The 144179-nt window shown below is 41.1% G+C and overlaps 4 protein-coding genes and 2 long non-coding RNA genes across 11 annotated transcripts; 2 read left to right on the top strand and 4 right to left on the bottom strand.

Annotated features, from left to right (window-relative positions):
• Positions 1-13002: 13002 nt before the first annotated feature.
• LOC110192488 (carbohydrate sulfotransferase 4-like) lies at positions 13003-14134 on the bottom strand. The gene has a single exon (XM_020963670.2). The coding sequence runs from the start codon at positions 14113-14115 to the stop codon at positions 13003-13005; it is 1113 nt and encodes a 370-aa protein (XP_020819329.1). The 5' UTR covers positions 14116-14134.
• A 68990-nt stretch (positions 14135-83124) lies between these two features.
• Positions 83125-102494, top strand: LOC110192402 (lysine--tRNA ligase). 2 transcript variants are annotated; one of them, XM_020963535.2, is made up of 14 exons: positions 83128-83387; positions 93121-93274; positions 94818-94983; positions 95955-96048; positions 96391-96577; positions 96724-96849; positions 97725-97844; positions 99668-99830; positions 99944-100117; positions 100311-100396; positions 100657-100742; positions 101122-101248; positions 101746-101889; positions 102235-102494. In XM_020963535.2, the coding sequence occupies exons 1-14, from the start codon at positions 83326-83328 to the stop codon at positions 102331-102333; spliced, it is 1788 nt and encodes a 595-aa protein (XP_020819194.1). In that variant the 5' UTR covers positions 83128-83325; the 3' UTR covers positions 102334-102494. The 2 variants fall into 2 exon arrangements, with proteins under 2 accessions (XP_078005487.1, XP_020819194.1); XM_078149361.1 differs by lacking the exon at positions 96724-96849 and having other exon boundaries at positions 83125-83387.
• Positions 97732-101746, bottom strand: LOC144455765 (uncharacterized). Its single transcript, XR_013484506.1, has 2 exons — positions 101438-101746; positions 97732-101357 (listed from the first exon to the last, which is right to left on the bottom strand). It is a non-coding gene; the product is annotated as an uncharacterized LOC144455765 (long non-coding RNA).
• Positions 102495-104897: 2403 nt separating the features above from the next.
• ADAT1 (adenosine deaminase tRNA specific 1) lies at positions 104898-126957 on the top strand. Of its 5 annotated transcripts, none has more exons than XM_020963536.2 (10): positions 104898-104977; positions 109002-109221; positions 109984-110052; positions 110974-111028; positions 112854-112984; positions 114889-115492; positions 116413-116558; positions 117151-117250; positions 124987-125073; positions 126494-126957. In XM_020963536.2, the coding sequence occupies exons 2-10, from the start codon at positions 109053-109055 to the stop codon at positions 126624-126626; spliced, it is 1494 nt and encodes a 497-aa protein (XP_020819195.1). In that variant the 5' UTR covers positions 104898-104977; positions 109002-109052; the 3' UTR covers positions 126627-126957. The 5 variants fall into 5 exon arrangements, with proteins under 5 accessions (XP_020819195.1, XP_020819196.1, XP_020819200.1 ...); XM_020963537.2 differs by lacking the exon at positions 104898-104977 and adding an exon at positions 104987-105535; XM_020963541.2 differs by lacking the exon at positions 104898-104977 and having other exon boundaries at positions 109082-109169.
• LOC110192404 (uncharacterized) lies at positions 114424-116415 on the bottom strand. The gene is made up of 2 exons (XR_002320149.2): positions 115581-116415; positions 114424-114983 (listed from the first exon to the last, which is right to left on the bottom strand). It is a non-coding gene; the product is annotated as an uncharacterized LOC110192404 (long non-coding RNA).
• A 5799-nt stretch (positions 126958-132756) lies between the features above and the next one.
• Positions 132757-143754, bottom strand: GABARAPL2 (GABA type A receptor associated protein like 2). Its single transcript, XM_020963672.2, has 4 exons — positions 143550-143754; positions 143203-143258; positions 142155-142327; positions 132757-133363 (listed from the first exon to the last, which is right to left on the bottom strand). Exons 1-4 carry the CDS (start codon positions 143581-143583, stop codon positions 133273-133275), a joined length of 354 nt encoding a protein of 117 aa, XP_020819331.1. The 5' UTR covers positions 143584-143754; the 3' UTR covers positions 132757-133272.
• Between the last annotated feature and the right edge of the window lie 425 nt (positions 143755-144179).

The following is a 144179-nucleotide window of genomic DNA, read 5'->3' as shown; positions in this document are numbered from 1 at the left end:
CTCTTTTTGTGGTGGCAAAGAATTGGAAATTGAGACGATGCCCATCAATTGGGGAATGGCTGAGCAAGTTGTGGTATATGAATGTAATGAAATACTATTGTGCTATATGAAATGATGAACAGGCTGACTTCAGAAGAACCTGGAAAGACTTATATGGTCTGATGCTGAGTGAAGTGAGCAGAACCAAGAGGACTTTGTACACAATAACAGCCACGTTATGCGATGACTAATATTGTTAAACTGAACCCTTCTCAGCATTATGAGGATCTAAGACATCTCCAGAGGCCTTGAGATGGAAAATGCTGTCCACATCCAAAGGAAGAACTATGGAAGTCGAATCACTATCACTTATTTTTACCTTCTGTTGAGTTTTGTTTCCTCTTTCTGATGGTTCCTCCTATTGGTTTTAATTTTTACTTACAACTTCACTAGTGTGAAAATATGTTTAATAGGAACATAAATGTAAAGTCTATATCAGATTGTGCGCTGTCTTGGGGAGGGTGGAGGGAAGGGGGAGAAAAATTTTAAACTCAAGCATATAGAAGTGATTGTTGATAAATCAATAAATTAATAAAATTGGGGGAAAAAATAGTACCTGTTTATTCTGGGTGTCCTGTGGTACAAACATGTTTTATTGTAAACAACTTACTGATATGCACTGTTCTGGAATTAATTACTTAGGGATCTTCCCAAGTCTTCTATGATAACTGGAGTAAAAGTCAGTCTCTTATAAGGAAATTTATTTGCATAACTATTGAACTCAAAGGTAGAAAGCTTCTACCTGAAAAAGTGTCATTACTTATATTTATATATACAGAGTTAGATCCTCAATAGCATCTGATTCTCCTAAAAGAATTGGAATCATAGTGAAAACTTCTGAGGAAACAACAAGATCAGATAATCCTCTATGTCAAAAGTAAATAATAGCATCATGGGGCTTTTGGTTTCTTTCTTTGTTTTCCTCTTTTCTGACATCATTTTTAATGCTCATTCTATTTGGGCTCAGCCTATTGAACTTGTTTGTCAGATTTATGTCTCCTAGACTATTGGCTGTCCACCTGCAGATGGTCATGCAACAAGGATAACTGTTTCACACTCTCCTCATCCCTTGGATGCTGCTTCAGCCTCATTTTACTCCCCTCCCCACCCCAGTAAGGCAGGGACAGCTCCTTTGTTGCTCTCCCAAGAGCATTTGGGTGAATGGTGAGGCAGACAGGAGTGCTGGAGGCAGATGAAGCAAGCCAGATGTGAGATATGGGATAAGATGCTGGGTGGGACCAGTCAGAAAAGTGATCAAAGAAGACTATGCATTGAAGTCCACTCTGTGGACTTATCTGTGAACTTTCTAGCTATGCTTTGTTCTGGGCCCCACCTTGAACAGCTTCTGTTCCTAGCTCACCCTGTGCCTAGGGTTAGGCCTGCTTTCCAGGCACAGGAAATCTAATGCCTTAATTCAAATAGAGAACTCTGTGGCAGAGTATGTGATTGCTGGGTATGCCAACTAGCTTACTCCCCATACCTCTCCCCCTATTTCCTGAAAACCCTGCATGGAATTTATCCTTTGAGCACTTGAAGGATTGTACAGGCAGCCTCTTGGATCCCAGACATCCACTCCAGCCTTATATTTCCCCCTATGTCCTCCTAGGGGTTGTGGTTCCTCCATCATTTTACTTGCTCTTATATTTGCTCTGTGTTTGTTTAACCTACTGGTTTGCTTTGTGTCTTCTCACCTGCAGAAATTCCACTTTCAACTCTTAGGATACCAGCCCCTACCCTTGGTGTCCCCAAGTGGTTTGCCTCTCTCCACACTGGACTCAGCTGGCACTGCATTCTGCACCCCTACACTGACCTCCCCTCCTCAACCTATTCTCAGCCCTTAAAATGGACTCTTCGCCCCTGTTCAGCAGGAAGCAGCTACTAAAGACAATGACCTTCACCCCTTTTCCCAAAAGATTTCTCCTGCCTAGTGTTTGAGTGGGGATATGACGTGGGGGCAAAGAGTGCCCTAGGATTAAAAATAACCTTAAGGGTTGCTTCCCCAGGCTCCTGAGGGGACTAGAAGATAAGATTTCCATTTACAACCTGCACCAAAAAGAATTGCCTTTGTTTCCCTTATCTTGAGGTGCCATAAAACTTCCCCCTATCCTGGACCATAAAAAGTTCCTTGTCTCCCTCATCCTGAATCATGAAATTTCCCAAAATCCTTATTCTGGGTCCCCTATCCTGTCATCCATCTTCCTCATCCTATGTCATGAAAACCCCTCCCCTTATCTTGTAAGATAAAACAGACCCCTATCCCTTTGTAAGTTGCTAGTCCTCTTTCCAGAGCTAGCCCACTGCTTTTGTGTCAATAAAGCTCTCAGTGGTTACAGAGAAGGTCCAAGTGAATTCTTTCACACCTGAACCAGCTGTCCCAACTCTAAACCTCAACAAACCTATCACCCCTCCCCAAAATAAAGGGTTGGGGTGGGGCTGACTGGTGGGCAGTGGTGAGGTACAGCAGTGGGTTAAGGGAGAGATGTGAAAATCTTGATGATCCCTTTCTAGGCATGAAGCTAACAGGAAAGGGTGGGGCAAGATGTCAGTACAGGGGTCAAAGTCCCACCTCGAGACTGGTAGGTTCATACCTCTGACCTCTGGTTAGAGTTGTATTTTGTTTTGGTTTCCCTGACCACCCCCACCCCTTCCCCTCAGTATAGTAAGTTTGTAAGTAGACAGTATAAAGGGGCAATGGCAGGAGGTAAGATGGCAAAGGGAACCCTGAAGCCACATATAAACCATCTCAAAGAGCAAAAGAGAATAATTTACAAATGGTATCACATTTGAACCAAAATTCACATCCTGGTGATATATACTGAATCCGGGAAAGCCATCTTGATGCTAGTGTGAGGGTTATTGGTCCTATAATTTGTAATTGCAGACCTCCAGAGTAAACACCAGAAAGAAGATCACCAAATAGTGTGGATCGTTTTGAGATGAGGTTGCGCTCACTTTCAAGTTTTATTGACAATTCTGAAATGATTTGGTTCTATTAATGAACTAACCCCAGGATAGCACAGGTAAGAGTTAGTCTGTTCTCCCAAGAGCCCTATAAAAATGAGACTTCAAACTCCTTCATCCCCCTCTGCCCACCCCCAGTACTCTTCATCTCCCTCAGGTCCATGCCATGGAGGGCATGGGCTTCCAACTCTAATCCACCATTATGTGAGCCACTCTCTCTGCTGCTCCCTTGCCCCTCCTCTTGCACAGGCTGCTTGCCTTCCTTCACCATCCCATCGCTATCCCTACACCATCTGCCCCTGGACCACTTTCACCACTGAGCTCTACCCTTTGTGTTGTTCCCCTCTACACCCTCTGTGCCTTATTAAAATGTGATTGCCACTTTGCTTCCCACTGCCGTAACATCATGGTCTTTCCCCTCCAGTACCCAAAGAACTGGGGTGCCTGCCCCCATTTCATAATTTCATAAATTATCAATTCATACTCCTACCCATTTGTCTGAACATAATATAATAGTGATGATCCTTTACAAGGACTTTATTTAAAGATGTTTTAGTATATAGGAGCACAATTGTTCACATTGGAGAAAATGTCTCCATTCTTTTGAACTATTGCAAATACCAACTGTTCCTGTTATCACTCAGTTCCTGTCATAAACCTTAGACCAGGAACAGCAGGAGAGCAAGCCGAGTTCCTCATTGCTCTTTCATAAGACACATTGTGCAATGACTAATACAGATAAAAGATATCTCCAAAGGCCTCATGGAGAATGCTATCCACATCCAAAGAAAGAACTATGGAGTCTGAATGCAGATGGAAGCCTACTATTTGCTATTTTTTTTTCTTCTGTTGTGTTTTGTTCCCTCTTTCTGGTGGTTCCTCCTATTGGTTCTAATTCTTACTTACAACATCACTAATGTGAAAATATGTTTAGTAGGAGTGTATATGTATAGCCTATATCAGATTGTACACCATCTTGGGGAGGGAGGTTGGGAAGGAGGAGGAGAAAAATTTAAAACTCAAAAGCTTATGGACATGATTGTTGATAAATCAAAATAAATTAATTTTTAAAAAACCATTAAAAAGTTTCATAAGAAAAAAAGATTTCTAAGCTGGAGTCAAGCTGAATTCAAGTGAATTTAACCATAAAAGCAGGGCCAGTTAAGGAAAGCAATTTATAATTATGCCCCAGAAGTTAGTACACTTTGGCCCAGCAGTACCACTATCAGGCCCATAGGGCAAGAGATCCTATTACTTCCCTATTCAACAAAGTGCTGGGGATGGGTTGGAGATCCAGGCCCCAGAAAGGAAAAACCCTGGACTTTCCCACAGGGCCAAATCTCTAGCATTCACCTGAGGCTATAATCCCATCAATTGGCCTTTCATCCTGGCTACCCTCAATCTCCCCTCCATTGTCTTACCTCCCTATGGCCCCAGGCCATTTCCCACCCTTAATCCTAAGTAGGCTCCATTCTCCCTGGGCCTCACCCTCCAGGTCCCAGGAGTTCTGTTCATTATATTAAGAGTCTACCCAATATGATGGATGTTCTAATAAACCTCATCTTTGGATGAAAGAAGGCTTGGGTAGGATTCTTTCGGACAGGAACTGCATGTTGTGATTTTGTGGTCCCAGCACCCCTGAACCCCTAAATCGCATCATCAGCAGTTGTGACCTTGGGCAAGGAACCCTCAGACGGTTCACTTTGAATAAGGCAGTTAGGTGTTTTTAGGTTCTACTTCCCTTATGTTATTATTGCTCTGATAATTGCCAAATCTAATAGCCTCTTCTCAATCCTCAACTTTCTTAACACAATCCTCTGCAGTGTGACTGTACTCAAAACTTTCCTTCTCTAGATATCTCCACCTCCTCACAAGTTGCCTTCCCACAACGGAGAAAGCTATTCCCTGGAGCTCAACACCAGTTCTCAGTTTCTTCATGTAAACCACAGTTCCTGGAGGGGTCTCAGCCATACTCACTTCGCTCCACTCGCTCTCTGGTTTGGTCTTCTTTTCAGCCTCTTCAATACTTATCCTGCCCCAGCCTCCCTGCCACCCCCCATACTTTCTACATGCCCTGTATGAGTCATTTTCCTTCTAGTTGGTGTGATTTTGTTTGCTTGTATTTGTAAACTTACCACTTAGCAAGCACTTAGTAAGAGTTCTATATCTATCCATCCATCTATTGATTACCATCACCTCCTGGATACTCTCTCCTCTCCAGGTTTTAGGGACACTGTTTTCTTATGTTTCTATCCTTATTTGGCTACATTCCTTTCTGGGCAGTACTCCTGACAAAACGTGCCCCTCTTCTGAACTTCCTTTTTATGTTATGTCACCATCTTCCCAGTCAGCCAGGCTGGAAACCTTATCCTCTACTCCTACCTCTTACCCCATATATCTCCCATTTCTACCTTCATAACTTCCCCCTATTGATGAGGATGGGATCTAGACCCCCAAAAGGAAAAACCCTGAATTTTCCCAAGTGACAAAATCTCAGGCATTAGCCTGAGGCTATAATCCCATCAACTGGCCTTTCATGGTGGCTATGCACAAATTCCCAATTCTCTGTTAACCTTAACCTAGCCTAGCCCTCCATTGCCTTACCTCCCTATGGCCCCTGGACATTTCCCACCCTTAATCCTAGGTAGGCTCCATTCTCCGGCCACTCCTATCCAGATCCTCCTTAGATCCCTCCTCCAGTCACCCCAAACTACTTGGCCACTCCTAGATCTCTCCCACAGTCTTTCTGTATATAAGGGCCATCTTGTCTCCATGAAAGTGTTCAGATTCTCATAATCTAGTCAATAGCTCACTAATGTGCAGACTCCTTAAGAGTCTGCTCAATATCAAAGATGTTCTAATAAACTTTGTTTTTGGCTGAAAGAAGGCTTAGGTCGAATTCTTTTAGGCAGGACCCATGTGTCATGATTTTGGAGTCCCAGACCCCTTAACCCCTAAACCTCAACACTATGGCCCTTTTTCCCCACTCACACAGCCACTATTCTAGTACAGGGCTTCATCTCCTCTTTCTTAGACCATTTCAGCAGCCTGCTAGTTGGTGCACCAGCCTTGAGCCTTTCCCCATCCCAATCCATCCTCCACTTCACTGCCAGGAATTTTCCTAAACTGCAGGTTTGATAATGTCACCTTCCCCTGAGCACACACACACTTAATCAACTCTCTCTGTTATCCCAAGGATCAAATAGAAAGTCGTCTGTGTAAAGCTATTCTCAACATGGGCCTGCCCTACCTTTCCATTCTCACACTCTCACATTCTCAATGTGCTGTTCCTTGATCATTATAGTCCCATCTCCAGGCTCTGTGCCTTGGCCCTGGCTGCCCCCTTCCCTGCCTGGAATGTTCACCTCTAACTCTGAGCTTTCCCTGGTTTTCTTCTGGACTCTACTCAAATCCCACCTTCTGCAGAAGGCTTTTCCCAGTCTCCCTCCACTCCCAACTTTCCCTCTAATGTCTCCCTACTGACATTATCTTCTATCTCTTTCTATTCCTTATGTGCACGTATTTATTTATATATTGTCTCCCACATTAGAAGGTGAATGCCTAGAGGGAGGAGACAACTTTTGCCTTTTTATCCTCAGTCCACATCACAATAGCTAGCTGCCTGGCATTTAGTCCTTCTCCAAAAGGACCAAGATATCAGGGAAGTGGTGCCATGACTTGCTAATGAATTGGATTTAAATGAATGAGGGCTGTACAAAGCCTCACTTTCTAGTCTGGGTCCCCTGGCCAGATATGGATCAGGACGATGGCCCGGGATGCTGTGGGGGACCTTGGCCTTTTCAAGCTAAAGTCTTTAACCAGTCTGAGTTTCACTGAGGCCACTCCCATTCAGTGTTTAAGGCTTAATAAGAAACCAGGCAAAATAATGGCCTCTTTAAAAAAAATAGATCTGGGAGGGGAAGACCCTTCAGGTTTCTGGCCAAAACAGAAACTATTGTTATTTACATTCATTCTGAGCTAATCTGGGGTCCAAACAATGACCAAGTAGGGCTTGGCTGGGAACTATTGTTGGCCAATCAATGAGAGCCAGAGTGATTTGGGGTTAAGGTAAGAAAAAACAAAAAAAAAGTTTCAGAGATTTAAAATTTACATTCCCTTGGGGCAGAGCACTAAGGGTTAAGGGTGTGATACCTATTATGGAGAGAGAGACAGAGAGAGAGAGAGAGAGAGAGAGAGAGAGAGAGAGAGAGAGAGAGAGAGAGAGAGAGGAAGAAAGAAAGAAAAACAAAAACAAAAACAAAGAAGGGGAAGGAAATAAGTGGAAGGAAAGAAGGAGAAAGAAGAGGAAAAAAGAAAGAGAGGGAGGGAGGGAGGAAGGAAAGAAGAAAGGAATGTGTGGGACAGAGACCCCAACCCAAATTAAACTCAGAGACTTCTCAAGGTGGAAAGCAAAGGTTACCTTTATTACAATCTCAGGAGATAGCTGTCTGCTCCTTTGATACACGTGGAGGGAGAGAGAGAGAGAGAGAGAGAGAGAGAGAGAGAGAGAGAGAGAGAGAGACTAACAGGGGCAGCCTTATGAAAGCAAACTCTGCCCACCACGCAAACAAGTTTCCACCCACCACCCCTTAACTGGCAGGGTGGGCTTACATTCTAAGCTTGAAAGTTTCTTCCTATCCTCTTAACTGGGAGGTGAGGCTTACATTCCAGGCTTGAAATTCAAAGACAAGGGAAGAGGCTGGAAGCCAAGGGCAAATGGCTCAGGTTGGGGGTTGGGGCAGGGCTTATTCTTTCTGTTAAGTGCTTAAAAACAGGGTCTGAGTGGGGGAGGATTTTGAAAGTAATAATCAAGAATTATTTGACCCTTTGAGGAGCCTTCACTTCTGAGAGTTCATTTCTCACACTACCTTCTGAACTCATTACCTTAATTACACTGAGAAGTCTTCACTGGGACATCCCATTCAGAAAGACTGGTTGCTATTTGTCCTACATTCTCAAAAGGGACCAAATACCACAATACCTACTGTACAGTAAGCACTTAATATATGGAAACATCAAAGAGACACAGTGGATAGAGACTTAGGAAATCTCATCTTCCTGAGTTCAAATCTGGTCTCAGATACTTACTAGCTGGATGACCTTGGGCAAGTGACTTTAATCTGCCTACCTCAGTTTTCTCAGTTGTAAAATGGCACTAATAATAACACCCATCCTTCAGGGTTGTTGTGAGGGTTAAATGAGTTAAGATTTATAAAGTGCTTAGCACAGTTCCTGACACTTAATAAGGTCTTGATAAATGATTATTTTATTCCTTCCTAATAATAAATGCTTCTTAACTGACTTACCTCCCAAAATAGTTTGACCGTAATGTGTGGGATGCCACTCAAATTAAAAAACACGCTTAGAGGTTTTTTAAGGAGAAACAGAAAGTTAATTTATTATTTCAAATCTCGAGATTCAGGTGTCCCTCCACCAGTATGATCTGATGAGGGGAGACAGAGACAGAAAAAAACCAACCAGATTAAATAGCCCTAACGGGCAAATCCCCTCCCACCAGCTGTCCATTATTCGGCTCACAATCTCATACACCAGACTCTAATTTAGAACAAAGGACATAGTATATACATCTCTGTATTTCTTAGTTTGCTGAGATAATGTCAAAGAAGCAACTAAAAATGTGCAGTCAAGCCAGACCTTATGCTGTGGAGCCAGGTCACCATGACAGAAATATAGCTTACAGATGTAACAACAAAGTGCAGGGGGGAGGTTTCAGACTTTAACTACTGATATACATTGTACTGTGGAGCCAGGTCACCATGACAGAAATATAGCTTACAGATGTAAAAACAAAGTGCCGGGGGGGGGGGGGGGTTCAGACTTTAACTACTCATATGGCACTAGAAAAAAAGGAACTTGCAGAAATCTATACTTAACCCTATCCTGTCTCCTGAACTTATTTCCAAATTTAGGATAGTCTTATCCCAAACCTTAATTACACTGAGAAGTCTTCACTGAGACATCCCATTCAGCAATGATTTTATAATTCAGTATGGCTGTTTTTTCTTAAAGCTAGATGATAGACGAATACAGCACACAATACATTTCATCAGTCCAACATTCTGAACACTTAGCCTGTTTACATTTCCTGAGAGATATATTAAAAATACATAATGACAGATTTTGCACCAAAATATTTTAGAATCAAGAGTCAATCCATTGTAATTATATCTGTCATGAATGATTTTCACAAATGAAATAACAACACTTAGTAAAAATTTCTTTAAAAAACAAGTCCAGTAATTTTAATCATGGAATCAAATAACAGTCATAACTTCATATGACAACTACATACACTAGGTAAGAGTTACATTGCAGATAAAGACACTTCTTTTTACATAAAATATATCCATTTTCTAAGGGAAAAAAAATGATTGCATCATAAAATGCTAGCAGACAGCCTGTTTGTCTAGATCTGAATCATCCTCTGCCCCCATTTAAACCTCTCCTCAGGTCCTTTCACATGACAAGTAGAGAATTGTTTCTATAACTTTCCATCAGGAATTGAGGCTAAAAGAGGTATATCAGTCAGTCCACTTATGAAAGCATGAGTGGCAGACCAATCTTTGCTTAATTTCTGAATTCCAAATTCCATAATCTCACCTGAGACCTCTATTAAAGAGAGTTTACCTGGGTTTATGAATAATCCTTACTATTGATGGGGTTGGGATCTGGACCCCAGAAAGGAAAAACCCTGGACTTTCCCACTTGGCCAAATCTCTGGATTTCCCCTGAGGCTATAATCCCATTAACTGGCCTTTTGTTATCACCTACACCCAGTCTCCCAATTCAGTTACCTGAACCTAGCCTAGCCCTCCATTGTCTTACCTCCTCATGGCCCCAAGCCACTTCCCACCATTAATCTCTCATTTTCCTTTGGCCACCTGTTCCAGGTCCCAGGCTTTCTGTTCACCCCAGTTTACTGGCCACTCCCATCTAGAGCTTCCTGAAACCCCTCCTTCAGTCACCCCAAACTACTTGGCCACTCCTAGATCCCTCCCACAGTCTTTCTGTATATAAGGTCCATCTTGTCTCCATTAAAGGCCTTAGATTTATACAGTCTAGCCAACACTTTTACAGGTGCTCAGATTCCTTAAGAGTCTGGCTAATATGACAGATCTTTCATAAACCTTATCTCTGTCTGCAAGAAGGCTTGGATCAAATTCATTCCGGCAGGACCCAAACTCTAGACCTCACCATAACTATATTCTGAGGATCACAGTTCCAATAATCAGCTACTTCAATGGGATGCTAAGTTCAATGCTGAGCAAGAAACAGGATATTTAGGATGGGGACTCTTTGCAAGCTTATTATATAAAATGTTTTTACATTACATATGTAAGGATGGGCTGAAATTTTCAGCTCTGAAATCTTTTGATGGAATCAGATAACACAACTTGAATGTGAACAGCTCACATGCACTTCCTTGAATCAATCAAAGCCATCCTGTGGGAGACAGCATCAAGGCCCAAAGCAATTTATTTAAATTGTAGGGGCAGCTGGGTGGCCCAGAAGATAAAGTGCTGGATCTTGAATCAGAAATACCTGAGTTCAAATGTGGCTTCAGACACTCACTAGCTGTGTTTGCCTCAGTTTCCTCATCTGGAAAATGGAGATAATAATAGCACCTAACTCCCAGAGTTGTTGTGAGTAGCAAATTAGATTGCAATTGCAAAGCACTTAGCACAGTGCCTGGTACATAGCAAATACTGTATAAATATTAGCTATTAATATTATAAAAGAAAGAAGCTGTCTCAGAACTGAGAGAGTTTCTGACAGCCTAGATTTGGGAGGTTGGAGCAAGCATGGCATTTCTGTACACCTTTGAGGAACAAAAGAAGGACTGAGCTGTGCCAGAGAAGGGAGATATTGAAGAGGCTTTGGTTTTCACAAGCATCTCAGAGTGGAGGACGCAGGATGAAGAAAAACCCAAGAAAAGGTCAGCTCTTTCCTCCAGCTTCCACTCCCAATGCCTGTCTATCCATAGACACTATAATACAATCTGATATTTTGTTACCAGATGTTCCTAGAAAATGAAAATTTCCCTGAGACGCAAAGAAGCCAGAGAAGAAATGAAAATAGATATTGATGTCAGGTTAGGCAGAGAGCCCAACCTCTGTTTACGTGTCCAATCAATCAGTTTCAGTCATAGGTTTTAGGAGTGACCTTGCATAGGAGTCCCATTCAGATGGGCTGAGCAAAGTTGACCATGCCCCAGTGGTTCTCTGTAAATCATCGTGCCAGCTGAGAACCAGAGTGATTGGAGAAATGGTAGCAAGCCTGGCATGGCAGTAAAGTGTCTGAGGAAGAAGCGAGGTGGGGGAGGGGAGAGGAAACAAGAGGCTCAGGCTTCAGCCTTGGCCTAGTTCTCCTCCACACCCCAATCCTTTGGCTGCAGGAGGGCCTCTGTAAGCAACTAGAAGGACCAGGAGCATGTTGGCCATCCACTGGGGCCCAGCCTGATCCCTGGATCAGCCAAGGACAGAAAGGACAGAGATTTATGGCTCCACCAGGAGCTATCAAAGGAACTACACCGTGCCCAAGGGGAACTTCTTGAACCCCCCATAGATGTGGGGAAAGGACTCCCAGCAACCAGAAGCCTTGCCGCCCCCTGGCTACATATGCTTTCTAAGCTTGGGCCCACTTTCCCCTGCCCTCTAAATGTACTGGGGGCACAGTGAGTCACAGACCTGGCCAACTGTTGCTATTGTTCCCCCTTTGTAAATATCTCCCCCACCCCAAAATCGGCTAGGGTGCTAGGGGGCACCATGGTGCATAGAGCACCCCAAGCCTGGAGTCAGGAAGACTCATCTTCCTAGTTCAAATGCAGCCTCAGACACCTCCTAGCTGTGTGACCCTGTTGGCCTCAGTTTCCTCACCTGTAAAATTAGCTGGAAAAGGAAATGGCAGGCTACTTCAGGATCTTTGCCAACAAAACCCTAAATGGGGTCATATAGAGTTGGACAAGACTGAAACAACTTAACAACAATAACAAAAAGCTACTTAAAGGGGCAGCTAGGTGGCACAGTGGATAGAGTACCAGCCCTGAAGACAGGAGGACCTGAGTTCATATCCAGCCTCAGACCAAATACTTGACACTTACTAGCTGTGTGACCCTGGGTAAGTCACTTAACCCCAAATGCTTAAAAAAATAAAATAAAATCATTTCTAAAAAAGAAAAGCTACTTAAAGCTGGCTGACTAAAAGGATTTTTATCTTATAATCTTGAGGCAAAGTGGGTGGAAAAAACATACTACTGGGGCCTTGGGTTGGGGCACTAGGGAATCACCCAAATTTTTCAGGAGTGCTCCCTAGAACCCTGAGCAGGGAATATATCCCTTTTTTTGTTTTTTGGTGAGGCAATTGGGGTTAAGTGACTTGCCCAGGGCCATACCATAAATAAGTAGTAAGTGTCAAGTATCTGAGCCTGGATTTGAACTCAGGTCCTCCTGACTCCAAGGTGGAAGCTCTATCCAGTGTGCCACCTAGCTATCCCTAGGGAATATACTATGGCTGTGGATCCTAAAACTCATCTGTGAGAATAAATTGGGATAAAGATAATTAGAGCTCATATGAGCTACATGCATGCACACACACACACACACACACACACACACACACACTATATACATATACATGTGTGTGTATATATATACACAAAGTAGATACAAGGCACCCTTGGAGGGGAAGGTACTAACTGCTTGAGGGATCTAGAAGGACTTCCTTCAGAAAGTGAGGCTTGAGCTGTTTTTAGGAAGTCCAGGGATGCTCAGAGGCAGACGTAAAGAGGGACACATTCCATGCAAGGGGGAAGCCAGTGCCAAGGCATAGAGTCAGGAAGCAGAGTGTCCTTTGGTCACATGCAGTCACATACAACAGCATGTTCACATGTATACCCATAGAGAAACACAGTTAGACCCAACAGCATTCAGCTGACCATAGCAATTGAACAAAACAGTCACTCAATTCATTGGTTGCCCAGCTTTAGGGGATCTCAGGAGGAGATAGAAGACTCATTGATAAATTTCTCTGGTCTTTCTCAGACAATACAGGAAGGTAACCCAACAGGTTCATGGTATCTTTACAAATTTTCTGTAACTGGACTACCTCGTTATGTGGTAAGGCCCAACGCCAGGCCTGAGAGACATTTTGGGCATTCCTGGAGTTTGTGTCAAAGGGATGGCTTCCCAAGCCCTTGCCCTGTGTGATGTTAAGCACCCAGACTTGGAGGCGAGGCAGGAAGGGTAACCCTGCAAATTCATATAGTTTGGAAGTTTGGGTCAGTGGGTCCCGCACCAAGTCCTCATAGCGTATTAGCAGGTAGCGTTCTCGTAGGGAGTCTGGTAACAACTGTGCCGCCTTATAGATCTCCTGTTGGCTTTGGCAGATGTCTTGCATTGTGTGATAGAGCCTGTCCTCACTCTTCATTTTATTTGATTGGTCCACTTCTAGGTTTTGCCGAGAGCGGAACACAGCCCTGGGGTCTCGCACAAGGTGAATGATGTGCAGGTTGAGGGAGGGGTCGGTCAGCAGTGGCTGGAGGGTCATCAGGTTGAAGAAGCGCACCTCCTTGAGCACCACATGACTGTAGGACTTACAGGCTTCTTCTACCATGTTGAAGGGCTGCTTGCCACACAGGATCCTACAGTCAGCTGAGGGGATGATGGCCTCCCTATTAAAGAGATGGCATGCAGGTGGGGAACACAGCGCCCTACTAGTTTCCCACCTGAAGATGCTGGACTGTCTCCTTGGACGCTGGGCCATGTAAGCATTAAAGACAGTCATGTCACAGAGGAAGACTGAACGAATCAGGTCTCGCACGGCCATCTGCAACTGCTCAGCACTGCCTTGGGAGAGGGTCATCCACACATGCCAGGCTGGCTCCATCAGGTAAAAGACATCTGGGTGCTGGCTGAAGAGCTGGCCCACAAAGGAGGAGCCAGAGCGCCACGAGGACAAGATCAACACATGTGTAGGGCTTGACTTCTCTGCTACGTCAGGACGGTGACTGGGGCTGGACAACTGCTGGAAGAAGAGGAAAGCTAGAGATGGGAGCACCAGGAAGACTAACAGCCTTGTTCTGCTTACCCAGAACATTGTGCAGGAAGCAAGTAGGCAGCCTGTTGGGGACAGGAAAAATGAACTGTATGAGACTGCTGGGTATCCAAGTGCTGGTACATCTGCCTTCTAGCCAACCAACCCCAACCTACCTGTTACCAACTCCTACTCTGCCATGGCTCAGCCCAACAATGCCTGAACACATTTCTCCCTCACCACCCTTTCCCCATCACCTCCTATCTCCTACAAGATGTCAAGGAGTCCTGGGACTTAGTTCCTTTGACCTCATCACTTAAACTCATGCAGAGAAGTGAACCCTGACCCCATTTTCCATTCAAATTCTTGATCACTGCTATAACAGTCAGTCAGTCAACTAGCATTTTTCAAGCAGCTGCTATGTGCCAGGCACTATGTGAAGTGCTAGAGATACAAAGAAAGGCAAAAAAGAAAAAAATCCCTGCTCAAGGAGCCCAGAGTCTCATAGGGAAGATAACATGCTCATAAATATGTACAAACAAGATAGTACAGGATAAATTGGGGATAGGGAGAGGATTCTGGGAAGATGGTGGAATAGGGCAGAAAAGTTCCAGGCTCACCAAATTTCCTCCACAGACAAGACAGAGCATCACCTCAAAGTGAACATAGAGGGGCAAAAATAAATAAAAGTCAAGGTAAGGAAGGTGTCCTCCTATGACGGCTTGAGAGGACCTCGGTAAAGACTAGACCTCCAAGGACGGAGGTTTGGCTAGACAGAAGTGCAAACAACTCCACTGAAGCTCAGCATCAGGAAATTTCACCTCACAGTGTGGAGGATGGACAGCTGAGTAGAGGAAGGATCCTCCACTATCTCAGGATGCCAGGGACAGTTGTGCTGACCAGACAGTCCCAGGATTGGCTGTGAGTAGAAGGAGCTAGCACACTCCCAATGAGTGCAGTGCTAGCAGGGTTAGGGGGGTTTCCAGCTGGCTGTGGGAACTTCCAGGAAAATGGAGTCCCTGGTTTCCATTCCAGGGAAGAGAGGAGAGCTGGAGTTTGCAGCTTTGGGAAGGGCCACAGAGAACAAGAGTATTTGTGGGACAGCATGGCTGGGGGCCCTAGCCATGGCTCAGAGGTGGAGAGAACTGCCTGAGGTTGGGTCCCCAGACAGAGTTCAGAAAATAACAGCAAGAAGGACCTGAAGCCTGGGGCACCATTACCCACACCTCAGGACTAGAACCTGATTACAATAATAAGATGCTAAAATAAAATAAAACAAAATAAAAATGAGCAAGCAAAGGAGAAATAACCCAACCATAGACCACTACTATGGGGGTAGAAAAGATCTGACTTCATGTTCAGAGGAAAATAATGAAGTAAAAAAAAGCCATTCCTACCCCGAAGAGAAACATGAAATGGTCACAAGCCCAAAAAGAGTTTTTGGAAGGACTTAAAAAGGACTTCTAAAATCAAATAAGAGAGATTGAAGGAAAACTATGAAAAGAACAACAGCAAACCAAGAAAATTAAGAAAATTATAAAAAGAGAGTGAACCAATTGGAAAAAGAGATCCATGAACTTAAGGAAGAAAATAACTCCTTGTAAAGGAGAATTGGGCAAGGGAAAGTGAATGATATTACAAGACACCACAAAATAATAAAACAAAATCAAAATAATGAAAAAATAGAAGAGAATGTGAAACATCTCATTAGAAAAACAACTGATCTGGAGAACAGGTCGAAGAGAGACAACATAAGAATTGCTGGACTACCTGAAAGTTATGATCAAAAAGAGAACCTTCATACAATATTATAACAAATTATTAAGGAAAATTTTCCTAAAGTTCTACAACAAGAGGGTAAAGTAGAAATAGAAGAAAATCCACCAATCACCACTTGAAAGAGAGCCCAGAAAGAAAAGAAAGAAAACTTACAAGGATATCGTAGTTAACTTTCAAAACTTCCAGCTTAAGGAGAAAATATGACAATCAACAAGGGAAAAAAAAACAATTTAAATATTGCAAAGGTACAGTCAAAATTACAGAAAACCTAGCAGCTTCTACACTAAAAGGCCATAGGCCTTGGAACATTGTATTTTGAAGAGCAAGAGAGCTGAGGTTGCAACCAAAAATAATTTATGCAGTAAAGTTGAGTATAACCCTAAACCCCCCCCTGGAAAAAAAAAAAGACATTTAACAAACTGAAAAACTTTCAGGCATTTGTGATGAAAAGACCAGAACTCAATGGAAATTTTGACATAATAAAATCCAGAAGAAATATAAGGTAAACATTAAGACCAATTATAAGGGACTCAATAAGGTCAAACTGTTTACTTCTTATATATAAAAATGTTATCAGTATTCTTAAGGCTGTCCCTATTACTTGGGTAGTTTGAAAGAAATATTGGGGCTCACCTGAGTATGATGAGATGATTCTAAAAAACAAAACTGGGTAGGAAAATGTAAAAAGGAGTAATTATCTCCTTCAAATGAGGCATGAAAGAAAGAACTGATACAAAGGAAGGCTGGCACCTTACTCTTATCATATCTGGGTTAAAGAAGGAACAATACATACATCTAGAAGAGTATAAAAGTCTTCTAAATTTTTAAACAAATAAGAGGGCGGTAGTGGTTAGAAGTAAACTAGATGTGTGAGGAAGGATAGGGTAAAGAGGCTGAGAAGGACAATAATGAAATAAGATGGAGGGAAATATATAAATGGTAGTTTAAACTTTGAATATGAATAGGATGAACTCACCCATAAAATGGAAAAGGATAAAAAAAATGGATTAAAAATCAGAATGCAGCAATATGTTGTTTATAAGAAACACATTTAAAAATGAGAGATACATGAAGAGTTAAAATAAAGGGCAGGAGTAGAATTTCTCATGCTTCAGCTGATATAGAAAAAGCAGTGGTAGCAATCATGATGTCAGATAAAGTTAAAGCTAAAATAGACTTAATTTTAAAAGATAAACACGAAACTGTGTTATGATAAAAAGTATCAGTACTAAGCCTATATGCACCAAATACTATAGCATTTAAATTTTTAAAAGAAAAGTTAAATGAATTATAGGTGGAAATAGACAATAGTATTATAATAGTGAGGGACTTTAATTCTCGCCTCTTAGAACTAGATAAATCTAACAAAAAAATAAACAAGAAAGAAGTCAAGGAAGTGAATATAATTTTAGATAAGCTGTATATGATAGATATCTGGAGAGAACTGAAAGGGATTAGAAAAGAATATACCTTTATAAACTCTTACCATATATTGGGGCATAAAATTTTTATAATGAAAAACAGAAAAACAGAAGTATTAAGTGCATCCTTTTTAGATCACAATGCAATAAAAATGATATTCAGTAAAGAACCATAGACTATATAATAAACATTAATTGGAGACTAAACAACCTTAAAGAATGAGTAGGTTAGAGAACCAATCAAAGAAACAATCATTTCATTAAAGAGAATGATAATGATGAAACAACATATCAAAACCTATAGGAGGCAGCAAAAGCAGTAATTAGAGGAGAATTATATCTCTAAATGCTTACATCAATAAAATAGAGAAAGAACAAACCAGTGAACTAGATATACAATGTTAAAAAACATATCAAGAACATATTAAAAATCCCCAATTAAATCCTAAAAATTAAAGGTTAAATTAATAAAATTGAACATAAGAAAGCCATTGAATTAATAAGACTAGAAGTTGGTTTTTATTTTTAAAAAACCCATAAACCATTGGTTAATATGATCAAAAAAGAGAGAAGAAAACCAAATCATTAGTATTAAAAATGAAAAGAGTGAACATCCTACTAATGAAAATGAAAACAAAGCAATTACTAGGAGTTATTTTGCTCAATTGTATGCCAATAAATTTAACAATTTAAGCAAAATGACAGAATATTTACAACAATATAAACTGCCTAAATTAGCAGTAGAGGAAATAGAATATCTAAATAGACCTATTTTAGAAAAAGAAATTGAACAGGCTATAAATGAGGTTGTTAAGAAAAAAAGCTTGTACAGAGGGATTTACAAGTGACTTCTACAAACATTTAAAGACCAACTAATTCCAATATTAAATAATTTATTTGGAATAATAGGCAAAGAAGGAGTCCTACCAAGTTCCTTTTATGAAGCAAATATGTACTGATACCTAAACCAGGAAGAGTAAAAAACCAAAAAAGAAAATTATAGACCAATTTCATTAATGTATATGGATGCAAAAATCCCAAATAAAATTCTAGCTAGGAGATTACAGCAATATATTAAAAGATTATACATGGTGACCAAGTGGGATTTATACAAGGAATGCAGGGATGGTTTAACAAAAGGAAAACTATTAATATAATTGATTGTATCAATTTTAAAAAACTAAAATCATATGATTACATCAGTAGAAGCAGAAAAAGCTTTTGAAAAAGTGCAACACTCATTTCTATTAAACAACACTTGAAAGCATATGTATGAAGAGATTTTTCCTTAAATTGATAAAAAAGCATTTATCTAAAACCATCAGCAAGCAATATTTGTGATGGGGATAAGCTAGAAGTAAGATCAGGCATGAAACAAGGATGCCCACTGTCACCAATATTATTCAACAGTGTATTGGAAATCCTAGTGATAGCAATGAGACAAGAAAAAGGAATAGAGGGAATCAGAATAGTCAATGAGTTAATAAAACTGTGACTTTTTTGCAGACAGTATGATGATATACTTGGAAAATCCCAAAGACTCAACTAAAAAACTTAGGTGAAATAATTAATAATTTTAGCAAAGTAACAGGATATAAAGTAAACCCATATAATCATCAGCATTCCTATATATCATCAAGAAAACCCTGCAAGAAGAGATGGTAACAGATACCCCATTTAAAATAGCTTTAGACAGTATAAAACACCTGGGTGCACATCTGCCAAAACAAACCCAGGAACTATACAAACATAGTTATTTTTTAAAAAACTTTTTATTCAAATAAAATCAGATTCAAATAATTGGAGAAATATTAATTGCGCATGAGTAGGTAGGGCCAATATAATAAAACAACAATTTTACCTAAAATAATCTATGTATTCAATGCCACCTCAATTAAATCACCAAAAAATCATTTTACTGAGTTTTAAAAAAAATAAAATTCATTTGGAAAAACAAAAGGTCAAAAATAGCAAAGGAACTAATGAAAAAAAATGTAAAGGAAGTAGGTTTAGCAGGACCGGATCTTAAACTTTATTATAGCAGTAATTATCAAAACTATCTGGTATTGGCTAAGAAATAGAAAGGTATATTGGTGGAACAGAGTAGACATACAATTTACACGAGCAAATGACCATAGTAACCTTGTGTTTGACAAGTGTAAAGATTAAAGTTTTTGTAATAAGACTTCATTATTTCATTAAAATTGTTGGGAAAGCTGAAAAGCCATCTGGCAGAAACTGAGCATAAACCAATATCATTTACCAAGATAAAGTCAAAATGGAAACATAACCTAGATATAAAGGGAGATATTGCAAGAAAATTTGAAGAATATGAAACATATTATTTATCAGATTTATGGATTGGTGAAGAATTTATGAATAAATAAGAGATAGAGAGCATTGTAAGATGTAAAATGGACAATTTTGATTACATTAAATTTAAAAGTTTCTGTACAAATAAAATCAATAAAGCCAACCAAGACCAGAAGGAAATCAGAAAATTGCAGTGAAAATTTACAGTTTCTCAGATAAAGGTCTCATATCTCAATTATACAAAGAACATTCTCAAATCTATAAGAATATGAATCATTCCCCAATTCATTAATGATCAAAGGATAAGAATAGGCATTTTTCCAATGAAGGAATCAAAACAATTTACAGTCATATGAAAAAATGCTCTAAGTCATTAGTGATTATAGAAACTTTGAGATATGATTTTACATCTATTAGATTGGCTAAAATGATTGAAGGGGAAAGTGACAAATGTTGGAGGGGATATGGAAAAACTGAAACACTAATTCATTGTTGGTGGAACTGTGAACTAATCCAACCATTTTGGAGAGAAATTTGGAATTATGCCCAAAGAGTTATTAAACTACCTATATGCTTTGACTCAGCAATACCACTATAAGGTCTATTTCCCAAGATGATTAGGGGAAAAGGAAAAGAACCTATGTGTTCTAAAATAGTTATAGTAGCTCTCTGTGGTGGCAATGAACAGGAAGTTGAGGGCAAGTCCATCTATTGGGGAATGGCTAACCAAGTATATGGTTATGATGGAATACTAGTGGGCTATAAGAAATGATGAGCTTGATAATTTTAGAGAAATATGGTAAGATTTGCATAAAATAATGAAGAGTGAAATGAGCAGAACTAAAACATTACATGCAGTAACAGCAATATTGTTTTAAGAACAACTTTGAGTGACTAAGTCATTTTGACTATTATAAATAACCAAATCAACTGCAAAAGACCTAGGAAGGAAGATGCTATCTACATCCAGAGAAAGAACTGATAAATAGAAGTATGTATAATATGGTTTTACATACATATACATATTTGTGTCTAATGGTAGCTATCTGTGGGGGGGGGGAGGAAAATAAAGACATTCACATGATAACTTAATTATATATTTAAAAGCAAAAGCAAGCTGCACATAATAAATTTGCATTTTCATGTGCAATCATCTTTTTTTTCTATTCTACTTTGTTATGGAAATGTTTGTTTTATTTCTTATGTTCAGAATAAAAAAATTATAAATTGGGGATAATCTCGGAGGAAAGGCACTACAATTAAGGAGAATTACCTTAGATAATAGTTTCAGAGAGCTTTAGATGTTACCTCTTCACTAGCTCTTTCCTATGAAGTAAAGAAACAAATAGTAGCAAGGTCCCTTCTCTCACAGCATTAAGAACCCAGTCTAGTCAGAACCCAGTCTAGTTCAATAAACCCAATGTTTATTGAAAACATTTATTAAGTACCTACTATGTAGCAAGCACTGTACTAAGTTCTGGGGCCCAGGAGAAAATCATGTAAAGCTTAGCTTTGTCTCAAGTCTACAGTTTCCCCAAGGAAACAAGTAAAAAGGTATTCAGACTGCCATATATAGGACAGCTATTTTTTCTCCATGGGGGAAAAAATGCTTCAAATGCAAAAGACAAGTGAGCATTGACAAAGCCCTGATATATAACCACTATCACATTCTCCCAGAAATTTTATCCCTGTAACATCAAAAAATGATTACACTCACGCAGCCAGACCTCTACTATATAAGATGTACCTCCTATGTGTAGCAGGCACTGATTAAGGGGACCCAGGAGCTCCAGAGGGAGCAATTTCCTAAAAGTCTATTTCAGGATTTCCATTCAGGCATCTAGCTAGGCTCAGGAGAAGAAACACAAAGCAGAAGAGGTGACTAGACGTATAAGGACCCAACTGAAACTCCCCCAGATGAATAGCTGCTCTTCCTTCACAGAAAGTCCCAGAGAGAACTCCACTTTGCTTCTTCCAAAGGAGGGGGGGGAGAGACTAGAACTGACCATTTCTATTCCTTATAAGAAGAATAAGAACTTCATAATCTCAGTTGTGCAAGGGATAGAGCACCAGACCTAGAGTCAGGAAGACCTCAGTTCAAATCCAGCTTCAGCTACTTCCTAGCTGTGTGACCACTTCACCTCTATCTGCTTCAGTTTCCTTATCTGTAAAATGGAAACAATAAATGCACCTCTCTTCCAGCGTTGTTGTGAAGATCAAGTTAGATGATATTTATAAAGTGCTTAGAACAGTGTCCCGCACTTAGTAAGAAATGCTTGTCCCCTTGTTTCCTCCTCCCCTCCACAAATAAACTGAATGTGGTACAAAATTCCAAACCGAACCTTTGAATTCAAACTATTTACATTTTAATAAAGAAAATTGTAGTAATAATTCAAATTATGACACAAGAACATTAACAATATATTTACTATGTCCTCTTCCAAATCTTTTTGTATAACTTATTCTCTGTTATTGTTGAAAATAGTATATTCTTATTCTGACCTCACTGTATAATCATGTCATACACCTTTCCATATCTTTTCATATTGTTTATATCTGTCCATTTGTCAGTTATTTCCTACTTATCCTCTACATAGTTTGCTTTGTATATATTTGTTTGCATGTTGTCTCTCCCATTAGACTGTGACTTTCTTGAGGGCAGGGACTATCTCTTACCCTCTTTTTGTATTCCCTGTGCTTAGCATAGTCCCTGGCACATCGTAGGTGCTTAATAAACGTTTATCATTGAGTTCTGTAATTCAAGGGAAGGAGAAGAGTGATGGCCACTGGGGGTCCAGTCATCTGAGCATGTGCAGGGGCTCTGCCTAATGCCATTCAGTTGGTGGCAGGGGGTGGAGGGGAGGAGTGAGGGAATCTGGTCAGCCCAGATTTTGGAAGTGTTGGATGCTTTGTAATGGAGGGGCCCTGTCCATGGTTCAGAGTGTGCTCAAGTATTCCATGGCTGTGTCCTTTTGGCTTACTGCGTGGTGAAGAAAAACCCTTTAACAGCTGCTGAGCTAGGACTAAGAGTGCACAGAAAAGGCTCCACAGAAAAACTCAGTCTCCTTTTCTGGCAGAGATTGAGGGAGTAAACTGCTGTAAACTTCCTGGTAGAAGTTCTACTCTCTCCCCAGCTAGGCAGAAATGTGACTTAGAACACATGACATGGCTGGGCTGCTTCTTTTATGTTCTTTGATCAAAGAGTACTGGAGATAGAACAAACATGGAAGCTTTGAAAAATTGGAAAACCCATCAGAGATCCATCCACCAAGCCTAAGAAGAAGCCAGATCTAAGGAACAAGCTCTGTGATCCAGCCCCACAGTGCATTAACTGGACAGTTAGACATCTTGTCTTGCAAGCAAGGGAGTGACTTTGTCCATTGGCTGTGCTGCACGAGGAAGTCAAGAATAATGTCCAAACTTGAAGTTTGAGCCTCGTCTCCTTGTGGACTGAGGTGGAGAAGACAGAGTAGGCAGGGGACATTTCTCTGTTTCAGGTCTTACTTCATCTGGTTTTGATAAAGTTTAACTGGTATTGACTGATAATGAGAAAAAAGAAAATGGGAAGCCAAGATGGCAGAGTAGAAGAAACACTACCTCCAAGCTCTCCCAACATTCCCCTCCAAACAATTTTAAAATAGCACCTCAAGAAAAAGGACCTATTTGCACAAAAATAACCAGAGCAGCTCTTTTAGTGGTGGCAAATAAATGGAAATTGAGAGGATGCTCATCAGTTGGGGAATGGCTTAAGAAATGTCAGTACTTCTGCTTGCCATTTAGAACACTTCACTGCCTGTCCCTGACCTACCTTTCCATCCTCACACACGTTACTTCTGTTTGCTCCTCAGCTCTAACCAAACTTTCCTTCTTCGTGTTCCTCAGCCATGGAATTCTCTGTCCCATATTCGTGCCTTTGCACTGGCTGTCCCCATGTGCAGAATGCATTCCCTTTTCCTCTTCCTAGAATTTCCAGTTTCCTTCAAGCACTATCTTCCACATGAAGCCTCTCCTGATCCCTCCAACTGCTAGTGCCTTCCCCCTCAAATTGCTTCATATCTATTTTATACACACACATATATGCACGTTTCCTCCTAGCTAGATTGTAAGTTTCTTGAGGGAAAGGTTTTATATCCCTAGTGCCCAGCACGGTGAGGAGGAACAGCTTAATGAATAATTATGTTTGGTTGCTTGATTGATTGTCCTGCCACTGCAGAATCTTCAATACCACTTCCATTCCATGTGATGGCATCAAAATGGGATTTTGGGGGGAGGACAAATAGATTAAGTTCCCTATATTACCAACTGGGGAAAAGATATTGAGCATATTCTAGCCTACATGTACTCTGTAAACTAGGTCTTGGATATATTCCAAATTCACCTGCACCACAATACTCCTTCATTCATTCCTCTAGTAAGCACCTACTATGTATAAAGTATATAATATGGGTCAATTTATATAATTTTGAGAAATGTTTAATATGTTCAAGGTACCACTGTAGGCAAAGGGGATACCAAAGTAAAAGTTAATAAGGCTAGCTAGAGTTTATCTTAGCTCTTAGCCTAGGATGTAGAATTCCTAATTTTGTATACTTGCTTTTTTTTTCTTTTTGTCTATAAAACTATGAAGGATGTCCAGTGCTGTCAGAGAATACTGCTATACTTGAAATATCAAGAAATAGTCAGAAATAAGGCTAAGAAGGAAGGCCAGATTGGTCAGCTCTTTGCCAAACTAGAGGAAACAAAGCATTTTAGGTTTTTGTGAAAGGCGATTAAGAGGATGGAAGCAGATCAGGCTACTGCAGGTAGGATAAATTGAAGAGGTGCAGGTAAGTCTCCCACAGAAAGCTCCAGCAGTATTCCAAGTGTTGGAGATGAAGGGGATGGTTATTCAAACTGTTGTGCACCTGACCAATCCCACTGACTCATTTTTACTCTTAAGATTTCCCCAGTGGTTATGCCACAATTTCCTTTGACATTCACTCCTGTGTGCTGCCTAGAATGCAAATAAATACATTGCTTCTTTCATGGGTGTGCATTTGCCTTCTTTGAGTATAATTAGTATCACTCACCTAATACCTGAAATACAGCCTTTCCAGGAATGTAGTTTGTGTTGCTATTAGTATTATTAATCAACAAATATTTGTTGAACAACTATTGTGTGCATAGCACTATTGCACTACTTTTGATACACGTGGGGCTGGGTCCTTCCCAAATCCCCATTGTTCCCCATTTCCTTAGAGCAAGCTAGAATCCAGGGCTTCACCCTGGGCCAAACCTGTGAAGCAGAAACAACCTGGGTCCAAGCCAGGGGGGCACCAGCATTTTAGGAAGCATATAGATAAGTTGAGGAACATACAGAGGAAGGCAACTAGGATGGAGAAGGAACTTGAGTCTATGCCATACGATGATTGCTTGAAAGAATTTCAGATATCTAGAGAGAAGAAGACCCAAGGCGAACTTAATAGTTGTCTTCAAGTATCCAAAGGGAGCAGTCGTTTGGCAGGATTAGACCTGCTGTGTTTGACTGAAGGAGACTCCTTCCTTGGTCCAGTATGAGGGGCTAGAGTAGGGTGGTGCTTGTGTGAAAGGAAAGGAGACCATTTGTGAGAGACATTTCAGAGGCAGACTTAATAAAACTTTGCAACTCATCGGATATTAGGAGTGGAGCAGAGGAGGACTGTAAGATTTTCAGCCTAGGTACTGGAGGGATTGTGGTGTCCTTTGCAGAACTAGGGATGTTAGGAAAATGGGTAGGCTCTTGGGGAAAGATGATGAGTCCTGTTTTGGATATGTTGAATTTGATATACCTTTGGGACAACCATTGGGAAATAACCTTTAATTCCCCTGAGAGTCTTTCTATTTCAACTCTCCCTCTAAGGCAGCTGAATGGGACAGTAGATAGAGTGCTGGCCCTTGACTGAGGAAGATCTGAGTTCAAATCTAGCTCTGGACAAGTCACTTATTCTTTTTGCCTCAGTTTCCTCAACGATAAAACAGGGATAATCCTTACCTTGCAGGGTCCTTGTGAGTTTCAAGTGAGATAATATCTGAAAAGTGCTTGGCATAGCATATGTAGCATGTAGTCAGTATTATTGTTGTTGTTCAGTGGTTTTAGTCCTGTCCAACTCTCCGGGACCTCATCTGGGGTTTTCTTGGCAAAGACACTGGAGCGGTTGGCCATTTCCTTCTCCAGCTCATTTGACAGATGAGGAAACTGAGGCAGACAGGGTGAAGTGACTTGCTTAGGATCACACAGCTAGTATGTACCTGAGGCCAGATTTGAACTCGGGAAGATGAGTCTTCCTGTGCTCTATGCACTGCGTCACCCAGCTGGCCCCAGTAAGTGCTATAAAATGTTTATTCCCGTGTGGCACTGGATTTAGAATCAGAAGAGCTGGGTTTATGTCCCAGCTCTGCCATTTATGACCTTTGACCTTCCTGCCTCAATTTCCCCATATTTAAGATGGTGAGTTTGGATGAGATGAACTCCAAGATCTCTTCTAGCTTTATATCTATGGTCCTGTGACACGGTACTTCAGGATGGTGTAACTTCAAGGTTACCAGGACAGCTTCCCCCACTCTGATCATACTTCCCAGCTGCTGCTGGGAATTCTACTGTTTAGAATGTGAGCCAGCAAACATTCTCTTCTAAAATGCAAGTACTGTGGCACCCACTGCTCCACAGCGTGGGATGCAAACAGCTCAGTCGAATGCGAATTAATTTAATTAAACTGCCTTCCTAAGAGCTAACAGAAATCTGCTCTGTGGAGAGGGACGGGAGGTGAACTTGGAATACGGCCCGAAGAACAAAGTTGGGTGGAGCATTGCATTCGGGGCACCAGGTACTGAGGAGGCAAGGAAGAGGGAGTCCTGGGAGCTAGGAGACCAGAATGAGAGGTAAGAGGCCATCAAAGAGAAACTCATGCTCTTTTAAAATATTTCCTGGGGTTGATCCCTACCTCACCAGAGACAAGAGAAGAAGCATTCCTCCTTCCCCACCCCAAGTCCAAGCTGTAATTCTCCCACCTTGGGGGAAATGGAGATGGCATGAAGGTGGGCAGGAATAAGCTAGTGTCTTGTCTTGGTTTTTTTTTTAATTTGTAAAAAATTCTTGTCAAGTCTGTGCTCATTCGCCCACCCTCTTCTCTCCCTCTGCCCCCACTCCCTACTCCCAAGCCTGGGCTGTTTGAAGGGAGGAAGTGGTAAACGACCCTTCTCATAGAGCTATAAATGTTCTCCTCCATAATGGAAGAGTGTAATCACACTTTCTCCTCTCCATCTCTCTGCCCCACAGACTTGTTGCCTGACTCCCTTGAGAAACTCCCCCTCCTCCTTGAGTGTGCTGTGGAGTGAGATACTCATTGGATCATAGAATCATAGATTTAGCCGTCACAGGACAATGAGTCCAAACCCTTCAGTTTGTCGTTGTTGTCGTCGTCGTCATCGTCGTTGTTGTTGTTTTGGTGAAGGCAATTTGGGTTAAGTGACTTGCCCTGAGTCACCCAGCTAGTGAGTGTTATATGTCTGAAGCTGGATTTGAACTCAGATCCTCCTGACTCCAGGGCCAGTGCTCTATCCACTGGGCCACCTAGCTGCCCCCCTCAATTTTAAAGATGAAGAAATAGCCTTCCAGAGATTAACTGACTTGCCCTAGTCAGTGTCTGAGGCAGGATGCAAATTCAGTCCTCCAGACTCCAAATGCTCCAGGAATGGAGCCAATTTAAATATATTCAATAGAGGGCATGAAGGTGCCACTGCTCTCCTTAATTCTTGGTTGCCCACCGACTCAGTAAGCTGTGCCATGTGAGAAATGAAAGAGTTAAGTTTCCACATAAGTAGATAAGAAATCAGCACAGACAGGCTAACTTCTCCATGGGGGGGGGGTGATAACACTATTCTAGGCACATAATGTATGTTAGGGGTGGGGCATATAAGGAAGATTGTAACCCAGAAGGAGTAGGACCAATTCTGATCCAGAAGGAAGGAGTTAGGCAATTACTAACTATAAAACTTGCTCTGGCTTCTTTTACGTGTGCATTTTCTCCCCTTCCAAGGAGATGTGCCCACTTCTCACAAGAACTGAAAAGACGCACTTCAGCCTCTTTAATAAAAAGTCTTTGAGACACCAGTCTTTGGAATTGAGTCTGGGGTCATCTTTATAACAGTTTGGGGGCTCTCTGGGATCCAAGCGACCACTGAGAAAGGTGAGATCTAAATGGGCTAGGAAGAGCACTCCGGTTGATTTTAAGGCTCCGGTACTTAGATTTCACTTTCCTCAGTCTCGTGAAATCCTGAAGACTGCAGTGGTTGCTTCAGAGAGAGGTTGAACCTTGGCAAAAACAGAAAAAAAATAAAACAGCCAATGATCACTCAAGTCAATATATATAGAGAGAACAAAAGTAGGAAGAAATTAGCAGCAAAATTCTGCCTTTGTTGATCCAGGAATCCCTTATCTCTGGGAGTCATTTTGTCTGGGTTAACTAAATTTTGGTTAATAGACTTGACTTAGAGAACCTTATCTCAGGGAGTCATTTTGTCTGGGTTAACCAAGTGTTAGTTAATAGACCTGACTTAGAGATGGGAGGGAAGAATTCAAAGGAAAGGGCGCCAGGGAAGGGACTCAAGGAACCCCTTCCAGGAGCCTGCTGGGGAGAACGCTAGCTAGCAAATTGAGGTAGTGGGACTACCCAGGAAAAACTTTACCTACTGAAGGAAAAGGGGGGGGGAAACGTCAGGACCCATTCAAAGGGAACTCTGGTACAAAATGAGTTTCTTTTGATCAGTCAAGTTTAGGATTAGAATTGTGTGCACATGCTGTCTGTCTGTCTGTCTGTGGATGTTTCGTGTCTGCCAGAGAAATTTTTGGGTAACTTTTGAGGTCTGAGATTGGAGAAGGAACAGTGGGAAAGAGCTCCCATCTCAGGCTTTCAGCAGGAGATTGAGATTAGAATCAAAAAGGCAGGGAAAGAATCTCTCAGAAGTTAGTGGAAGGTGCAGCAAACAGCCTTTACTGATAAGGATTTGGAGCATGCCACCCAAGATGGCTACGGCCGCAAAAAAAAAAAAGGCAGAGAAGAATTTGAATTCAAGTTTAATGGGATGCTAAGACTAAGAATTTGAGTTGTTGTCTTTGTGTCCCTCCCACTAATATATTTGGTATCAGGGCAATGTGTTTAGAGTTGGAAAAAAAAAATGAGGGCTTTTCTATCTTTTAATGTGATATGATTTCAGTGAATTGTTTAGAATGCATAGTAAAGTTGTAAAAGTGGTTTGGGAAGAGAGAGAGGAGGAGAGGGACAGTGCTATTAAATTCCCATCTCCCTTCAGATTTGCAAAGGAAACCTGCCTAGTCTTGGTGAGTGTAATTTGGGTGAGGGTCTTAAGTTCCCTACCCTTGGATGGTTGTTCTGGATAGCTTTCGATGGTTAAATAAGTTGAGAAGATGTGAGGAAGTGGTCTGTTTTAAGTAGAAGGATTGAAAAATGAAAATTTTGTAGCTTGATTTGAAAATCAATAAAGTTATAGAGAGTTACGCCTTGTTCAAATTGCTGAAGCCTGAGATTTTCAGGAGAGTGGCTCTATTTGATAAACTTCTAAGAAAAAGAGGGGACTTTTTCTTTGTTCCCTTAAGGAAGTAGGAAAGAAAAGGAGAGAGAATTATTTAGAGCAGGAATTGTCATCATGTGTCTTTTAAGGGAATCTATAAATTTGTGGAGAATATTTCCTTTTAAAGGGCCAAGAGTATTGGATTTAAAACAAAAATGTTTTTAAATGTTTATCATTAGGGATTATAAATTTGGATCTGATTGGATTTAAGTTTACTGTTCTATAAAGGAAAAAAAGTAATAATTGGTGTTACAGAAAGAAATATGATTGTAAAATGCTTAATACAATGGCATATGTTAGAAGTGGAAAAGAACTAAGAGTAATAAGAGTGATCATTTCTACATGTGATGATCTGGAAATGCAATTGATGTTATCTGAAGTTTATTGTTTAAGTTATTACTGTATTTCTAAATTGTATTGTATTTCTAAAACTCTTAGATTGTAAAATTTGAGGGACCATTGTGAGGTAGAAATGGTGTTAAAGTAACTCTTGACTTGGAATGGGTCTTTTAGTGATAAAAATGAGATAATTTGAAACTGTTAAATACCCAGTGAGGTATATTTGGTTATAAGCAATAATGATATTGATATTTACTATGATAGCAGATTTTCATTTGAAATCTTGACTAGTATAAAAATATGTGGTGGTTTAAAGTTATAGTTCCAACATATTAATGATGATATGAATGATTCTCTGTGCAAAGTGATTTGGGAGTACATTCATCTAAAGTGATAATGGGTTGTTTCAAAGTTTATTATAATTGTGGAAAGAATTTTATAATGTATGCCCTGTGGTACAAACATATTTTATTGTGAAAAACTTATTGATATGTACTGATTTGGAATTAATGAAATATTCCCTCATATATCAGGGCCTTAATTAGAAATTTAAAAAAAAATTTAACCCAGGCCTTTTTTAGGCTAAAGACTGGGTTTGTTGGGGGATGGGCAGCATGGGCCAGGCTCTTAAGACGGGGACTGGCAGGGCTGGGAAATCCAGGCTTAAATCCACCAAATTCCTTGACTGGGGGTGTCATTGAGGTTGAATCTGGAAGTGGCCCGAGGCTATCAGGCCAGTAAAAAGACAATGATGGGCTAGCATAGATAATAATAATAATAATAAAAGAAAAGCCAGTCTATTGGAATGGGAGTGGTGCCAGGTGACTGTTGTATTAGGTGAAGGAGTCCAGAAAGAAAGAAAGATTTTTAATTGGTTCTGTTTCAAGTTTTTAATATACTGCTTACATATTTCTGAATTTAAGTTTAAAATTGTTAAATAAGCTATTTGGAGTTATTGTTTAAGTCAAGCACTGGTAAAAATATTTTGTGTGTGTGTGTGTGTAAAGAAACTTATGTAAATATGCAAAGAAAGAGATTTTGTAAAATGTCATAATTCTTACCAATCCTCTGTAGGGGTTATGGAACTTTTACTGAATAAGTGCCTTATTACAGACATCTTTTGACTAAAGACTTTAGGTAACTAGGACTTTTATGGTAATTAAGAAATTGCAAGCTGTTTTTAAGAAAAAGAGATAATTTTATGAAGAAAATGTTTTGATGAAATCCTTGATATTCTTTTAGAGAGCCTACCAACTTTCTATTTGTAAGAAAATTATGTCCCAACCTACTATGAACTTAGAGTTTCATTCCTGGGTTTGTTGTGTCCTTGGATTGGACTTAACTGGGTGCTCTTAGAGAAATAGTCTCAATGGAAGCAGCATCAGAGATCTAAGGCTGGTGATTAATACTAAAGCATATAAGCTGTAAGTAGGGAAGATCTTACTATTTTGATCTGAATTCATTCCATGGCCTAGCAAGAGTTAAAATTACTGTTTGAACTTATCATATGTATAGGATTCAAGCTCTGAAAGTGTCTCATTCTTTCAGATGAAGAATGATTGGAGAAGGATAAATAACCTTGGGAAACAGAAAGGCAAATGTATTTAGAGTAGCAACTTATGATCTTAATGGAAGTTTGATTTTACTCAGGACGTTATTAGGAACCAGAGCTTGTCTAGGAAGTCATGCAAACTACTTAGAGCTCACTTTGGAGATGTTCCCTAATTAATGTGAAACTATAGTCACACCTGAAACTCTGATGAGGAGAATTTGCTATCCAAGATCTTGGGGACTGTTAATGAACTATTGTTCTGAGTCTAACTCCAGGTATGGTTAACAAGGAACTGATTGAGCTACTGACCCATGACAACAACAATCTGCAAAGAGGTTTGTGAGCTGCACCTATGAGCTGCAAGAGGGTTCTCCTGAGAAGGTCGGGAGAATGACTTTTCTGCTTGGCTGAGGTAGGATTCTCCTGGCTCAATTTCAACCACTGTGACACCTAGCAGACTTTAAGCCTGGCTCAATGCAGTGGGTCATTATATTTTTATATATACATATAATTTCTGCCTGGAATTGACATGAATCTAGGGAAGCATTGTTTGTCCCCTTGTTCCCTGTTCTTTCATGGCAAATTCCTATAAACATAAGTTTTGTAAGCATAAATATCAAATTTATTAAAAAAAATAGATTGATGCGGGAACATCTGAGGTTATTATAGTAAGATGCAAGTATAAGATTGAGTTATTTGGCCTAGAACTTCAGAATTAAGTATTCAGTCTTGACATGTTACTAGTATATTCCTGTATAAGTCAGGATCCTTTAATTTCTCATAGTAGTATGAGGATAATTAAGCCAGGAGATTGTGGGACTAGGATATTATTCTGTTACTTAGTTAATGCTTAGTTAATGTTAAAGTTGTAAGTTGTCTCAGTTTGATACAATTAATTAACGTTAAAAGAAGAATAGCTTGCGACTTATATTGTAAATGCCTTGAAAGAAGCATCCATTTTAATTAAGGATTATTTATTTGTACATGACTAGAAGTTGGGATTGTTTTAGTATTTAATGTGTACTGGTTTTAAATTGGCTACTATGTATTGGAGTCTGTTATTAATTCCTTAGTGGAATCTTATCCTCTTGATGGAGGAATATGAATAGGAATGAATACTGAATTACTAGAAGTAATGCTGAGTGTCAGGCTAGGTTCTAATTTTTCTAATTTGAGTTTCTTAAAATACGACAATTGGCCAAGGTTCCAATTTTGACCTTGTAATAGTGGAGACATGGGGGTTGAGTTAACTTTCATTATTTGGCCTGGTTATTGGCAAGGTAATTTAAAAATTGTGTTGAGACCAATCTTGTAGGAGAGTGGACACAAGAAGGAGTATCTCTACAAGAAGAGAGTCTGCTGGACACTGTTTGAACAGCACTTGGACCAGAGGACTTCGCCAAATGATGTCCATAGTGTTGGACAGCTGTATGAGAAGAGACTTCTGAAGTTTAAGTAGACAATTTATCGTTACGCTTGGGTCTCTGTATCTATACTTAATAAGGGGACCGCCCCCTTTTTACTTTGTCATTCGTCAGTCAATTCCTCCCTTCCTTCTCCCATATTGTTTTAAGTCCCCAAGATCCCTTAATGAAATGCTGCCCAGCAGCACAGTCCCAGATAGAACCATCAATGAGGCATTGGAAGGTTTAACCACTTTAGCTGAGGAGTTGGCAGAGAACTCTTGGATAGATAACTGATAAAAGGGATAGTTAGAATCCTGGTTTGGCAAATGGAAAGAAATGGCTGTATCCATTCAGGAGTATTAACGGCTGTAGGATGTTGTATAGTTCCACGCACTAGGGGACTGGTAAAACAATTGATAGAGACATCCCTTACTAAAGATTATCCCAGTAGGACCCACAGTGGGAGTTCAGAGGGCAGGCTGTGGCAATATAAGGATGATGATACCGTATGTATCAATGAGACTTTCCCCTAGTGATGGAGAATGCAAAATCATGTTAAAGAGATTAAAGGATAAAGAAATTGGAAAGGTATGGAAACCAAATCTTTACTTTAAAAAAAAAAGTAGAAATTGTGAGAAATGAAAGCGTTAAGTTTCCACATAAGTAGATAAGAAATCAGCACAGACAGGCTAACTTCTCTTTCCCGGGGGGGGGGGAGATAACACAATTCTAGGCACATAATGTATGTTAGGAGTGGGGTATTTGTAACCCAGAAGGATTAGGACCAATCCTGATCCAGAAGGGAGGAGTTAGGCAATTACTAACTATAAAAATTGCTCTGGCGTCTTCTACACGCTCATTTTCTCCCTTTCCAAGGAGATGTGCCCACTTCTCACAAGAATTGAAAGGATGCACTTCAACCTCTTTAATAAAAAGTCTTTGAGACACCAGTCCTCGGAACTGGGTCTGGGGTCATTTTTATAACAGCCAGAAGCCCCGAGAGACTCTTTAGAACTGATTCTGGGTCCTGTAAGTGCAGGGGAATGAGGTAGTTTCCTGGGGTCATTCTGTGCAGCTCCTGGCAGTGCCTGTAAAGTAGGAACATCTTAGAACTGGCTCCTTATTTCATAGAAGTGACTGGAGCTAAGAAGAGGATGTCACTCTGGAAGTCAGTGACAATCAGCATGATATAAACCCAGGTCCCAGTGAAGAAGGTAATTGTTAGACCCCATTTTTCTCTCTAGGAAAAAGTACCAACAATTGTGCTATCCTCAGGGAACAAAGGAGGAGAAAACGGAGCATCCTTGGGTTGGACTAATAATTAAGTCTCTTTACAGGGACTAAAATTCTAGAATTCCAAACCATACCTGACAGCCTGGTGTAATGGAAAGAACACCGATTTGGAGTCAAACTTTTGAATCCTGTTTCTTCTACTTCTTATGAGACTTTGGGCAAGTCATTTAGCCTCTAGGTCTCAGTTTCCTCATCTATAAAATGAAAGATTGAACAAGAAGGGTCTTGAAAGTCCCTTATAACTCTAAATCTATGACCCCATGGACCAGGCCCTAATTCATCATTTGCCTATGTGAGTATTTTCTCTGCCTGGCTGGGATGCATGTGATTTGCTATTAGAAGTTATTAAAGCTAATTTCCTAGTGTAAAATTATTTGATTTAGCTAATTCTCTTTTTGGTGAATAATTATTTGCATATTTTTCCTCCATGCAGGGCAAAGCAAGTTAACAAGCTTTTATAAGCACTTACTTGTGCCAGGCACTATGCTAATAAACACTGGGGATACAAATACAAGCAAAAAAAAATAAAAGAGAGAGAGAGAAAGAGAGAGAGAAATTCCTGCCCTCAAAGACCTTACATTCTAATGAAGGAAGACAACAGACAAAAAGAAACTGAGAAGTTCAGGAGGAAATTGCAGAGTGACAGGAGGAGAATGAGCTAAAATTTCCCCAATATGATCAATGTATATTTCACTTTTGAGTGCTTAATACATCTACACTTACTCTCAAAGAAAGATCTGTTATGAGTTTTGAGGTACTCTTTGCCAAAGGCACACCATTGTCAAAATAATCTAATCCCAAATTCATGAGAACCTTGGAATACACACACACACACACACACACACACACACACACACACACACACACACACACTTAAATGAAGCTGGAAGTCAGATGCACCCAAAGTGATTGCAGAACCCAAAGGGAATGAAGAAACTCAAAGGGAACCTGGCCCTCTTCTCCCACTCTTGCCAATTCTACTCCTCTATCATGAAAGCTTGAGTCTTTGGTCTCCACCAATGAGGATGGAGTCCCATACCGATAGGCTTTGGGACTCCAGCTACCCATGAAAACTCTTCTATGTGCTAATGATGTTTTAAGTATCAGCCTCCCAGCTGATTGTAACAGTAATTACTAGCTGTTATTGAAGATAGTCTTAAATTTGTTTTTGTTGAATGTGTGTCTTACATATAGCAGTGGTGTTAAACTCAAGTAGGAACTGGCTGGTAAACCTATGCATAAGGATCCCTATGAGCTGCATATTGACTTAGAAAACCACAAATTAATATTATCTTTGTTTTATTGTATTATTATTTATTTTGTTAAATATTTGGCAATTAAATTTTCATCTGGTTCTGGCCTCACTTAATTTAAACTTCTGGTATATAGCACTTCTTTTGTGTATAGAAATAAATTACTTCCCATAGTGCCATACCTGACTCATATTGCGTATTTTGTTTTGGTTTTTTGGAGGCAATAGGGGTTAAGTGACTTGCTCAGGGTCACACAGCTAGTAAATGTCTGAGGCCAGATTTGAACTCAGATCCTCCTGACCCCAGGGACAATGCACTATCCACTACACCATGTAGTTGTCCCTTCATATTGCATATTTAGTGCCTTCTTGGGGAAACTCTAGATTTCAGCCATAACCTAAGCTAAAAATAAAATTGTCCCAGTGGTGTTGGGGAGAAGGGGAGGGGAGGGGGTCAATGATCAGGGGTAGGAGCACAAGTTTTGGAGTCCTCTTGACTATTTGAGAACAGTACTGAACACTCTTCAAATCACACGCCCTGATATAAAACCAGAAACAAACATAATATGTCATTCCCTGGGGGCCAGCCACATTTCCTCAAGGTAAGATTTGCATATCCTATTTGTAAGATTGGAGGCAGCTAGGTGGCACAGTGGTTACAGTGTTGGACCTCGAAGATCTGAGTTCAAACCCAGCTTCAGACATTTACTAATTGTATGACCTTGGGCAAGTCAGTTAACTCTGTTTCAGTTTCCTTATCTGTAAAATGAGCTGGAGGAGGAAATGGCAAACCACTCCAGTATTTCAAGATCAAGGTCACATAATATTGGATTTTTCAGCCATAGCAACAGTCAAAGGCTACCTAACTAGCATTAGAGTAGAAATCTGTGTTGGTGAAGGAGGCATCCATACTGAGGAAATTCATGGATCCTTAAGCTATGGATTCATGAAACTGTCCAAGATGTGTGCCCTACATCTGCCATTCTGGTAATTCCACCCAAAAAGGAAATGGTTAGCTCCTTGCAGTAGCCTGTCCACACCTATCCATGGAGGAATTTCACACGTCATTTACTTAAACTAGGTAAATGCAAGTGTTTGCTTGCCCCAACCTCACCTCATTTCCCCCCCCCAAAGGTAAAAGTGATGTCTGCTTCAACTGAACTTAATACCTCATTTCCTTCTCTTTGTGGCACTTTATAAATAGAGTCTGGTAGTGTAGTGAGTGGTAGCTTATCTCTCCTACTAGACTGAATTCACTTTTGTATATTCCACAGCACCTTACCCTGAGTAAGTGATTAATGAAAAATACTTGAATTAACAGTATTGCATTTAAACCACCACCACAGATGTAAAGAGTGGGACCAGCAAGGCACATTGGATTAACCAGATTTAGTACCATCAAGTTGGAATAGCTTTCAACAGAGGGAGTAACATGTTATTACCAACCAACCCATTCTTAATTTAATAGAGGAGACACTTCCATGCTCCCAGACACTGTATCATCTACAAGGGCACCATTTGGAAAGTAAAGTATAAACGATGGTGCTTAGAACCAGAAGGTCGCCCAGGTCATCTAGTCTAGCCCCTTCATTTTATAGACGAGAATTTGAGGTCCCAACAGGTGAAGTGACCCCCCAGTGAGATCACACAAGCACTATGTGGGCTCAGAGCAAGGATGAGTAACAGAAGGTAACCTAAAAGAGGCCTGGGGGAAAGGTAGAAAGTGCCTTCCCTACCTCAACCCTGCCCTACCTTCTTCATAGGGATACTAAGGATGATGAAAGAGTAAAGGGGTAAATACTTTAGGGGTAAAATATGCTCTACAGATGACCACGAATTACAAGTATCAAGGTTCTAGAACTGTCTCCTTTCAGGACTGCCTTTGGTCAGTGCTGAACATAAAGAAGCAAGTCACACAGGGAAGAAATGGGCACGAGAATTACAGAACATCAGAAGTAGAATGGACCTTGGAGACCACAGACAGCAAGCCCCTCAGTTTACAGAAGGGGAAACTGAGGCCTGATGAGAAGTGACTTGCCCAAGGCCACACAGTATGTTAGCCGCAGCTATTTAAAGTTCCATGAACTTTGGCTCAGGAAGTGCCACCATATAGTGAGCTGCCAAACAAATATGCAAAGTCCAAGGTGCAGGAGGAACACAGGGAAGCCCACTCAAAGCACCAGTGCTCTCTCTACTGTGCCGCCTAGCTGCCTCCCTGTATCTAGTACAGTGGATCTTGTGGAGGACTTATGGGGAAATACGGGTGAAAGTCTTACAGGATTCAAAGGCATGAATGGGCTGCTATTTATACCAGCGGAGGTATTGACATTGACAATGAGATCACTTATACATTGAAATGGGTATTCAAGAATGGATCAATTTTTAAGAAACCAATAAACATAATCAATCATGCTTTTCTCCATGTTTGTTATCAGTATGTCTTATTACATTATACTAGTGATTTGTTTCTTATTACTGAAGCCAGATTTTTTTTTCTTAAACCAACATTTTAAGTGATTATCAGATCATCCTTTATTTATATCTTTTTATAATGATTACTATCTAACATAATGTGTTTTGTACTTATGAACCAATTTCATTTCTTGGACCATTGTTAAAGTGAACTTTTTTTCTTTCTAGTGTTTTCTCTTCAAGATCTTTTAATTCAGAACATTTGTCTGTCACAACAAAGGGAATTTTCCTCCTTTGTGTTTGTTTACTCCCTTAACCTTTATTTTCCCTTATGTAAGAGGCTATTCGAATAGTTTGACCATTGCTTCCTAAATATTATCTCCTTTTATCCTCGCAATCGCCCTTGGAGGCTATTATTACTCCCCATTTCCCAGATGAGGAAATCGAGGCAGACAGAGGTTAAGTGACTTTCTCAGGGTCACACAGCTAGCAAGTTCAAGGCTGGATTTGAACTCAGATCTTCTTAACTCCAGGTCTAGCACTCTAGTCACTGCACCACCTAACTGCCAATTCTCTTATTTAGTAGTTCCCATTCTTTTCTCTCTTACTTATTTGAAGGCCTCTCTTTAGAAAAATCCATTAATGATGGCAGGGGAGGGGGGTGTTTGAGGAGAGAAAATCGAGGATCCGGGCTCTTTGAGACCTCTTACTCCATCACTTTGCCAAAACTTTGGTCAGAGCTTCTTGAAAGGACATCCTCCCAAAGCCAACTTAGCCACTAGGTCAGGGGACTGAACTCTCTTACTTGCACATCCTATTACTTGGACACAAATTACTTCACTGACTTCCAATTGCCTAGAATTAGTATAATGTGATTCTTTCTTTGTGCCCTCTTATGACTGCAGAAGACTCTCATTCTTTCATTTTGGAGGTTATGATTAATTCTCCAACCTCAAGTGTCCAGACAACCTGATTTCTAATGCTGGACCTGTTGTTTATCCATATTATTTCGGGAAAGTAAAAAGCCCTTGGGGCCTCATCTATAAAATGAGGGGGTTAAGTTAGATTACTTTTAAAGACTTTCACAGCTCTAAATTTATGTCCCTGTTATCAGCAAACTCTCTGACGTGGTCCTGTACACACCGATTAGGACATACTACCTCCTTCCCACGCTGAGGTTACCACATGTATCTTGGGGCTATCTTGATCCCAAATTCTTTTTCTGGTTTTGACTTTCCTACTCATCTCATAAAAGAACAGTGACTTTTGTATTGAAATTGTATTAGAGATTAGCACCAAATCAAAGAAAAAGTGAAAAATATCTATCTGCTTGTACAAAAATGTTTATAGCTTCTCTTTTTGTGGTGGCAAAGAATTGGAAATGGAGGGGATGTTCATCACATTTGGGTGATAGTAATGGAATACTATTGTGCTATAAAAAATGACAAGGGCCCATAGTGGTATCACTGAGTCTGATTTGTTGCTGTTCTGGGGTGTTCTTGGCAAAGATACTGGAGTGGTTTGCCATTTCCTTCTCTGGCTCATTTACTGATGAGGAACAGAGGCAAACAGGGCAAGTGACTTGCCCAGAATCACACAACTAGTAAGTGTCTGAGGCCTGATTTAAACTCATGAAGATATGTCTTCCAAGGTATGTACAACTTAGTGACTTTTGAGACATAATTTCAAATTTCTTTCTGGAATGGCTAGATCAATTAATAGCTCCACCAACTTATGTCCTCTGGTGGCAAATGTGTTATGAAAAAACTACTCAATAGTTTTGATGACTATTGTTTTGTTGTATCGCTTGAAATCTGATGCTGCCTGGCTGCTATTTTCTCTGAAATTTCACAATACGTTTGGGAAGAAGATAGGCAGGAATAGAATGGTCTATTTGCCAACTGAGTAAACTGCCTTTAAATGATTTGTTCTAGGTTGGAAAAGAGGTATGTGAGTAAGTCAGGAATATCCTTTACTCCAATATAGGATATCACACATTGGATCAAATACCCCAGACATTAGAGTGATTGTTCTGCAAGCCTTGTTCTTATTCTCAGCAGAGAGAATATCTGAAAGATCTAATTCCCACAATGAGGATACAGATTTGCACTTCTGATATCTTTGTCAGCTCTTGGCTTTTAATGGAATATTCAACCTTAGTCAAAGAAAGAAGAACACACATACACACACATACACACACACACACACACACACACACACTCAGATACAGAAATGCAACTGACTCAATAGCGAAATAGGAAGTGAAGGGAAAAAGACAAGGTGGGATGATAAAAAGGAAGACAGATTAAGGAAGTCAGTGGTTAGAAGAAAAACAGACTTTTGAGGAGATACAAGATAAAAAAAGAGAGAGAGAAAAGAAGAAACAGAAGAAACTGGGATAGAAGGAAATACACAATTAGTAATAATAACTGTGAATGTAAATGGGATGAGTTCACCCATAAAACAGAAGATAGCAGAATGGATTAGAAAGCAGAATCCACGTCATTTACAAGAGACACACTAGAAACAAAAAGACATACACAGAGTTAAAATAAAGGATCAGAATCTAATATGTTTCAGTGGCAATTTAAAAAAAAGGGTAGGGGTACCAATCATAATCTCAGACAAAGCAAAATCAAAAACAGACGTAATTAAAAAAGATAATGGGGGGAGCAGCTAGGTGGTGCAGTGGATAGAGCACCGGCCCTGGATTCAGGAGGACCTGAGTTCAAATCTGACCTCAGACACATAACACTTACTAGCTGTGTGACCCTGGGCAAGTCACTTAACCCTACTGCCTAACCAAAAACAAACAAACAAACAAAAAACTATCAAAAAAAAGATAATCATGGAAACTACATTTTGCTAAAAGGTACCGTAAATAATGAAATAATAGGGGAAAAAAGTTTACAAGTTTCTCTGATAAAGGCCTCATTTCTCAAATATATACTGAGTATAGAACTGAGTCAAGTTTATAAAAAATAATAGGCATTCCCTAATTGATAAATGATCAAAGGATATAAATCAATTTCCAGAAAAAGAAATCAAAGCTATCTACAATCACATAAAAAAATTATCTAAATCATTATTGATTAGAGAAATGCAGTTTAAACCAACTCTGAGGTGCCACTTCATCCCCATCAGATTGGCTAATATGACAGAAAAGGAAAATGACAAATGTTGGAAGGGATGTGGAAGCACTGGGACACTAATGCACTATTGGTGGAGTTGTGAACTGATCCAACCATTCTGGAGAGCAATTTGGAATTATGACCAAAGGGCTATAAACTGGGCGTACCTTTTGACCCAGTAATACCACTACTAGGTCTATACCCCAAAGAGATTCTTTTTTTTATGGAAAAGGACCTAGTTGTACACAAATATTTATAGCAGCTCTTTTAGTGGTGGCAAAGAATTAGAAATTGGGGGGATATCCATCTATCAGGGAATGGCTGAACAAGTTGTGGGATATGATTGTAATGGGATACTATCATACTGCAAGAAATGATGAACAAGATGCTTTCAGAAAAACCTGGAAAGACTTACATGAACTGATACAAAATGAAGTGAGCAGAACCATAATACTGTACACAGTAAGAGCAATACTGTACAATGATCAACTGTGAATGCCTCAGCTCTTCTCAGCAATACAAAAACACATGAAAATTACAAAGCATTTACAATGAAAAATTTCCCTTCCAGGGAAAGAACTGATGATGTCTGAATATAGATTGAAGCATATTCTTTTTTATTTTATTTGTCTCATTTTTTTTTCAGGGAGAGGGGGGAAGAGAAATCTGGTTTTTTTTCCCCCACAATATGACTAATATGGAAATATGTTTTGTATGACTGCACATATATAACCCATATCAAATTGCTTGCCTTCTCGATGAGGAGCAAAGAATAGGAGAGAGAGAACTTGGAACTCAATTTTAAAAAACACAGTTAAAAATTGTTTTTACATGTAATTGTAAGAAAAAATTTTTTTTGAAATAATGCAATAGAGGACTTTGAAGCATTCCTGATGAAAAGACCAGAGATGAACAGAAAGTTTGACTTTCAAACACAAGACTTAAGAGAAGTATAAAAAGTTAAACATGAGTGATAAATCACATGGGACTAAATGAGATTAAACTTTGTACATTCTTATATGGGAAGATGATAGATGTAATCCCTTAGAACCTTATCACTGATGGTGGTCTTAGAGGGAGTCTACTAAGACAGAGGGGCTTAGCATATTGGGATGGTCTCAAAAGGAGAACAAAATGGTGAGAAAAAGGGATGCACTGTGAGAGGAGGAAAAGAGGAAAGAATAGAGAAAATTATCTCACACAAAAGAGACACACAAGGAAGAGTGGAGAGTAAAATAAGAGGTGGCAGGCAACACCTGAACCTCACTCTCAACTGAACTGATTCAAGGAGGAAAAAATACCCACACACAAAACTGGGTACAGAAATTCATCATACCCAAGAGGGAAGAAGGAGGGAAAGGGATTAAGAGAAAGTCAGGGATTAATAATACTTAAATAATTATATGAGGTTAATTTTTATGGGTTAGGATATATGGTTCTCATTTGTTCTGATTGGTTTTGAATACATGCCTCATAACACTGAATTTTCCCAATGTGTGAGCAGTCAGTATTGTTATAGGACCAGATGTGGTTTTAAAAATAATTTAAGTAGGGGCAAATAGGTGGCATAGTGAATAGAGTACCTGAATTCATATATGGCCTCAGATACTTAACATTTACTGGCTGTGTGACCCTAGGCAAGTCACTTAACCCCAATTGCCTCATAATAATAATAATAACAACAATAACAATAATAATAATTTAAGTATGCAATCTTTACTCACAATGAACAGATAAAATGAGGTATATTTAGAAGTTTTGTTATTATTGTTTTGTTTTGTTTTTTACTAATCTTATTATTCTCAACATCTCTAGCTTTGGCTATTTTCACTTTTCTAGGAGGTTTTTGTTGTTGTTATTACCATTGCTCATTTTTCTGATTGAAAAATGTAAATTCTTTGTTTCCTCCTAATCATTTGGCCTCTCATGATGTCTATTTGTTAGTTACACAATAGCTTTTTAAAGTGTGGTATAGTGCCATAATAGAGCAAAATGGTGTGTGGCCTCCTCTCCACTCCCTGTACCACACCAAAAAAAGCAAATTAAAAAAAATAAGTCTAAACATTAAAAAAGGAGAGAGAGAAAGTCAGGAGTAAAGGAGATAAAAGAGAGGGTAGATTAAGGGAGGCAGTGGTCAGAAGGAAAACAGACTCGTGAGGAGGGCACAGGCACAGGAGAAGGAAAATTATAAAAGAAGAGGATGATGGAAAATACATAGTAATTATAACTGTGAATGTGAAGGTCATAAGCTCACTCATAAAACAGAAGAAGATAGCAGAATAGATTAGAAACCAGAATCCATCAACATGTTGTTTACAAATGTGGAAAAGAAGGATAAAATTGAGTTAAAATAAGAGTCTGGAGCAGAATTTATCATGCTTCAGCTGAATTTAAAAAAAAAAGTGGAAGGAGGGAGGCAGGGGTAGTAATCATGATCTTAGACAAGGCAAGGGCAAAAATAGATCCAGTTAAGAGAGATAAACAAGAAAACTACATTTTGCTAAAAGATACCATGAGCAATTAATATAAATATTGAACATATATGCACCAAATGACATAGCATGGAGGAAGGGGGTGCCCCCAAATCTCTATGGTCTAACAAATTTCTATGGTTTAATAAAACTATAAGAATTCTACACTTTAAGGCAAAAGGCACTTCATTATTACCATTTTTCAAAGACTGTTATCACATTCATTTTAATAATTCAATAGGGAACTGGCCCAACAGCATTTTAAATTTTTTATGAAAATTTTACATAAAAGCATGTATTTAAAAGCATATTCTCATGGATAATTTTGATTACATTAAATTAAAAACGCTTTGTACAGGGGCAGTTAGGTGGCACAATGGATAGAGCACTGGCCCTGGATTCAGGAAGGGCCTGAGTTCAAATCTGGCCTCAGACACATAACACTTACTGTGTGACCCTGAGCAAGTCACTTAACCCCATTGCCTAGCCAAAAAAAAAAAAAGGCTTTGTACAAATAACACAAATGGAGCCAAGATCAGAAGGAAAGCAGAAAATTGGGGAGACAGGGTGGGGAATTTATAGACTGTTTCTCAGATAAAGGTCTCATACAAAACATATATAAAGAACTTTGTCATATCTACAAAAATATGAGTCATTTCCCCAATTGATAAATGGTTAAAGGACATGAGCAGGCAGTTTTCCAATTAAGAAATTAAAACAATTTATAGTCATATGAAAAATGCTCTAAATCATTACTGATTAGAGAAATGCAGATTAAAACAACCTTGAGATATCGTTTTACACCTACCTGGTTGACCAAAATGATTGAAGAGGAACAACAAATGTTAGAGGGGATGTGGAAAAATTGGGAATTCATTGTTAGTGGAATTGTGAACTGATCCAACCATTCTGGAGAGCAAACTGGAATTATGCCCAAAGAGTTATTAAACTACCAGCAATATCACTATTAGGCTTATTTCCAAAGATGATTAGGGAAAAAGGAAAAGAATCTATATGTTCTAAGATACTTGTAGCAATTCTCTCTGTGGTGGCAAAGAACTGGAAATTGCAGGGATGCCCATCAAATGGGGAATAGCTGAACAAGTTGTGGTATATGATTGTGATGGAATACTACTGTGCCATAAGAAATGATGAGTTCAATGATCTTAGAAAAAATGAAAAGATTTGCATGAAATAATGAAGAGTGAAATGAGCAGAACCAAGAGAACATCGTATATAGTAACAGCAATATTGTTTTAAGAATAACTTTGAGTGAATAAGTTATTTTGACTAGTATAAATACCCAAATTAACTATAAAGGACACATGAAGAAAGATGCTATTTGCATCCAGAGAAAGAACTGATAAATAGAAGTATGTATAGAATAATTTTATACACACACACACACACACACACACACACACACACCCTTATTTGTGTCTACTGGTAGCCACCTCTAAAATGGAGTGGGGAGGATAGGTGGAGAAAAGGAGAAAAAAAAGAAATTTATATGATAATTTTGTTGAATATTTGAAAGAAATAGCAAGTTGGGCATAGCAGATTTGCAGTTTCATGTACAATCATCTTTTTTTATTGTACTATGTTATGGAAATGCTTGTTTTATTCCATAAATATGTATTAATGTAATAAAAATCATATTCTCCTAATTAAAAGATAATTCATTTTTCTAATCACATCTGATATTCTCCAAATTCCACAATACATGAAAACCTAGAAGCCTAAAATATATCATTTTTTAAAAAAACATAACACCAAACTTCTCAAGTTCTTCTCAAGTCAAAATTCTTCAATGAAGTTGGTTAAAATCTTAATTTATCCTTCTTAGAAAATCGTTCATATTACTACCTCTGATACATTATTTACTCCAAAACCCAATAACAGATAACATTTATACAGTGCTCACTATGCTAAGCACTTTAGAATCATTTTATTCCTCCAACAACCCTGGGAAGTAGAAGCTATTGTTTATTATCCCCTTTATCCATAAAGAAAACTCATTAATTCTCTGATATACCACAATTATAATGTAGTTTCAGAACAAAATTTTAACAAGGTCAAATCCAGATTTATAATCCTTAATGATAATATTTAAATCTCAATTTTTCCAAGAATCCACTGTTTCCAGGTAACTTGTGCTTCAGTTTTTCAAAATTCACTGTTTTAAATATATATTACAAAGTTTCATAACCCACAAATTGAAAAGGGATGCTAGGACTATAATCTCTGAGATGTAAAGACCAATAAACATCACATTGGTTGTCAATAAAACAAATAGAAATTAAGCAACAGTACCTTTGACTGACATATACTAGTATACTTATACAAATTCTTAGAAGTTTTAAAAGACTGTTAAATCAATTTCTCTACATAGTGAAGCAAATTGTTCTCCCTCAAAGTACTGAGACTTGTCTTACAAATTTGTTCTTTGCAAAATGTAAGATTATACTTACAAGTGATAAAAATTTGTTTGGCATTATGATTTCTAATTTTATTTATAAAACGTTTATTTGGTTTAGTTTCCAAGACAACGAGGCAAGGAACATCCTGAAATAATTTGCAAATTTTTTTTTGCTCTCTAAAAACATCTATATCTTATACTAATGTTCATAAATAATATACTCTTTTTACTTTAATCTTTTGTAATATGAGCACCCCCCACATTGAGCAGTCAGTTAATTAACTCCTATATGCTCTATAATGCTATTTGTTGATTCATTCTATTCTCAGTAATTCTTACCTTATTATAGCCTTACTTCTATTAAATACAGTTTTGAACTAATTTCACTTCCGCTGATTTTAGCACAACCTACCTAAACAATTAATTTAAAATACAGTGGTATTATTAAATTTCACTTACTTTTCAGTTGCCTCCTAATTTTAAAACAAGCTATCTTCTTGCTGTGGTCATCCCATTAACAGTGAGAATTCACTAATTCTAGTTTGCTTTTCTCTAATCAGTAAAAGCACTTTTCCTTTTTTCCCCCCACTAAAATAAACTGATTACTATCCCAGAAAAGCAAATTCTATAGAAGCAGTCAAATCCCCATTTATCATAGCGGAAACAACCTTTGGTCTCTGACTAATTTATGTCACTTATTTGTTTGCTACTGGGAACAAAGAATCCTTGCTTCTAATTTGTTTGCCTCCTCCCTTCCCCACCCATCTTGGCCAAACCCATAAAGGCAGAAAGAAGTTTTGCAGAAAGCTTTTTTACTATTATATGATTTAATTATTAAGAGAGAAATATAGATAAACAGATACACAGACGTACTTTTTCTTTCTTTAATCAGTTTACTCAAAAAGTTTGAGAGCGATCTTAAGTTTTAGTTTGTAGTAACTGAAAAATCCCTTCTTTGGAGCAAATTAGGGACCCAATATGAAATTTCATGTGATTTGTCAGTTTAAACCTTTTGACTCTACTACCAGTTTGCAAAGCCCCATCTTAAATACCATATGGCAAAATCTTCCTTCCTAACTCTCACTAAAGATTTGCAGGAGCCAAGTCCCTGCTAGAAGCGTGCGCCATTTTAAGGCTCTGCTCTTCTAGGCTCTTCACTAAAGTAGACACCCGAGACAAGAAATCTGGGCTTTGTAAACACTGTAGTTTTAAACAAAGGTACCTCTTGCTTTAAAGCCCTTCCCTTGCTTATTGCCTCAAGAGCACTTTCCCCAACAATGAAGGGAAAGAGGGAATTATATCGTTCCCAACAGAATGAGGGACTTATCTTGGTTCAGAAGAAATGTGGATTCACCCTGGGGGAGATACCATTCTGTAAGTGAAAATGGTAAATTCAAAACCAAAGATAAAATAAAAGCAATTATTAGTAGCTATTTTTGTCTAACTATATGCCAATTAAACTGACAATCTAAATGAAGCAGATAAATGTTTACAAAAGTATAAGTTGCTTAGAGTAACAGAAGAGGAAATAGAATATTTACATGATCCTATCTTAGAACAAAGAACAAGCCATAAATGAGCTCCTCAATAAAAGCAACACACAAAAAAACTCCAGGACTAGATGGATTTATAAGCAAATTCTACCAAATACTTAAGGAACAAATAATTCCAAACTATATAAACTGTTTGAAAAAGCAGGTAAAGAACAAGTCTCACCAAATTCCTTATAGGAAACAAATATGATACTGATACTTAAACCAGGGAGAGCCCAAACAGAGAAAGAAAACTATGGCCCAATTTCCCTAATGAATATTGATGCAAAAATTTTAAATAAGATGCTAACAAGGAGATTACAGAAATATATCACAAAGATCATACACTTTGACTGAGCTACATTTATACCAGGAATGCAGAGCTGGACTTACTAAGTCTGATCAACCCAATGACTCACCATAGTTCTAAGAGAGTCATGAAAAAAAAATGCTATCCCCCTCTAGTTAGAGAGATGGCAGACTCAGAGTACAGATTAAATAATATTTTTCCTTCTTTTTCTTGCTTTTTTTTCCAGAACATGGCTAATGCAGAAATTTGCTTCATATTTGTAATAGGTATTGTATTTCTTGCCTTCTCAATGGGTAGAAGACTAGCTGGAAGAGTGAGAGATAAAACAAAAATGTTTGTTTCCATAAAATTGAAACAACCTCTACAAAAGTAACTAAGTAAAACTGGATACAGTCAATCTCATCTTGTTTTGCTCTTAGAAATCCATAAGTAGGACAAAGGTTAAGCTTTGCTTAAAATGCATGTGCTTAGTAGACTCATGAATACTAGCTTCTCCACCTCTGGAAGGGGCTAACACACCATTTCCTGAACATGTGATGTATATAGAAGGAGTGAGGACATGTCAAGGAATAAATGTGTAATAGGTGTGCTGGAAAGTTGTACATTCTGGAGTACTTAGCCAGTGAGGAAACAGAGGAGGGACTTTGTGGCCAGGATTAGAAATAAATAGTGAACTTTTGCTTTGGTGTGTGTGCCTATCAGGACACCTGCTTTTGCAACTGTGTAATAAACGGGGCTTTTAATGTCATCCCTCCTGAGTCCAAATGAGTTATTTCTCACAAGGGGGAGAAAATTTGTAATTGAAAATAAAATAAAACTAAATTTAAAAGAAAAAAAATCTATTTTCTCTATCAAGGAAATTTTAAATAACTGCAAACAGTATAAAATACTTGGGAGCCTGCCTGCCAAGACACACCCAGGAACTACATGAACACAGTTATAAAACACTTTTCTCACAAATAAAGACAGCCTTCTATCAAAAATAATGGAACCACCACACTTGGACCCTAATATTATTTATAGTCCTTGAGGTATACCCAGAACAAGTAGAAATGGGACTAAAAAGAACATAGATGGGGAAAGCAACTAGATTTGTTCAAGTATATATAAAGGAGATCTGTCCTGTAGGTCATACAACTGTGAAGATGCTGGAGGACTAATTCACAAAATATCTAAAGAAAGGAGAGATATCAACTGTGTGGAAGAATCTTGGACCTTATTGATTAAAAAAAAAGTTGACAGAGAACACATCAACAACTATTAAAATATATGCCCGCTTTCCCATCTATATACAGTAAAGTCTTTATAAGAATCATCTATGCACAAAATGAGGGTATCCTCAATGAGAATATTAGTAAGGCACAACAAGTAGGCTTTGCAAACAATAATCAACAATGAAAAAAAAAACAATGAACCACATCTTCACCATTTCAGAGCTGATTGAAAGAAAAAATATGAGATCTTAATATGCTTCATTTCTTTGGGTTACTTGAAAAAGCATTTACCTGGCAGAAAAAACACTAGCTTGCAGGTTCATTTTTAACAAGTGTCTTCCATATACACGAAGATCATTCAAGACTCCGTGGATGTAACAATACAAATAAAGAGTCAAATAACTTTTTTTGTGAGGTAATCAGGATTAAGTGACTTTCTCAGGGTCACACAGCTAGAGTATTGTGTGTCTGAGGCCAGATTTGAACTCAGGCTGATGCTCTATCCACTGCACAGCCCAGCAGCCCCAAATAACTGAAAGAATGGCCCGGCCATTCTTTTTTCAGAGCTTTTACTTGTGACTATTTTGAAGTTACTTCTTTCTTTAGCATTTTATCTTGAGATTTTACAAATCCATGGTACTCCTTTCTATAGTAAGAGTGTTTTTATGTTAGCTCAGTTCTACCAGTTCAGTTCCTGGACTAAGGCTCTGTATCAGGGCCAATTTCTTCTCCCTCACACTCTGCTGGATGGGGTTCCTTAGTCCCTCTGTAGTCCTGCCATGGGATTATGTACCAGAGCTAGGTCCTGCCTCCACTGTAGTCTAGAAGCTTCTGATCTATAGTCCCTCCATGGGGGTTTGCCTGAGACCAGACCCTGCCTTCTTCTGCAGCACTGGCCTGGGACAAGGAATAGGACATAGTTTTAGTACCAAGCCTTGCCTGCTGACTAGACCCACAGCCAGTACCTAGCTTCACCCACTGCCTCAGTCTATAGTTTACCCCTACTTTCTGGGGCTTCCCCTGACCCTAGTCATGCTGTCACTTTAGTCACCTACTAGAGATTTGGGGCTTCCAGACTTGGCCCCTACTGCTACCTGATGCTGTCTTCAGTCTAGGGTCTCCTGTGTTTTCCCTAGTCTCCACCATGCTGGCCTCACTCATTTCCTTGTGTAGTCACAGACCTGGATATCTCATCTTGGAGCAGCCTCAATGGATGTTTGTTTGGGTTCAATTCTTGACACAGACACTAAACATACTTTGGGCCCATACCCATTCCCAGCCTTGACTTTGACATTGAACATGATATAGAAAAGGCACTGGCTCTGAAATTCAATTCAGCAAGCATTTATCAAGTGCTTACTTTATGTAAATAGTCCTTTTTTTTAGGAAGAACTCACACAGGACCAGCATTCACATGGCGGTCAGAAGAAGGAATACAAGGACATTCTCAAGGTCTCTCTTAAGAACTCTGGAATTGATTGTGTGACATGGGAGACAGTGGCACAGGCATGGGTACACCCTCATCAGAGTAGGTGCTGTGCTCTATTAGCAAAGCAGAACTGAAGCATGTCGAAAGAAACACGAGATGTGCAAATTTAGAGAGTCCACCCCAAATGTTCACATGGACTAGCTGTGCCCGACCTGTGGTATAGAGCCTTCCGAGCTCGTATTGGTCTGATCAGCCACAGTCAGACACACTGTACCTTGACTCGAGCACAGTGGCGCCATTTTGGTCCTCTTGGAGAACAAGGAGCAACTAACCACCAAACAGCCAACTTTATGCAATGATTTGCTGAGTTGGCCTTGGCCAAATCCTTTACCCTCTCTGAGCCTGTTTCCTCATTTTTTTTAATCTCAGTAATTGTTTATTTGCTAAATTATTATGAATTTAACTTTGAACATGAGCAAAACCAAATAAACTTAAGTATTTCTATTTTTAAAAATTCTTTAGCATTTTTATTTAAAGTTTTGAGCTCCAAATTCTATCCCTCCCTCCCTCCCTTCTTCTCCTGCCCCCCAGATGGTAAGCAATCAGATACAGGTTATATATGGACAATGATGTAAAACATTTCCATATTAGTCATTTTGTAAAAGAAGAAAACAAAATGAAAGAAAGTGAAAAATAGCATGCTTCAGTCTGCATTCAAACAATATTAGTTCTTTCTCTGGAGGAGGACAATATGCTTCATCATTAGTCCTCCGGGGCTGTCTTAGATCATTGTATGGCTGAGAATAACTAAGTCATTCACAATTTTCGCTGAATAATATAGCTGTTACTATGTACAACATTCTCCTGGTTCTGTTCACTTCACTCAGCATCACTTCCTGTAAGTTTTCCAGGTTTTTCCAAAATCATCCTGCTTGTCATTTTTTATTTTTTTTGGCAAGGCAATGGGGTTAAGTGACTTGCCCAGGGTTACATGGCTACTAAGTGTCAAGTGACTGAGGCCGGATTTTAACTCAGGTCCTCCTGACTCCAGGGCCGGTGCTCTATCTACTGTGCCACCTAGCTGCCCCATGCTTGTCATTTCTTACAGCACAATAATCTTCCACTATAATCATATACCACAGCTTGTTTAGCCATTCCCCAATTGATGGGCATCCCTTTGATTTCCAATTCTTAGCCATCAGAAAAAGAGCTGCTATAAATATTTTTGTATAAATAGGTCCTTTTCCCTTTTGTTGGATGTCTTTGGGATTTTGACCTAGCAATTGTATTGCTGGATCAAAGGGTATGCACAGTTTTATATGCCTTCAGGCATAATTCCAAATTGCTATCCAGAATGGTTGTATCAGTTCACAACTCCACCAACAATGCATTAGTGTCCCAGTTTTCCCACATCCCCTTCCCATCTAACATTTTCCTTTTTTGTAATATTAGTCACTCTGATAGGTGTGAGGTGGTACCTCAAAGTTGTTTTAATTTATATTTCTCTAATCAGTAGTGACTTAGAGCATTTTTTCATACAACTGTAGATAGCTTTAATTTCTTTGTCTGAGAACTGCCTGTTCCTATCTTTTGACCATTTATCAATTGAGGAATGACTTTCATTTTTATGAATATGACTTAGTTCTCTCTATATATGAGAAATGAAGCCTTTATCAGAGATACTTGTTGCAAAATTTTTTCCAGTTTTTTGCTTTCCTTATAATTTTGGTTGCATATAAAATTTGGCTGCTTTTTTTTTCTTTTTTCTTTTGGTGAGGCAGAGTTAAGTGACTTGCCCAGGGTCACACAGCATTATAAAATGTAAAATAGATAATTTTGATTATATAAAATTGAAAAGTTTTTGCACAAACAAAACCAAATGCAAATGGGGCAGCAAAGTGGATAGAGCTCCAGCCTTGGAGTCAGGATCACATATCTTTCTTTGGATGTGGACAGCATTTTCCATCAGGAGGCCTCTGGAGATGTCTTAGATCCTTGTATTGCTGAGAAGGGTTAAATTTATCAATATTAGTCACTCCAAGGCTGGAGCTCTATCCACTTTGCTGCCCCATTTGCATTTGGTTTTGTTTGTGCAAAAACTTTTCAATTTAAAAAAAACTTTTAAATTTTATATAATCAAAACTATCTATTTTACATTTTATAATACTCTCTATATCTTCTTTGGTCCTAAATTCTTCCCTTATCCATAAATCTGGCAGATAAACTATTCCGTGCTCTCTCAAATTTGTTTATAGTATCATCCTCTATGGGTGAACCACATACCCATTTTGACCTTGTCTTGGTATATAGTCTGAGATGTTGGTCTACACCTACTTTCTACCATACTGTTTTATAGTTTTCCCAGCAGCTTTTGTCAAATAATGAGTTTTTATTCCAAAAGCTTAGATCTTTGGGTTTAACATATACTAGATTACTATGGTTGTTTACTATAGTGTAATTTGTACCTAATCTATTCCGCTGATCCACCACTCTATTTCTCAGCCAGTACCACATTGCTTTGGTAATTATCATTTTTATTTTTTCTAACTCTATAAAACAAAATTTTGATAGTTTGGTATGGCACTGAATAAATAGATTAATTCAGGTAGAATTGTCATTTTTATCATATTGGTTCAACCTACCCATGAGTAGTTAATATTTTTCCATTTGATTATTTCTGACTTTATTTGTGTGAAAAGTGTTTTATAGTTGTGTCCATATAGTTCCTGGGTTTGTCTTGGCAGGTAGACTCCCAAGTATTTTATATTGTCCATAGTTACTTTAAATGGAATCTCTATTTCTATCTCTTGCTGCTGGACTTGGTTGATAATATATAGAAATGTTGATGATCTACATAGGTTTATTTTGTATCCTTCAACTTTGCTGAAGTTGTTTATTATTTCAAGTAGTTTTTTCATTGATTCTTTAGGATTTTCTAAGTATAATATCATACCATCTGCAAAGAGTGATAGTTTTGTTTCCTTGCTGCCTATTCTAAATCTTTTCATTTCTTTTTCTTCTCTTATTGCTTAAGCTAACATTTCTTTTTATTTATTTTTATGGCTATCTTTTTTATTAATTTATTTTGATTTATCAACAATCACTTCCATATGCTTTTGAGTTTAAAATTTTTCTCATATGGTCTGATTCTGAGTGAAGTGAGCAGAACCAGGAGAACATTGTACACAATGACAGCCACGTTATGTGATGACTAATATTGATAAACTTAACCCTTCTCAGCAATACAAGGATCTAAGACATCTCCAGAGGCCTCCTGACGGAAGATGCTATCCACATCCAAAGAAAGAACTATGGAAGTTGAATTACTATCTTTTTTTTTCTCTTCTGTTGAGTTTTGTTTCCTCTTTCTGATGGTTCCTCCTATTGGTTTTAAATTTTACTTACAACATCACTAATGTGAAAATATGTTTAATAGAAATGTAAACATATAGCCTATATCAGATTGTGCGCTGTCTTGGGGAGGGTGGTGGGGAGGAAGGGGGAGAAAAATTTTAAACTCAAAAGCATATGGAAGTGATTGTTGATAAATCAAAACAAATTAATAAAATAAATTAAAATAAATAAAATAAAATAAAATTTTTCTCCCCCTTCCCCACCACCCTCCCGAAGATGGCACACAACCTGATATAGGCTATATATATACATTCTTATTAAACATATTTTCACATTAGTCATGTTATAAGGAAGAATTAGAACCAATAGGAAGAACCACCAGAAAGAGGAAACAAAACTCAACAGAAGAGAAAAAAAAATAGCAAATAGTATGCTTTGATCTGCATTCAAATTCCATAGTTCTTTCTTTGGATGTGGATAGCATTTTCCATTATGAGGCCTTTGGAGATGTCTTAGATCCTTGTATTGCTGGGGAGGGTTGGTTAAGTTTATCAATATTAGCCATCACACAACGTGGATGTTATTGTGTACAAAGTTCTCTTGGTTCTGCTTACTTCACTCAGCATCAGACCATACAAGTCTTTCCAGGTTTTTCTGAAGTCAGCCTGTTCATCATTTCTTATAGCACAATAGTATTCCATTACAATCATATACCCCAGCTTGCTCAGCCATTCCCCAATTGATGGGCATCCTCTCAATTTCCAATTCTTTGCCACCACAAAAAGAGCTGTTAAGCTAACATTTCTAGTATAATATTAAATAGAGTTGATAACAGACATAATTGCTTCACCCTTGATCATATTGGGAAGGCTCCTAGCTTATCCTCATTACAGATAATGCTTGCTAATGGTTTTAGATAAATATTATTTATTATTTTGAGGTAAGTTCCATTTATTCATATGCTGTCTAGTGTTTTTAATAGGAATGGATGCTGTATTTTGTCAAAGGCTTTTTCTGCACCTATTGAGATAATCATATGACTGTTGTTGGTTTTGTTATTGATATGGTCAGTTATGCTAATCATTTTCCTAATATTGAACCAGCCTTGCATTTCTGATATAAATTCCACCTGGTCATAGTGTATGATCCTTGTGATATATTGCTGTAATCTCTTTACTAGTATTTTATTTAAAATTTTGCATCAATATTCATTAGAGAAATTGGTCTATAATTTTCTTTCTCTGTTTTGGCTCTCCCTGGTTCATATTTGTGTCCAAAAAGGAATTTGGTAGGACTCCTTCATTTATTTTCCCAAATAGCTTATATAGTATTGGGATTAACTTTTCTTTAAATGTTTGGTAGAATTCACTTGTGAATCCATCTGGTCCTGAGGTTTATTTCTTAGGAAGTTAATTGATGGCTTGTTCAATTTCTCTTTCTAAGATTGGGTTATTTAATTATTTTATTTCTTCTTCTGTTAATCTAAGTAATTTATATTTTTATAGATATTCATCCATTTCATTTAGATTGTCAAATTTATTGGCATATAATTGGGCAAAATAGCTCCTAATGACTGTCTTAATTTTCTCTTCATTGGTGATGAGTTCACCTTTTTTCATTTTTTATACTTGTAATTTGGTTTTCTTCCTTACTTTTTTAATCAAATTAACTAATGATTTGTCAATTTTATTAGTTTCCTTCATAAAATCAGATTCTAGTTTTATTAGTTCAATGGTTTTCATATCTTCAGTTTTATTAATCTCTCCTTTGATTTTCAGGATTTCCAATTTGGTGTTTAATTGGGAGTTTTTAATTTGCTCTTATTCCAGCTTTTTAGTTGCATGTCCAATTCATTGATCTGCTTTTTCTCTATTTTATTGATGTAAGCAATTAGAAATACAGATTTCCTCCTAAGTACCACTTTGGCTGCATCTCATAAATTTTGGTATGTTGTCTCTTTGTTGTCATTTTCTTTAATGAAATGATTAATTGTTTCTATGATTTGTTCTTTGACTCATTTGTTTTATAGGATTAGATTATTTAACTCCCAACTAATTTTTAATCTCATTCCATTGTCCATTATTGAATGTAATTTTTACTGTATTATGATCTGAAAAGGATACGTTTACTATTTCTGCATTTCTGCATTTGCTTGTGAGTATTTTATGTCCTAATTACTATAAATGGTCAGTTTTTGTGTAGGTATCATGTACTACTGAGAAAAAGGTATATTCCTTTCTATTCTTACTCAGTCTTCTCCAGAGATCTATCATATCTAACTTTTCCAACATTTTATTCACCGCCTTAATTTCTTTCTTGTTTATTTTGTGGTTAGATTTAATCTAGTTTTGAGAAAGGAAAGTCGAGGTCCCCCACTAGTATAGTTTTACTATGCATTTCCTCCTGTAACTCATTCAACTTCTTCAAAAATTTATATGCTATACATTTTGGTGCATATATGTTCAGTATTGATATGACTTCATTGTCTATGGTACCTTTCAACAAGATATAGTTTCCTTCTTTATTTGTTTTAGTTAGATCTATTTTTGCTTTTGCTTTTTCTGAAATTATGATTCCTATCCTTGCTTTCTTTGCTTCAGCTGAAGCATAATAGATTCTGCTCCAGCCCTTACCTTTACCCTGTGTGTATCTCTTTGCTCCAAATGTGTTTGTTGCAAACAACCTATTGTAGCATTCTGATTTTTAATCCATTCTGCTATCTACTTTCATTTTGCTCACATTTATAGTTATGATAACTGTGTATTTCCCTCCATACTATTTCTTGCTTGTTTATCCCCCTATCTCTCTTACCACCCACCTTTTCCCTCTTCACAAGTGTTTTACTTCTGATCAGTGCCTTCTCCAATATATCTGCCTTTTACCAGTCTCCCCTCCCCCTTATATTATCTCCATCCCTTTTTACATTCTTATAAGGTAAGATAGATGTCTATCTTACTGAGGGTGTATCTATTTCTTCTTTGAGCCTATTTTGAAGAGAGTAAGGTTTAATTTTGCCTGCCACCTCCTTTCCTCCATCTTCTTCTCTATTATAATAGCTTTTTCATGCCTCTTTTATGTGGGATAATTTACCCCATTCAATCTATCCCTTCCTTCTTTCAGTGTAATTTTTTTTCTCATCTCTTTATTTTGTTTTTGGAGTATCATCCCATTAAAGTCACCTTATATCCACACCATCTGTCTACATATACTCCTTCTAATTGTTCTTAAAGTAATAAAGTCTGTCTATATATACTCCTAATTGCTCTTACAGTAATAGAGTTTAGAGTTACAAATATTAGGAGCAGCTAGATGGCATAGTGAATAAGCACACCAGCCCTTAGGGTCAGGAGAACCTGAGTTCAAATCTGGCCTCAGACCAGACACTTGACACCTACTAGCTGTGTGACCCTGGGCAAGTCACTTAACCCCAGTTGCCTAAAAAAAAAAAGTTCCCAAATATTATCTTGCTATATAGAAATATAAACAGTTTAACTTTATTGAGTTTTTTGTTTTCTCTTTCTTGATTTTTTGTTTGTTTTGTTTTGTTTTTTTACCTTTTTATGTTTCCCCTGAGTCTTGTATTTGGAAGTCAATTTTTTTATTCAGCTCTGGTCTTACAATTAGAAATACCTGAAAGTCCTCTATTTTGTTAAAGATTATATTCAATTTTACTGGGCGGGTGATTCTTGGTTGTAATCCTATCTCCTTTGCCTCCCAGTATATCATATTCCAAGCCCTCTGGTTCTTTAATTTGAAGCTGCCAAATCCTGTGTAATCCTGACTGTAGCTCCACAATATTTGAATTGTTTCTTTTTGACTGCTTGCAATACTTTCTCCTTGATCTGTAAGTTGTGGAATTTGATGATGATGTTCCTGGGAGTTTTCATTTTGGGATCTTGATCAGGCAGCGATAAGTGGATTCTTTAAATTTCTATTTTGCTCTCTGGTTCTAATATGTCAGGGCAGTTTTCTTCGATAATTTCTTGAAAGATGTTGTCTTGGCTTTTTTTTTTTTTATTGTGGCTTTCAGCTACTGCAATAATTCTTATATTATCTCTCTTGGATCTATTTTCTAGGTCAGTTGCTTTTCCAATGAGAAATTTCACATTTTTTCTATTTTTTTTACTTTTTGATTTTATTTGATCATTTCATGATGTCTCATAGAATCATTAGTTTCCACTTGTTTAATACTAATTTTGGAGTCAGCTAGATGGCGCTCTGGATAATCTGTGGCCTTAGAATCAGGAGGACCTAAGTTCAAATCCGGCCTCAGACACATGACACTAGCTGTGTGATCCTGAATAAGCTACTTAACTCTGATTGCCTCACCAAAAGGCCAAAAAAGAAAAATGCTAATTTTTAAGGAATTTTTTCTTCAGTGAGCTTTTGTACTTTTTTTTTCCATCTGGCCAATTCTTTTTTTGTGGTTGTTGTTTTTTAGTTAATTATTTTTAGTCCTCAACATTCACATTTATAAGATTTTGAGTTCCAAAATTTTCCTCCTCCCTCCCCTCCCTCCCCTCCCCACTCCTCAAAATAGTAAGCAATCTGATATAGACAATACATGTACAATCATACTAAATATATCTCCACATTACTCATGTTGCGAAAGAAGAATCAGAATAAAAAGGGAAAAACATGAGGAGAAAAAAGAGTATGTTTTAATCTGCATTCAGACACCATCAATTCTTTCGCTGGAGATGGATAGCATTTTCCATCATGAGTCTTTTACAATTGTCTGAGATCACTACATTGCTGAGAAGAGCTAAGTCTACCAAAGCTGGTCTTTGCACAATGTTGTTTTTACTGTATACAATGTTCTCCTAGTTCTGCTCATTTCACTCAGCATCAGACCATACAAGTCTTTCCAGGTTTTTCTGAAATCTGCCTGTTCATCATTTCTTACACAGCACAATAGTATTTCATTACATTCATATACCACAACTTGTCCCCAACAATGTATTAGTGCCCTGATTTTCCTATATCTTCTCCAATATTTATCATTTTACTTTTTTGTCATATTAGCCAATCTGATAGGTGTGAGGTAGTACCTCAGAGTTGTTTTAATTTTCATTTCTCTAATCAATAGTAATTTAGAGAATTTTTTCATATGACTATAGATAGCTTTAATTTCTTCATCTGAAAACTGCCTATTCATATCCTTTGACCATTTATCAATTAGGGAATGACTTGTATTCTTATAAATTTAACTTAGTTCTCTATATATTTGAGAAATGAGGTCTTTATCAGAGACACTGGCTCTAAAAATTTCTCGGCTTTCTGCTTTCCCTTCTAATCTTGGTTACATTTGTTTTGTGCAAAATCTTTTTAATTCAATGTAATCAGAATTATCCATTTTGCATTGCATAATGTTCTCTACCTTTTTTTCTGGTCATAAAGGCCAATTCTATTTTTCAGGGAGTTATTTTGTTTGGTAAATTTTTGCATATCTTTTCCTATGCTATTGATTTTTTTTCAAGATTCTCTTGCATTACTCTCATTTCTTTTCCCAATTTTTCTTCTACTTCTCTAATTTGCTTTTCAAAATCCTTTTTAAGCTCTTCCAGGAATTCTTTTTGGGCCTGAGGCCAAAGTAGATGGATGGCAGAAGATTATGAGCAATACCACCTCAGAAAGCAGCAAGAAGCAGTGGAAGATAAAACCAGTTCAGAAAAACTTGGTAAGAGACACACAAAATAAAGTCACTCCAAGTGCATCTAAGGAAGCAAACAGAAGGACAATAAACAGAAGAAAAATGGAAAAGATCTGCAAAGATCTTTGTGTCAAATTGTTTTTACCATCCAAGCCTGTAGTGTCACCACATTAGATCTCTAACATCATAGCCCTGGATGTCCTTATGAAGGAGTTAGAAAGTTATAGAACTAAGGGGAACAAAGATAGGAGGAGACAGTCTGGATCAAGTGTACACTGACAGAACTGTCTTGGAGGCAACAGATTTATGAGGGTATTGAAGGATTGATTCACAAATATCTGAGCGAGAAAATACCAAAGGAATGGAGGGGAAAATCTCAGACTTTATAAATACTGGAAAAGGGCAGCTAAGAAGACATCAACTACCGACATATCTGCCTACTTTCTCATCCATGTGAAATCTTAATGTACGTCATCTGTTCTTACATCAAACACGTCCTCCTCACTAAGAGCGCCTGTAGGGAACAGGGAAGCTATTTTTACAGGAACCGTGTTTGCTATCACACGGTTCACCAAAAGATGCGACACAGAACCATAGATTCATAGCCCGATGTCCTCAGTGAAAATGAGGCCAAAGGAGGTTTAAGGACCTGTCCAGGGTCACACATGAAGTTCTAAACTTGAAATCTCTGACTTTAGAACCAGCGTTCTTTCTTTTGTAGGGCCCACCGTATTCACTAACATGAAAAAGCATTTGATTCAATGATACCTTAAAAGCACTCTTCCAAAAAGGCATTAGCCATCTATGTATCAAAATCAGTCAAGATTCCTCAAAAGATGTAACATAGGTAACCTTGTTCAACAGCCTCCTGATCATAAATACCAGGTAATAGATAAAACGGGAGATATCTGCTTGTCAAAGATGTTCATCACTATGGAAGAGAACAAGCACCATGTCCAATGTGAACATGTATCTCCCTGTGGATGAAGTCCTCCAGATGCTTCTCTAGGCTGGTAACCCTGCTGGCTGCATGAAGCCTAAGACTCAATACAGAGATTCTTTTTTAAAATTATATTGTTTTCCCTCAAGAATAGAAATCTTCTCCTCAGTCCAACCCAGGGGTGGGGAACCTGCAGGCTCAAGGCCACATGTGGCCTTCTAGGTCCTTGGGTATGGCCTTTTGACAGAGTCCAAGTTTTACAGAACAAATCCTTTTGTTAAGGATTTATGTATTTATTTATTATTTATTAAGGATTATTTGTTCTGTGAAGTTTGGATTCAGTCAAAGGGTTGCACTTGAGGACCTAGAGGGCCACATGAGACCTGGAAGCCTCAGGCTCCCCACCCCTGCTCCAACCCCTTCTCCTCCACCATTAAGAATGAAAGAAAAGCAAAAGCCCTGTTACAAATAAGTATAATCAAGCAAAATAAATACTAAAGAAAGAAAGTCATCATTCTACTCCTGGGTCAACAAACAATTACTTCAATGACTTCAACTGGGCCCTCACTGCTGCTGGGCAATCCTTCTAAACTTCCCATATCAACTCACTATCCCAGGCTTCCAAACCTTCCATAGCATGCACCTTCTCCACCCTTTAAGCTGACAACCTTGCCTCTTTTTACTGAAGAAAAATGACACATAGGAACCTGGAATGTAAGATCTATGAACCAAGGTAAGCTGGAAGTGGCCAAACATGAGATGAAAATGATGGTGATGGGATTTGAACCCCTAGAAGGAAAAGGCCATGTTTTTGGGATCTAGACCCCAAAAAGGAAAAGCCCTGGACTTTCCCACAAGGTCAAATCTCAGGCTTTAGCCTGAGGCTATAACTATCAACTGACCTAAACCCAATCTCCCAATTCTGTGTTACCCTTAACCTAGCCTAGCCCTCCACTGTCTTATCTCCCTATGGCCCCCAGCCACTTCCTACCCTTAATCCTAGCTGGGCATCATTCTCCCTTGGCCACGTGGTCCAGGTTCCTGGCATTCTATTACCTCACAGTCCTAGATCTCTTCCACAGTCTTTCTGTACATAAGGTCCCTTGTCTCTATTAAGGTGCTCAGATTCTTACAATCTAGCCACTGCTTAGATTCCTTAAGAACCTAGTCAATAGCTCACAGATGCTCAGATTCCTTAAGAGTCTGGCCAATATGGCAGATCTTTAATAAACCTTGTCTCTGGCTGAAAGAAGGCTTGGGTCGAATTCTTTTTGGCAGGACCCATGTGTTGCGATTTCAGGGTCCCAGCACCCCATAGCCCCTAAACTTCAACAGCAAGATATAGATCAAGACAACAAGTGATAGCCCTGGATACAGTGGGGGCCCTTGGCCTTTTCAAACTAAGGTCTTTAACAAGTACAGTTTGACTAAGGCAACGCCCATTCGGTGATTGAGGCTAGGTAAGAAATTCGCTACCGATCACTATCAATTCACTATCCCACTCTCCACAGTGGTTCTTCCAAAACTTTTCATCCTTCCTCAAACTTTGATGCCAGCTGAAAGAGGAGGCCTGAGGTGGCAGGGATTGCCCCTTAAGTAGATCCACAGAATTCCCAGTTAGCGGTCAATTTAATGACTTCTTGTCTTCACGCAGTACAAGCCTCTGAATCATCATTGCTGAGAGAAAGCAGTCAGAAAATATATGTGCATACTTTGTAATGAGGGTGAGAGGTGAGAGTAGGGGGTGGGATGTAGGCAAAGGTCCCTACATCCTACATTCTCAGGAGCAACCTTCCCAGGCTTCTCTACATGCTGGAATGACAGTTAAGCATGCCTTAAGGGTGGCCCAGACTATGCCTGGTTCAAATTGCCAAAGCCTGAGATTTTCGGGCTTTATCTGATAAGCCTCTAAAAAGGAGAGGGTACTTTTTCTTTGCTCCCTTAAGGAAGTAGGAAAGAAAAGGGGAGGGAATTATTTAGAGCAAGAATTATCACCATGTGTCTTTTTAAGGGAATATATAAATTTGTGGAGAATATTTCCTTTTAAAGGGCCAAGAATATTGTATTTGAGACAAAAATGTTTTAAAATGTTTATCACTAGCAATTATAAATTTGGATCTGATTGGATTTAAGTTTACTATAAAGGAAAAAAATAATAATGGTTGTTATGGGACAAAAAAAAGATATAATGATTGTAGAATGCTTAATACAATGGCATGCTAGATGTGGCATTATATTTAATGTAATTGTTAAAAGTACCAAGAGTAACAAGATCAATAACTTCTATATGTGATAATCTGGAAATGCAATTGATGTTACCTGAAGTTTGTTGTTTAAGTTATTACTGTATTTCTAAATTGTATTGTATTTGTAAAAACTCTTATATTGTAAAATTTGAGGGACCATTGTGAGGCAGAAATGGTGTTAAAGTAACTCTTAAACTGGAATGGGTCTTTTGGTGATAAAAATGAGATGATTTAAAACTGTTAAATATCTAGTGAGGTGTATTTGGTTATAAGCAAGTAATAATAATATTGACATTTACTATGATAGCAGATTTTCATTTGAAATCTTGACTATCATAAAAATATATGGTGGTTTAAAGTTATAGTTTCAACATATTAATTATGAGATGAATGATTTTCTGTACAAAGTGACTTAGAAGTGCATTCATTTAAACTGATCATGAGTTGTTTCAAAGTTTATTACAATTATGGAAGTAATTTTATAATGTATGCCCTGTGGTACAAACATTTTATTGTGAACAACTTGATATATGCTGATTTGGGATTAATGATGTATTCTCCTATCTATCAGGGCCTCAATTAGACATTAGGAAAAAAATTTTTTTTTCAACCCAGGCATTCTTTATGCCAAAGACTGGGTTTGTTGGGGGATGGGCCATATGGGCCAAGCTCTTCAGGCAGGGACTAGTGGTCCTGGGGAAGTCTAGGCTGCCATGGACCAAGTGCCTGGATTGGGAGTGCCACTGGGGTTAAATAGAATCCGGATGTGGCCCGAGGCTATCAGACCAGTAATAGACAATGAAGGGCTTGGACAGATTAAAAAAAAAAAAAGCCAGTCTATTGGGGTGGGAATGGCCCCAGGAAATTGTCGGACCTGGTAGAGGGGTTCAGAAAGAAAGACAGGTTTTTTTCTTATAATAGTCAAGTGGTTCAGTTTCAAGTTTTTAATATACTGGTTACATATTTCTGAATCTTCTTATATGATATAATCTGATAAGCAATTGTATCAGCTATGTTGTTGGAAGGGCAATTTCTCTTATAATCTGGAATGTTGTTAGATTAAGAATTGTGCCATCAGAGAAAGAGAAAAAGGAATGGTTCAGGCTGTTGGGGCATTCTATATGATCCCTTTTTGTAACATTTCCTTTTAAGTACTGCAATTTAAGAAATGAGAACTTCCAAGTTTTGCCTATATTTAAAGGGAAGTTTTAGCTGGAATTATTTGGCTCTCACTTAAGAAGTTTAAAAATTGTTAACTAAGCTATTTGGAGTTATTGTTTAAGTCAACCACTGGTAAAAACATATTTGTGTGTGTGTATGTGTGTGTGTGTGTTGTTGTGAGTGTGAAAAGAAACTTGGTAATTATGCAAAAAGAAAAAAGATTTTGTAAAATCTCATAATTCTTATCAATCTTGTGCAGTTTTGTGTTATGGAACTCTTACTGAATAAGTGGCTCATTACAGATACCTTTTTGACTACAGAATTTAGATAACTAGGAATTTTATGGTAATTAGAGAATTGTGAGCTGTTTTTAAGAAAGGGAGATACTTTTGTGAAGAAAAGTTTTGATGAAATCTTTGATATTCTTTTAGAGGGCCTACTAAATTTCTATTTGTAAGAAAATTATGTCCAAACCTACTATGAACTTAAGAATTTCATTCCTGGGTTTGTTGTGTCCTTGGATTGGACTTAACTGGGTGCTTTTAGAGAAATAGTCTCAATGGAAGCAGAATCAGAGATCTAAGGCTAGTGATTAACACAGAAGCATCTAAATTTCTGCAATAAGCTGTAAGTGGGAAAGATCTGTTTTGATCAGAATTCATTCCATGGCCTAGCAAGAATTAAAATTACTGTTTGAATTTATCATATGCATAAGATTCGAGTCCTGAAAGTGTCTCATTCTTTCAGATTAAGAATGGTCAGAGAGAAATAAATAAGCTTGGGAAACAGGCAAATCTATTTAGGGTAGCAACTTGTGATCTTAGTGGAAATTTTATTTTACTCAGGATGTTATTAGGAACCAGAAAATGTCTAAGAAGTTATGCAAACTACTTAGAGCTCACTTTGGAGATGTTCCCTAATTAATGTGAAACTAGAGTGATACCTGAAACGCTGATCAGGGGAATTTGCTATCTAAGACCTTGGGAACTGTTAATGAATTATTATTTCCAATCCAACTCCAGGTATGATTAACAAGGAACTGATTGAGCTACTGACCCATGACATCAGCAACCTGCAAAGAGGTTTGTGAGCAGTTTCTGTGAGCTGCAATAGCGTGTGCTCGTGGGAAGGTCAGGAGAATGACTTTTCTGCATGGCTGAGGTAGGACTCTCCTGATTCAATTTCCCCACTATGACACCTGGCAGACTTTAAACCTGGCTCAATGCAGTTGGTCATTATATAACTTCTGCCTGGAACTCACATGAAGCAAGAGAAGCATTGTTCCCTAACTTTACTTATGTCGCTTTTCTTTCATGGCAAATTCCTACAATCATAAGTTTTGTAAGCATAAATAGATTGATGCGGGAACATTTGAGGTTATTATAGTAAGATGCAACTTACTTCCTGATAACTGTGAATGTGAATGGGATGAATTCTCCGATAAAACAAAGCTGATAGCAGAATGGATTAAAAATCATAATCCTACAACATCTTGTTTGTAGGAAACACATTTGAAACAGAGTGACATGCACTGGGTAAAGGTAAAAGACTAGAGTAGAATATATTATGCTTCAGCTAAAGTAAAATAAGCAGGGGTAGCAATACTGATCTCAGACAAAGCAAAAGCAAAATAGATATTATCAAAAGAGATAAGGAAGGAAACTACATCCTGCTAAAAGGCACCATAGAAAATGAAGTAATATCATTACTAAACATAGGTGCACCAAATGGTATAGTATCTAAATATTTAGAGAAGAAGTTCAGGGAGTTACAGGAAGAAATAGACCGCAAAACTATACCAGTGGGAGACATCAACCTCCTGCTCTCTGAACTAGATAAATCTAACCACAAAATAAACAAGTAAGAAGTTAAGGAGGTGAATAGAATATTAGAAAAGTTACGTATGATAGACCTCTGGATAAAATTGAATGGAGGTAGGTAACTTAATCTTAACAAAAGCCAAGAATATTTTTCTTATTGCTATTCCAATGAAAAACTAGGTGGTGTTATAAAACATACTGAGTCCCTATTCCCTACACCTCTACATATTCCAGTACAACAGGCTGTATATTACTACATAATATTAGGACAATACTCTAGTCTAAAGTCCTTGGTCACACCTGATAAGGAACCCTCATAAGTTATTCTTTAACTATTAACTCCAAAACAATGCCCTGAACTAAAATCATTTTTCCATTCTACCAGGGACATGGTCCTTCCTGCAGCCAATCACCTACTTATCTGGTCCTCTGCAATTTAGCCAAACTCCCCTGGTACTCCATGACCTATCTAATCTTCCTCTTTTTATACCTGGCTGGAATCTTCCTGTCATCTGCTTTATACCTGAGGGGTTTTCTAGTCAAAAGCTATCCAAGTTTTTCAGTAGTGGGCCAGATGTTTAAAAAATGTACATATGAGAACTTTTCAGTCGTTTTTCAGTCATATCTGATTCTTCCTGACCCCATTTGGGATTTTCTTAGGTGAAGATACTTGCAGTAGTTTTTCATTTCCTTCTCCAGCTCACTTTACAGATGAGGAGATTGAGGCAAAGAAGGTTAAGTGACTTGCCCAGAGTCACACAGCTAGTAAGAGTCTGAGGCCAGATTTGAACTCAGGAAGATGAGACTTTCTGACTTCATGCCTAGCATTCTATCCACTGTGCCACCTAGCTGTCCACATATGAGAACTCCCTAAATTTAATTGTGTGATTGATTATATTTAGCTTTAATTTGAATTAGATTAGTTAAAATTTAATTAGAATTAAAACAAGCCTGTTAGCATGGCAACTAAGTGAAATCAGTTATTAAATGGTCATGGGAGGCAAGTGTTTAGGCTCTAGTGGCCTACTTGTTTGTGTGTGCTACTAATTAGACAAAAAAAAAGTAATTAAAAATTTCAGGCAGGCCAGCTAAATTTTCAGCATTTGGGCCTCATTTTAGTTGAATAGTGTTTAGTCCAAAGCCTTCACCATCCATGATGGTGCTCATTCCATATCTACTCAAGCTCTAAAATCGACAGTATTCCACACCCAGGCAAGAGCCACAAACCTGAACAGGTGCCTACTAAAAGAATTAGAACTACCACAGTCATATTCCCCACACTACCCAACATTCCCTGATCATTCACAATACGTTTATTTTCCTCTGGTTTTATAATATTCCTGATTACACTATCTATCCCTTCCTGTTCAGTGTCTTAGTTCTTTTGTAGATTTGGTTATTTTTACTATCTAACCATACCTTGCATCTGTTTCCTCCCTTGCCTCTAGAACCCAATCTTCCCCTTCTCACCAGATGACCATGCTCCATGCTATGGCATCAAGCAATGAAAAGAAGAGCACTTGGGAGTCAGGGGTCCTGACCTAGTGGTTCTGCCACTTATGGAAGCTTAAGTCACAGCTTCCATGGGCCACATCTTGTCTGTAAGAGGAAACACTAGAGAACTTCCAAGGTCTCTTCCAGCTCTGAACCTAGGATCCTATTTATATCCAAACTGCGTCACTTGGAGCTAACTAGAAGCAAGATGGAGCTGGAGAGTGTGTCTACAAAACAATGTCATTCATGCATTTGTCAAATATTTAAGCGCATACATTAAGCACTTGTTATGTGCTCAGTATTGTGCAAAAGACTGGGAATTTTAAAATGGAAATCATCACTGCCCTCAAGGAGCTCACATTCTGATGGAGCAGACAGCATGAAAATAACTAGGTACATATTAAAATCTGAGATATACAGAAACTAAGGCACATAGTTCCAAGCATGGTCAGTTGTTTGGCATGGCTAGCAAATACTAATAAATTGGCTCCAAGACCCCTCAGTGGTCCTGGATGCAGTTGACAGTCAGAACCCCTCATTTTACATCATTTACTCAGTGACTCTACAGGTGTATTTCACTCCTGATTGGTTGGTATTGCTTATATCAGTTCCTCACAGATGGACCAACATCCCATGACTGATATCCTCTGGGAAGTCTCATGGACAAACATCCAGACTGACCAGATTGAGCCATCTCTCCCCGTGGTCAGCAAAAGCCCACAGATTTGAATCACAGATGTGATTGGACTCTAGCCCATAGGAATAGGGAAGCTAATTTCTTACAAACTTTATCAAATACGGCCTACACAATCAAGTCTGAGTTTGATTCACAAATATTGGCTCTGCTTAGATATACTGATTAGATACAATTCTCAACAATAATTAATCGTGGAATATCAGTTTTCAAATTTTGAAATAGGTACCTGAAGTTTCAGGCTCAAACTCACATAATGAGGGGGCCAACCAATACATAGTAGATTGATCATTAATCTCTAATAAATTGACTAAGCCTTATTAAAATGAGCCAGAATAAAGTGGGCCATCAATTTTCAATTGCATAATATAAATACATACAGAGTAGATAGAAGGCCATCTGAGAGGAGATGGCTAAATTAGTAACTAGGGAGACTGGAAAAGGCTTCTTGCAGTAGGTAGTATTTGAGTATTTTGGGTTGGGTTGTTTTTTTTTTTTTGTCACTGGGTTTCCTCTCTTTGCCCACATTGGAACTATGGCAGCAACTTACTAGGCCAGTCCCACCTCTGATCACCACAAGAGCTTGAACCTGCCAGGGTTTACTCCTCCTGGAGTCTCCCTGCACTTGGGAGTTCACCATATTGGTACCAGAATTGGTACAAACACCTGATTGGCTTAGCCCTACTGCAGTTCAGAACTTCAGAGACCAATCTATCTATTTTCCTAATAACAGGGCTTAAAAGGGTATGCTAACATGTTGACTTGATTTGATCTGAATCTTAAAGCAAGCCCAGAAATCTAACAGGTAGAGATAAGACAGTAGTACATTCTAGGGATGGTTAAGCATGACAGCATTCTGTGGCAAAAGCCCTTCTGTTGGTGTTTGGAGGAAAGTCCTCTCAATGGAACGGAGGATGGGCCCCTGCTCATGTGGAAGGATAAGCTCATGGGGTGATGGAGAAGACTGTAAGAGAGAGTACAGAAAGTGCCTGACGCAGCATTCCTTGCTTGTTTTTGAGCATTCTATAGACGTTAGACCCCCGGCAAATAAGTCTGAAAGTAAACTGTCCCTGCATGTTTAGGAGGCAGAGACAGAGCTCTTAATGGTTGTCTAATCAAGGCTAAGGGGAAGCTAATAGAGCTTATAACCATACAACCTGGAGGCAGGGAACAAGAGTCTGCAGTCAGGAACCCAATGGTCAGGAGATGGAAGTACTCCCTTAACAGGGTATCAAACTTTAAGTGCCCACTTTTGCATATGAAAGAAATGTGGGCTAAGATATTAGATTGGGGGAAGAGGAGAATGCCTCTGTGCTTCTTCTTCTATTTCCATGGGGAAATAAGAGAGTCAGAATTTAAAAATAGATAGATATTAATTGCACATAGTTGGGTCATGCCCAGGAGTGTGCTGGAGCCGGCTCAAACTAAGAGCCCATCTAGGATTCAGGCCTTGGGAAAATCCAGGGGTGTGCTGGAGCAAGCTTGAGCTCAAACTGGCTCTGAGAACTAATTGTTAAATTTTCAGGTAGGAACATTTTACACTTTGGAAATCAGAAAGTGCTACAAAGCAGGGCTTGATTTACCATTTTGTTGATTGTCTGGACTTTACAAAGTGATGGAGAAAGTGTTAATTATGCAGCTTAAACTTAAAAGTGTATCCTGCTACAATTTTTTTTTTTGAGAATCAGTTGTTAAACATTTGCTAGCATACCATGGTCATACTCATCTAATAAAAATGAAAATTTAACCTAAATTACCTTACAGATTTAGTGCTATTCCAATCTAACTACCAAAGTTAAGTAGTTTTTAGTTTATAGAACTAGAAAAAAAAATCATCTAGAGGATATTCATCTAGGGAAATTGGTCTATAATTTTCTTTCTCTGTTTTAGGTACTCCTGGTTTAGGTATCAGTACTATATTTGTGTCACAAAAGGAGTTTTGTAGGACTCTGCCTATTTTTCCAAAAAGTTCGTATAGTATTAGAATTAATTGTTCTTTCAGTGTTAGTTAGAATTCACTTGTAAATCCATTTGGCCCTCGAGATTTTTTCTTAGAGAGTTTCTTAAGACCTGCATAATCCTGACTGTGGTTCCACAATATTTAAATTGTTTCTTTCTGGCTGCTCACAGTGTTTTCTCCTTGACCTAATGGCTTGTTCAATTTCTTTTTCTGAAATGGGGTTAACCAAGTATTTTATTTCCTCTTCTGTTAATCTGGGCAATTTATATTTTTGTAAATATTCATCCATTTCACTTAGATTGTCAGATTTATTGGCATAGAGTTAAACAAAATAGCTCCTAATTATTGTTTTAATTTCCTCTTCAATGGGAGTGAATTCACCCTTTTTATTTTTGACAGTTAATTTAGTTTTCTTCTTTCTTTTTTAATCAAATTAACCAAATGTTTATCTATTTTATTGGTTTTTTCATAAAACCAACTCTTGGGTTTATTTATTAGTTCAATAGTTTTTTTAATTTTAATTTTGTTTATCTTTCCTTTGATTTTCAGAATTTCTAATTTGGTATTTAATTGAGGATTTTTAATTTGGTTTTTTTCTAGCTTTTTTTAGTTGTATGCTCAATTCACTGATCTCCTCTTTCTCTATTTCATTCATGTAAGCATTTAGAGATATAAAATTTCCCCTAAAAACTGCTTTGGCTGCATCCCATAAGATTTGATATGTTGTCTCATTATAGTCATTCTCTTGGATGAAGGTATTGACTGTTTCTATGATTTGTTGTTTCATCCAGTCATTCTCTAGAATTAGATTATTTAGTTTCCAATTAATTGTTAGTCTATCTTTCCATGGCCCTTTATTGCATACAATTTTTATTGCATCATAATCTGAAAAGGATGCATTTAATATTTCTGCCTTTCTGCATTGGATTGTGAGGTTTTTATGTCCTGGTACATGGTCAGTTTTTGTGTAGGTGCCATATACCTCTGAGATAAAGGTATATTCCTTTCTATCCTCATTCAATTTTCTCCAGAGATCTACCATATCTAACTTTTCTAAAATTCTATTCACCTCCTTAACTTTTTTCTTGTTTATTTTGTGGTTAGATTTATATAGTTCAGACAGGGGGAGGTTGAGGTCCTCCACTAGTATAGTTTTGCTGTCTATTTCTTCCTGTAACTCACTTAACTTCTCCTCTAAAAATTTGGATGCTATACCACTTAGTGTATATATGTTTAGTATTGATATAACTTCATTGTCTATTGTAACTTTTAGCAGGGTGTATTTTCCTTCCCTGTCTCTTTTAATTAGATCTATTTTTGCATTTGCTTTGTCTAACATCAGGATTGCTACCCCTGCTTTTTTTTTTTTACTTCAGCTGAAGCATAATATATTCTGCTCCAGCCTTTTACCTTTTCTCCGTGTGTATCTCTCGGCTTCAAATGTGTTTCTTGTAAACAACATACCGTAGGATTATGGTTTTTAATCCACTCTGCCATCCACTTCTATTTCATGGGAAAATTCATCCCATTCATATTCACAGTTATGATTGCTATCTGTGTCTTTCTCTCTATACTATTCCCCCTCCCCATTTAGGCTTTTCTCTCTGTCCCTCTCCCATGTCACCAGTATTTTGCTTCTCTCCACCACTCCCTCAATCTGCCCTCCCTTCTATCAGCTCCCCTCCCTCCTCTTTCCCCTTTCCTTTCCTACTTTCTATGGAGTAAGATAGATTTCTAAATCCAATTGAGTGTGGATATTATTCCCTCTTTGAGCCAAATCCAATAAGTGTAAGGTTCAAACAATGCTTGCCTCCCTCCTTTCTTTCCCTCTTCTCTAACAGTCCTTTGCACCTTTTCCCGTGATGTAATATACCCTTTTCTGCCTTCCCCTTTCCTCTTCTCCCACTACAATCTTTTTTTCACCCCATAATAAATTTTTTTTATCATCACTTCAAAGTCAATTTATACCTACACCCTCTGTCCATGTATATCTATGTCTATGTATATCTCTTCTAAATGCCATAACAAAGATACAGTTCTCAAGAGTTACATCTTCCTGTGTAGGGATGTAAAACAGTTTACTCTTATTGAATAACATTTTTTCCTTGCCTATTTACCTTTTTATGCTTCTATTGAGTCTTGTATTTGAAAATCAAATTTTCTGTTCAGTTCTGGGCTTTTTGTTTTTTGGTTTTTTTTTAAATCAGGAATGATTGAAAGTCCCCTATTTCATTGACTATCCATCTTTTCCCCTGAAAGACTATACTTGGTTTTGCTGGATAGTTGATTCTTGGTTGTAATCCAAGCTCCTTTGTCTTCCAGAATATCATATTCCAGGTCCTCCAATCCTTTCATGTAGAAGCTAAGTCCTGCATAATCCTGACTGTGATTCTACCACATTTAAATTTGTTTCTTTCTGGCTGCTCACTGTATTTTCTCCTTGACCTGATAATTCTGGAATTTGGGTATAATATTCCTTGGAGTTTTCATTCTGGGATCTCTTTCAGGAAGTGATAGGTGGATTCTTTTAATGACTATTTTGTCCTGCAGTTCTAGGACCGCATAATTTCTTGAAAGATGCTGTCCAGGATCTTTTTTTTTTTTTTATCATGGCTTTCAGTTAGTCCAATAATTCTCAAATTATTTCTCCTGGATCTATTTTCCAGGTCAATTGTTTTTCAATTGAGGTATTTTACATTTTCTCCTATTTTTTTCATTCTTTTGATTTTGTTTAAATGATTCTGATGTCTTATAGAGTCATTAGTTTTCTATATTCTAAAAAACTAAATATATGAATATTTGGCCTTGTCATCTGCCTGTTTCTAGTTAGATATTTGTGTATAAAATAAGCTCCTTAAATGTTTCAAAAAATGTAAGAATAAAAGTGTATTGATGCAAGAGTTTATGGAACCAAGCTGTTATTCTAATAATTATTAAGAATAAATCAGAAACATCTTCAGTTTTATTTTTTAAAAAATTTGACGTAATCAAGTTCCTTAGAGAAGAGTAATTTATGGAATATCTTGTGTTACCTAAATAGGAAAAGTCAATTTTATTTGGGTTTATTATTTAATTTGAATTGCTACCTGAGTATTGTGCATGTCTTGAAGTGCAAACATGTTTTATTATAAACAACTTATTTGATATGCACTATTTTGAAATAGATCGATCCCAGAACCTTTTGTTAAAATTGAAGTAAATTTGGAAACTTTGAAGTGGATTCATTTTTGTATTAGAGGTCATCTTCTTATTAAAAAAAAAAAAAGTTCCGTTATTTCCTTAGCAGAATCTTTTCCTCCTAAGGAGGAATGAGCAGTTAAAAGCACATACTTAAAGTAAATAACATTTTGTTTTTGGTGAAAATTTTATTTTCAAAAAAATAGTAACAAGATCAGATAATTATATATGCCAAATATAAGAACTGGGTTCAGATCTTTCTGATTTTTCAGTTTGTATTTTAATTTCTCGAATGTATCAGCATGACAATTTACTAAGCTACATCACAAGTCAAATATAGGTGATAAACTGAAGTTCTTTCCCTTTCTGGAACTTGAATCTGAAGGGAAGAATGAAATAGATGAACACCAGAAGGTAAATCATGGTGGAGTCTATGCCAATTTAAAAGGTACCTTTTAGCCTTAGCCCACATTGGCAGATATAAAATTCATAACCAAAAGAGGTCATTCTATATTCTTTTTGGATTCTTCCTTCAAACTTGAATTGTATTAAGATCTATTTTGTAAGAGATTTTAACAGAAAAAGGAATCCCCAAAAAGCAAATCTGCTAGAAGCTGCTCTGAAACCCCACCCATTCCAGAACGCCTAAGAGGAAAGATTTCCAGAGGACCGGAGGACTGCATTAGATGTTCTCAGAAACTGGGCAACTTTATGAGACATCCAAGCCCTAAGATATGATGGTCCAGTGAAATGGACCCTTCACTTTTTACTTCTTCCCTATTCACCTCTGTTCTGCGTAATACCTACTTGGTTGCTGGGGATCATAATAAGTTCTTGTCAGTGTATCAATCAATCTCTCTCTTCTTTCCCTATATTATTGAGTGTTATACCAGTTAGAGATTTATTGAAAAGATTCTGCCTTCTCAGAGTCAGAGGAGGAATGACAGAAAAATGTAATGTTACTTGCCATTCCCTCAACTGATCTTGGTAAAGTCAGAATTTCAGTAATGGCCTTGCATTCCTATTCTTAAGATATTTACTCTTGATTAGGTTGAGCTGAACCACATCCCAAGGCCCCCAACCCAGGGATCTTACCCTGTAAACAAAGCCAGCTTGAACTAAGCCTGGTTCCAAAGTGACTCCTCATGTTCTTGCCCCCTTCTGCTGGAATTCATGGCATGCAGGGCAAAACAGCCAGAATGAAGTGGTTTTCCTTGCCTGGATTACCCAAAGGTGACTGAGGTCTCATGACCAAAACTTGCTACTTCATACTACCTCCTCCCCCCTTTCTTCTAAAAGTATAAGAACCTTTTCCTGTGAGTCTGCTGGTGGGATATCCCCTAGGGTGGCAGGTGTACTACCCTGTTATCTTGATTAAAGGCCTTTTATTCCTTCACTTATGACTTTGAATTCAGAACTTGACATTCTTCCTCTGCCTTCTCCCTTCCAATTTCACCTGTGAATGATTCCCCTAACCTTGTGTTCTAGTGAAATTTGGGTTTTGGACCTGTGATTTCCCTGGTTCAGGGAGCTCCAGGCAAGTTTTTCATTTATATTGTATATACCTAGTGATGTATATGTTATTTTCCCCACAAGAATGTCAGCTGCTTGAGGGGCAGGACTTTTTTTTTGTCTACCTTATTTTGCATCCCCACCACTTAGCACAGTGCTTGGAGCCCTTAATAAATAATTATTGACTGGCTGAGTGTGCCAATAAAGATCAACACCTTTGGGAGTTGCCAGCAGGCACTTAGAAGAGACTTATATTTAGTGTGTATCAGAGACAGATCTTGAACCTAAGTCTAATTGACTCAGAGGCCAGCAGTCTATGTACCACAGCACAACAAACCTCCTGATGGCTAGAGAGAACAGAAAAATGCCCAACCTGATGCATAAGGAACTAAAGCCACAGGTGTCTCAGCCCTCTGCTGGCAGCTTCCAGAAAGTGCTCCTTTTTTCTTTTTCTAGCTAGAGGCACTACTGCGTGGGAGCTTTGACTTTGTTGTCTTCTTCTGGTTGTATGTTTTGATCTTCTTTGTCCCCAAAGTAAGATAATACAGTCTGACTCTTTTTTGCAAGATTTGCTCATGATCCCAGACAACTACTCGAGTTTTAAACTCTTTGTTAAGGTAAAAGTATGATTCCAATGTGGAGAATACACTGTCCCAAGCTTTGGGGGTTTGTATACCTGTTTTCAGAGATACTTCTAGGGACCTGTAAATTTCCAGGTCTTCCAAGGTGGTATGATAAGGGTCGAAGTGTTTACTCTTTTCCTGGCCTGAGCTCTGGTCTTTGAGTGATTGGCCACAAGCAGTCTTTTCTCTCTTGGAACTGTGAGGAGGGTTTCCTTTCTACCGCCACTATAAGCTCCACCGTGCCAGTGCTCTTCCTCACCCCAGGACCGCCACCCAGAACTGTGACCCAGATCCAAGCACAGGCAAAGCAGGAGATTCCTGCCTCAGCACCAGCAAAGAGATCCCCGCAGTCCCCCTCTGATCAGCCACTTGATTCCCCGTCAGTCTGTGGGCCAGAAGCTCAGGACACAGCCACTGCCCCAGCGCCCACGCTCTGTGCTCTGCACTCTGGAACTGGCTCTGACCTAGCTCTTCTCTCACCACAAAAACAGACTTTTCCCACTGACCTTCTAAGTTGTCTTTGGCGTTTATGGATTGAGGAGTCTGGAAACTGCCACAGCTGCCTGAGATTCATTCCTCTGAGGCCTGCTCCAGGTTCACTGCGCATGCACACCCACGCCAAACTGCACTCCTCTATCCGCACCGTGCGATATGCCTTTCAGATCAACCATCCAGGCTGTCTTGGGCTGGAAATTTGTCTTATTCTGTCTTTTTGTGGGTTCTGCTGCTCTAGAATTTGCCAGAGCCATTTTTTTACAGGTATTTGGAGGGGTTTGGTGGAGAGCTCAAGCAAGTCACTGCTTTCACTCCGCCATCTTGGCTCTGCCCTCCCCCCCCCCATTCTCAAGGACAGCTCTAAGATCCTCTTTCTGATGCCAAAGGTCTGAAGGGGAAGAAGATGGGGAAAGAAACTAAATCACATTCCCTATAGAAATGATGCTCCAAATACAGGAGTTCGGGAGTCCTGGAATGCCTTTATCAAAAGCCTCAGGGGAGGTCGCTGCTTCCAGGAGCCAAGATGGCGGAGTAAAAAGGTAGTTACTCTCACCCTCCCCTATCAACCTCTGAAAACCCAGAAAGTATCACCCCAGAAAAAAAACCCTAGAACAGCTGAACTAGAAGAAAGATGGGGAACAGCAGTGTAGTAGCTAGCAAATGGGTCTCCCAGTGCCTCAGCAAAAATAATACAAAGGGCCCCAGGTGGATAAGCACCCTGTTTATCTGAAAGGAGCCAAAGAACGCAACCTAGTTTTCATAAAGCCCCAGCCTTGCTGATTCGAACCCAACACCAGGTAAGCTGTCAGAACCCCAAGGACAAGATCCTGAAGCCCAGGTGGTAGAGCAGGCAAACACCAACACCTGGACCTCTGAGTGCCTCAGTAAGGGTGGGGAACCAGTGGAAACCAGCTCAGAAAACCACCTCAGCACTTTACCCCAAAGGAATCTCTCAGTGCATTAGCAGAAATGAGGGAGGCAGCATTATAAGAGGCCCCAGGCAGATAAACACCCTGCAGCACCCATCTAAAAGAAGCTGAAGAAAGCTAAAGGAAAGGAAAAGCAGGCAACCTAGAACTGCCTGAAAGTTCCACCCCTTGCTGATTCCAGTCCAACACCAGGTAAGCTGCCAGAACCCTACAGCTTCCAATTGCCAACATAAGAGGCTCCAGCACACAAAACCACTGACCAAGACCTAGGCTCCCAACACAAGAATTGTGCATCAGTGCCCTCTCTTCCCCAGCAGGAGAGCTCAATCTCTTTAAAGGGCAGGGATTAAAGAAACACCATGAGTAAAAAGAAACATACCATAGATTCATCTTATGAGAAGACAGAAATTCTAAAGAGGACAACATTGTAAACAAACCCACATCTGCAACATCAAAAGGGAATATGAACCGGTCTGAAGCCCAAAAAGCCTTCTTAGAAGAGCTCAAGAAGGATTTTAAAAGTCTAATGAGAGAGGTAGAAAAGTCCTTAAAAAATACAATTGGCCAATTGGAAAAAAAGTACACTGAAGAAAACAAATCCCTTAAAAATACAATTGGCCAGGGGCAGTTAGGTGGTGCAGTGGATAGAGTGCCAGCCCTGACATCAGGAGGACCTGAGTTCAAATCCGGCCTCAGACCAAACACTTGACACTTACTAGCTGTGTGACCCTGGGCAAGTCACTTAACCCCAGTTGCCTAAAAGTTAAAAAAAAATACAATTGGCCAATTGGAGAAGGAAGTACAAAAACTAACAGAAGAAAACAATCTGTTAAAAACTAGAATTGGACAAATGGAAACTAATGACTCTATGAGAGAGCAAGAAGGAGTCAAACAGAAACAAAAAAATGAAAAAACATAGATGGTTGGTAAAACAACCAACCTGGAAAATTGATCCAGGAGAGACAATTTAAAAATTATTGGACTACCTGAAAATCATGATGTAATAAAGAGCCTGGACAGTATCTTTTTAGGAAATCATAAAGGAAAACTGCCCTGAAGTCCTAGAACCAGAAGGTAAAATAACCATAGAAAGAATACACTGCTCACCACCTGAAAGAGATCCCAAATTGACAATGCCAAGGAATATAACAGCAAAATTCCAAAATTACCAGATGAAAGAGAAGGTGCTGCAAGCAGCCAGAAAGAAACAATTTAAATATCATGGAACTACAGTCAGGATTACACAGGACCTTGCAGCTTCTACATTAAAAGACTGCAGGGCATGGAACGTGATATTCTGTAAGGCAGAGGAGCTTGGATTGCAGCCAAGGATCAACTACCCTGCAAAAATGAGCATGATTTTTCAAGGGAGGAGATGGATATTCAACAAAATAGGAGACTTCCAAACCTTCGTGATAAAAATACCAGAGCTCAACAAAAAATTTGATCTTCAAGTACAAGATTCAAGAAAGACATAAAAAGGAAAATGAGACAGAAAGATACAATATGTTGTTAATAAGGGTAGACTGTTTACATGCCTACAAGGGAAGATGACACTTGCAACTCTTGAGAACTGTATTGTTATTACACCATGTTAAAGAAGTATACCTAAAGGGGGTGGATAATAGTTGACTTTGATGTAATGATAAAAAAAAATCTAATCAAGTGGGTTAAATGGATCCAAGTAAGTGGATTAGTCTAATTTTAGAAAATGTACTGAGCCATTCCCCAATTGATAAATGGTCAAAGGATATGAACAGACAGTTCTCAGATGAAGAAATTAAAGCCATCTATAGTCATATGAAAAAATGCTCTAAATTGTTATTGATTAGAGAAATGCAAATCAAAACAACTCTGAGGTACCACGTCTCACCTACTAGATTGGCCAACATGACAAAACAGGAAAATTATAAATGTTGGGGAAGATGTGGGAAAATTGGAACGCTTATACATTGTTGGTGGAGCTGTGAAATGATCCAACCATTTTGGAGAACAATTTGGAACTATGCCCAAAGGGCTACAAAAATGTGCATACCCTTTGATCCAGCAATAGCACTTCTAGGGCTATATCCCAAAGAGATCAAACAAACGGGAAAAGGACCCACATGTATAAAAATATTCATAGCAGCTCTTTTTGTGGTGGCAAAGAATTGGAAATTGAGAGGATGCCCATCCATTGGGGAATGGCTGAGCAAGTTGTGGTATATGAATGTAATGGAATACTATTGTGCTATAAGAAATGATGAACAGGCTGACTTCAGAAAAACCTGGAAAGACTTATATGGTCTGATGCTGAGTGAAGTGAACAGAACCAAGAGGACTCTGTCTACAATAACAGCCACGTTATGCAATGACTAATATTGTTAAACTGAACCCTTCTCAGCATTACAAGGATCTAAGACATCTCCAGAGGCCTCGGGATGGAAAATGCTGTGCACATCCACAGAAAGAACTATGGAAGTCGAATCGCTGTCATTTATTTTTACCTTCTGTTGAGTTTTGTTTCATCTTTCTGATGGTTCCTCCTATTGGTTTTAATTTTTGCTTACAACTGCATTAATGTGAAAATATGTTTAATGGGTATGTAAATGTAAAGCCTATATCAGATTGTGCACAGTCTTGGGGGGGGAGAAAGGGGGAGAAAAATTTTCAACTCAAAAGCATATAGAAGTGATTGTTGATAAATCAAAATAAATTAATAAAATTTTTTAAAAAAGAAAACATGCTGAAAAAGGAGGAGGTAGACAAGAGTAAATTACATTACAGGAAAAGACACAAAATCCTATTACATCAAAGGGAAAGAAGGGAGGGGGGCGGCCATTGTTTGAACCTTACTGTCATCAGGTTTGGCTCAAGAAGGGAATAACATGATCAGTTAGGTATAGAAATCTAACTTGCCCTGTGGCCACTGGGAGGGAAAAGGGGGAGGGAAGAGAAGGGGGGATGGAAGGGAAGGAAGAAGCAGTAAGGCTAAAGGGTGAGAAAAAGGGAAAGGGAGGGAGGGACTGAGGGAGGTGGTGAAAAGCAAAACACTAGTGAGTAATTTTTACTTACAACTTCACTAATGTGAAAATATGTTTAATAGGAATGTAAATGTATAGCTTATATCAGATTGTGTGCCATCCTGGGGAGGGTGGGGGGGAGGAAGGGGGAGAAAAATTTTCAACTCAAAAGCATATGGAAGTGATTGTTGATAAATCAAAATAAATTAATAAAATGGGGGAAAAAATTTCTCTACCTCAGTTTTGCCTCTTTAACCAGAGCAAACAAATCAGACCTGAACAAAGATTTTCTTTCAACAGAGGAATGATAAGCCTTATGCCATGGCCAGCACTATCACAACAAGTTCTATGTCCTCGTCAAAGAAAGATGAGTGTGATTAAAATGTCTGAATCCTCCAAATTACCAGGAAGAGCCTAGGTAAGAGGTAAGGACAGGATCTGAACTCACATCCTTTGAATCCAAATCTAGTGTTTAGTATTCTTGTAGTGTATGGCAACCCCTAATTCACTCTGCCTCCAAGACTCTGAGATTAGGAGTCTGTCTCTGCTTGATGAACTCATTTAGCACCAGGAGGGCTCCTTAAAGTTATCCCAGGGCTGTGCAAAATCTAAGAGTAATGCAAAGCATTCCATAATAGCCCTTTTTTTCATCAAGTCTTGAATAAATCAAATTGCACTTAGGCATGCATAGAAAACAAAAGGAGTCTCCTCTATGCGGACAGTTCTAGCCACTGATTAGTCTTTTCTCTACCAAGACAAAATTGAAGCCATTCAGAGAGGAAGTGTTTCTAATCTACCTGGCTCCCTCTCTGCCCCAGGATATGCCATAGATTGATCCAGTGGTTGGTGGAGATGAGCTTACCATGAGGTACGTAGCCCCAGCAGGCTGGAGAGGCTGGAGTCCAGGAATAGCAGCTAAGACCCCACAACACAGGGCAGATTTGACTGTAAGTGGCAAGAAAGAGGCCAAAGATCACCGTTTCAGCAAAAGGAAAATCAAGCCATTCCAATGAGCACCATTTGGAGGGCCTAGATCCTACATTTGCTTGCTTATGAAAGGAGTCAACAGGGCAAAGATCATGTCCATTCCACCCTTGGCTGGAATGAAAGGGATTGCCAAAGCCCAGAAAATTATTCACATTTCTGTGTCCGTCCTGACCAAGCTGGATGAGGGAAAGGTAGGCGATCATACCCCAGACTCTCAGCCATTGTAATGACCCTCCCAGGATTAATTGTATTGACTGCTGGCAGGACTGCAGATGAGATGAGGCCATTCCCAGGGTTCTCTATGAGCTTTTCCTTGTGGATATCTCCCTTTCTCCAAAGAACATCGGGGCCTCCCTTACCTTGAGAAAGCTTAGGATATTGTGGTAGAATTCTTGAGGCGTTCTCATGATGCTTTTCAGTGCTCCCTGGACAATGGTACAGGGTCCCAGGATCTTCTGAGTCAGCTTCACCAGCCCATCTCGGATCTTAAACATTCCAGGAAGTACAGTCAGTACCTCCCAAATCACCCCTATCTACGTAGCTCATGTGTTATGGAGGCCTTGCCTTTCCATTTTAAGGAAAGTACCCAGGACAGTCAAATCTTCATTCCTCTCCAGGGTCCATTCCTGACTCTCTAGAATTTACCACTATGCCCCTGCTCAGGTACCTCTGCCTTCCTCCCCCTTCCCCTATCTGCTTCCTTTTTTCTGTTGTCTTCCCCCATTAGAATGTAAGCTCCTTGAGGGCAAGGACTGTTTTTCTGCTTGTGCTTGGATTTCCAGCACTTAGCACAGTGACTGAAATATAGTAAGCACTTAATAGATGTTTTTTGACTTGACTTGATCCAAAAGTGGGAGTGCAATAAGATCTCTTCACTAACCCAAGCAAAGGGAAATTAAGTTTGGGGTAGGAAATGGAGATGACTGTTGCTTCTCTTTATTCAGTATCTTCCTCACGCCTTAAGCCTGAGGTCACAGGGTCATAGGATCATAGATTACGAGTTAGTAAGTCACTTTTACAGAGGAAACTGAGGCCCAAAGAGGTTAACTAAGGTCACAGAGATTATAAGTGGTGAGATGGGGAATCCAACCAGGACCTCTGACTCCAAATCCAGCACACTGTCCATTGTACGCATTCTTGTTACCAATGCTAAAAAAAACCAGTTCAAAAAAACCCAATTCTATCTCCCCATAGTTGTATGTGCAAGACAAAGAGATACATATATGTATTTGTGTGTTGGAAGAAGGGATGTAATTTCCACTGAAGAAGAGATTCTTCTGCCCTTACCTCATTACCAAAGATGTCTCTTCTGTCATGGATCAGAACCCAGCCCAGTCTCCAGCCTGGAACTAAGCAACACTTAGCCAGCCCCCCACAGGATAAGATGCTTGCTCCTGGAAGGAAAGTGATGTCAAATCTGGACAGCATTTTAAAAAGCAGAGACATCACCTTGAGGACAAAGATCTATATAGTCAAAGCTATGGTTTTTCTAGTAGCAATGTCTGATTGACAGAGCTGGAGTATAAGGAAAGCTAAGTGCTGCAAAATCAACATTTTCAAATTATGGTCCTGAAAAGACTTTTGAATAGCAAGGAGAACAAATCAGTCAATACTTAGACATTGGTTCAGACTATTCACTGGAAGGTCAAATGCTAAAGGTGAAGCTTAAATGCTTTAGCTATATGATGAGAAGACAGGACTTATTAGAAAAGACCCTGATGTTGGGAAAGATTGAAGGCAACAGGAGCAAAGGGCACCAGAGACTGAGATGGATAGATAGCATCATGGAAAGAGTGAATATGTACTTGGACAGACTCTGAGAAACAGTGGAGGATGGAAGGGCTGGGCATGCTATGGTCCATGGGGTCATGATGAACAGCATTTGACTGAACAACAAGAAAACAGAAATGCTTATTCCCTTCCTCCCTCTTGACTTCCCCAACTTCCTTCAGGTCCCAGCTAAAATCTCACTTTCTACAAGCTTTTCCCATCTCTCTCAATTCTAGTGTTTTCCTTCTGTTCATCTGTACGTGTGAGCTACTTGAGGGAAAAGAACTTTTTTGCTTTAATTTGTATACCCAGCACCTAGCACAGTACTAGACACATAATAAGTCCTTAATAAATATTTACTGAATGACTGAGTGAGTAAAAGATAACACCTAAATTGTCAATAGGAAAGTGAGGAAGAGGGGGGAAAGATAAGTTCAGTTTTGGACATAGTGAATGGATTTAATTGGAAAGGTCACGGCAACTATACTAAATAGTTTTTTAAGTTGTTTGAACAGGCTCTGCATATAATAGCTACAGCTAAAATACAGGATGTCCCAAAAGTCTTAGTGAAGTTTTAAGCTTTAATAACTGGAAACTATTTAAGCAGTACATAGAGGACTGGTGCTGGAGTCAGGAGGGACCTGAGCTCAAATGTGGCCTCAGACAATTACTAGCTGTGTGACCTTACGGAAGTCTCTTAACCCCGTTGGCCTCAGTTTCCTCATCTTTAAAATGAGCTGGAGAAGGAAATGACAAACCCTTCCAGTATCTCTGCCAAGAAAACTCCCAAAGGGGTCAGACTTGACTGCAAAATGAAGGAAATCGGTACTTCGTTACAGTATATGCTCTTCAAGGAATGAATTTAATTGTATCATTATTTTTACATCTTTGTATGCTGAGCACTTAGTACAGGGGCCCTGCACTTAGTAGGTGCTTAACCGAGGTTGAACTGTATTCGGTCGGAATTCTGATGGCAAGGGGTGGGTACCACCTCTGCATGTGCGCGAGCAGGGGCTCAGCTTGATCTAGACTGAGGCTACCTCCTCAGCCAGCTCCGCCGCCGCTCTCCACCACCCCAGTGCTGAAGGAACCCACAGTGCGCCCGCGCTCACCCAGCAGCGGCTCTAAATTTAAACCTTCTCTCATTCCCCCGCCCCTTTCAGAGGGAGACGCCTCCGCGCACCCACGAGCTCGAGCACGAGCGCTCGCTCACTCTACTGGGCTGCTTACCCCGCCCCACCATGCTTGCATTGCGCTAACCTTAGATGGGGGGGGGGAAAAGCACCTTGTGCGCATGCGCTTCGAGCGGGGTGGGGGGGGGATGAGGCAACGGTAGGAATATCCCCGCCCTGAAGGAAACCAACTAGTGGTTCCTCGCCCTCCTGGCTTAGAAGAGGGACTGGAAGGGATAAAAAGAAATCATTCTTAGAGACTCAGCTCTCGACTTCCTCAAGAAAAACGAAGTTCACAGTGCGCAGCCTCCGTCGGAGCCCCGTTTTCTTCCGGATAAATACGGGTTTGACCCGGAAATCCCTATCGGAGCCCTAGTCCCTTTTAGGTCGGGCCCTGGGGTGAAGATGGCGGCGGTGGAGGCAGCGGTGGTGACCGAGGACGGCACCGAACCGAAACTGAGCAAAAAGTAAGCGTTTCTCTGACAAGGCTGGTGTCAGGAAAGGCCGTGGAGTCTGGGGCGGGAAACCATTCGGGCCTCCCTGTGGAGAGGAAGCTGTGCCTAGAGCTGTTCTGGCGGCTCTCGTGGGCACTAACGTGCTGCGGCTAAGCCGCCTTCACCGCCGGAAACTACAAGCCCCAGCATGCACTGGGGCCCGCTAGAGCCCGGAGGTTTCGGTTTCGGGTCGGGGGAGCTCGTCTGAGAGGTCTTACGTTCCCCACCGCAGTCGCGCGTCCTCGTCCCGGGCTCAGTCCGGGTTAAAGGGGAGAGAAAGGGGATAAAATGAAGGGCTTGGGGAGAGACTTTCCTTTAGTCTCTTTCCCGGGGTCTATGGAGAGGATAGCAAAGAGATTTTATGCTCCGCCCTTGCCCTCCCCGCCCCTTTCCCCGTCCCTACCCCCCCCCCGGTACCCCGGAAAGGAAGGGTTTTCCTGGAAATGGAGATGAACAAGACTTTGCAAAGTGCATTATATGTTATTCCTTTTTATCCTCCCAACAACCTTGTGAGGTTGATGCCAATATTATCTTAGTTTTGCAAGTGAGGAAACTGAGGTAGGGTCAACAGTTGGGAATTGTCTGAAGCAGGATTTGAACTCAGTTTTTCCCAAGTACACTTAAGATATCTCTTTTATGTACCCAGTTATTTACATGTTGCCCCCGTTAGGCTATAAGCTTCTTGAGGACAGGGACTGTTTAACTTAGTGTCTATCCCTCAGTCAGCTCTTAATACCTGCCTGTTGGTTGAACTGACTGTCATTCAAGGACTCCCCGTATAAAAATCTTGAATTTATTCCTCAAGGATTTTCTGAAAACAAGCTGAATCCTAGGTTGTTCCAGACAGCTTTCCAAAAATTACCTAATTGTGTTTAACTAGTTGGGGGGAGGGGGGAGTGGGGAGTGTTGCTCACATTTGATGCATAAACATAAAGTTTATATTCACTTCTTAGTTACTTAGTATTTTCAGTTTTCTGTTGTTTGCGCCTAGAATACAAAGCCCCACAGTGAATGTTAAATTGGAGAGAATATAGGTCTTACCCTGCAATTGGCTGTCTACCCATAAGTGTGTCTGTTGAGCTCATATACAGAGCTTTGGCTAATTTTTTTTCCAAGCAACAGGTGTTCTCTCATGCCAAGCACCCAGATTTTTCTCTAAAGAGCTTCTTTCTCAGGTATACTAGCAATTTGAGTATGAATAGTCAGTCAGTAAGCATTTATTAAGTACATATTATGTGCCAGGTATTGTGCTAAGCTAGGGATTCAAAGAAAGGCAAGAGACAATTGACATGTTGAGCATTAAGAAGACATCAAGTTCAAGATGTCAGATAGGCAGCTGAAGATGTGAGACTGGAGGTTAAGAGAAGTTAGGGCTGGATAATTAGATTTTTGAGAATCATTAGCATAGCGATAATTTAATCCTTGGGAGCTGGTAAGATCACCAAGTGAAGTCGTATGGAGGGAGCATTTGGTACATTTATAACCTGACCCCTTCCTGTCTTTCCAGTCTTCTTGAATATCTGCTCTCCTCCATGTACTTTAAAGGTCCAAATCAAAGACCCGTGGGACCCTATCTTTAGTGGGTATAACCTAAATGGAGATGTAGCACAGGAGACTGAGGAGTGATCAAAGAGAACCGGGAGAGAGTGGTGTTCCAAAAACCTAGAGAGAAGAGAGTATCAAGGAGGTCAGAGGGTGATCAGCAGTGTTAGAGGCTGCAAAGAGGTCAAAAAGAATGAGATTGAGTAAAGGCCACTGGATTTGGTAAACAATGGATCATTGGTAACTTTAGAGAGAGCATTTTCAGTTGAATGATGACATTAGACTATAGAGAATGAAAAGAGAGGAAGTGGAGTCACCTTATTTGTGTATCTGCTTCTCAAGGAATGTAGCCACAAAGGGCAGAAGAGATAAAGGATGATGGTTATTCAGGATAGGCAGATCAAGTGAGAATTTTTTGAAGATGAGGGATAGATGGGCATGTTTGTAGGTAGTAGGAAGGCATCCAGTAGACAAGGAGATAGTGAAGATAAGTGAGGGTGAGAATGATAGAGGGGGCATTGTATTGGAGGAGACACAGTGGAATGGGATCACTTGTGCATGTAGAGGGATTAGCCTTGGCAAGGAGCAGGGCCTTCTTGGTGTGAGACAGGGGTGAAGGAGGAGATAGTGACAGAAGGCATCTGAGTGATGTGGGATGAGGAAGAGGGAGCTCTCTGAATGGCCTCAAATTTTTCAGTAAAATATGAGGCACGGTTCTCCGCTCAGAAAGTAAAGGGAGTAGAAGCCACTGAAGGTTTCAAAAGAGATGAAAATATTTGGAAGAGCCCCAGTGGAGAGTGAGAGAATGAGTTAGAGAAGTGTGTAAAAGAACTGCTCTACCATACAATCCATATCTTCCACCCAATTAAAATTCAGTTAGGGTCACATAATACAAATTTGTAGTGGACCCAGTCAACATGGTTTCCTGATTTTTCTCCACTTTTGTTCAGCAGATAGTGGGAGGACTCCATGTCTAAGGCTTTGCCAGGGAACAATCAGTAACATGAGGGGACTTGAAGATAGTGTAGACTTGAGCTGGTTCACCAAGGGGACAGGAAGGGGAAAGGAGGAGGGTATGGATAGTGCAGGGGTGATGGCCTGGGAGAGAGCCGAGGGGGCCAGGTACTCGGAGTCTCTCCCCCTTGCCTCTTAGGTTCCATTGATGTCTTTGAGACTCTTCTTTCATTGTTCCTCCTGCAGGAGAAGATGCCTTGGCCCACTGCCTTCCATATCCTTTCTGTTGGTCAGTCTTATGTGGACCTGGTTACCTCCATCTCGTCTCCTCCGTTAGAATATGCCCTCCTTGGAGGCGGGGGCTAGTTCTGCTTTTCTTTGTATCCCCAGCACTGATTGACTATAAGGAAGTAGAAATGGCCTGAGAGAAAGTGATTGGCAGCTCTGTGTTGTGATTGACACAGTTATGGGAGCACTTAGGTATAAATTCTGGAGCTAACTAAATGAGGGGAGAAAGCCAGTTATTCAGAAAGAACATCACATTTTATGATGCCAGAAGAGGCACTGAGACTATTGGTAATTACTGATTCACAAGGTCTGACTCTTCGTAGGGAGGTAATGTGTGGTACAGAGGAAACAGCAGTGGATTTGAACTTAGGAGACCGGGGTTCAAATGTCATTCTTGTCACTCACTGACTGGCTGGGTGACTTAACCTTTCTGGGTTTCCATTTCATCATTTGCAAAATGGAGGGGTTGATTTAATGATATCCAGTGTCTCTCCTAGCTCTGACAGCAAAATCATAATGAGAATAATTTACACACACATCAAGGGTGTCCTTAGTGAAGATAAGAAGGAGACTGTTGCATTTTTACAGTTCTGTAATCGACCAGAAGTCTAAAGAACACAAGATTCTATTGTACTTCGTGTTTGGTTATAAGAAAGCATTTTAATCTGTCCAACAAAAAGTCACTTTGAAAGTTTTCCTCCAGCAGAATTTCGCCTGTTCATAGTTCAGAATCTTACAAGATTCCTTGAAAGATACAACAATAGAGAACATTGCTTGTTGATACTCTTTAATGAATATCAAAATCTCTCTGAACTCCTCTGAAATAGGGAGATTACACTAACCAAAGATATCTGTCCATTAGGGTGGTGTGGTGTCAAATTGGGAAAAAAGATTCTCCATAGATGGTGAGGACCCTTCGATGCTTCTTTGGCTGACATTTCTCTGATTGGATCAAGCACAGGAACATTGTAGTATCCTAAAGGAGATCCATAATTACTCAAAAGAATTCAGCCTAACAGTGCACCTAGGAAAGCCCCACTGGGGAAGGGATGCCTACTGTCCAGACAGGCAATTAGATGGTCAATCCATAGAGAGCTGATTCAGCAGTGTATGTCTCTTGGAAAGGTACTGTGGATAGCCAGTAAATAGGGTCCAAATTAAAGAAGAGGAAGCAGTGCTTTTAATGACCTCAAGTTTCTCCCTGAAAGGCCCACCTTTTAAACATCAGTATTCTTTCAGTGACGGTGTGTGTCTGGAGGTTGTGGAATACCATGTTTTCTGAAGAATTCATTGTGGGTCACCCAAAGGACAATGGTGAGGAAAAGTAGCCTTCAAGATATCTACAACAGAAGTGATACAGTCAGAGATGTGTGAATGGAAGAGCGAGGGAAAACCATGGAAAGCTTCATTGGCATCCATGCATTGTCAACTCAAGTCAGCAAACATTTATTAAGCTTTTACTATGTGCCAGACACTCTGCTAAACCCTTTCCTTTAAGGGGATTACAGTCAAATGGGGGAAGAAAACACATAAGAGGAACCTGGGTTTGGGTAGAGGAGATGAAGAAACCTGGGCTATCACAGAGAAAATCCAGGAGTACAGAAGGGAATGAAGATGTGGCTAGCCTGGGGGTCCTTAAGAGGTTCTGGGAGGCCCCAGCCAACTGGAGAGAGGCAGGCAGGCTGCGGGAGCAAGCTTTCAGGGAGGAGGGGTTTCTGAGGAGAGTCAGGAGTGCAGCCTGACTGAGCTCCTGGATGGGGTAGGTCCCAGGTGCGGCTGCAGCTAAGGTGGGGTGCTGAGGTCTGGAGAGTCGGAAAAACTGTCAGAAATTCATTCCATTGCAATGATTTGGATGCGGTGTGAATCCTCATCTTCCTTGTACTGGCAAGCAGCCCCAGACTCCAGGGCTCACTGGAGGGCCCAGTTATCTCCTCCCCTTCACATCTCCTCCTTTCTGTCAACTTCCGATTCCTGATAAGACACTGAGTCCTCATCCCCCTCCCAAGGAGAACCCAGATTCCCTTTCCTCTTGGACTCTTGGAAACCTTCCCTCATTCCTAAATGGTGATGGGTAGCAACATAGTTGCTTACTGAGGACTGATACACCTTGTCATCAACTAGTCCTTGAACCCTAAGGATCTTTGGGCCTTTCCATATAGCTCTTCTGCATAATGAGGCTGCCAGCTCCTTGAGAGAGGGACTGTCCTTTATTTCCCCAGTACGTAGCTCGGTACTTGGCCCATAGTAAGCTATTAAATAAGTGCTTTTTCATTTCATTTCATGACTAAAGATCAAGAGGAAGGCTCCCACTACATTTTAGTTTAACCTCAGTTATACACAGAGAAATTGATCATGAAAATGAAAACCTGAATGATTTACTGAATTTGGGCTCCCAAATGGGCCAAAATTGTTAGGACAAGACTCACTTGTTAATTACGAATCTCCTGGGGTACAATGGGCAGTAAGAGCCTTCTCTTGACATCGGAAAGGTCCTCTTCATTTATATGTTGTTAGGATGTCCCTCCTGGTCCAAATTCTGATTCGTGTTAGTGGTGGTAAGCATTTGTGCTGGGATATCTTGCCATACGTTTGTTAGTTCATTAGGGGGCCTGGGTGCCATACCTACTGAGCAGAGTTGGGTCAGAGGAGTTGTGTGGCTATGTACCACTCCTTCTCTTTGACTAGGGCCAGGCTTTTCTGGAAGAGGGAGGTGGTGTCTTTTTCCTTTATTGCCCCATAGACAAAACGTGGTCCCTGATTTGTCTTTGCTCCACTGTTTTTGGGCATACAGGACCTTTCTTTTTTCTTTGATCCTTTTGATCCAGCAGAACCAGTAGTGGTTCTGCTGCATCAATGCTCATCTCCCTCTCTTCTTTCCCTGTACTGTAATAGGTCTGTCTGCCTCTTCATGTGATGCAATGGTGAAGGTACCCTTTTCTGCCTCCTCCTTTCCTCTTCTCCAGGTACAATCCCTTTCCACCATTTAATTAGATTTTTTTTTATCATCACATCCAAGTCAACTTATATCCATACCCTCTGTCTATATATACGCCTTTTAAATGTAATAAAAATACAATTCTCAAGAGTTAACAAGTATCATCTTGTAGGGATGTAAACAGTTTGTGCTTTTTGGCTAACATGTTTTTTTTTTCCTTTCCTGTTTATCTTTTTATGCCTCCCTTGAGTCTTGTATTTAAAGATCAGATTTTCTGTTGAGCTCTGTCTTTTCATCAGGAAGGTTTGGAAGTCCCCCATTTCATTGAATGTCAGTCTCCTCCCCTGAAAGATTATGCTCGATTTTACTGGCTAGTAGATCCTTGGTTGTAATCCAGGCTCCTTTGCCTTATGGGCAGTGTTGTATTCCACAACCTCCGAGATTTTCTCCCCAAAGCCTCCCCCACCCTCTGGAGTGGTTTTAGCCTAGAAGGTAGAACCTGGGGCTTGCTCCTAAGCCACCAACCCCCAGGGCACGAAGGTGCTCATGCATTGTTTTTCCTATTGCTGTGGCAAAGTATCACACAGCTTTCCAGAATGGCTGAACCAAATTCAGGGCACTGGGACCCTTCTGACAACTATCATTTTCCTGTATTGTCACCTATGCCTATCTGATGGCCAAATGTCAAAATTACTTTCATTTGCATTTCTCTAATTATTAAGTATTTTGGAGCATTTTTTTCATGTGTTTGTTGATAGCTTCAATTTCTTCCTTTCAAAACTTCCTGATCTCATCTTTTGACTATCTGTTGGGAAATAGCTCTTTTTATAAATTTGAATGTTCCGTGTATAGGATGTCTTAGTGTAGTTTTAAGCCTTATCAAGATTTTTGGGACATCCTGTACATGTATCTTGGATACAGGACCTTTATCAGAGAAATTTGCTGCAATGGTTTTTCCCCCCCAATTGTCCTTCTAATCTTAACTGCTTTGGTTTTTGTTTGTTCAAAAACTTGTAAATTTTATGTAATCAAAAGTATCTGTGTTAGTTTCTGTGATCCTTAGTGTCCCTTGATTGGTCATGCATGAGCTCTTCCTTTACCTTTCCCTGATTGTGAAAGAGGCATTCTTCCTTGTTCCTCCAACAGTGTAATGTCTTTATGTCTAAGTCACAGAGCCATTTGGAGCTTATCTTGGTATATGGTGTCACGTTGGATTGGGAAATAACACTTGTTCTTATAAATTGAATCTGTTCCTGATACAGGATGTCTGAAGTCTTAGTCTAGTTTTAAGTTTTGTTGATCCACATCTAGTTTCTACCTGTCTACTTTCTAGTTTTCCCAAGAATTTTTGTAAAATAGTGGGACTTGACCCCATTAGCTATAGTATTTGGGATTATCAAACACTACACTACTTTGTTTGCTACTGTATGTCCAAAACCTAGTCTGTTCCACTGATCTACCTCTAATAAATAAATAAATCTTTTTCAACTATCAACTCTGCTATCTTACTCTCCCACTAAGGTAAATGAGCATTTAACTAAGGAAAGCTCTATTTGGAGCTTATCTTGGTGTGCAGTCTCAGATGTTGCTCTACACCTAATTTGGGCCAAGCTGCTTTCCAGTTTTCCCAGCAGTTTTGGCCAAGACAAAAACCTTGCCTCAGTATTTCAGGTCTTTGAGTTTATCGACCACTAAGCTACTAGATTTAGTTGACTGCGTTTGGTATGTTGCATACTTAATATTTGTAACCAAATATCAAATAGCTTTTAATTTTTTTTTTATTCTGAACTTCAGAAACACCAACTGAAAGGGGCATTTCTGTACAGGAAATCTAGCAGAAAAACAGAATGGCAAGACTCACTAGTTTTGAGCATTCCTACTTCATATTACAGTTTTAATCTAGTGCTGCTGCTAGACCCCCTTTATTCCCACTTTTTTCATTATTTCATTTTTGTTATTGAAATTCTTGACTTTTTTCTTGCTTCTTAGTTTCCATATCTTCCAAGCCTCAGCTCAAATACCAGCTTCTGCACGAGGCCTTTCCCATCTCCCCATCTGCTACTGCTTTCCCTTCAGAGAAGACCTTCCATCTATTCTGCGTATATCTTCTGTATACCTAGCTATTTACCAGTCTTCCCTATTAGGATATAAGCTCCTTGAGGGCAGGATTTTTTAGGGGGAGGTGGGAGTGTCTTTCTCCAGCATTTAGCACAGTGCCTGATGCACAGTAGGTCCTTAATAAGCGCTTGTTGACTGACTTAAGCAGGTGCAGTGGGTCCAGTTGATCACTTACTGAGTCTTTCGGTTTCCAGTCCTCTTGCTGAGCAATTGTGGAAGTCTTCAGGAGTGATTCATTGTGGAGCATACAAAAAAGTAGAAATTAATCTTAATCCAAGGAACGTTGATGCCAGCAGTGTGAACTGGACTATGAGGAAAGCCAGTCATTTGTATTCGTAAAGTGGCTATCTTGAGAGTTGTTAAAGAAAGGCAAAGAATTGCTTTGCGGCAAGAAAAATGAGCACTGGGCTTGGAATTAGATTGTCTCTAATGAGACATATGAGGGCTCTCTAGTCTCTGAAGCTAGAGAATGAAGGGTCCAGGATAGTCTTAGAATACATCCACAGGAAGAGATGGGAAATCTGAGCATGTTTGTAGGTATTGAAAGGAACTATTGGATAAAGAGAATTCAAAAATTATAAAGAAGTGATGATTGAAGGGGAAAACTTAAGAAAGGAGTGGAGCTAATGAAAGTATATGTGTGTGTGTGTGTGTGTGTGTGTGTGTGTATACAGGCTCTCTGTTAAGCACTGAGGATACAACTAGAAACATGAGGCAATCTCCACTTTCAAGGAATAACATTCTAATTGGAGGAGACAATAGATAGAGGAAAGAGGATTCATTTGCAGGGCAGATAGAAAGGACTAGCTGTCATGATCCTTCATCTTACTATCATATCATTTTATTATATTTTATTTTATTTTACCTGAAGGTGACTCTACTCATCTGAATTATGTGAGTGGCATGTCTGCCCACCAGGAGAAGAAAGGGAAAGAGGGGTACAAGTAAAGGAGAAAGTAGCAAAAAAGGAGCAAATTGAGGGTGCTACATGAAGTATAAAAAAGCCCAATGCAGCAGTTAAAATGCTAAAGTTGGAGTTCAGAAGACTTGGGTTCAAATCCTGCACTGGCAGTTACTAGCTTCATGACCTCTCCGGGCCTGCTGCCTCATCTGTAAAATGGGGCAGATGGCCTCTGAGCTTCCTTCCATCTCTGAAACTGTGATCCTAAATGAGAAATAGAAGGAGCCTCTGACAGCTTCCATTTTCTAGATAAAATAAAGAGAGAAGTCATTTGCCTTCTTCTTGGGCATGGGGGGAAGAGGAGTTGGTGGCTTACATGTAAATCAGTGTGGTTTCCCATGATTCAAGTTAGATTGGCTCCTAAATAAGAGCTTCATCTTCTGGGATTTATCAGTTACAGGGATAGATTCTGCCTTGTGGGCAAACTGATTGGCAGGTATAGCTCCCGGTAAGGGAAGAGGCCAGGAGCCCTTCATTGTTCTGAAAATTACAGAGAGACAGTTTTCTTGGGCTGTGTGCTCTAATCAGCTTCTCTTTGTACATAGAATTTCCTTTCTGGGACTACAGACTTGGAAAAATGGAGGGAGGGGGGTGATCACTAGGGGAAAAGATTAATTTTCTTTTTTGGGGCATCAAACTTAGCCCTTGCATTTGTTTGCTCTTACTCTCCTGTTAGGTTTTGGTTACGTCCTGAGAGCCAAGTATTTTATTTTGGCCATACTCTCAACACCCCTTACTCCACCCCATTGCTTGTTTGGTGGTTAAGTGATTAAATGGTTGATTGGTAACTCTTCAGGTGTAGAACTGAATTAGAGTGAGTATGCCTTGGGAAGTAGATACATTGGAGAAGATCTTACTGGTTTCCCCAAGCAATTGCCATGCTGAATTTTGTCATTTTTTTTACCCAGTGAGCTGAAGAGACGTTTGAAGGCAGAGAAGAAAATGGCTGAGAAGGAGGCAAAGCATAAAGAGCTCAGTGAGAAGCAGCTGAATCAGGCCCCCACTGCCAATCATGCCACTGACAATGGCGTGCCCGCTGATGAGGAAAGCCTGGACCCAAATGTGCGTTGAACTCTTTGTCACTTGGTTGATCAACTAGGGGAAATGGTGATAGGAAGCTATAAATAATAGATGCTTTGAATTGTCCAGGTATGTCCAAGTGATGTCCCAGAATGGTTTTGTTAAACCATTCTAAACAAATATCATCTGAATGTATTTGACCATGATCCCCTCTCAAGGTCTAGGTTTTCCCCAATAAGAGCAATTTTTCTCTTATCCTGTGTATTTACAAACAGTCCATAAGTGAATGAAAACTAATGAACTGCCAGCTGGGACAGACATGAACAGAGTGAATAGACTTTTTGAACAAATGACTTGAACTTCAAATACAGGGGAAGACCCTATTTGAAGTCATTTTTTTGAGTATTTCAAAGACAGTGATGCTTAAAGAGTGAACAGTAAAAGTGTGGAGATGGTAGGAGATGGGAGGATTTGACAGTAGAAATCAAGAACAGCATAGATTATTAGTTCATGGGTCCTCGCTCCATGATGGATTATCACAAGAAGTTTAGGATCTTGGGAATGCTCTTTTGACCTTTTGAGGTTGGTGTCATGAAAAACAACCATGCCCAAAAGCTACCCTCCAGGGCTTTTATGGAAAAAGATACTTCTGGGTTAAATTGGCTTCTTTCCTTCCTTCCTCTCTCACTCCTTTCTTTGCCCTGTGATTTCATTGTGTTATTTTTTTATCTTTCCCCCAAACCTTCCTCTCTTCCTGACTTCCATATTACTATTGAGGGTACCACCACCCTCTCTGTTACCAAGCTCACAACCTAGGTGTCATCCCCAGCTCCTCACTTTATGCCCCCCACCCAATCTGTTGCTAAGTCTGTCAGTTCTACCTTTGTAACATTTCTCCATATGATCCCCTCTGACACTGTAGTTACCTTGATATGGGCCCTAATCACCTCGTGCCTGGACTATTGAAACAGACTGATGGCTGGTCTCCCTGCCTCAAGTTTCTCCCCACCCAGGTTCAGCCCCCCGCTTGGCTGTAAGGTGATATTCTTAAAGCACAGGTCTAAACAGATCACCCTCGCCTCCCCTCTTCACTAAACTCCAGTGGTTTTTCATTACTTCCAGGATCAAATATAAAATCCTTTGTTTTAAAGTCCTTCATAACCTGACCCTGTCCTACCTTTCTGATCTTATACTTACTCCCTTCCACAGACTGGTCCTCTGACAAGACAATTCACCTCCTCACTCCATGCTGTCCTGGCTGTCCCCTATGCTTGGAACTCTTTCCCTCCTTACCTCCACCTCCTGGCTGCCCTAGCTTCCTTCAGGATTCAACTAAAATCCCACCAAGAAGCCTTCCTGATCCCCCTAAAGCCAGTGCTTTCTCACTAAGGTTTTTTCCAGTTTATCCTATCTATGGCTTTGTTTACGTGTTGTCTCCCCCATTAGACTGGGAGCTCCTTGAGGACAGGGAGGTTCTTTTGACTTTGTTTATATCCCCAGTGCTTAGTCTAGGGCCTGGCCCATAGAAAGGGCTTAATAAGTGCTTATTAACTTGACATCTTGGGCTATCTTGTTTTGGTGACAGCAATATTACAAGATTCGCAGCCAGGCAGTCCAGCAGCTGAAGGTCAATGGAGAGGACCCCTACCCACATAAGTTCCATGTGGACACCTCACTCACCTACTTCATTGAGCAGTACAATCATTTACAACCAGGTGACCACCTGACTGAAATCACCGTGAGAGTGGCAGGTGTGTATTGTCAGGCAGTAATCCCTCCTGAACTCTAGTTCTACAATGGGCCATGAATTGTTTTGGGGGAAATAAAAGGTTTTTTCCTTTAGAAAAATACTTCCAGTCTGTTGGTTCAGTTAAAGAAAGGTAACAACCCTTTCTCAGGAAAACTTCTGTTCTAGCTCTCCATAAATAAGGAGGGTAATCCTGAGGCATCCAGTTCTGTTTAGAAGAGATGTGTTAAGGGATCTGTGAATGGGGAAACTGGGACAAGAAATAAGGGTGGTAATATGTAACCTTTGAGGGGGAGTGGTGTTACCCCTCAAGGCAGCTATAATCTGTGCCATTTAGACCAGGACATGGCTCTAGGTCCGTGGAAAAAGGTGGAACTCGTTAGTTGAGGTAAACATTTGGGCTCACTGTGTCCTATAACCTCTTCTAGTAGCACTGGAATTCTGTTGCTTCTGGATCAAAGCAATTGGTATGATTTTTCGTTTGATTGGAAGAAAGTGTCTCTAGGACCTCCCAGTGGGCTGTGTTCTGCTGTTTGCCATAAACCTGATACAAGTATGGAGAGCACACCAAGTATCACAAAATGGCTTCTAACTTTACCAGTGAAGGTCTTTTACTTTTTTCTTTTAAAAAAAAAATTTCTTTCAGTTCTGAATTTTCTCATCTCTTCTCCTTTCCCCTTCACCATCCATTGATAAGGCAAGAAAAGCAAAATCCATTATAAATACATAGTCATGTAAAACATTCCCACATTAGCCATGTTTCTCTTCCCCCCCCCAAAAAAAAAAAGAAGAAGAAGAAAATATGCTTTGATTTGCACTCTGAGACCATCTGCTCACTATCTGGAGGTGGAGGGCATGTTTCATCATTGGGCTTTGGAACTGTGCTTGATTATTATATTGATCAGTTATTAAATCTTTTGAATTTTGATGTTATTGTATAAGGTGTCCTCTGGTTCTTCTTTGTTTTCTCTGTAGGCCGGATCCATGCAAAACGGGCTTCTGGGGGAAAACTCATCTTTTATGATCTTCGAGGAGAGGGAGTCAAGCTACAAGTGATGGCCAATTCCAGGTATGGAAAGCTTCCATGGGCTGGCCCATCCCTTGTGGCATTTGGAGGTGATGATGTTCTTGTTTTCCCAATCCTATTATCTAAAGTAGGTGAGCAGAGCTCAAGTCAGTCAGTTAACTAGAACTTATTGAATGTGTGGATGGAAAAGAGTGGTAAATCATGTCAGGAGGGAGGGAGGTCTGGCTCTGGGAGGGAAATGGGAACAGCACCTTGCCCACAACGGTTTAGAATCTAAAAGGAGCTAATGCTGGTTTAGGATTTCAGTGAGGGACTTGGGGTGAGAACACAGGTCAGCATGAACTTGGGCTACTGTGTACTGAATTGAACGTCCCTTCCCCTCAGGAATTATAAATCAGAAGAAGAATTTTTTCATATAAATAACAAACTTCGACGGGGAGACATCATTGGGGTTCAGGGCAATCCAGGGAAGACCAAGAAGGGAGAGCTGAGCATCATTCCCCAGGAGATTACGCTCCTGTCTCCGTGTCTTCATATGTTGCCTCACCTTCATTTTGGCCTCAAAGACAAGGTGAGCTCCTGGCGCCTCCTCCCTCTGAATCCAGCCCTTTTAGGGCTTATTTTGTTCTTTTACCACCTCTCAGTGTTCACTTTCTTAGGCCTTCAGTCTCACCTCTGCATTGTATATATCAGGATACTACTGTTTGTTTCTTGAAGGAAACACGTTATCGCCAGCGATACTTAGACTTGATCCTGAATGACTTTGTGAGACAGAAGTTCATCATCCGCTCCAAGATAATTACCTACATAAGGAGCTTTCTAGATGAGTTGGGCTTCCTGGAGGTGAGGAAGGAGTCTTTCTAACATTTGTTCAGACATTCCTAATGTGTGTATTCCCTGCTGTTCCCTGCTCCGTCCTGAGGATTGCTCCATGTCAGTTGCCTCTAATTCCTGCTGAGATGGTCCCTTCTCTGCCACCATCCTGGTTCCGCCATGTTTCCATAATTCCCCGAGTACTAGGACAGGACCTGGCTTTGCAGAGTGGCATTCACACAGGGAGCAGGGATGCTGGCTTGAGGAGGGGACTGGTGGACATGCTAAAAGGGTCTGGCCTGATTTTCTCATGTATTCCTGTCTTGGTGATGGGTTCAGGGGATTCCCATAGCCAGACACAATGGTGCATTCTCCTGGCTGGTTTGCTGGCATAGGCTTTTTTGAAGTTGATACAGAATTAGCAGTCTCTAGATGGCATGAGGTCCTAGCTGATTTCACACCATCTGTCCACCCTGGTCAGTTCCCAAGGATATAGCAGACAGGCCTGGTTTTCTGCTAGAACTGAAGGGCCCACCCCTTGGCAGGGAGGGGGGATGTTTGTGGCTTAAATAGGATCTTTGGGCAAAGCATTATGGACACATGGCTGAAGCTCAGCCCAGTCCAGATGGTCTTTACCTCACAGTGTTTTCTCTATGCTGAGGATAAATACAGGGATGTTGCATCATTCTTGACTTTTATTCACTTCCACAACATTGAGTAAGTCTTCATGGTATCGTGTTAATAACATTTTGATCTTTTTAATAGAAAGTGATAGGCACAGAGGTTTAGTAAACATATTTTTAGCCCGTCATTCTCATTTGATTAACTGTCTAACTTAGAAATAAATGTACATAATCTGTAGTGTCTCTAAGTTAACTGACAGCTGACTATTTTTCTTTCTCTAGATAGAAACACCCATGATGAATGTCATCCCAGGTGGAGCTGTTGCCAAACCCTTTATCACCTACCACAATGATCTGGACATGAACTTGTATATGAGAATTGCCCCAGAGCTCTATCACAAGGTCAGAAGAAAAGGAATCCTCTCCCTTAGAGAAGGCAAGGGCTGGGAAATCCCTGGGTTTATAGGTGCAGGTAGCTAATTAAGAAGTCATATTGGCCTGGCGACAGGAAAAGAGGACGTATGAGTGATTCCCTAGGGAAAGGTATGAGGAAACATGCCTCCGGCTTAGAATTATGACCTCAAAGACAGTTTCCTTTCTGCTGGAACTGTGGTTCCCTCTGCTCTGCAGCCTGCTGGGAATCCTCGCCACCCTCTGTACTTGCCATACATGTTTGCCGCCTGTTCTTCCTGCTGGTAGGAAGCTCAGCAGGCCTGAAACAGAACTCGTTCTCCGTCCCCCCAAACTCTCTTCTGAGGGTTGGCAGCGCCACCGTCTTCCCGGGGCGTTGCATCTGTAGCGCACAGATGCAGTCTCTTTTCAGGTCTCACCCGTTCCTCCTTTCACAGCCTCACACTCACAGTTGCTACCCTGTTTTGGGCCTGTGCTACTGCAGTAGTCTGCTGGTCAGCCTGCCTGCCTCAGGTCTTTGCCCACCTCAGTGCATACCCCACGTGGCCATTCCCTTGCCTCCCATCTCCATTCAGTAAACTCTGGTGATTTAACCTGCTCTAGGATCAGCCACCCTTGGCCTTCTTGGCTGTTCTTCACAAACAATACTCTGACCCCTTGCTTTTTTTCTTTGTTTGTTTTTTAAATTAAATTTGTTTTTCAGTCAACTTTTCACTGGTTGTTCCTCATGCCTAGCATGCTTCCAAACACACACACACACACACACACACACACACACACACACACACACACACACACACACACACCCTCCTACTTCCCTGAGTTCCTTCAAAACTACTCAGATTGTGGGGCAGTTAGGTGGCACAGTGGATAGAGCTCCGGCCCTGGATTCAGGGGACCTGAGTTCAAATCCGGCCTCAGACACATAACACTTACTAGCTGTGGGGCCCTGGGCAAGTCACTTAACCCCATTGCCTTGCCCCCCCCCCAAAAAAAAGACTCAGATTCCAACTTCTGCAAGAGGTCTTTGCTAGACCACCCCTCCTTCCCCACACTGCTTGTGGCTTTCCTTTGACATTATCTTCCATTTATACTTTATAGATAATATACAGTTTTTTTCTGGGTTTATGTACAATTTTTTTTGTATGTTACCTTCTCAATTAGAATGTGGTCTCCTTGTGAGCAGGGACCGTGTCTTGTCTCTCTTTGTGTCCCCAGCACTTACCACAGTACCTAGCACACTGTAAGTGCTAAATAGATGCTTGTTGATAGGCTGACTGTCTTTTCACGTAGGAAGGCATGTAAGAAATTTGTATATCTCTTGAGCTTAGGTATTTTTAAAATTAAGTTACGTTTTTTCTCCCTGCCACCTCCCTGAAGCCCTGATCACCACCAGCTGGGAGGCGAACCCAAAGCCTTTGTAACAGACATGCAGAGTTAAGCAAAAGTGGTCAAATCAGCCACTTCCAAACACACACCTCCTGTATGTTTAATTCATCACCTCTCTGTCTAGACGTGGGCCCTGTGCATCATCTGTGCTCCCCTAAGGTTGCAGTTAAAGTCTCAGTAGTTGTTTTTGCCAGTTGTTACAGGATAAATTGAGTTCTTCTCATTTGCCCTACATCCGTTCATGAAGCTCTCCCCAGTATTAATGGGTGTAGAGTTGTGTCTTAGAATGATTTCAGTGTTTACTTTTGTAACACAGCAATCTTGAACCGTTTTTCACGTGATTGTTGATAGTTTGCGTTTTTCTTTTAAGGATTACCTGTAAATTTTGCAGGACCACTTACCAAAGCTTTGGTTTCTCTGTTTAGATGCTGGTGGTTGGTGGCATTGACCGGGTTTATGAAATTGGACGTCAGTTCAGGAATGAAGGAATTGATTTGACTCACAATCCTGAATTCACAACCTGTGAGTTCTACATGGCATATGCAGACTACCATGATCTCATGGAGATCACTGAGAAGATGATTTCAGGTAACCTATCCACCATGCCTTCAGGCGCTCTCAAGGACTTATACTCCATGTCAGGGGGAAGGGCTGTGTGGGATCGTGGTAGATCTTCTTTAAGAAGTGGGTTTCTCTTTCAGGAATGGTGAAGAACATTACAGGAAGTTACAAGGTCACCTATCACCCAGATGGCCCAGAGGGCCAGGCCTATGATATTGACTTCACACCACCCTTCCGGAGAATCAGCATGGTGGAAGAGCTTGAGAAAGCTCTTGGCCTGAAGCTTCCTGAGACCAGTCTTTTTGAAACAGAAGGTAAAGACAAATTCTCCAGTTTCTTTCTCCTTGACCTTAGCCATTGGATCAGAAACTTTAATTTTTTATAACTTAACTTTTACTTAATGCTGTTAAGGTTTACAAAGCCCTGCAGCTCTGCCATAGTTCTTTACACAATTCCTCTCCCAGCAACTTGGGAGCTCTCCCCTAATTTTATGTGTTTGCATAACAGAAACTCGTAAGGTTCTTGATGACATCTGTGTGGAGAGAGGTGTGGAGTGTCCCGCTCCCCGAACTACAGCCAGGCTTCTTGACAAGGTAAGCGATCATGGCCTTGGGGTTCTGGTCCCTCTCATCCAGGGATGGATGGCGCCTTCTAGTCCCTGTGAAGACGGCAGCCCACAGTGAGGAGAATCCAGCTCAAACATCTTCAGAGGAGTCAGGCTCCATAGCTAGGAAAGGGATGAGCCAGATGTTCAGAAGCAGATTGTGGCCTTCCTTTGGGTGGGGACTTGGGATTGGGACTAGGAAAGCATTATTCAGACTTGTTCTCCAGCAGTGTGTCCTTTATTGTTCAGCTTGTAGGTGAGTTCCTGGAAGTGACCTGCATCAACCCCACCTTCATCTGTGACCACCCACAGATAATGAGCCCACTGGCCAAGTGGTAAGATACATCATGGCTCCTCAGGAGAGGGTTAGCTCTTTGGTGTCTCTTTACTGTACGTTATGGGTTTACTGAAAGGCATAGTGCCTGATCTTTGCACATATCTGAGTTCTGGTTTGTGACCTTGAAAGTGTCTATCACCAGTACTTAAAGTATCTGTTGTTAGGTGACTGATGGGCTTTGCCCCATCATAGTATAGTGGGAAAACTCTGGATCCAAAAATTGAGAGAAGTGGGATGAACTAGAGAACGCTGAGATCCCTCCTTTCTATCTCGAAATATGGGATTCTCTGAACTTCTTAAGTAAACCACCCATTGGTGCACCCGAGGCAGATAGTGCCCAGTTGGCTGACTGCTGTCCTTTGGTTTCCACTGTCCAGGCATCGCTCCAAGAACGGCCTTACTGAGCGCTTTGAGCTCTTCGTGATGAAGAAGGAAGTATGCAATGCCTACACCGAGCTGAACGACCCTGTGCGGCAGCGGCAGCTTTTTGAAGAGCAGGCCAAGGTAGGGATGGATGAGCAGGAGTCTAACCCGTGGTTTATAGAACAAATTACTGTGCAGCACCATACATGGAATCCAAAGACACAGGCTCAAATCTCGTCCCCTCTGTGACCTTGTATAAAAAGGAGAGGGTTACACTGAGGCCATTCTAAAGAGAAGCCCATTTGGAAATACAGACCCCGACAGACTTACCTAGAAATGGGTTGACCGGTCTAGCATAGCTGTGCCCAGACCTGTGCTCTCTGAGGCGTGGACATGGCTTCATTTACTGAGATACTTGCCTTTGTTCTGAAATGGCTTTCTTCCCCACGTGCAGTTTGCTTCATCCTCTTCTAGAAGGGAACCTGGCAGCATCTGCACATTGTAGAGTTTGATCTACGGTGCAGTTTGGTCGCTGTGAGTTTCCTGAAAGGACAGGCATCACCTATGTCAGTGGACTCCCAGCGTCCAGTCACTGCAGGTGTTCAGCGTGCCCTTGCATCTCTTTCTCTCTTGTCCAGGCCAAGGCTGCAGGGGACGATGAAGCCATGGTCATCGATGACAATTTCTGTACCGCCCTGGAGTACGGGCTCCCGCCAACGGCTGGCTGGGGGATGGGCATCGACAGACTCACTATGTTTCTTACTGACTCTAACAACATCAAGGTAAATGGCTACAGGCCTTTCTGTGCTGAAGACTTGATGATCCCAAAGCTCTTTTAACTTGAAGCATAAACAAATAGACCTGAATGCTATTTGCCTGTAGCTATAGAAAGATAAAAGTAGAAATCCAGTGAGAAGAGCCAGCCTTGTGCTTCCTCTTTGTGAAGTGGTTAATCTCTTCTAGTTAGGACTGAAGGGGAAAAGGAGCCAGCTGATTTCTTCTCCTGGCCAGATCTGTGCACCAGGGACCTGCCTCCAGAGAGGGGCTGAGCTGGGGTAGGGCAGGGTAGTGTCAGCAGGAGCGTTCAGAGGGAGCCTTGCCCTCAGTTGACACGTTTTTGTCCCCAGGAGGTCCTTCTGTTTCCTGCCATGAAACCTGAAGAGAAGAAGGAGAACCCACCACATGCTGGCCTGCCTGAAGGCACAGTGGCTGTTGCCCCCAGCTAGAGGAGAAGAGTTCAGCCTCTTCTGATGTGGAGGAGGGATTCAGGGACAGCAGGACTGATGTGAGTGACCAGAACTCAGTCCTCTGGATATCTCCCACCTAGGGCAGTGCGGCCAAGGGTGCTTTCTACTTCTCACCACCAAATAAACCACTTTTCTCTTTTCCTGCTTTACTTCACTTATTTCTGAAGTCGTGGAATACCAGCAGTACAGGTAAATTCATATATACGTCTGCTACTTTGGAATGGGCTTCTAACCTTTTTCAACCAAGGTAAATTAGGACACAGGCTGGGCGAGGCTTATAGGGCTCTTGAGAAAGGGTTTCCTGTGGCAAGGGAAATTCTGATGAACCCCTGTGGCCTTGAGTCCTGAAGAAGCCCAAGAAAATCTTTTTTTTTTTAAATAAGGGGCTATAGCCATAATGCAGTTGTTGTTTTTTCCTTGAACCCCTCTGAAATTCCCTCAAGTTGTTTTGGTAGGAGAGTGGTGACCAGGATTTAGGTTTCATAAGTTTAGCATGGGGCAGGAGTTCTGAAGAAACAGAGGGAAGATGTATAGATTGTGGTTTGAAATTTTCTTAGAACCTTCTGCAGGGCCCTTTCTGCTTGGTATTATTATATCTCTTTACTGTTCCTTGAAGGCATGAACCTTTAATGTATGCTATTTAATGTTTTTGTTATCGACTTGGATAAGGCTGAGCTGGCAGGTTCATCGCCTTTGCAGACACTGGATGGCACACACCCAGTGGAAAGATCTTGACCTGCTGGAGCAGGGGGCTGCATGTAAATTGAAATTCACTAGTGATACATGTAAAGGTCACTTGGGTTCCAAAGGTCATTTTCAAGTTTCCTAAATAAATTGGGGATTTTAGAAACAACCAACTCAATACAAAGCAGCACTGTTTTCGCATGTCGTGTGGCGCACGCCCCCCCCCCGGGGGGGCAGCAGCGTGATCCTAGGCTCCATTAAGAGAGGTATGGCTTTTGAAAATAAGTCCCTCCAGTCTAGGCAGACCACGTCTGGAGACCACAGGTTAAGAACACTGAAGATCCAAAGAGAATAACTGCAGGCCTTGCGTCCATGTCACCTTATAAGCTGTTTAACAGATGTTTGCAAAAAGAACTGGCACTGCTGAGTCTGGAAGAGAAAAGCCTGGGGGCCACGTCTAGTTGTCTACAGGTCTCTGAAGGGCCCCTCCGTAAAAGAAGGTAGACCCAAAAACAGCAGGTAGAAGTTGCCAGGAGGCAAATGTAAGTTTCACATCAGGAAAACCAGGATTCCCCACAATTTGCACTGTCTCAACATAGAACAGCCACCTCCTGCTCCTCCAAGGGGGTCTTCTAGCCAAGGCGAAATGACCACCTCTTTTGGATCTTGTGGAGGGCAATCTTTTAGTTCTCCTCACTTTCAGATCTTGTGTTTTTCGTATTCCCCATTCATTCTACAAATAGCCTCTGAGGTACTGGGTCTAGGGATACAGACAAAAGTCAGAGTCCTTGCCTTCCAGGAGCAACCCAAACTCACCTAAATCTAATTTCCGGGGGGGGGTGCAGGGAAAGAGGGGGAGAGGCTGGACTCCAGATGGTCCTCAAAGAACGCTAAGGTTTCTAAGGTGGGTGTGAGGAGGGAGTACATTCCAAGGATCACAGGAGCTTGGATGATGCATACAGGGAACATCAGAGCAGAAATGAAAAACTAGGATGCTGGAATGTGTGAATAGAATTCTGTGCAATGAACGTACGTAAAATGGGCTGGAGTCAGTCGGGAAGGGCTTTTAATGCCCAGCGTTTTCCAAGAGGCAATAAATACAGAGCATGTTGAGCAAGGGCATGACATCAGCAGACCTGTCCTTGTAGAAGATGGATTGAAGAGGTGATACACCACCCAAAACAGCCCCTGAATGGCAAGAAGAGTTCAATCTCTTCCTCTAAGCTTGGAGGGAAAGGGGAAGCAATGGCTGCTGATTCCCATGCTTGTCTCTCCCAAATTTGCTGGGTGACATAAGCCCTTTAACCAAGACAGTCTAGGGACAGGCTGAAGCAAGCCTAGCACTTGTAGCTGGAAGTGACCTAAGAGGGCAGAAGGAGAAACTGAGGCAGAAAAATGGTTCGGATTACTTCTGCTGTTTGCTACCAACTACAGCCTTTAAACCAGGAAGTGATTTCTTATTTTGTTGGTTTCTAGACTTAATAAAGTGATAGGAGAAAATGCTAATGATGCAGATTAAACTTTTAAAATACTGTTTTTTAGTCCTAAATTTCTTCCGGCCCCTCCCCCACCCATCGAGAAGGCAAGCGGTAGAATTCCTATTATACATGTGAAGTCATGCAAAATACTGCTCTGCTAGTTAACGTTTAAAGCAGATTAAACTTCAAAGTGTCGTGCGTACATTGCCGCCTCCCCCACCGCAGAAAAGATGTTCTAAGAGCTTGCCTTGGCATTTTGTCATCCTGAAGCGTGCCCGCCTTTCTCCGCATGCGCTTTCGTCGGTTTACCCTGCGATCTGGGACACGCGCCTGCTTCTTACTGTAGTAGGACTATGAATACTACACGTCCCAGCGTGCTTTGCGCCCCGGAAGGCTATCTGACTTCACGTCCGTTCAGGTGGCTGACTTCTCAGTTCCGGAGCCGGTCTGGCGGGTCAGAGGTGAGCGGAGCCAGGCCGGGATTGGTCGGGGTGGCACGGGCTCGGGAGTCGAGGGAGGACCAGGCCGGGGCTAGGGTCGGAGCTGCTCGCGTCGGATCGCGAAGTCGCGGGAGCCCCCGAGGAGCGCGGGCGGCTTTGCGCGGACCCTGCCCTCCGGAACGGCCTCCCGCTCTCCCCGGGCGCGGCTAGGCCCGGAGCTCCCTCCCTGGCGCTCAGCGGGGTGCCCGGCACGCGGGAAGCGCGCCCTTCCCCGGTACTCGGGGCCTGGGCCGCGTGGGTCGGACTCGCCCGGTCCGCCCCTTCTCTGATCCTGAGCCTGCGGGCCGGAGAGACGGGCGGGCAGGCCCTGGGGGCCTCACTGATAAAGGGAGCGCCCAAGGGCCGGCTTGGACGAAGCCCTTGCCAGGCCTGGTGCATTGTTTAGGGAACGTTTTTACTGAATGGAATGCTGGACTTGGAGCCGGGAATTCCGGGGTTCAGGTCCAGCTCTTGAGACTTACTATAGCGGGGGCTGTTTGCCAAGTCACAACCTATCAGTTTTCTCATCTGTAAGATGGGGTAATAAACTCATTGAGTTGTGAAGCTCAAATGACATGATGTGTGTAAAGCATTTTGAAAAACAGAGAGTGTGTGTGTGTGTGTGTGTGTGTGTGTGTGTGTATCCATTTAGGTTGGACTGGGTGGCAGAGTGAGAAAAGGTTTTCATATGTGTGGCCCTGGAGGGCAGACATAAAAGCTGAGGGTGTCATAATTGTCGAGAGATTTAGGTTGTATATGTGAACAAATTTCCTGACAGTTAACGCTATCCAAAAATGGAATGAGTTGTCCCAAAAGATAGTGAACTCCCCATCCCTGGACATCTTCAAATGCAGTCCCGATGACCACTTACCCAGAGATAATTGTAGAGGGAATTCTTGCTGAGTTCCTGAGACTAGACCCCTGAGAGCCAATTTCCAATTCTGAGGTTCTGTGTGGAACCTTTGGTAAATCACTAAAATCTGTGGGTTTCGTAAAACAAGGTTTAGGTTCTATGAACTTTTAAAAACTATTTTTTTCATTAAATATTTCTCAATTATGTGTTAAAATTTTGTCATTTTAAAAATTTTGAGTTCCAAATTCTCTCCCTCTTCCACACCTACTCCCTCCTTGAGAAGGTAAATAATTTATATCAGTTATACACATGAAGGCAATGCAAAACATGTTTCCATGTTAGCCGTGTTGCCAAAAAAAAAAAGGCAAAAAATAAAACAAGAAAAAAAGATTTTTTAAAAAGTATGCTTTAATCAGCACTTAGAATTCCTCATTTCTGTCTCTGGAGATGGATAACATTTTTCATCATGGGTCCTTTGGAACTGATCTGGATCACTGTTTATGAGAGTAGCTAAGTCTTTCATAGACTTGATCATCCTTAAGATATTGCTGTTACTATGTACAGTATTCTGGTTCTTCTCCCTTCACTTTTCATCAGTTCACATAAGTCTTCCCAGGTTTTTCTGAAACCATTCTGCCCATCATTTCTTAGAGCGCAACAGTATTCCATCACAATCATATACCACAACTTGGTTGGCCATCCCTCAACTGATGGGCATCCCCTCAGTTTCCAATTCATTGCCACCACGAAAAGAGCTGCTATAAATACCTTGTACAAATAGGTCCTTTTTCTTTGCTCTCTGGCATACAGTGATTTTGGTGAAAGAGTATGCACAGTTTTATAGCTTTGGGCAGTTAGATGAACTCTTAAAGTCTCATCCAGCAATAAATTCCCAATCTCTAAAAGAGAAGAATACGTAAGTGAAATTAAGTAATAATTGTTATTAGCTAAGCAGTTCATCTTAAACTTCATTTCTTTCCCAAACAACTAAGTTCACAAAAAGTGCTTATAAAGTAGTGGAGGTTGAGGGAGAAGAACATGTTGAGGCCAGTATTCAAAGTCTAAGAAGAATGGTAAACTCCAGAATTCTATATTTGTTTCTCCCCCCGCCCAGACAGTCGGGGTTAAGTGACTTGCCCAGGGTCACACAGCTAATGAGGCCAGATTTGAACTCAGGTCTTCCTGACTTCAGGGCCAGTGCTCTATCCACTGCACCACCTAGCTGCCGCCAATTCTAGAATTTTTAATCTGGTATTGTTTTGAAACTGTTGAGTTGGTATATTGGGAGATGTTATATCTAGAGCAGGAGTGTGGAACCTTCGACTTCAAAGCCACATGTGGCCCTCTAGGTCCTGAAGTGCAGCCCTTTGACTGAATACAGACTTCACAGAACAAATCCCCTTCATAAAAGGATTTGTTCTGTAAAACTAGGACTCGGTGAAAAGGCCACACCCGAGGACCTAGAAGGCTACATGTGGCCTACAGAGTGAAGGTTCCCCACTCTTGGTCTAGACCATCTCCACTTTAGCCTTTATCCCAGTTGTACCTTGTAGCATGCTTGTATACATGCCTTGTACCCCCATTACATTGCAAGCTCCTTAAGGGTAGAGATTGCATTGTTTTTCATCTTTACCTAGTCTCTAACACAGTTGCCCCCCATTAGAGAGGCTTGATCACTCAATCAAACATTTATTATGCACCTAAGCAACAGAGATACAAAAAGAGGCAAAAGACAGTCTCTTCCCTCAGAGAGCTTACAGTCTCATGGGGGAGGCAAGATGCACACAAGTATCTACAAAGGGAGCAATATGCAGGGAAGTAAGGGGAGGCACTAGAATTAAGAGGGTTAGGGAAGGCTTCCTGTCGAAGTGAGATTGTAGCTGGGATTGTGCAAATTTTGGTTTGGATCTGAAAGTGCTTTCATTGGGATGTAGAGATTAACAGGCAGTTTTCCTCCGTCCATGCAAATCAGTGACTCCTCAGAAATTTAGAGTCTTTAAAAGAGTTGCTTGAAACACCGAAAGATTCAGTAATAGCCCTGGTTACCCAGATTGTCTTGTCTTTCATCTTGATTCCTATACTGTAAGTGGTAGGCAGTGTTTACTTAATTGAATTGAGTGGTATTCACAAAGATGCCTACTGTGCTCCGGGACTCCAGAAATAGAAACCTGGAGGACATAATGTATGGTTCTTTGGAATGAAGCACATTGCCCTTTCCAGTCAATAGGCAGTTAATTAACTGAAGTTTAGTTTTCTGAATCCAATTCCAGGGAGACTCGTATGCTATATCCAGGGACACAGCTCTTAGATGCTACATCCTGTGATTTTCTGACAGGTCGATACATTGCTTCCCGTCATAACTAGTTAGGATGTGTAGAGCTATAGTTAATTGGTGAAGTTGCTAGTTTTGGCCTCCCCCACTTCTACCCTTTGCTTCAAAAAACTCAGGAGACGCCAGTTTTGAAAAATAACATCCTTAACCTATCAGTGAAATAGTGCTTTAAAGTGTACAAAGCACTTTACCTATATTGTCTCATCTGAGCCATACAACAGCCCTGTGAGGTAGATGGTTACTCATTTGTTGCCAATACTGAAGAAAAGGGGGAGAGGTCACAATCTCATCTGTAAAATGAGGGTAGTATTTGATATATTATCTGATCTCTATCTTATGGGGAAAGTAATTTGTAAACTGATAACTGATACAAATGTGAGTTTGTGAACAAGGTACAATAGTTTAAATCAGCAGGTCCTGCTCATGAGACGATGTGATTTTTGCCATCTGTGACATTTCTTTAAGTGTTATCTGCCCATAGGAATACCAGGTTTGTGGAATGATGGTGTCAAGCTCAAATAGAAAGCCACTAAACCATACATGAGGATCCACTGAGCTGTATATTGACTTTGAATGCCACATATTTACAGAATCTATGTTGTATTGTATTTTTATTTATTTTGTTAACTATTTCCCAATTACATTTTAATCTGATTTGTCTGCAGTATCGTGGGAGCTTTGTGTTTGAAAGATCCATACATGTAGGTACAGTGTGATAGAAAAGGAAGCCTGTTTTGGTTGGAGCTGACTGCACAAATTTCTGCTGAAAGTGTCTAGGTATTTGTCCTTACTCCTTTTCTTCTCTGCTTTCCATTTTCCAGGGTAATCAGTCAGATCTTATCCAGGTTGGTGTAGGGGCTTCTGCTCAGGTCATGTGGGCTGCAGATGAAATCGCCCGTCTGTGCTACACTCACTATGGCACTAGGCTGCCCAAGCAGGGGAAGCCTGAGCCAGACCGAGAGTGGACCTTGCTGGCAGCTGTGGTTAAGGTGAATTCTGCAGCAGAAGGCTCTCATGACCCCCGTGACAAATCCTTACCAGGTGGAACTTTTCTCTTCTTCCACAACACCTAATAAGCCATCAACAAGCTTTTATGAAGGATGTAGCTGTGTGCCAGAGTTAAAAGTGAGGCAGCCCCTGCCCTCAAAGAGCTCACTTCCGTTCCCCTAGGAGAACCCAGTGTTACTAACGAGTAAATACAGGATCAGTTCTGACAGTGCTTGAAATTGCAGCTGTATGAGAATGCCAGGGTGAAGTAGTCTTATAAACAAAATTATCATGTGGTATGTAATCCCCAAATATTTGTCCCCTCATCGGACTTGAGGAGGCAGGGTGGGACGCTAGAATGAATCCTGGAAAGATTAGGAGATCTGGGTTCTGGATGTTTGTCTGTGGGCAAGTACTTAACTTTCTGGGGCCTTAGATTCTCCATCTGCAAAATGAAGGGGTTGGAGTAGGGCAGGGGTAGGCAATCTTTGACTGAATCTAAACTTCGTGAAGTCAAAGGGCCACACTTGAGGACCTAGAGGGCCACGTGTGGCCTTGAGGCTGAAGGTTCCCCACCCCTGGAGTAAGAGATTATTTACTAAGGCCTTCCAGCTCCAGGATTCTGTAAGTCTCACAATGTTCTGGGATAAGTGAAAACCCCCTCACCTTTCCTAGGACCACAGTGGTTGGTTTGTACCAGATGTGCCGTTAATTACAGGAATCTTTTCACAGCAATAGGCTGCTAAGTGACCTGACTCATTAAACTTGGGGAACATTTAGATAATAGGAACTCATTTGATAATTTGTTTTTCCCAGTAACTAAGGAAGTTGTCTCCATGGGAACAGGAACGAAATGCATTGGCCTGTCCAAAATGAGAAAAAGTGGTAAGCAGGGGTGGGAGCTGTAGATTCTGACACCTTTGGAACTAGTGTCCATGCTGAGCTTTCTTCCTTTTGTGTTCCTAGCAAGCGATGTGGCCATTGCCAGCTGAAGTTATCGGGGCATCCAGTTCTTAATGATTGTTTAAGCACAAGAAGGGGTGAAAAGCCACTTAGTGAAAAAAAGTTAATTTCAGAAGGGGGGTGGTTTAGACAGATAATCCCCATCGAATATTTCCATGTTTATGCCAGAGATTCCTCTCATCAATTTTGCATTGTGTCTGGCAATCTCTAGAACAGAATGAGGAAAAGGCAGCTTCATAGCATTTTTGTGCTTCTCTGTTTCAAGGCAAACTGCCAGAATTCAGACACGGGCTGGGGGAGCATCATTGGGAAATTTCCACGGGCGTTTCAGCTGTTAAGTTGTCTGTAACCTCAGTTCTTTTAAGCCTGTGCCCCTGAGGCTCTCACTGTCACACGCGGAGCAGCGAGCATCAGGGCCGTTCTAGGCTATAGTGATTGGAAGAAAGCTGTTTTTCCTGCTAGGACAGCGGGCACCCCAGAGGCAGTGCTCAGCCACGGGTATGTTAGGTTGCCGAAGAAAGCCTTACTCCTCTGTGTCAACAGCTCTCATTGCAGGTAGGAAAGCGTTCTTGGTCCCTAGACACGAGCTTATTGTAAGAAAAAGAGTCATCTGATATGCTACAGATCAGAGGCTGAGCCCTCTAGGTTAAAGGTTTGCTGTAATGTAGCATTCTGAGTGGTTGTAAAGCATTAATAAAGTTAGCATGGTTCGTCCAAAGTGGTAGGGGAAGAATCTTTCTGTTTCTGGGAATAAAGGCAGAAAAGTCAGGTGGCACTTGGAGGTGTGGGGGAACCCTCCTCAAGTGCTGTATAATTTCACAGGGTTTCTTATTTTTGCCACAGGAGACATCCTTAATGACAGTCATGCTGAGGTCATAGCCAAGAGAAGTTTCCAGAGGTGAAGTATTAGAAATTCTCTTTAAACGATTTTAATGCTTTCTACCACATTCCTTATACCTAAAAAAAGGGGTTTTTAAAAATTTTTAATTTATTTTGAGTTATCAACAGTCACTTCCATAAACTTTTGAGTTTTAAATTTTTCTCCCCTTCCCTCCCCACCACCCTTCCCAACATGGTGTGCAATCTGATATAGGCTATACATTGTTGTAGGTAAGAATTAGAACCAATAGGAGGAACCATCAGAAAGAGGAAACAAAACACCTAAAAAAGTTTTAAGGACATTCTTGCTCAGCAAACTTGGCAGTGGAATGGGCTTTCCCTTACCACTGACTGGGAGTTCTTAAGAATAGTACATGGGGGGGAAAAAAATTAAAAAAAAAAAGAATAGTACCTGGGGTCCATGGGCCCCCAAAGGGTCAGTAAATAGATTTCTGGGGATCTGTGAACTTGGACGGGAAAAAGATTACTTCTTTATTTTCATCAGCCTTTAACTGAAATTTAGCATTTCCTACAATTACAAAATTTTTTAAGAAACTTGATTCTGAGAAGGGGTCCATAATATTTGCCATACTGACCAAGGGGTCTATGATACACACAAAAACATTAAGAATCCCTGCCCTAAATCAGGCTTCTGCTTAGAATTATAGCCCCTCGAGGCAGCTAGGTGGTATAGTGGGTAGAGCTCCAGCCCTGGAGTGAGGAGGACCTGAGTTTAAATCTGGCCTCAGACACTTTCTAGCTGCGTGACCCCAGTCAAGTCATTTCACTCTGATTGCTATCACCCCCCCCCTTTCTCTTTCCTCTCTAGATACAATAACAATGATTGCTTTAACAGATGATGCTGATTCCCATGCTCTCTGGGAACTCCATTGTTCCTTTGCCTCTGCGCTGTATGTACATTTTCTGGTCTAATTTAGATACTTTTAATCCCCCCCTTATAAGAAGTAAGTAGCTTGAGAACAGGGATCATTTTTTACTTTTTGCAAGTTGTAAGCGCTTAATAAAAGCTTATTCGTTGATTCCTACCTACTAGGTAGATTTTTAAAAATAACTTCTGCAGCAACCAAGCCATCCTCGTTCACTGAGGCATCACCTGGTCAAATAATATTGGTTGGTGCACTGTTCTGTTTCACATGTTCACAGCACTGTTAGCTTAAGCGAAGTCAGGAATCCTTTGGCACGGGGCCCTGATTTAACTCAGAGTTTCCATTAGCATGTTACAGCTGTCCAGCATAAAAAGCTAAGTTAGGCCAGGCTCTGCACAAAGAGAGACTGCCCAGTAATTGCCCTGGTGCCACCGATAATGGTGGTTATGCAGTGAGGACCAGTATCCTAAAAGAAATCAATCACCTTGACTCTTGTTTGTTTGCTTGCTTGTTTTTAGTTTAACATTCACTTCCACCAGATTTTGAGTTGCGTATTTTCTCCCCATCTCATCCCCACCCCCAGCCCAAGATGGCGTGCATTCTGAATACCCTTCCCTTAATTTGCCCTCCCTTCTATCACCCCCCATCCCCTTCCCTTTCAGTTTTCCTGTAGGGCAGGATAGATTTCTATACCCCATTTCCTATATATTTTATTTCCCAGTTGCATGTGAAAACATTTTTTTCTAACATTTTTTTTTCAAATCACCTTGACTCTTGAGGTGGGAAAGGTTTGGAGATAAAAGGGCATGCATTGTCCTTCTGTACCTGACCACTGTTCTGAGCTCAGTACTTCTGGGTAGCAGCTCCTTCCCAAGGGAGTGCCCAGCCACATTCTTCCAAACCGTGGCGATTCCAGTTGCCAGTCACTCATTTATGCTAATGCTCGTTACCCTGCAGGTACCTGTTCCATCAGCTCAGGACTGCAGTCAGCTTGCAACAGGACAGCATCTTTATGCCGGGAACCAAGACAGGGATGTGGAAGCTCAAACCGGACTTGCATTTTGTGTTTTTTTCTAGCCACACTCCATGTGAGTATAATTGAGCCTTTGGGTTTATGATAGTCCCCATTTTCTTGCCTTAGCAATGTGAACACTTTTCCATTGATTTCTGAGTTAATAAAAGCTACAGTGTTACTATGCCTTTACAGTGTCCATAAGCCAGTGTCTCTCCATTGATCTTCTCACCAAGGTGGTTGTGTGTGTCTGATATCAGCATTCTTATTAAAGTGTGTTTATCGAGGCGGGCTTGTTGGTACCTTAACAGGATTACGGAAAGATAAAACCATCAGAAGATTCAGAAAGAAAATAGTCATTTCCCTAAGGAAGAAAGTCATCAAGAACAAAACCCCTTTTAATACTAGCTCTATGGTTACACAAGTCTTTAGATTCGTCCTCTTATTTGTTGTCACAAGTAGAACGATCAGAAGGGGAAACTGAGCCTCCCAAAGCGAAGGACTTGCTCTTGTTCATAGAGCTGATTCAAGTATTTCAAGCTGGGACGTGAACCCAGGTCTTCCGAATCAAAGTCAGATGTACTTTTCCACCACAGTATTCTTACAGTGGCCTGAACCGTGGCCATGATAAGAGAGAATCCTATAAGCAGAAAATTCTCAAGCTCTGGTCTAGTGGATGACTGACCATTATGTGTGGCAAAGAAATGCAACACAAAGAAAACTGTATTTGGAACCAGAAGGCTTTGTCAGATGCCCACGCCCCACTTGTGTTTGACCCTGGGCAAGTCACATTCCCTCTACAAGAGTTAGTGCCTTCACATGGACTGTTCTTTCACAGTCTCCCTTAGGGGGCTGCTGTGAGGATGAAATAAAAGAAAAACAAGTAAAGCACTTTGTAAAGGAGGCAGGGCTAGGTGACTGTCAGCTAAGCTGCCAGATTTGTTATTTCAAGCAGTGTTTGATATGGCCAAAGACCGGGAAAAAGGAAGTCTGTTCTGATGACATTTTGCCTATCCATATGACCTATACTCTTTGTAGCTCCCTGAGGCATATACTGAAGGGACAGTGTAACTGAGGGCAGATTGAAGCTAGTCAGTAGGGAACAGACTTTCCAGTCTAGCATTGGATTTTCTTCATCTGGAGTAGAGACAACATTACATGTTAAGGATCACTTGGGCAACACCTTTGGAGAGGTAGGAGATCTGCAGGTATGACTGAGACACTGCATATGTTTTCAAACTTGTTCAACATAGGGTTTGGTTCTCTTTTTTTTCTTTAAAAAATATTCTTGGGGCAGCTAGGTGGTGCAGTGGATAGAGCACCGACCCTGGAGTCAGGAGGACCTGAGTTCAAATGGGGTCTTAGACTAGACAATTGACCTTTGACACTTACTAGCTGTGTGACCCTGGGCAAGTCACTTAACCCTAATTACCTCACCCAAAAAATTATTTTCAAATCGCTTTCAGGGAGGAGAAGGGATACTGGGAGAAATTTAAGCAATGTAAAAACAAAAGCTCTCCATAACAGTAGTTTAATAAAACCGTCACATGAGTGGGAAGGCCCACTGAGTATGGATTGAGGGTTCAGGTGTGACATTGTGAGCCAGAATGTCCATTTAAATCCTGACAGCATGAGGCATGGGGAGTCAGGATATATGGATTTCTAATGTAGTGACTTTTCACCTGAAACATACTTGTTCTCTGCCTTAGCTGTTATATCTGAAACAAAAAAAGTAATTCCTCTCTCTTGCCAAGCTCAGGATTGGAAGTTTGTGAACTCATTTCAGGTTTCTTTAGGAAGGCAGTATAGAAATACACATTGGTATTTAAAGAGGTTATCTTGTTCACAGTTGGTTATCATCATTCTTTACTGAGCTTTGGTTTTCTTGGCATAATTTCTGGGACTATAAAGTGGCCGGAATGTCACTAATCTCCTCTCAGGTAGTAGGGTCTTTGTCTTAGGGAATATTTTCTCTTGCAGGTGGGGATGCCTCCATCATCCCAGTGCTGGAGCTTGAAGATCAGCCTTGCTCTCCAGTCGGCCAGTCAGCAGAGGCCATTAGTGACCCTGTGGTACTAGAAAATAAAAGGAAATGTGAAGAAATCCCTGCCCACCCTATAACTAAGAGGATGAGGACAGAGCCCAGGGACCTTCCCAGGGAGATCCCCAGTGATACAGCCATGCATTACTCTACTGGGAAAGAAGGAAGCTTACAAATACCCCCAGATTCCAGCAATTCCAGCCCTCCAGCAAATGGACCAGCAGCTACTCAGGGGACTGTCCCAGTTGGTGCTAAAGTAGTGGATATTTATAGAACTGGAGCAAAATGTGTGCCAGGGGGAGCCGGAGATGCTCAGAAGCCTGGTGTCGAATATCACCAGGTGGGATTACTCCGAGTGAAGCCAGGCCGAGGAGACCGGACCTGCTCTATGTCCTGTAGTGATAAGCTAGCGAGATGGAACGTGCTTGGGTGCCAGGGTGCCCTGCTGATGCACTTCCTAGAGGAGCCCATCTACCTAGCAGCTCTGGTTGTCGGAAAATGCCCGTACAGTCCTGAGGCCATGAAGAGAGCCGTGATTGGCAGGTGAGAGAATGAGTGCCCAGTGCCGTCCTGAAGCTTTACCCGCCCTGGGCAGTGGCAGCCCGAGGACAGCGTCCACGTGGGGGCTTACCTTCCTATACCACTTTTCAGTTACACGCACTTGACTTTCTCTTATTTGATCCTTGCCACAAACCTGTGAAGCAGGTAGTGTCCGTGTTATTATCTCTTGGTACAGAAGTTCACCCCAGATCATCCATCTAGTCAATGATAGAGCTAAGACCCAAACCCATGAACTCACAATCCATCGGTCTTTCTTCTGTACCATGCTGTCTCAGGTGGCAAGCTCAGGTCACCTCCTCCCTGGGAGAGGGTGAGGACATCACAGCTCACCTCTGTATGGGGCTGTTTCCATGGCACTGCCACAGAATCCCCGGGTGTGCTGGGTGGAAGGGGGGGTGCTTTAACCTCCATAAGTGTAAATTAGTTCTGAGGGTCTGTGATTGTATTTGTATTTGTCACCATCATTCTCTCTGGGGCGTAGTTAGAGGGAAGACCCAAGAAAAAGTGAAACTGTACTTTGTGTAGGAGGCCGTCCTTTGATTCTGACCTTTACCTGGGCATGTTTTATATGTGTAAGTCCACCCAGAGTCCCAGGGGAGCCTTTCTCCCTGCAGCTATGACTTTCAGATTGATTAGGTTAAACTAGGGAATCTCACTTTAAAAAAAAAACCCCACATCCCTAACAAAACACCTCACTGCTGCCTCCCCAAGGTGGGGGCAGGGAGGCACCAAAGTGTTGGTTTCCTCAGCCTGGAATGAATGTGGCTGATCCTGTAGACATACCTTAAGGAATTGGCCTTTAGGTTTTGGTCATTGGGAAGTCTGGGGCGAAGGATGGTGGGAGAAAGGGAGTGAATGTCAGAGCACCATTCTAAATGATGAGTTTTTCCCCCCATAACTAGGTGTCAGCATGTGTCCAGTTTGCCCAGAGGCTTCCAAGTGCAAGAGCTGAAAATGCTTCAGTCAAATCTGCTGTTTGAACACAGCCGCTGTGCAGTTCAGGCAAAGAGAGCTAACTGCCCAGGGAAAGTTGTTCCTTGTGGGGCTGGTGAGTGACCTGGCCTTCTCCCATCAATACTCTGGAGCACCTTGATATCCAGTTTTCAGAATGAGGAATTTACGCAGGAGTGACCTCCTCCAAGATTTCCCCATCCAGTCTATCTAATACCCTGTGGCACAAGGGGAACCGTTATTCTCACCAAAAATCGTATCTTCACCAATTAGCAGCATTTTTAGACCAGAATTCTAAGAAGTGATCATACACGTATTCTTCAGTGTGATCTCGTTACATTCTTGGCTATGTTCAAGATTCTGTGTTGGGTTTTCTGGGTGTACTTATTGCACCGATACATGTTGCTGTCCTGCTGCAGCCAGAAAACCCATCCACGCTCAGGACGGGGACGAGCCCTTCCCAACGTAGCTGGTCTCCCTTTGTGGCCGGAGAGGGCCTGCCAGAGCTTGTGCTCTGCTGATAGAACCTTCAGCAGCTGGCTCGGAGTGGGACAGGAGTGGAGGAGAGTGCCCGGATCACCTTGTTGGCCCTGCCCATCTCTCCCCCGGCTCAGCATTAATCCGCACACTTATCCACCTTTTCTTTAGTACAGTGCAGCCCTGACCTGGCCATTTGTTTCTTTTCACAGCCATAGGTTGGAGTGCAGTCCCAGAACAGCCTGTCGATGTGAGCTGCAGTGGTTTCAGGCAAGGAGCTACGAAGAAGAGTGTTGGCAGCCTTCAAGCCAGGTGCACTATCCAGGGCGGTTGGGGAGGAACGCCGTATGTGGGACTCTCGTTTTTACAGGAGCAGAGAAGGGGGACTGGCAGAGGATGAAAGAACAGACTGGTCAGGAAGCATTTGTTGAGTGTTTCTGGAGCCAAGCCCTGGGCTGAGCTTGAAGGATAAAACAGAAGAGCAAGGTTGTCTCTGCTCCAGAGGAGTGAGCGTGGTGATGGGAGAGCCTAGGGGGGAGGGCCGGTTTCCTGCTGACCAAGGGCCTGCTGGCTGTTGGGTGTTGTGGCAGGGCAGAGAACCAGACACTGCTGCTCAGTGGATCAGAGGAGGGAGGGCAGCCCATAGGTGAGTGAGTCACCCAGGCTTTACCTAGATTTCCATGCTGCTCTAGTGCCCATTGTTAGGGCTTGCTTTACAGAGTCTCTCTATGCCCTTTGCAGCTTCCCTCTTGTTCCTAATTTTGCCCTTCAGGACTATGCAGATACAGCTAATCCCTCACCCACAGAGCCTCCTTTAAAACCTTTAAAAAACAGATAGTGTGTTTTCCTTTTCCACTTCCACTTTTTTTGTTCAGGTGAAACATGCCACAATCTTTTGATCTTTTTCCTCATGATCTTAGGCTCTTCTGCATTCTGGTGGCCATCTTTTGGACGCCCTTCAGCTTACTAGTGTGCTTCCTAAAATGTGCAAGGAAGGACTCCAGATGTGATCTGGACAGGGCAGAGTGAAAAAGGACTCATCACCTCCTTGTCCTGTATACTGTCCTTAAATGTAGTCTAAGATCACATTAGCTTTTTTGGCTCCCCTATCACACTGTTAACTCTAATAAGCTTGTAAATTCACCAAGACCCTCAGATCTTTTTCTGACAAACTGCTCTCTGGCCACATTCCTACATCTTGGACCTGTAAGGTTTCTTTTTCTGAACCTGAGTCTACAATACTAGACATCACTATTAAATTTCATCTTGATTGATACATCCCGAGTTCTAGCCTATGGATTTGGTAACCATTCTGTCTACACGTTTACCAGAGTCCTCGATAAAATACTGCCCAGGGTCAAGCACAAATCCCTGGAGTTCTCCATTAGAGACTTTTTTTTTTCCAAATGGGTGTGAAACAATGACTATTTTTTGGATCTGGTCAGTTAGGTCTGAATCCAACTAACTGTATTGTCTCACTCATTTACTACCATCTTGTCCAGAAAGATAATATGATAAACCTTATTAAATTATTTGCTCAAATCTAATTAAATCATGTTCATCATGTTATCTTGATCTACCACTCCAGTAACACTGTCAAAGAAGAAGATCATCGCCAGTCTGGCCTGACATGTTCATGATCAACTGGGCTGATTCTGGGTGTTCACTGGCCGTTCCTTTAATAATCATTCCAGAATGTGCTAAGAGTCAGAAGGAAGTGCAGTGGCCTCTAGCTGCTGAACTCTACTTTCTTCCCTTTCCTCGGCTCCTCATTTTCCATGGTCTGGGTCTCAGAAGTAGCCACACCCCCTGATTCTTTATGGGATGTTGTTCTTCCAAGCCTGCTGCCAGATCCTCTCTCACTGTCTTACTGTTCCCTTTGGGTCACTTCTGTTCTGCCCTTTCTAAGCCAAAGATCATTTTCCTTGGAAAAGAAAAAAGAAGCAAAGTAACAGTTGAGTATTTCTTCCTTCTCTCCTTTGTGCATTAGCAGTCTCCCCTCTGCAGTGCTTTCTTTGCTCTTCCTCTTTTCCTCATTATAGCTGTAAAAAAGAAAAAAAGCCTTTGGGGTTTTGTTCTTCTCTGTCCCCTGGCATCACCCCATTGAGAGGTTTAGTGTCTAATATTGTTCCCTCAGGACCAGGCCATGTTTTTATGCACTCTCTCTATCCCCTGTCCTTGCTTTCTGCCTCTGCGTGTGTCCTTTTTACAATTTAAATTGGCTGGTGAGTTCCATGGATATCACATCAATCCTTCCTGAGAGTTCTCCTTATCCTCATAACAATTTTTTGTCTTTGTCTTCAGAAATTCTCTCCTGGGGGGACTCGCCTGGAAGATTTTAATCCATGAAGTCCTACGAACCTGTCCTTTCTTTGAACCCCTTGTAATCTGCTCTTCTAAAATCTGAGCTCAAAGCCCAGTTTTTGTCTTTTCTGTTACAGATTCTCAGAGTATTCACACCCTGCACCCAACCCCTACCTTCCAAATCCTTACCATTTTATTTCAGCAGTTGGTGTCTCCTTGTTAGTAAAAGAGCACACCTAGAACGTCTGCTGCTTTTATTAGTACCTCTGCCTTTTGAAAACTGAAATGACTAAGACAAGCCAGCAGATTATTAGCTACTGTGTTAGGCCTCCAGACAACTGAAGTCTTCCATTCTTCCTGTCTCATATCCCTGAGCCAAGCTTACTTCCTCATTCATTCAGACATCTTCCCATACATATGCCCTTAACCAAAGGTTCAGAACCCTTCCAGAGTCACAGTGCAGTCCTGTTCCACCAGATCTCAGCAACACCAACCCAGTATGCCTCCTTACATTAGAATCTCTGGTCACTTGTCATTATGCCCTTGTGTGTAGACATCGGAGGCTGTGGGTTAGGGTTCATTTCTTGGCATTTTGTCTCCTGTGAATTTGGAGGCTTCTCTACTGTTTTTCTTCCTTTATTGTGGCTAATCTTTAGAGGATTTTTCTTCTTTTTTTTCAGTTTAAAACCCTTTTAATGACATTTGCAAGACTCTATGCAAATATATTTTATATTAAGTACACTCCATTCCTGGTCCAAGAACCTGCCATTCCTTTCCAGTGGATGCACAAGGCTTCCAAGGTCTTCAGTTTCTCGCCTGATACTTCATAATCCTTAATGATGATTTCTAGATAACTTCTGACAATATCGTCTGTGCCCAAATGAATCACCTACATGGGTAGTCATAAAAACTGACAGATCTTGGGAGTTTCCCTGTCCCATCCTGGATATCTGCCCTAGGAGGACAACGGATCTTCCTATGCCCTGATCCTCCTTGTTATCAGCTCCAGATGGCTGCCTTCGAAGGGAGTGACCGAGCGGTACAGTTCTTTTCTGTCTCTGGCCCATAAGAATGATCTCTCGCCTGATGGCACCCAAGGATCCACATCTTCCTGCCTTAGAGCACAGGTTCCCAAACTTATTTGGCATACTGCTCCCTTTAAAAAAAAAAAATTAATCAGCGCCCCACTGGAAATCTACTTTCTTCAACCCTTTAATGTTTTTTTTTAAGTTTGCATCATTTCAAAAAAATATAAATTTTTAAAAATGACACATCTTAAATTTAACAATTTATTACAAATTTGTGGGGGGGTCTCCTGCATTGAAATTTTGATGATGCAGTATTGCATCATGTAACTATATAGTATTGTATTGTAAACAAGTCATTCCACCACATATTCCTGCCGGTACATGTTGGACTTCCCACCAGTGCACCACAGGCTCACCTGCCAACACCTGCTTGTTAAGACTTGTCAGCAGACCTGACCACTGATCAATTTTAACTTGCGTTCTGTGTGTTTATTTGGAAAATAATGTAATCATTATGACTTTTACTATCTTTCACAATAGATGAAACCTGTACAAACAGTTTTTCAAAATTTTCTTCTCTTCTTTCCTTATGTTTCCAACACCCCTATTTTTATTCAACACCCCCCCACAGTGCACCCAAGGCTACTACCCCCCCCCATCACTCCAGCACCCTCCAGAGAGCGGTATCGTCCACTTTGGGAACTTATAACTTAAAAGAAGAGGAGCTGCTCCCTCCTCTGCCATAGCAGCAGGTTTATATCTGTTATTTAGCTACAAGTGCTCAGTTGTCCTTTTTCCCTTTCTCCCATGTACCATGTGCTTTCACTCTCTGATCTTTTGGTGCAGGTCAGGAGTCCTCTCTGCCTCTTCAGCTCCTTTTTCTTCATTTTTATATACAAGTCTTTCTTTCTTTCCTGATAATATGAAGAATGGAAGGCATTCTTTGAGGCCCTTTCTCTTCTAGAAGAGAGGCCAGCCTGCTCTTGGGCAGGGATAACAGTTTTTGAGTGTGGCAGAAAGACAAACTGCCATCTTCTGTGTGGGTCACTGGGATGTTGGTCCTGTCCTCCAGAATTTGGGAAAGCAAAAGCCTCTTTGTCCCTGTGATATTCTTGCTCATCTTGGCAGAGTCAAGACCAGAAGCCAGAGTTCTTCACTCCAACTTCTGTTCCCCACAAGATGCTGTCCTCCTTTTTGTGGCCCTCCATAAGAGTGTGCCATTTTAAAATGGGCTTTTCCATCAGAAACTCTGATTTTGTTTTAAGCGTCTATAAATTTCTTAACCATTTAACAGTCAACAGTGTGGATTTTTTCATTTCTTCTTACTGGGGTCCACCCATAGATTCTAGAGTCTTGGAGTCTGCATTTAAGTTCCTTGGGCACCTCCCTCCCAGCATTGCAAAGCTAGTAGAGGTTTCGTAGCCTCGGGGCATAGTTGGGTGAGCAGCTGCTTTAGTCTTAATCTAACTTCATAACATTCCAGAATGTTCCATGATGTTCTAAGAACATCAGTTATTAAATCAAAATACAAATACCAGTCACCAAGAAACTAATGTCTCTTAACACAGTGAGTTGTCTAAAGGCATTAGTCTGAGAATGAGGGCCTAAGCCAAACACTCATCTCTTGAGCTTCATGAACTCTTTTCAAGTCTTTCACTAAGTTGTTTATCTGCATGATGGTGAGTTCATTTCTCTTTATTTTCATTGATAACCTAGTGTATTTGGCAGACTAAATCAGGTGCTATTGGGGGCAGCTAGGTGGCACAGTGAATAGAGCTCTAACCTTGAAGTCAGGAGGACCTGAGTTCAAATCAGCCTCAGACACTTAACACTCACTAGCTCTGTGACCCTGGGCAAGCCACTTAACCCCAATTGCCTCACAAAAAATAAAAAATTAAAAAAAAATAATAATAATAAATCAGATGCTATCCCTAGTGGCTCATCACATCTAACAGAACATAGAAAATGTGGAAAGTTAGGAGTAACTTGCTAGGCACAGCAATAATACAAACTCTTGGTGGAGCTGTGAATTGGTCTAACTACTCTGGAAAATTAGAATTATGCCAGAAATCACACTAAACTGTTCATGCCCTTTGACCCAGTGAGCCTACTGAAGGACATATCCTTAGCGTCAGAAAGAACACATGCCATAACAATCATGGCAGTATTTTTTCTGTAGCCCCCAAAAAATGGAAACTGGATTTTCATAAACTGAGGAACAGTTGGATAAACTGTAGTATTAGGATGTGGTGTAATACTATTATACCACAAGATGTGACAAATGTGGAGAATCAAGGCACACGATGAAAGAATTATCAACTCATACAAAGCACAGAATGCAGAGCCAGAATAACATAGCTGACTTCAGAAATAGAAATGAAAACAACATTGAAAGGCAGCAGAACTCAGCTTAAAGGTAATGACTGCTCATGGCCCTGGAGAAGAAATGGTGACCCACCACCTTGGTAGAAAGAGGGGGAACTCTGGTATGACGTCAGAAATGATTGCTGTCTTGGTCAGTTTTGCTTAATTTGGGGTTGTTGATATCAGGGATGGATGTGAGTTAGTGGGGCATATAGGGAAATGACAGTCATAAAAAAACAGAATCTACTGCATAAATAATTTACTGAGGGCAAGGAAAAGAAGGCAGACTTTTTTTTTCTGAGTTTTATAGATTCCCAGCCCCTTTTTTTTACATACTCCTCAGAGATCTTTTCTGAAAAGAAGGTTCTAGAAAAGCAAAACAAGTTAGAAAGAGTCAGGTACTTCATGCCTTTCATAGGGTACGAATGAGTTTCTGCTAAAGAGAAATGACAGTCACTTAGGCCGTTAGTTTTGGGAGAAGTTAAGAGGTGGTGGTTTGTGATGGTGACCCACTTTTTCTGGAAGGCTCACTAAGTTAGTGATTGGTTAGATGCTTCTGTTTCTTCCTGATTGATGTTATTGTTACTAAATATTGAGACTATTACGTCTTGTCCCAGCTCTATTTTAGAGAAGGCCTTGAATAGTCTGAGGAAGAAACAGCTCACTAAGCTAGACTGATTCCTAGGGTCGTTCTTGGAGTGTTTACTGGTGTTTGGGGAATGGGCTTTTAGGCTTAGCAGTGGTTTCATGTTCTTGTTTCAAGGACTCATCAAAATCATTTTTAGGATCGATACAACAGTATTGTTTTCACTCCTTCCAGACATGCTTGATTGGCCAGCCTGAAGAAGCCTGTTCTACATCTCTATGGTTTTAGTAATAATAACAATTCCCTTTTTTCCTCTTCCAAACTAATAGCCTGGTGGGAACCAGGTTCTAAACAGGGGCTTGTAACCGTTTTTGTTATGGACCCCTTCTCAAAATGTTTTTGAATGCTTAAAATAAAATACATGAGAAACCAAATTATTGAAATAGTTACCAAAATCTTTTTAAAAACAAGTTCACGCATGCCAGGTTAAGAACCTCTGGTTCTAGCCCCACTGCCTGCACTGAGCAACAGACAGAGCCTGCCAGACCCACTGGCCCTAAAGACTGATTCAGCAGCCATTCTGGGTGTGTGTACCAGGTGGTGAAAAGAAGCCAAGGCAGTGTGGTGTTTTGTCTTTTTAGGTAGCCAATTTGTCACCTGCTCAGATTACTTATTGGTTTTGTATCCACATCTGTCACCACTCCAGCACTTTAACAGTGGTGTTAGGCCAAGTACAGACTGGCCTGGAGAGATTGGGTCAGTGAGGCAGATGCTAATGTAATATTATCCTTTGACTAAATACAAATAAACATTCACTAAGGATATGGAAACAAACAGTAAGTCAACACATAGAGAGACAAGACAGGTGCAGCATTCTGCACCCTGCCTGCCCACGGGATACATCTAGGTCAATAACAAGGGGAACGGACAGCCTGTCAGATACAAAGTTAAACACCTCTTTCTAACAATTCACCAAAAAAGTGGGCCTTCATGCATGTTAGCCTGTGCTCATTCTGGACTTCCATGACTAAGCACCGTGCATGCTAAGTTCTAAATCTCTAGAGCCCTGCACCCTAGTCAACCCCATTAACACTCAAGCCCTGGACAGAATTGTCTACCTGGGTTGACTGAGGTTGAATGGATCTTGGAAACTTAACTTCCCACTTCTCCAGTGTTCACATTTTCTCTCCCAAGTATAACATTGAGTTAGTAATGGCATTTAGCAAACTAAATAGTTACTGGACTTGTTTCCATCTAGATAAGCTTTCCTGGCTAGAGGCCACCTCTAGCTGGGGAGCTCTATTTCCCAAAGGGTCCATCTCATGACGAAGACCAGCTGCTTGAGTAACACAGAACTGGAGGACCACATCCTGTGATAGGTCCCTTCAGTGAGAGCACAGCCATTCGCCACGTACGCCATGTTCGTTCCTACCCGGTGTTTTTTGCTAATGCTGTCCACTTTTCATGCCTGAAATGTGATGCCTCCTAGCCCCCCAGTCAGATCCTTTACAGACTGCCCAAATGCCTCTTTCCTGAAGCCTCACTAGCATAGCCAACAATGCTCTTTGCCCTCTGTGAATTCTTACAGCCCTCTGTATTCACTAGGGAACACTGACTCCTAGATGGGAAGTCTTAGGTGCACAGAGGAAGCCATGGCCCCCTAGAGGAGTAATGGGTCTTCTACCTCCTCTCATGTACCTAACAGTGCTGGGCATATACTCCAGCATTCAGTGAGTAGTTATTGACTTCTTCCTTCTCTTAAACAGATCCAAAGTCTGTAAGGTGGAACTCTTCAACATGTTCCTGAATCTGGTGAGCAGTATTTCTGAGAACAAGCGACCTGAATCTCTCAGGTAACCAACCCCATGTCGCTGTGAAAAGACTCTATTTTGTCGGGCTGTTAGTACTCCAGTTTTTTTTCTAGGAGGATGAGTGCCTGAGAGCTTCCTGCAGAGATGATTGTCCCAACCTCCTTTACAGACAGGCAGTTTTTTTGACCGCTTTATTCCTCCATGTCCTTCTTAGAAGATATTTCATGTGGCTGACGGGAGGGCTGGTTCTAAGACTCTGTTTGCAATGAGTTGCAAACAGAGCCAGGATTAGAATTTTGGCTAAGATTGTTGTTAATTAGCTTTTACTGAACCTTAGTCAAAATGACAGTGGAAATAAATTTTCAGAGCAGCCATAGTCCTCTGGTGTCTTAAATTTTCTGTTAGGAACTCCCTCACTCCGTTTTTTTTTCCCATCAGTGACTTGCTTTCTCACAGGAATTAAGTGGCTTGTGGAGAGCAGAAGCACAGAGAACCTTACATACCTGCTAAGTCAGGCCAACAGCAAAGATGAACTGTCACTGAAAAGGGTGTTGTCTAAAGAGATAGAGCTGCTCTGCATTCGGAATGTCCAGGTTGCCAGCAGCTTGTGTCAGGTGCCACTGTGTTCTTGGTACAGGAGAACGGACTACATCAAAGCTGGGTTTGTTTTAATACACACCCACTTGCACCAACCCACTGGAGACACTGCTTTCCAGCCCGAGTTATGGTCTGTGTGCCTTGGCTGGCAAAGTATGGTGGGGGTTAATAGAATTACTGAGTTATATGCTTAGTTACCAGAAAAAGGTTTCTGCTGTTGGAAGTGTCTCAGCAAATCACTAGGTAGGAAGCAAGGGGGTGAATTTAGGACAGATAAAGAACATTAATAAACAGTTATAACATGTTATAGCTAGAAGTTTTGGTTTAGATGATTTCCAAACTCCTCATCTTACACCTGAGGAAACTCTAGTCCAGGGAGACACTCCCTAAGTGGGTGAGATGTTCAGGCACTGAGAAAAACTGCAAACCATTTAACCGTAGCTGAGCATCCTAAATGTGCCTCCAAGTGACAGCCCTTCTGCAGAAATTGGTGTCCAAAAAGAGAGTGGAGAGCAGTCGGAAGCCCTTGGGAGGGCTGATTGTGTCTGATAAAGGCCCTGATGCCTGTCCTCTGCCAGCAGTGCACAAACAAGGTGGCTGGGAGAGCCGGGGGCTGTGTCACCTGGGCAAGATCATAAATCATAGTGAGAAAACCTGGCCAAGTCAGTGCAGCTATCTGTATTTATTTTACTCCAGAAGAATCTGTCATTATGGTAGTAATTAGCATTGTTACTGTAAAGTGCTCCTCGGGAAATTCCCTTTACCAATCTGTTAAGAGTTGCTGTCTTGGTCCAGTTGTTTTAGGCTGAAATAGTGTGTTGATATCCAGGTAGAACTTTTACATGTGGATGTGTGTTGGCATTAGGGTCAAGAAACTGGAAACATACTGGGAATACAAGGAGGCAGCAGCTAGCTATCAAGAGGCCTGGAAGACACTTCGGAAGCAGGCATTTGGCTCCTGGATCAGAAATTCCCCAGATTACCAGCAGTTTAAATGAGAAGACCAAATCTGACAAACCCACTAGAGACAGGAGGCTTTCCAACCTGTGTCCCGCTCATTCATATCGGACAAATCTCAGCTTTTCTGTTAGGTAAGCAAAAGCAAAGCTTTTGCCAAAGGATCTTAAAATGTTTAGACTATGCAGATGTTCATTCTGGAACACAGAGCCAATTAGGACTGATTGGAATTAAGCTCTGTAGTAAAATGACATCTTGATAAGATGTGATGTGTTTTTTCAAATGACTGTCTGGCATCTGTCACATGTTGTGATGGGGTCTTAGACACTATCCCTCCCCCAAAAAAAAATTTAAATAAACGTGTTCAAGAGATCTGGGGCTTCCATCTGTTTAATCAGATTCTAGTGAGGCTTGTTTTTGTGCAGAGTGAAATGAAGCTCATCAGGGAGTTGGAGCCCTGCCTTAGAAAGGAAATACTCCTCCCTTCAGGCAAGCAGACTACACCAAAGTAATCGGAAGCATAAACAACATGCCTCCCAACCAGAAGAAAGTGTACTTCCAGCATTTACAAAGAGGGGATGACTACTTCCAATTTTAAAATGACCATTTCCAAAAAGATAATCTTTCAACTTGTCCTGGTGCCTAGGGAATTGGACCCCTAAAGGTATAAAAAAATTAAGGCAGTCTTAGATAGCTTTACTTACAATCCCACTAAATTAGCCTGTGGAGGAGGTCAGTTTAATGTTGCTTCAGCTCTTGGTGTTCTATACTCCATTAGTGGATTCTAATCCTACTCCTAGGAAAGAGCAAATGCAATGTTTCAAAGTTCTTCTCTGGCTTAAATAGTTAGCATTATATTTTAATGTATTCTTTGTATGGCCATGGGGCATAAATTATAACAGGAATTGTGGATAACTAACTATATTAAGTGCTTCATTTTGTAGTAGCAGTGCCAAGCATTAGCTAATAGTCTGGGTGAGAGAGGTTCATGTCAGGGAAAATGATCAATCCCTGGCACAGACTGCCCTGGCACTGCCTGATTTTGTAATGTCTGTTTCTATGGAAATCTGCCTCTTCTCAGGCCCTACGACCAGTTTGTGGTTGAAAAACAGTGGGCTGAACAAATCTTAGCCAAAGTTTTCTAGTCGTTACACCAATTTCCTCTTTGACTCTGGCAAGACAACTTGAAACAATATGGATATTTCGACAGTTATTGCCATCTTGTGCCCCTTCTGAAATAGAGCTGTTCCTTTTCCAGAAAGGAAATACATGGTCATTAAATGGAAGGAAAACGCCCTACACTCCCACACTGAGGTGAAGTAACTCAACCCTGAGGTTCATAAAACTCTGTATATCAGAAGCCCCCAATGGGAGCCTTCTGAGGAAGGTTGGAACAGAGACTTGGAAGCCTGAGACAATTGTGATAGTGAGTCTTAAGTACCAATCAATTCCATATAACCTACAAAGAGAAATCCATCAGACTAGGTACATTCTGAATTTTCTCTTAAAAAGCAGAAGTACACAATTTGGAAAGGGGGGGGGATTTCAGATTTCTTAGCTTTCATCTGAAAGATGGTATGCTTTCTTCAGAGTTCCCCCTTTATCTCCTAGAATAGGGTTGGGGAATCTGTGGCCTCAAGAGGCCTGTCCTAGACTCTACATTCTTTTTTTGGTTATCTTACTAGCTTCCACAGGTTGACCTGTCATCTCCATATGTGACTCATTATGTCCAAAACATCTCATCTTTTCCCTAAAACCCACCCATCCTCCAAACTTGCCATTTCTATTGAGGATAGCAGTCACTCATTTTCAGTTCTCCACTCTCCCTTAAACCCCTGTTTATCTAATTGCAAAGTCTCGTCACCTCCACAATGTCATTCCTTTCTGCTGCCAGGGAAACTACCCTCATTCAGGTCTACCTCAGCTCTTCCTGAATTAGATTACCTCACAATTGATTTCCCTGTATCCACTCTCTCCTCCATCACCCATTCTCCATAGCACTGCCAAATGGATATTCCACAGTTCTGACCATGTTATTCTCTGGCTCAGGCTTCAGTGAATAAAATATAAACTCCTGACATTTAAAAACCCATTGCAGTCTGGCTCCAGCCCATTTTTCCAGGCTAATTACACATTCATTTCCCTCATGCACTCTATACCCCAACAAAACTGACTTACTGGCTGTTCCTTTCATCGTTTTCCCATACCATCAGTGCTTTCCCTCTTCACCTCCATCTCTTGGACCTCACAGCCCAGGCCAAGTGCTACCTACTTCACAAAACCTTTCTTGATTTCCCAGGTTCTTAAGTGTCCCATGTCCCATCCCAGCCCTGCCAAAATCACTATGTTGTATATCACTTATATTTACTTATCTATGAACTTGTATCTCTTATATAAGATTATATAAGGGACTGTCTTGCCTTGTGTCCACAGGCACAGTGCTTGATATACAGTAGGCACGTGATAAACGCCTCTAGATTGGCTTAGTTCTATAAAAAGAAACTTCCTCCAAGAAAACACATCTATGGACACTAGGAATTGTTCTCCTGTTTTGGGACAATTTAGGTGGCACACTCCCATTTTCTTAATGTGCTGAGTATCAGCTCAGGAGTAAAAAAAAAAATCTCACACACACACAGAGCTACTTTTCAGTCTCTGAAATGCAGGAAAGTGGCTTGGCACATTGGTGAGCTTTCCAGTTGAGGGAATCCACAGCCAGAAAGCTACTCCAGCTTGGGACACTAGCTGCCAAGTTTGGGCCTCAAGCACATGTCTCTGAACTGGCTCTCAAAAAGAGGAGAGCACCAGTGGAAACAGTGATGGTACGTTTGCTATAGCAGCCCAAAGACAGCATAGAAAAAGGGAAAGCTTACTGAAATTCACAGTACTGCTTTGGAGAGAGGAGCAAAGATCCACTGTGTCAGAAACTGACCTAGAGAACAGGACAGGATAACTAACACTTGTCATTCCCAACCTTCCAACTCCATCCAACAAAAAAGGACTCTATTACACATCCGCTTCGGACAGGAAGCAGAAGTGCTGACGTGGGCGCCAAATATGCCCATGTAAACAGGCTCAATCTCTAGGAAACTAGAGTTTTATTAAACTGGGCAATAGAGGATGGGAGTGTGGCCTCACACATGTCTCATTTTCTTGGAATGACTGTTAACTGGGCAAACATGTTTCCTATCTTCTTAACAACTTTTGGCTCTTGCCATAAAAATATTTGCAGTCCCATCTGCAGTTTTTCAGACCTCTGGCCTCTGCAAGTCGGTGCCTTTCTACACCTTGTACTACTCTCCTTTCGCGTTTTCTTTACATCCCCCACCTGACTCCATCCTTCTCTTGTTGATCCCCTTCATCTCCTGGTTATATGCCTTCAAGCCATAAACAACAGAGCAGAGGGAAGCACCAGGCCTGCTGGGTGATGGGCATTCCTTAGGGCAATGCCAGGCCTCCAAGCCTGAATTCCCGCTGATTCCAAGCTGCTGCGGCTCCCGCTCACCATGCACTGCTCTCTCTCAAGTGCCAACAGCAGAGTCTGTCGTTTACCCTCTCTAAGTCCCATGATTTTAGAAAAAGGGATTTTAATTTTTTTTAAAGGTAAGTTGGGATTATTGCTTTTTAAATTCACGTGCTCGAGACGTTTTGATGTCAGAAATATAGGAACAACCAACCCCTTGGAATTTAAGAATCCTCGTCTTAACTTGCTGGCCCAGGTTTCTAGAGCTATGGTTACTGGGTGTGATAGCCTGGTTCTGTGTTCAAAAGAAGGCAGAGTTCTAGATCCAAGGTGTATACATAGGCCCCATCCTCCCACTCCCCTCAACAACAGCCTGGCCTGGGAGTTTTTTCCCTCCCTTAGGAAACAAAGATGTGAGGGAAAATTTGCTGAAGGAGGTCACAGTCTCTTAGATCATCATCTGCCTTTCAGTCCTACTGTGGCTGGCTTTCCCATTCGCTATTAGCTCCATCTTCTGATCTTACCTTGAATGCTGTCAGCGTCCTCCATAGCTATGGTCTGTTGTGGAAGCTGCTGTTAAATTACAACCAAAATGATGTAGCTTTTAAGTTACATTCAAGGTCCCCATTAGATGCCAGAAAAGAATCCCAAGGGTGGTAGTATGATTTAAAAGGAAAACCACAAACTCGAAGTCATGCAAGACCTAGGTTCAAGTCCAACATCATGCTGGAGGCAAGTGACTTCAATTTAATAGACATTTCTTAAGTACTATTTGCAAGACACTGAGGATAGAAAGGCCAAAACAAATCTGCCTTTGAGGAATTTATGGAGTTGGGGGATGGGAGAAGGGTGATCCTTTGGTTGATACATTGATAAGTCTACCTTCAGAGCCTGTTTTAACAAAAATCTGTAAAATTGAAAGTGAGATAATATAGGCCAGGTGCCTTATCAACCTTGAAGCACCATTAATGTCAGTTATTATTAGTATATTTTAAAAGACGGGACATTTACAGATAAGTCTACTTTTATTGGTTTCATTTGTACTTCAAGAGGTAAAGCTATTTAAACTGAATTTGGCTTAGTGTCTAGAGAAGCTTGGGTTCAATCGCCCTTTTATTTCCCAGGAGGGGAAAATGAAGGTAAATCAGAACTCTTACCTACAGCAGCAACCAACCAGTCATGACTTCAAGAAGTCTGAGGATAAAATATACCTTTCACCCCCTGGCAGAGGGGGGGAGGGAGCAGTTCCTAACCTTTTTGTCCTGGACCCCTTCTCAGAATCATGTTGTTAAATGCATGAAATACATACTGTGTATGATGACAAAAGAAACCAAAATTTCTGAGACCCAAGGTTAAGAACAAACCCCTGCACTACAGGTACAGGACCAAATATGCATTCATTCTTACACATGGCTAATGTACTGACTTCTTTTATCAAACTACACATACTTGTTACTGGGGAGCTCTTCTGCTGAGGCAGGGAGAGAAGGTTGGTACATAGTAAGACATGGGAAAAAAATAAAAGTTATAATGATTTATTCACTGAAATTAATTTAACTAGAAATGGTTACTAAGCAGGTTTACGTAGTTAAAAATTGACTTTCAATTATCACAGAACATTTCCTTTTAACCAAAGAAAACAAAGATTGGTCACATGAGAAAAGCAAAGTAAATGGCATAGCCGATGACTGCAGATATCGAAGCTTCCCTCTGTAGACTTACTGTTAAGTTCTTTTTTAGAAAACCGTGTTCACAAGTGCTTCCATATACACCAGCTATATTCATCCTCACACAAATCTTCCCATTTTACAGATGCGCAAACTGACTCAGGTTAAATCATTTGCCCAGTGTCACAGCTAAAAAGAGGTAGGGCCAGGTCTTCTGACTCAGTTCAGTTCTGTGCTGTTTCTACCACATCCTGCTGGCCCTCGGTAGGATCTGCTGCTTTCCTTTGAGATCTTTTGAGAGACATGCAACAATTCTCCAGTTCCCTTCTGTCCTCCCCTCCCTAAAGGCTTCTCTAGATCTGGAAACCAGCAAGGAGGTACCGATTCCACTATGTCCGATTTCTGACAGCCCAGCAGGGTGTGCAGTAGCAAAGTGAGGCCGTTTCCTCCACCTGATTTATATGGTGAATGTTCCAGCTTTTGTTAAGTACACAACAAGCAGACTTTAATAAGGTTGCCTGTATAATTTGGGGCATTTTAAAAGAACCAGCTCCTTCAATCCCTGTGAGGGGAGAGTGCAATCAGCTCTACTCCCAAGTATCCTAGTTTGTATGTTAAGTGAGGGCATTGGCATTTGCAAGAGTTTCCTAAAAGCAAACAGGAGGAAATCACTGGCCTTCCTATCTCTCATCTTGCTTTTGGGGAGAAAGGACTGAGAAATCAGCACCTGGGAAAGGAAAGTAAGGGCTGAAACAAGAGCCCCTTATTTAGGCAACACCTGATTTTTCCTAAATAAGTGGAGAACGTGCTGTCTCCTGCTACTTCTTAGCACCACAGCGGCTAATACTGGCATCTGTAGGATGTAATCTTTGCTTTAAGCTCATGCAGTTGGGACTGACTAATGCCTTTCACGAGCAGCCGACAGGAACCACTAGCTTCAAACTGTCTGCACTCCCATTAGCTCTCCTTTTTCAATAGGCAACAACTAGCTACTTAGCAAGTTCAGAAGAGAAGCAAATGAAGGACAGTGTCACACTACAGTGCCTTTGTGAGAGGAAATTTTATTGTAATTATTCACCTCAGTAGAGTTCAGAAAGAACAGATTAGCTCAGTCCAACATGATTGGCAGTTGGAATAATCTAGTGAAGCAAGTGACCTGTCTGCTACGGATTTAACTTTAATTAGCTTTTAATACTTAGCCAACTAACACCTCAAACATAATCCAGAAGAATGTGTTATCTTCCCCCTTCTCACCTGAGTCCCCCAACTACCTCATCTCAATATTGAAATAACTTCATTAAATACGAGTTCCAGAGGAGCAGAACCCCCTGGAGCTTGCAGCCATGAGGACAATGCACAACAAAGAAAAGAAAATGCAAATAAAACTCTGATAATTTACCAGTCTAATAAAACAAGACCTTTCAATATATTAAGAAAGAAATCCAGTTACAAATGCACTAGGGGTCTATGTGAAGAGGGCCTGGTGTAATGACTGAAAGTGGCGGCTATTTACAAGATACACAAGCAGGATAGATGCACCTATTTGGGCACTGGCCTTCAGAAGCCAAACGTGTTCTCTCCACTGTAGGCCACGTACAAGAATCCATCTTCGTCTTTTTCCTTCTCATAAAGTTGTCCCATAGTTAGGCTGGAATGAGAAAAACACAAAACACAAAACTCAGGTCAATTCACTAAAACCAAATGCTGGGAAGATATGAATCTCTAGATGCAGAAAACTCTAGTAATTATCATCCTAAGTCATGATACTTTTTTCCACTTTGGGGCCTATCACTTGAGGAACTCTCATATTTTACCATATCAACTAGATGATCTCCAACACTTTATGATGCAGGTGATAGCAAACATCTTACTTTTCTGTAGATGGCAAATGGATTCCCATCAAGAGCTGAATGACATTTGTCACTGAGTCACTGACCAAGACAAAAAGCCAAAGCCGCCTTCCTCCCAAAACCATGCTGGAGCTGGACATCCATGCACCCTCTGGTGGATGCATAAAAAAAAGTTTGGTAACAAACCTGCATGGAGAGGTGGACTAAGAGTAGCAGCTCTGTTCATCAGCCGACTAATGATTGTTCTGGGTCTGTCCCCCTTGGAGAGAGGTAATCTTGAACTTCCAGCTCTACTAAACACAGTCCGTAAACATGGCCTACGGGGTACTAGGAGGATAGAGCACCAGCCGGCGGTCAAGAGGACCTGAGTTCAAATTCAGCCTCAGATACATTTACTAGCTGTGTCACCCTAGGCAAGTCACTTAACACCGATTGCCTCACAAAAAAAAAAAACACTTAAAAAAAAAACAAACATGGCCTATAGTGCAGGCCATCTGAGAGATGGCCTAGACCTGTTCTTTTTCTCCTTCACTTCCTCATTCTTCTTCCATCCCTTTCCCCTGCTTACGCCTTGAGCCTGCCACTTACACTGCCTGGCTCCCACAGTGAAGTTTCTCCTGGAACAAAAGATGTGGAAGGTGGCTCCATGCTGGTAATTACGCTATTAGGAAAAACCCCTTTGGTTTGGAAATGCTTAATTCTTTGGACCATTAAGGCTCTACATAAGATTAGCACCACAACTGTGGCTGGCATGTATACTTTAGCTTTAAATACATAATTAGGTTGAAAAATAGGTCATGAGAAATGAAAAGTCTCTGTCCTAATTTTCAGGCTACAGCAGGCTTGTGCCCTCCTCCTTATAAGGATTTTGTTCTTCATTTGAAAAGTTTTTCATCATCTGACTTCTCTGTAGAGGTCTAAGGAAGGAGAAAGCTCAGTGTAATACTAGAAAATTTGTATTGTTCAAGTTACTACTTTTCCTCATTAGGGCATGATGATGTGAACTCCCTAATCACCTCTTTTATTAGCTATTCAGGAGTTTCCATTGGAAAATACTGAGATGCTGTGAGATACCTCAAGAAAAGATCTGCAAATAAAAATCAGTTCAAAGAAGCAAGGGGTAGAATTCTGCCATCTCTCCAAGAAATGTCATCCATCAGCTAAGAACTGAGACTCAGGGCATAGTACTTACTGCTTTTACAAAAGGAAAAGGGGCCAGTGACTGGATCCAAAAAATCCTCCAAGAAACCAAAGTAATTTCCTGTTCCTCTGTGGCTGTAAGCAGATTCATGCTGTTAGGGCTCACTGCCAACTTGAGAGTCTCTGGGCAAGGTCTATTATTTTAAGGAGTTTACCCTGCTCCTCCAGGAGCTCTGTCCCTCACAAATGGGAGAGAGTGGATATTTATGGTGCTTTGAATGTAGAAGGTAAAAAAAATATAAACTGAGGGCAGGTGGTTTCCAATTCATTTTAAGAAGATGAAATGATAGATTTAGTACTGTAAGAAACTCCAAAGATCATCTAGTCTATACTACCTCCTGCCACTTTTTATCAAACAGATGAGAATACAGGCCCAGAGTAATTTGGTGACCTGTCACCAAGGAAGTTTGAGTTCGTTAAACTAACCCCTTCTAAATTTAAAAATAAAGATAATGTATAAAGTATTTTTTTGTGGTATAGTCTTTTGGAAGGTACCCACAGATAAAGATCCTTGTTTATTAAATGGGATGAAGTGATTCCCCTGGTAACAAATGCGAAATATATGAGTGTACCAGAGATCCAAACGCGCCCTACACAAACTCCAGAAATAGATATTTCTGAGACCAAATTCAGGTGGGTGGCAAAGATGGCTCTCTCTCTGCCTGAAAACAGTCTGTTAAAATGGCAGACCGCCAGGAAACCAAGTATATACTTAAGAGAGTAACACTAGTAACACTTGGAACTCTATACATACTCTCCCCACATGACTGTGCTGTTAATCTCCAGGATAAGAAAAGACCAGATATTGGTGATAGAAGTAAACATGTACTTGACTAAGGTGGAGGGTGGCTTTGTTTGGAGGTCAAGATGAAAACAAGATTGAGATATGTGGTCTGATAGCCATCTTATGATATCATTAGTCCAGTAAGCTCATAGCAGATGCCTAAATGACCCAAGCCATCAGTCAGTAACTTGCTAAATTGATGGAGAAAGGCCATCAGCAACCCCCAGGAGAAATTCCAAGACATTTACAATCAGGAAAAGAGGTACGGATTGTCCCAAGCATTCTCCTCTGATCCTCTTCTGAGGACTATTAGGGCACTTCTGTCTTTAAAGCAATAATACAAGTGAACCCTCACTCAATCTGGACAAGTGGATAAATGACTAAAATGTGGAAGTAGATGAATTTTAAAATGAAAAGTATAACTGGTAGTTATGACATCACATAAAAGCAATGTTCCAGGTGAGAATCTCTTAATTGAAGAGAGAAGAATTCATTAGTATAAGCAAGGGATACTCCTATAAGCATGAGCTCAGACCAGCTGGGAGAGATGAGCACTGACAGGCAGGAGGACTAAAAAGGGCAGGTAAAGTGACATGCTCTAACAGAAGGGGTTGCAAGTCCTTCAAGGCGGTTTTTATTTTCATTCTGAATTATCAGGAAGGCTTGGGAGAAAAATGAGGCAGTGCTTCAGAATGAGGATGACCTGTGTCTTAATCACATCTTCCCATGCCTCTTTCTGGGGAGGAAGGCCAAGCATGACTGTGGTAACTCAGGGTGACATCTCCCCAAATAATGTCCCAGTGACATCAACATCTTTTTGTGAATAGGAGATAAGCTAAGCATATGGCATATCTGGGTCAAAGAGAGGTGTTCTCAGGTCAGGAGCTAGTTCTCATCCATTTAATCCTAGAGTTAACAATGACAATTGTAGCAACTGCAGGCTAAAGCACTGCCTTGACTTTCTGGTGGGAACCCAAGCCATGTGCTTGGGGTCGTCTGGGTCCTGGTCTTCAGGCTCCTCCTTGTTGCCAATGTGCTATGGGCCACAGAGACCAAGTGAAGGCTCAGCCAAATCAATGAATGGCCTAGCCATGAGATGTAATCCACCCAAGTTCTCTGAAAGACTCTTGGGCAGTTTGCCTTCTAACTTCCAGAAGGAATGGTCTAATTCACAGTCTGAAAATGGCTAATAAACTCCATAAAAATTCATTCCATGAAAAGAATTTCCCATTTAGCCTCCACAGGTTATCTAAGAACCAAGCAGGTGGCTCCTCTGTGAAGTAGTCAACACTAGTGACCTAAAGTGTCACTGGCACTGTCATCTTTTTCTCAGTCACAATAATCTACATGGAAACTTTAAGTGGCAGATGTATTTTAAATATGAACCCATAACCTTCAGCCCCTTAAGAAGGGTGATACTTACAGTGCCAAGCCCGGAGCTAGAGAGGCAGGAACAAACTAATGGTGTTGCCATAAAACCTAATGATCCCAAGAAAACTATCAACAAAACACAAGGAGCCACTTAAGCCTGAGGTGAAAAGAGGCTAAACCACAAAAGCAGTTACAGAAACTCCTCTGCTCCCTCAAAAAAGGAAAATAACACACACACCTAAGTATGCTATGAGAAACCATGCAATGACAGGAGTCTCATGTGGGTGGCCTCGGCTGGAGATGTTCTCTGTATGACTTCCAGGAAGGCTGAACTTTTCTGCCCTCTCGGCCCCATACTACCATGCTCAAGCTGTTCAACTGGCCCCACCCCCATTCAGCATGCTCCTTTGCTATCCTCAGAGAAGCCTCAAGTGTCACTATAAGCCTCATGCTTGCCAGGCTCCGCCAGAAGGTCTCTGCACAGCCTTCCAACTTGCAACTCCAAACTGTCAATACTACCAAACTTCTGGCCTAAATGACTGGCAAACTGAAGGAAAAACCACTGGGATGGACTGCTTGTCTTAGTACAGTATCTGAGCTGGTGCCTGGCAATGAGACAAAGTTATCAATTTTTTATGAAAGGCATATCCACACTGCATGTGCCTGTGCTCATACAAACTGGCTCATTCAGAAAACATGCTACTACTGGACACCAATGTTGCAGACACTTGCTGGGTGCACCGGACTATCTTAAGGAAAAAGGAAAATACTCCAGAGGCCTCGGGATGGAAAATGCTGTCCACATCCAAAGAAAGAACTATGGAAGTCGAATCGCTCTCCCTTATTTTTACCTTCTGATGAGTTTTGTTTCATCTTTCTGATGGTTTCTCCTATTGGTTTTAATTTTTACTTACAACTTCACTAATGTGAAAATATGTTTAATGGGTATATAAATGTAAAGCCTATATCAGATTGTGCGCTGTCTTGGGGAGGGTAGGGGGGGAGGAAAAGGGAGAAAAATGTTCAACTCAAAAGCATATGGAAAAAAAAATTTTTTTAAAAAGGAAAAAGGAAAATAAAGCAAGAAGTATACTATAAGTTCAAAGCTGACTCGATGGGTGCTAGGTCACTGAGGTCCTAGAAGTGAAATATTCCTGTAAAGAAGGTGGTGTTCTGGGAAACATCACCCAGGTTCAGCACATCCTGCTCAAGGTAAAGAAGCTAGCCTCTGAACTTGGGACAAATTTAAATTTGAGATGTAAATCCTGGAAAAGTTTTTCCTAAACTGTGAAACTTGCTGTTTGAGACTACAGGCCATTCACCTACAGTTGGGAGCAAACAGTGGGTACCAACCAATGTTCCCCTATCCTTCCTCGGATGCAGTCTGTGCCTGGTGCCAGTGAACCTCCTCTTTGGGACCCTCTCGAGGCAGGGACAGCTCTACGCCCCTTGCCAACAGAAGTAGTTTCAGAAGCCAAGACCTTTACCCCTTACCCCAAAATAATTTGGGTCCCATTTGTTTGAGGGGGGAATGATGAAGATGGGATATAGACCCCAAAAAGGAAAAACCCTGGACTTTCCCATATGGCCAAATCTCTGGCATTTGCCTGAGGCCATAATCCCCTCCACTGGCCTTTCTTTGTGGCTACATCCAATCTTAATTCTGTTACCCTTAACCTAGCCTAGCCCTCCATTATCTTACCTCCCTTAATCCTATCTAGGCTCCATTCTCCCTTGGCCACCCCTAGATCCTTCCCACAGTCTTTCTGTATATTAGGTCCATTTCGTCTCCATTAAGATGCTGATTATTATAATCTAGCCTCTGCTCAGATTGTTAAAATCTGGCCAATATCTCACAGACTCTCAGAGTCCTAAGAGTCTGGCTAATATGGCAGATCTTTAATAAACCTTGTCTTTGGCTGGAAAAAAAAAAAGATGGTGGTGTCCCCCAACCCAGTTCTAGGACTTCTGTGTCTTGGTTTCTTTGTGCTAGCTGGGCAAAGTAATTTACACAATTTAGTAAAACATAAATGTATAGTCCTAGCAGTGTCCAAACCCAGAAATGGTCGCTCACTGGAAACATCAGTTGTGTTCTGCCCAGCAGTCCACTGGACCCGGCAGACTAGGCTGACGCTTTGAGCATCTACGGGCACTCCTCACTTGCATCGCAACAGAACCTCTAAGAGGCTCAATGCCAAAGCTGGGGCTATCCAGCACACCCAGTGCTTCCCGCAGACCTCTGAATTCCTTCCTTTCCAACAGAGTATTTTTGCGGCTGCCAAAGGACTGTAACAGTTGCTGTGAACGGCAGTAGCTAAAGTTACTACATGGTCCTGAAGGGTACCACAAAGAAATATAAAATAAAAATATCAAAATAAGATCAAAGGCTTGAAAATACAAGTGAGAAAGGAGGAAAGATGGAACTACCAAGGGAGAAGCGAGGAAAAAGGGGGAATTACAAATGGTTGCCTCTTTGATCATCATCTCTTCCTTCTCCCTCCACCACCAAGCTAAGTTTCTTGTTGATGAGGAATTTCAGGTTCACCAATGAGGATCAGAAATGTCCATTCGAGGACTAATTTCCATGTAACCACCTAAAATTTCACCTCCCCGGGAGCAGCTAGGTGGTAGGCACAGTGGATAGAGCACCAGCCCTGAAGACAGGAGGACCCAGTTCAAATCTAACCTCAGACCAAACAACACTTACTAGCTGTGTGACCCTGGGCAAGTCACAACCCCAACTGCCCTAAACAAAAAAATAAATAAATAAATAGATTGTTACCTCCCATCTTTCCTCTAAAGAGCTCAGTGCACCTATAACAATAATCTCACAAGCAGCACTTTCTTGAATCTATTTCAAACATGGTAACAATCAGCAAGATTCATAATCTGGCTTCAAATAAAAAGAACTATAGAGTCAAACCAGGAGGAATCAAATTCTTCAGACCTATCAATGAAGTCAATTTCTGTAGCAACACCCAAAACTGACACAGGGGTGCCTGGAAACATCTGAAGGAGGTGGCACAAACAAAACCACAATATTAGGTGGGGTTGCTAAAAAACAGCAGTACTGAAACAGGAAATCCTTACGGAAGGAAAATGGAGCTCCTCACTGGCAGAACTCCATTGGCACTCACTTGGATTTGTATTGGTACTTCTGTTACATAGGGACTGAATCTGTGGTTAGTAAGAATGGCATTTGTTGCTCTCTGTTACTTAATAAGCTTAATTTAATAACTCGAACCCCAAAGACAAAAGAAACAGCTGTTTCAGAGTGTGAAGAAAAAAGCCATTAATCAAGGATTAACAGGCTAAGGCCCCAAACTGGCTAGTTATCTGAGAATTACTCAGTAGGCATCTATCTCCACAAGACTTCTGCACAGAATATTACAGAAGCAAAGCACAGAATCTAAATCCCTGGTTAACCATTCTGTAAAATGCTGAGGTAGGTCACTGAACATGTGGAGCCTCCCTCGGCTTGAGCTTTGGGAGGAAGTGGCTATGAAATAGCCGGTAGGATAAAATCACTTCGCTGCTTCTCCTATTTACATCCACTCACTAATGGAAAGGACAGAGCAGCTTACAGCCCCTCTGACGTACTAAAGTGCAGCAGCACTTGAAGAATGAGGTGATCTCACCATGTTTTACTTTCATTTTCTTCAAGCAGTATCAAAGTTCAGAATAAAGGACAAAAAAAACCCACCTAATTACCACCTATCCTAGTCCAAGAGGAAGCAAAACAGCTTCTTAAACTGGATTGCTGGAGTTTCAAACAGTAGGACCAAGAAATGCACTGCCCTTCACTCCTTCCCAGGCCTCTGAGAGGGAGGGTCAGAAGAGATGACACCAAAGTGACAAGTTTGTTCCTACTAACTCTGAAACTTCCCGGATGACAGCTGTGACTAGCCCAAGAACCTCAATGGGGCAAGGCTTGGCTTCTCCTTTTGAGGTAGGAAGCAACCCTATGAGGCCAAGATCTTACTCCTTATTCTGTTTCTGCCTAGCACAAGGAAGTAGATATTGTTGAACGGACTAAGGAAAAAGGAGTTAACACCCAAAAAAATCAGAGCTGTTTACCTTTAGAAGAAATAAAGAATGAGTTTGGTTTAGACCCCTCCTCTGGAGGGTCAAAGGTTTCCAAATCAAGGGCATTTTGTCCACACTGGGCTAAGTATTTGTTTTCAAAAATTCTCTTTTTGGAAAAGAGATTGAGCCTAAACCCATCTTGACTTTCTTCTGGTCTTTGATGTTACAAAGGGCCAGGAACCCCCTTTCAGATAGCAAAACAAAACAGTAAACTAGAATCTGGCCACAGGCCTGAGAGTAATTAATGTAGAGTTAAGAGAAGACATGATTAAGAGTTTAAGTGGGGCGGCTAGGTAGCGAAGTGGATAGAGTACTAGACGAGAAGTCAGAAGGACCTGAGTTCAAATCCAGCCTCAGACCAAACACTTGACACTTACTTAAACTGTGTGACCCTGGGCAAGTCACTTAACCCCAATTGCCTTAAAAAAAAAAAAGAGTTTAAGTCTATTCCCTTTCATAGGAAGATAAAGCTGACAAGCCCAACACCTATTGGGAGAATGAGACTGCCTTGAAACTGGATTTTAGGTTAAGTTGTAGTTAGAATGAAGTTCCAAGCAAGAAAACAACTATAGCCCTGAAGTTATTCTATTGCCAGCCAAAGCGAGAAGTGCTAAAAGGAGTCAAAAAGAACAGGGACCTAACAATCCATGTAATTCTCATAGCCCTTTACAGGGAACCAGCCCTAGTAAATGACATGATAATCAGACAGCTAAAAAAAAAAAAACAAAAATGACTGCAATGAGAAAAGCTGATGGAAGCATTTGGAGATGAGGCAGACAGGGTGATTAGTTCAAGTCTAGGACTCTGCAAGGCCTAATGAAGAGCTCCAGGCAGCATGGGCTGAACTGACTTCACGACTGTTAAAGGAGACCTTTGTCTCACACCTCAGATCTGGTGTTTAACACTCAGCCCCAGAAAGCTGCTTTCAATGGTTCTGGGGGGATTCAGTTTTCTTAACAGTATGTATTCTCCACTACAGCACCTGCCCTGGTACAGACGGATAATACCATGGCATCTTCCCCCTTTCTTGTAGTTATCACATTTCAACCACAACCTCTAAGAAATTCAGGGCCAAAAAGTACTTCTGAGTACTACAATCAAACCATCAAAATAAGTGGGCAAAGCATCCGTAAGTAACTACTTCTCACCTAGACTGTGGGACTGTTTTATCCACAAATAGGAAGATTGCTTTCTCTGAGGGTAGCTGGATCCGTTTCCTGATGATCCACATGAACTGGGCCACAGTGATGTCAGATGGAACCAGGTACTTCCGCTTGTCAATGTCAACAATCTGAGAGCCTGAGACTTTTTCCACAATCACCTGGAAAAGCAGAGGTCAGGATTAGGCTTCTGAAATAAAGGCTTTAATCTGTCATGTGCTTGGGAAGCTGATGAAGGCACTGTGTGCTAGAAATGTCAGGGGATTTAGAGGAAGAGAACTACATGATGGCATGGCAAAATGTTACCTTTGCTGCTTAAAATTATATGCTTTAGAGAGCCTATTTATATGGGAAGCCGTTTTCTTCCATGAAGTTAGTTACTGTATTCCACATCCCTGATCAGAGGCATTTATAGAAAAAAAAATCAGCTTTTAATGTAGAAAATCAAGTGAAGAAAATTATTTACTGTAGTTCTACCTAATCCCCCAACCTTCAACCCATTACAACTCAAAAGTTACCAAAGAAATGTTAAAGTTAGAAGGGACTCTCCATTATTTTGTATATGAGGAAAATGGAAGAGGTTAAATGACTTGCTTAAGGTAACAAAGCTAGTAAGCAATCGATGGAGTACCCAAGAAGCAGCAGCCCAGGAAAACCTGGCAGAAAACCATCAGAAGTTCTAACTTTTAGGAAACCAAGTTGTTGACCTACCCCCCTTGTTCCTCCGACGAGTGCGTCGGTCTTATTTCTGTTTTCTCAAAGATTAAGAAATTCAGGTGTGGGTTCTCTTAACCCCGACTCGGTGACAGGTATAGACCCGGAAGGGGCGGAGTGCCCTTTCCAGGAGGGCCAGGGGGAGAAAGTGGCCCAACATCGGGACAAGGCGACCCCCCCCATCCCCTGGCCCCGTCCTGGGAGCTGGCTCCTTACATAACCAGGAGGCTGGAGGCTGCCCTACATAGGATACCTGGCACCTTCCCCCTGCCCCCCATGAGATCGGGGGGGGGGGCACGCCGGCGCCCCGCTCGGTACTCACCGGGACCCGGTCGGGATATTTGGCTCGGATTTTGGCAGATTCTACACATCTGTGTTCTGTGGACGAGACAAAGTAAGGGGCTCTGGGCGGGGGTCCTCGCTTCGGCCCTTCCCTCGCCCAGAGTCGGGGCAGAGTCCGAGCGAGCGGCCCCGGGGCCGGGCCGGGCCGGGTGGAGCCCCCGGGGGTGGGGGGACGAGCGCCGCGCTCAGCTCCGCCGGCCCCAGCCCCGGCCCTCCGCCGCCGGCAGGGCTGAGGCTGGGGCCGGGGATCGGGCCAGGCCGAGCCTCGCCAGCCGTCCCCTCAGCCCGACCCCGGCCTCGGGCCCGCGCCCCAAACCCGGCCCTTACCCAGCGAGTGGTCCTCCTTGAACATCCACTTCATGGCGGCGGCGGCGGCGGAGAAGGGACGGAGCCGGCTCTCGGAGCCGCAGAACGGACCGGACGGGTCCGGCCTGGACAACAACAACAACAACAACAGCAGCGGCGGCGGCGACGGAGGAGGAGGAGGAGGTGACGGCGACGGCGGTGGCGGCGGCGGCACGAGAGGCGGGACTTCCGACCGACAGAGCGTAGCAACTGGGGCGGGGGCGGGCCTTCCGGCGACAGTCGGCAACGGGCGGGGCCTGCGCGCTCCGTGGCCCGCCCGGCGCGCGGGGCCGGGCGTGGGCCCCTCTCTCACACCTGTGGAGGGGATCTAGCCGGAGGGGGCAGGGGGCGGTGACGGTGACAGGCCGGTGGGAGGAGGGTGAAGTGACAGGTCCGTGGAGTCACCGTGGGAAGGGGTGACATAACAGGTCCATGGGGTCTGTGGGGCGAGGGCTGACGTGACAGATCTGTGGAATCTCTGTGGGTGGAGTTTTGGGTGACCGTGGTGGGCTATTGTTGAGGGGTTTCCAGGGTCCGTACGTGTGTTATTGGTGACGTCACATGGGAGATGACAGCAGGTCTGTGTGGGGAGGGGTGCTGACTGCAGGACTA

This window comes from Phascolarctos cinereus, unplaced genomic scaffold (assembly GCF_003287225.1).
Source record: "Phascolarctos cinereus isolate Bilbo 61053 unplaced genomic scaffold, phaCin_HiC Scaffold_2;HRSCAF=192, whole genome shotgun sequence".
Lineage (NCBI taxonomy): Eukaryota > Metazoa > Chordata > Mammalia > Diprotodontia > Phascolarctidae > Phascolarctos > Phascolarctos cinereus.
Note: the sequence above shows the minus strand (reverse complement) of the source record. Positions and strands in the feature narration are given on the sequence as shown.

What these genes read in the sequence shown, in the direction of transcription:
- LOC110192402 (XM_020963535.2), top strand. Translation starts at nt 83,326, where the DNA reads ATGGCGGCGGTGGAGGCAGCGGTGGTGACCGAGGACGGCACCGAACCG. An exon ending in CCCCAGAGCTCTATCACAAG is followed by an intron (nt 97,845 to 99,667) that starts GTCAGAAGAAAA and finishes TTCTCTGTTTAG; the next exon opens with ATGCTGGTGGTTGGTGGCAT. An exon ending in CACTGAGAAGATGATTTCAG is followed by an intron (nt 99,831 to 99,943) that starts GTAACCTATCCA and finishes TTTCTCTTTCAG; the next exon opens with GAATGGTGAAGAACATTACA.
- LOC110192488 (XM_020963670.2), bottom strand. Translation starts at nt 14,115, where the DNA reads ATGTTCTGGGTAAGCAGAACAAGGCTGTTAGTCTTCCTGGTGCTCCCA.
- ADAT1 (XM_020963536.2), top strand. Translation starts at nt 109,053, where the DNA reads ATGTGGGCTGCAGATGAAATCGCCCGTCTGTGCTACACTCACTATGGC. An exon ending in GTTGGCAGCCTTCAAGCCAG is followed by an intron (nt 117,251 to 124,986) that starts GTGCACTATCCA and finishes TCTCTTAAACAG; the next exon opens with ATCCAAAGTCTGTAAGGTGG. An exon ending in AAGCGACCTGAATCTCTCAG is followed by an intron (nt 125,074 to 126,493) that starts GTAACCAACCCC and finishes TGTTGGCATTAG; the next exon opens with GGTCAAGAAACTGGAAACAT.
- GABARAPL2 (XM_020963672.2), bottom strand. Translation starts at nt 143,583, where the DNA reads ATGAAGTGGATGTTCAAGGAGGACCACTCGCTGG. An exon ending in AATATCCCGACCGGGTCCCG is followed by an intron (nt 142,328 to 143,202) that starts GTGAGTACCGAG and finishes CTGCTTTTCCAG; the next exon opens with GTGATTGTGGAAAAAGTCTC. An exon ending in AAAACAGTCCCACAGTCTAG is followed by an intron (nt 133,364 to 142,154) that starts GTGAGAAGTAGT and finishes TTCTCATTCCAG; the next exon opens with CCTAACTATGGGACAACTTT.